This window comes from Chelonia mydas, chromosome 1, assembly GCF_015237465.2.
Source record: "Chelonia mydas isolate rCheMyd1 chromosome 1, rCheMyd1.pri.v2, whole genome shotgun sequence".
In the NCBI taxonomy this organism is placed as follows: domain Eukaryota; kingdom Metazoa; phylum Chordata; order Testudines; family Cheloniidae; genus Chelonia; species Chelonia mydas.
This window is the reverse complement of record NC_057849.1, coordinates 189679137-189823315: the sequence shown is the minus strand read 5'-3', so window position 1 is coordinate 189823315 and position 144179 is coordinate 189679137. Positions and strand designations below refer to the sequence as shown.

The 144179-nt window shown below is 42.2% G+C and overlaps 3 protein-coding genes across 19 annotated transcripts; 1 reads left to right on the top strand and 2 right to left on the bottom strand.

Annotated features, from left to right (window-relative positions):
• Nucleotides 1–4642: 4642 nt before the first annotated feature.
• On the bottom strand, nucleotides 4643–45508 carry IFT57 (intraflagellar transport 57). 7 transcript variants are annotated; one of them, XM_037907569.2, is made up of 12 exons: nucleotides 45244–45508; nucleotides 39278–39440; nucleotides 32626–32744; nucleotides 31529–31619; nucleotides 28623–28691; nucleotides 27940–28062; nucleotides 23874–23945; nucleotides 19196–19327; nucleotides 17993–18055; nucleotides 17635–17697; nucleotides 14133–14199; nucleotides 4643–5035 (listed from the first exon to the last, which is right to left on the bottom strand). In XM_037907569.2, exons 1-12 carry the CDS (start codon nucleotides 45438–45440, stop codon nucleotides 4974–4976), a joined length of 1221 nt encoding a protein of 406 aa, XP_037763497.1. In that variant the 5' UTR covers nucleotides 45441–45508; the 3' UTR covers nucleotides 4643–4973. The 7 variants fall into 7 exon arrangements, with proteins under 7 accessions (XP_037763497.1, XP_037763507.1, XP_037763525.1 ...); XM_037907557.2 differs by lacking the exon at nucleotides 4643–5035 and adding an exon at nucleotides 10814–12813 and having other exon boundaries at nucleotides 45244–45507; XM_037907579.2 differs by lacking the exon at nucleotides 14133–14199 and having other exon boundaries at nucleotides 45244–45507.
• Nucleotides 45509–48762: 3254 nt separating this feature from the next.
• HHLA2 (HERV-H LTR-associating 2) lies at nucleotides 48763–75929 on the top strand. 11 transcript variants are annotated; one of them, XR_006288050.1, is made up of 9 exons: nucleotides 48763–49059; nucleotides 57832–57877; nucleotides 61242–61329; nucleotides 63744–64055; nucleotides 64682–64942; nucleotides 67984–68295; nucleotides 72170–72249; nucleotides 73688–74581; nucleotides 75270–75929. XR_006288050.1 is itself a non-coding variant. In XM_043538520.1 (8 exons), exons 3-8 carry the CDS (start codon nucleotides 61275–61277, stop codon nucleotides 73727–73729), a joined length of 1059 nt encoding a protein of 352 aa, XP_043394455.1. In that variant the 5' UTR covers nucleotides 48763–49059; nucleotides 57832–57877; nucleotides 61242–61274; the 3' UTR covers nucleotides 73730–75929. The 11 variants fall into 11 exon arrangements, 7 of the variants coding, with proteins under 7 accessions (XP_043394455.1, XP_043394454.1, XP_037763468.2 ...); XR_006288053.1 differs by adding an exon at nucleotides 71569–71624 and having other exon boundaries at nucleotides 73691–75929; XR_006288052.1 differs by adding an exon at nucleotides 71569–71624 and having other exon boundaries at nucleotides 73688–75929.
• A 3343-nt stretch (nucleotides 75930–79272) lies between these two features.
• MYH15 (myosin heavy chain 15) lies at nucleotides 79273–143265 on the bottom strand. The gene is made up of 43 exons (XM_037907522.2): nucleotides 143251–143265; nucleotides 138294–138437; nucleotides 137135–137238; nucleotides 136065–136208; nucleotides 134637–134793; nucleotides 131305–131332; nucleotides 129272–129365; nucleotides 127694–127714; nucleotides 127024–127116; nucleotides 125913–125976; nucleotides 125715–125813; nucleotides 123930–124033; nucleotides 123305–123443; nucleotides 123046–123164; nucleotides 121123–121272; nucleotides 119624–119794; nucleotides 118860–119039; nucleotides 117318–117450; nucleotides 115581–115648; nucleotides 110184–110271; nucleotides 109830–109947; nucleotides 109412–109535; nucleotides 108105–108241; nucleotides 107461–107716; nucleotides 106659–106901; nucleotides 105830–106006; nucleotides 104765–104910; nucleotides 103906–103996; nucleotides 102189–102578; nucleotides 100893–101019; nucleotides 99563–99681; nucleotides 98692–98888; nucleotides 97534–97883; nucleotides 95912–96036; nucleotides 93304–93419; nucleotides 89216–89408; nucleotides 88067–88270; nucleotides 86711–86836; nucleotides 84334–84504; nucleotides 83585–83689; nucleotides 82726–82821; nucleotides 81919–82056; nucleotides 79273–79363 (listed from the first exon to the last, which is right to left on the bottom strand). Exons 2-43 carry the CDS (start codon nucleotides 138382–138384, stop codon nucleotides 79346–79348), a joined length of 5814 nt encoding a protein of 1937 aa, XP_037763450.1. The 5' UTR covers nucleotides 138385–138437; nucleotides 143251–143265; the 3' UTR covers nucleotides 79273–79345.
• Between the last annotated feature and the right edge of the window lie 914 nt (nucleotides 143266–144179).

Below are 144179 nucleotides of genomic sequence, written 5' to 3'. Positions count from 1 at the left end.
AGCAGTGGGGGTTGGAGGACAGGGGAGTTGGGGGTGGTGGTCAGGGGGCAGGGGTGGGGATAGGGGGCGGGGAGGTCAGAGGGCAGGGAACAGGGGGGTTGGATGGGGCAGAGGTCCTGGGGGGGCAGTCAGGGGCAGGGGTTCCAGGGGGGCAGTCAGGGTAGAGGGAGAATGGGGTGGTGGATTGGCTAGGAGTCCCGGGGGGCCGTCAGGGGACGGGGTGGGGGTTAGACGGGGCAGGAGTCCCAGGGGGCGAGAAGCAGGGGAGGGCAGGGGTCAGTTACGAGGCGCGGGCTGGGCCACTCCTGGCTGTTTGGGGAGACACAGCCTCCCCTAACTGGCCCACCATACAATTTTGGAAACTCGCTGTGGCCCTCAGGCCAAAAAGTTTGCCCGCTTCTGGTCTAGAGAATAAGAGACTGGACTGGGACTCAGGAGACCTGCAACCAATTCCTGGCTTAGTCACAGACTTCCTATACAACATTGCCTAAAGGGCTTAATCTATCCTGTGCCTCAGTTCTCCAATGGAAAAATGGGATACTGCCCAGTTTTAAGCTAGACACTTCTCTTTTGGGGCGGTTTGTCCTCTGTCCAGTAATAAGAAAAAAACAGATGTGGTTTTGTCCACGGTTACGGCTGGAAGATGCCATTTTGAAGAGTATACTGCTCCACCGCTGCTGGTGTGACCTTGCCCACCATGCATGCTCTTCAAAATGGTGTCCTCTGTGAGGCGTGACTTGGTCACACTGGAGAAGGTGGGGTCATGCAAGAGGGGACAGGTCCACTCTGTTCCTCGAAGTACCCGTGTTCTGGGGATGCATTAGCAACCACCCTGCTAGTAGATCTTTCGCACCTCACTGGCATTGTAAGAATAAAATCTGTTAATCAGTCTGAGGTGCTCAGATCCTATGGTAAAGAAGTACACTGTTAGATAATAATACTGCAAGATAAAGTAGCTGGAATTTTGCCATTTTCTTGTCCATAGCTTCACTGTTGGTAGTGACATTTTTGACTACCATAAGTCTAAGGGTTCTGTTTCCTCCTGAGATCAAAAGCCTTGGGGTAGGAGGGAGTCTCCTGGCAAGTCTCTTTCATTTTCCTCCCACAAGTCCCAAGGTCACAAGTAACCAAACTGGCATACTGCTTAAGATGAAATAGGAGGAAGAACTTTTTTGAATGCAGTAACTCAATTTTGATTATTGCCTTTCATCCAGGAGAGTCGTATCTCCCGGGTGCTTTCCAGATTATCAGCCAAATTCCGTCCTGGTATAGCTGACTTCAGTGGAATTACTCCTGTTTACACCAGATCTGAACATTTACTCTGCAAGCTGAAGTCCAGAAGAATCAGGAAAATATCTACATTGCTATTAACGTTTGTGAATTGGAAAACATAAAATGAAGCCCTTTTTAAAAAAATTGTATTTATTGCCCAGGAAAGTTGCTGAACATGCAGCCCTGAACACTGAAAGCCTCTCTTTCCCAATGGAACAAGTAACACAGAGGCATAAAACACAGCTTGTGCCTCAGAATAAATATCCATTGCACTGGAAAGAACTATTGTAGACATTTTTTTGCCCTTTCCCCTTAGGTAAAAGGCAATAGGCAGGCATACAATGACAATGTTATTCTGGCTTGTAGACATTACAAATAGGGTCTTGCTTGTACGCTTGCATCAGCTTGCACTTCTGTTCACTGGTTCTTTGTGGTTGCAGCAGATATGTAATATCTCTCTGCATAATAACTGGAAGAGCTCCAGCTATTCAGGGAACAGAACTGAAAGAGCTACTAACAACTGAAGACTATGTGAAACACAGCATTATTACAGTGTCTTTAGCTCTCCAGGCCCTGCTTTCCTCTCTTTCCACCCCCTCTTCTCCTTCCTCCTTAGATATCCTTTGCTTGTGTGTCCAACTCTGATGTCTCCTAGCTTTCATCTTCATCTAACTCCCTGATGTAAACCATCTCGCCGCCCTAGTCCTGGCCTCTCTTGAGCTTTCTTTTTTCTTCTCCTGGGACCACATTCACTTCTGGCACATAGGGATGATGAGAGTCGCATCAGTGTGCAGAAGGGCTCAATTTGACCCTCACTTATCATTAATCTCTCTCTCCGCTGCCTCCTTGCACATGCTCTGTTAAGCAGGCTGTTTCCTCTTTCCTGGAAACCACACTCAACCACATTCCCCTCTTGGTCACTGAGACTTCTTCATCTCAAAACAGATGTTCTAGTCCCTGTGCCACGGCTTCTTCTCTGACTTCCTCCTTGATTCCTGCCCCTCTGGCTTCCACCATCTCCACTCCACAAGAACAGCCTCACTAAAGATACCAGAGGATTCTTCTTGCCATGGGTAAAGGCCACTTCTGAACAGTGAATCTTCTTGAGCTCTCTGCCAACTTTCACATGGCAAATTGCCCACTTCTGGAGATCCTCTTTTCCTTGGGCTTCTAGGTCCATCTTTTCTCCATGCTCTTACTTCTCCAATAGCTCCACGAGCGCTGCTTTTTTATCTGCACCTCATCCTGTTGGTGATTCCAGTTGGCTGTATTTCCTCCTTTTTTCACTCTGCATGGTCAGGTGACTTCAAGTTGCTCCTGTGGTCTGTTTCCACCTTCAGGTCCCTTTAAATTGTCTCAGGATGGGCAAGAAAAATTAATGAATCCAAAAACATGATGCTCTTGGCCATTTTACTAACACACTTTACTGTAAAACTAAATGACTCAGTATGAAAACATATCTGCTTAACATGAGAAGGTAAAATCAGTGCTGGAATTATTCCAGAGTGGACCTTAAGTAGCTGAGTAGAAAATCCTGCTGGTGTACCTCTTGGAAGCCAGACTTAACTGAAAGGAGACCTTGAGTTCTGGCAGCTGTATTGCAACATGGGGTGAAAAGCTCCAGTGTGTGACCTCTAGTACTAACCTGACCAGCTACTGGAAACAGAAGCCTTTTTATTTTCACGTGGCCAGTAAGAACAGATGAGCAATGTCACCATTGTCTATAATAAATGTGTTTTTGCCCAGAGGAAACAATTAAACTACTGATTAGACAATAATCAATCACAAAAGGGCAACACAGACAATCTAAAGGGAATGGTATACGAAGCAAGGTTAAAAGATCAAAGTATGTATAGTGGAGCTGGATATATAAGACAGCTTGGAGAGGATAAGACCACTTTTTAGGATAAAATGTAAAAGTGAGGTCCTTACCATTGTATCCATGGCACCTTTTGCAATCTCAGTGTTTGACAAAATTCCAGTTTGGATAATTATATTCTGCCCACCTCAATTCCTTTGTAATCCACTTGGATAGAGTATTATTCACTGTCCTGTCCTGAATGACACAAACTGATGTCTCATCTGAGAGATAGGCCTGATTCACTGCTTGGTTACTGCGGTTCTATGCTGGGCTAACTTCACTGAAATGAAGGCAGTAATGCAGGGGGGAAACCAGACTACACACACCCATGCACTCAGGGGCACATTGCAGCAATCTGAGGGCCTAGTCACACCCTGACATGGGGCCCCTTGTAACTCCAAACTCATAGCTTTGCCACCCATGCTGTGGCCCTGCCCCACCTGGAGTGACAGTAGCAGGATACCCCACTTCCTTCCCAGAGAGGTAGGGATGTAGGCATTCCCCATTCTCTTTACTCCCAAGGAGTGGCAGCATGGGCCCTCCTTCCTTTAAGAGAAGTAATGGTGGCAGTATGGGTTCTCTTGTCTCAAGAGGCTGTGGTAGAACAGGGACGGCTCTCCTGTACTAAGCCCAGCAGCCAAGATGTATCTGCTTCGGTCAGTGGGCTGGACTTGCTGCACTCTTCTCCTCCTGCCTTCATTGGAGTAGTGTTGGCAACTCCCGCCCAACAGCGGGTCTTGGAGTTAACACCGCATTCAGATGCATAGGGTAGGTCATAGCTCAGAGCTATTGTTTAAGGTTGGCTGCAGACTCAGGCAGACCCATTGCAGCAGTTACATGCAGGTCCTGTTTTCAAGATTTTCTTCACAACCATATGAGCTAGAAATTTACATGTTTTAATGAAAACTGAGAGTCTGGTGTAATCATATGACTCCAGGAGCCGGGGCTATAGACATGGGACTTAATCTGGCTCTGCACATTATAGTATATCATATTCTTCCACTGAATTTGATAAGAATTTTGCCTGAGCATGGAATGCAGATTTGGCCCATAAATTGTACTAACTGCCTTCTGGTTTGTAAAATGCTTTTGGATCCATTTGCAAAGAAGGCTTTCTATAGAAATGCAAGATCGTTGTCATTAACTGCCTGTAATAATAGTATTTCTATAGCACTCGACATCTTCAAAGCGCTTTTTACAAACATTATCTGAAGGGAGTCAAACTCAGAGAGGGGAAAAAAATGTATTTCTGTAAAGATGTGATAAATAGAGGAATACCAGAAGAGATGAGTGGGATAATAATCCCTTAAGGAAAAGCTGTATTAGTAAAGTCAACTGGACTATGGAATAGTCTTTCAAAGGAAGTTTCTTGGGCTCCAGCAGTTGAGTCTATAAGCCAGAAATCAATCTTGTACACAGAGTGAAGAACTAGATGACCTACAATTGTCTCTCTTGTAACACAAGCATCTGTAAGTGTGTTATTCAACAGAAATTTGAGAAAATTCACACTTGCATAAATCCATTTTTATTAAGTAGAAATTATCAGAGGATTAAAGTACTTGTAAGCAACTAAACTATCAATCTGCTCATCTAGAGTTAGACCTTGCATTTTCAGTACAACAGCTTTTTTCCCTGTTGCTTACCTCCAAGAATAACATGAAAACAAGGGTGTTTTATCTTGGAACGCAGGTCACAGCATAGGTATTCAGAGGAAAGCTGTAATGCAGTGGCTGCCAGACAGAGTACCGCAAACTACTGAACAACCCTCTCAAGGTCACGAACTTTCCATTGTTCGGCTGCTGTGCCTACGCTGAAAAAGCAGATTGTGTGACATCATCTGTCAAGCAGGAAAGTCCCTCCCATCTAGAGCTGAGTGAACAATGGAACTTTCCAATTCAGTGGCTGCAGTCGAAATTAAAAAAAAAAAAAAAAAAAAAAAAGTTTTGGATCAACCCAAAATGGAAATTTTTAATTTTTTCTTGCTGAAAAGAAAAATCATTTTCGGCCAAAGAAAACATCTTGTCCAACTTAAAACATTTTTTTTTCCATTTCATTAATTCTGGTGGGGTTGTTGTTTTTTTTTTTTTTTTTTTTTACCTTTTTGTTATTTTTTAAATAAATCTACATTTTTAAATGAAACACAGTTTCAAAAAAAAAAAAAAAGTTGAAATATTTCATTTAGAAAATGTCAAAACAGAACATTTTGCCTTTTTCTAATTTTTTTTTCCATCTTAAACTATTCGCTGTATTTGATCTGAATTCCCAAATCGTTTCAGCTGACCTGAATTACTCCATTCTTTGGCAAATAAACTCTACATCTGAAAAATGTCACACAGCTGTAGTCCCGCCCCCACCCACAAGCTGCTGTTGGAAACTGTTTTCCCTTTGCAGTAGACAAGGGAAACTATGCTCACCAACAGTTATAAGAAAACTTGGCTGATACTTTTACACTGTTTTCAACACTGGAGTGGAGGCGAGCTGAGAACTTCCATGTTTCCCCCCCAGATGTCAACCTCAGGGTCTCTCTCTCTCAGCCTACCGGACAGACTCCACATTCTGCCTAATGGTCTCTTTGTTCGCAAGGCTGAATGTGCTCATCAGCAATGTTCAGAGAGGGAGAGAAACACCTACAGTTTAAAAAACCTGAACCCCAGCGACATGGCAAGAAACTTGAACTACGCCAGTGGCAGAAGTTGCAGAAATAAACAAAAAATGTTTTGAATGAGATCACAAGGGTGATCTCATTCTGAGGATATTTTGCTAAATGATTACTTTGTGCCTCTATAGCATCTTGCACCTGATAGCCTTAAAGTATTCCCATTCAGCAACCTTCACAATAGCTAGCTAAGTGGTATATAGAAATTACCACCAAATTTCAGCCACCTCTGGAGTAGAACACAGTAACTGTGCAAAACCACACTGTACAACAACTTAGGGCAGGCAGTGAAAAAAGAATACTGTATCCAGTAGAAACCATAGGAGTATTATGTAAGAGAAAAAAAAAAGTAATTATCCAAGACGTGTCTGCCTAAGAGAAAAAAAAACTCAAAACTCTGCTCATGTAAAAATTGTCCAGGGATAGTTTACAATTACACGTGATCAGGGCTGCTATTTTGCAGCTAAAAGGTAATACCTCCAGCAGCACAGCATCCTTAATACTCTCCTGAAATACTAACTTGATATCAACTGATATTGGAGAAGAGAAAGGGGATGGGGATTAGATGAAGGAAAGAACATATCTGGGAGAGGGGAGGAAGAACCAGGCTGAGGCAAAATGCAATATTTCGTTATATGAAGACACTATTTGGGCATGACCCACCATTGTGTGGGTGTCAAGACAACACATTTAAGGGCTTCCCGTCTTGTCCTCTGCTTCCTTGAATTACATGGTTCTGGTGTTGTTTGGGGACTTCCCAGAAAGAAACGAACACACGCAGTTTCTACTCACTTTGCAATCCTTCCTGGGGAAAGGCAAAGCTGATCAATCACAATTACTATAATTGAAACACTGATGAGGAAGTGAATGGCCCAGAGGCTGCAGGAGTCAGGACACACGGTATTCACACAGTCATGTTTCTAAGCTGCCAAAGCACAAACTCCCCCTTTGCTAGTCTCAGCAGAACGGCAGGCGGGAGTATGTGCAGTGTGTGGGGGCATGCACGTGCACCTGCATTGTGCAGAAACATTGCAGCATCGACAGTCTGGAAGTGGGACCTGAGCCAGAACGAAAAGAAACAGCATCTCACTTATTTATTCATCTTAAATAACGTTTGTCACATTTGGAAACAGACCCGAGCTTCAAAATTTGGATTCAGATTTCAAACAGCCCAGAGTCTGGGAATGTTTACATCTAGGATTTTGGTTCAGGCCCATCTCTGTTCAGATCCTTTACATGATACACTGTCGTGATCTCTTAATTGCTCCCACCTTACCTTTTACTTAGCAATGTGCATGGTGACTTTTTTGGAGGCCATATAGAAAGGCAGTGGCAGAGTTGGGAATACTCTTATAAAAATATGACTGTTTTATAGTCTATAGCTTTTGGGGGCTTTCTTAAGAAGGAATTTTTGCAAGGCCTCCTCTTACTAGGAAAAGCTTTTTATGCAGCAAGGAGAAAGAGAAGGAAGGCTTTGACCAGACCTGGGAGGTGTTTGTAACACTCTTTATGGGTTACATGGAATCACTTGAACTTGTGACATGCCTCCTTGCATAACCCTGTATGTAAGAACCGAGAAAACACAAACTCTCAGTCAACAAATCCTGAGATACCTCAGTGCTAAGGGCCTATATTCACAGCTTAGAGTAACCCCTTTGCCCTCAAAGGATTTACACTCCAGTGTAACTGAGATCAGAATCTGTCCCCGGTAGTGCAGTTACTTTGCCACCCAACACGGAATGTATTACTCACACGCCGCCGTGGACATGAGAAGGTGTTTTAGCAATAAGGGGAATATTGGCTGGGGCGTTGCAGTTATTGCCTACTCACTTTGAAAGCTGTTATCCCACCTACATAGTCACCAGAGACATGCTGAAGGGGCAGAAGCTTAATGGTGTATTCAGAAGAATGCATCTCCACTACCCTGACAGCAAGGGGAATGAGCCCAGATCCTGGTGTGACACTTGCACTCACAACATTCTAGCGTGGAACTGAGTGTAACCAGCTGAACCAAAGAGATGCTGTACACCGGATCATACCGAAGACACTGACTCAGGTATTTGATGGGGCCCAGCAGGGCTTCAGAGCAGAAAGGAGCTCTAGGAGGATTACTGGCTAAGCCAGAATTGTTCCTGAGGCTTAGGGGAACAAATGCTGGGTTGTCAGCTCCACCACATGTACATCTCCCAGGGCACAACTCACAGATTCGTCAAGCTGTGATGGCTGGGCCTTGTCTATTGGTGCAACTAGGGCCATTAGCGGCACTAGTCTGCAGCAGTGCTCATGATCACAAGGAAAGGATTTTGGCTCCCCTATCAGAGCACCCAAAGTGCGGTCTCTTTGCACCTCTCCTGCACCCCTTGCTCACTACTCCAAGTCTAAACACAATCTGTCCCTAGACCCAACATTCATTTCAGATCCTGATTATTCTAATTACACATTTTCTACATTCTGTTCTATTTCATACAGCTGACGTTCATAACACGTTTGGGAAGAGGCGAGCTCTGCGTAAATGCTAAATATTAATGCTATTAATTATGCTTCTGCCCCCACAGTTATAAAAATCCCTGGAACATGGATAAATTGTATCCCTTTCCAGGACAACTGCTGCAGCTTCACAGAATGGTGCATTATTTGAGAGTGGAAAACGCCACCACCACATCTTAATTTTATTAGCTATAAGCACTGAATCTTTTGTGTTGGATACATGAACCTCATGTGAAGGGACTGATTTAGCTTTAATGGTGCTTCTGCTTCCTGCATTGATCCATCAGTAGAATAAATGACATGGCTAACTGCTTTTTTTAAGAGCAGGCTTTCAAGCTGCCAAAGGCAGAACTCCATCGCTATCCCTGTGCTTTTAGGAAGGGTGCAGTGACTACTCACTGGCTCAATAAGAATGCCTTTAAAGCAACATTGTGCTCTCATTGTTATGCAGGCTTGGGCAGCTGTCTGCGCTGATCAGATGGTGACATTGGGCCACATATCACCCTTGAAATATCAATGGAAATTTCACATATAGACCAAAGGGCAAAAATAGGGCCCTAATTTTCATTTGTGAAGACACAAAAAAACAAACACAACCCGCCTACACACAACAGTTATATTTTCTAGTTACTTTAGTATACGGATATTTTCTTGGCCCAAAGTGAGACACACTCATTTTCCTTTGTTTAAATGAAAACATCCTCACCAACATCCTTTCACCAAGATATTGAGCTTTGCTTGTGGTGACAGGTTTCAGAGTGGTAGCCGTGTTAGTCTGTATCAGCAAAAAGAATGATGAGTACTTGTGGCACCTTAGAGACTAACAAATGTATTTGAGCATAAGCTTTTGTGGGCTAAAACCCACTTCATCAGATGCATGCAGGGGAAAATACAGTAGGAAGAGACACACACACAGAACTTGAAAAAATGGGTGTTGCCATACCCACTATAATGAGAGTGATCAGTTAAGGTGAGCTATTATCAGCAGGAGAAAAAAAACCTTTTGTAGTGATAATCAGGATGGCCCATTTCCAACAGTTGACAAGAAGGTGTGAGTAATAGTAGGGGAAAAATTAGCATGGGGAAATAGTTTTACTTTGTGTAATGACTCATCCACTCCCAGTCTTTATTCAAGCCTAATTTAATGGTGTCCAGTTTTCAAATTAATTCCAATTCAGCAGTTTCTCGTTGGATTCTGTTTTTGAAGTTTTTTTGTTGTAGTATTGCCTCTTTTAGGTCTGTAATTGAGTGACCAGGGAGATTGAAGTGGTTCTCCAACTGGTTTTTGAATGTTACAATTCTTGACGTCTGATTTGTGTCCATTTATTCTTTTACGTAGAGACTGTGGTGTTTATCTCGCTCATCCAGTCTTCCACCAGAAGCTACTGAGACCACCGAACCTTGTTTCATGGAGGTTTTCTCCATCACCCTTTGTTCATAAATGCAAGCTGGTTAATGTCAGCACAACGGGGGGGCCGGGGGGGGGGGGAGGGGTTGTGGGAGAGAAAGGGGTGTGTCCTCACCCACCCACCCCCTTTATGCAGTACAGCAGATTCAACCCAAAAAGGATCTCAGTGTGCTTTGCAGACTGCATAGAATGTGATTATCCACCAGTGAGATATAGACTTTTGAGGCATCATATGCAGCAGCAGCACTATATAGCAGTGGATTCAGGAGGGAAAATGAATGACAACTTTTCTAAATTAAGATGAAGGTGGGAAGATTTTGGTAGGCAGCAAAAGAGGTTGGAAATTGGTTTCCAGTGTGACTCAACGGATTTCTGTGCAGTTATTTGCACAGCTAAATTATAATACGTAGCATTTATATGGTGCTTTTCATCCATAAAATTACTCTGCAAGAATGATGATCCTTATCTGAATTTTTACAAATGGGAAAACTGAGGCACAGCATAGGTAAGCAACTTGACAAAGGATCCCATAGCAGACATTCTGACTGAGTCATGTGACCATACCACTGGATCATGCAAATATTATTAAACTGACAAGGTCACTTTTATGCTATCCTAATGATTGTGAAGGACACTGAATCATGAACATACTCATTGGCTGTATTTAATGCCACTGTAATGCCAGTAAAATCATTGGAATTATACCAGGGATGTACATGGTGCATACTCAGTACACAATTAACATTACATTATAGTGTACTTAAGAACAGGTAGTTATTTACTAAAGGGCAAGGCTTCTTTCATCACCTCTGCCATCGATTCCACTGTCCACCTCAAGCCCAACTTAGAGAAGGGGCATCTCTGCCGCTATGTTGGTTTACTCCTACATTTACTCCCTGCATTTCTCTTTCTGCTCCACACCCCCTAATTGGACATTGAACATTTCTGCCGATCAAGGGGCTTGATTCCAATCTCCATTACAATGACGTATATCAGGAATAGCTACTGAGGTAAATAGAGTTAGTCTGCATTTATGATGGTGTAACAGAGAGCAGCGTCCAGCCTCATGCGTATTAAGGGAAAGTAGTGGTAAATGAGGGTGATCACATTTAAGAAAAAACACTACAAAACCAAGTGTTGTGTTTAATTCAGATGTAGCTGCTAAACAGTCCTTTGGGTGTTCTGAAATTTCAAAGGGGATGTGTGTTGGCCTTCTTTATGTTTTTTGAATGAGCCTCCAAAAAAGGATAAAGAACTTGAGAACAAGGTATATGCAAACCACAGAGGAGCACTCATGGAACAATCATAGTAAAAAGGAAGGGGTCATGCATCCACACACTCATTTAGGGCTCAACTGTGGCTTTGCCACTAGCCCAAAGTAATAGCAGTATGTAGCTGGGCTGCCCCAGGATTAGGCTATGACTGTCTCAGTCCAGTCCTTGCTTCCCCCATTGTTCCATGGAAGGAGTAATCTGTACTAGTCCTATACCTGACACACATTACTTCCTCCTCTGCAACAGTGAGACTGTGCAGGCCTGCATGTTGGGGGGTGGAGCCAAGGCTCTACCACAACCCACCCCTCTGAATGGAGGAAGTAGCAGCAACCCTGCATAAGGTGCTCCTCTCCCCGCCAGCCAAAAGCTACTACTATATGGGCGTATAGCCAGGGTAATATTATGTCCTTACAGAAATAAACTAGGGGAAGTACTTATTTCAAGAACGAGTGCATTAGGAATATGCATCTGATCAAGACATCAAGGTCACAGGTTAAACTACTACAAATGTAGAGAAAAATAACTTTTCCAATGACATATGGCATAACGTTCAACCCTTAATCTAGGAAGGCACATCAAATTCAGAATTCCCCCAAATGGTGACTGACTACACACAGATTCAGTCTCTTAGAAATATCACCAATATGTTTCTTGAATTAAACAAACGTTAGCACTTTTCATCCACAGATCTCAACCACAATTGTAAGGAGACTTAACCATTGTTATCACAGTTTTATAGATAAATGTTACTGATGCATGGAGAAGTTACAAGAACAATGCACGGTCTCACACAGCAAATCATAGAATCATAGAATATCAGGGTTGGAAGGGACCTCAGGAGGTCATCTAGTCCAACCCCCTGCTCAAAGCAGGACTGATCCCCAAAGCAGGACCGATCCCCAAAGCAGCAAATCAATGGCAGAGCCAGGAAAAGAAGCAAGGTCTTATGCATTTTTCAGGTGCACTTGCCAGTAGATGATACTGCCATGCTTATCAAAGTGAGGGACGTGTAGGTTCTGATGGAGTCATGACACTAACAGCTGCCTTGCAAAGTACTGAGATTTTGATTTACAACAGCCCTTCTAATCTCATCAAAACCTCCTCAGAAAAGTCTATCAATCATCCCCAATTGTGTCAAACATGGAGGTTATTTTGTTCTATACATAAAATTCAAATAGGGGCTGGGAGGGGACCAAACAATTTACTTTGACTTGTAGCCAGAATCAGATCTGACCCAGGTCTCTGGCAAGGGTAGGCGTTGTATTATTCCAATGTCAGCAATTAAATACTAATGTTAATCATATGAAAATGGGAATAAATAGCAGACATTTTAAAATTCCTTTCAAGCCTTCCACAAGTAATTTTCTTTCACCACACAATATCTAATCAAGACTTGAAGATTATAGGCTGTGTCAATAGACTTTTATACTACTTAACATACTACAGTGCAGTAGAAGAGACAAGTTAGTTAATGAGAATTTATTAATGTATTTATAAAAGACTTGCAATAAGTTTGAAAGCCTTTAAGTCAAAAAATTCAGGATGGCTCCATTTATAGAGCCTAAAGTGCTATGTACACATCTGCAACACCCTAAAATGCATGATAAGCATATTGTAAAAAAAACAAGTTATAAAAAAATTGATTTGTCTGAAATACAAGTAAATTCCAAGCAACTTTAATAGGCACCTATTGTAGTTTCAGGAATCATAGTTGCATGCATATCTCTAGTCATATTTGATTTCTCCTTCAGCTTTGACTGGAGTAATGTGTGTTCCACTACACCAATCCGTATGTCCATCTGAACTGTTTCCTGCTTCAGTTTGGTTAAGGCCTGCTTAATTTTTACTAAAGGAGCTGTTTTAAAAAAAAAAAAAAAAGAAAAAAAAGGGCAAACAGTACATGTGTTAGTCTCCTGTACATGAAAAGCATTACTTTTTCCTATAATTCACTCCCTTTGCTAACTGGAGAATGAACAAAAGGATGTTATATTCTGGGAGACACGATTTTACTGAGACATCATTTTTAACACACAAGACATATTAAAAATAGAAATAAGCAGTGATAATTTTGCTGCCTTCTTGACATGTTGGATCCGATAATGTGCATAAAAATGAGAATAGGTTTTCCAATTTCATATTTTTTTGCACAGCAATAAGGCTCACCCGTCTACCTGACGTGGAGTTTGGTGGAACAGGGAACAATGAAGACACTGTTATCAACTGGCAGTGAAAGATCTCAGCTAGGAGAGGCTAAGGCAGTGTTCCACATACCCCATTCCTTTTCCTCCCACTCCCTTTCACCTCTGCAAAGCAGACGCTGCTTCTTCACCCCTCCACACCACTCTTTGTGGAGCAAGGCATGTGGGGAAGGGCAGGGGGCAGCAGTGCTGCAGGTTCCAGGCTCTGGAGCTTGTTCTACCCATCACCACTGTCACTGGGCAGGAAGGGTGGTATGAGGCCAGGTGATTAACCCTGTATGGTGAGGGGAGGGTGTATACATTTTGCTTCCAGGGTGAGATAGCTATTGCAGGTGGTTTATCCCAGTTAGGCATCAGTAATTAAATAAAGTTGCAGCCCCTGTGTTTAACTCTATTAGGGTGCCTGCCTGATTCTCTCCATGTCTGTATCACAATTCCTTTTACATTTGAAATAGAGCAGGTTTATCAGCCAAAAGAGACTTTAAGACAGCAAAACATATAGGCTTTTATGACTTTTAGAATTAATTTAAAATAGAAACAGTACAACCATCACAAGTACTAGAATGAATTTTTCTACTGGCTATAGGCCCAAACCTGTGAACACTTGCCACCAAACACAATGCTTACTGCCATGAGCAATCTGATGGTAGTAAGTGTTTGCAGTATCAGGCCCTACATCACCAGCAGTGGGTTAGTTATTTAGTTATTCAAATTAGAGAACCCATGAATTTTCTGAGATTTTTATGGTAAAATTCTCAAAAACCAAAATTTTGGAACCCAGTGGGATTTAGACTCCTAAATCACTTAGGCTCCTTTGAAAATTTTACCCCTGATGTTTTCACTTATTTAGTAACTCATTCCTAATTTTGTTTTGTTTATTTTTCATGTACCAGATTATTTTTCCATAACCTAGGTCTGAATGTGCACTTGTTTCTCAGGGAATGGGAGGTTTTTCCTGAGGAAGGCATGTACATACCTCCATCGGTCATACTGCTTCCCTTCTCTTCCATTTCCTGCTTTACTTTTTCTAACACTTCAGTAATCTGAAATTGATATTAAGTGTGCATTTTTGAACTTCAATTAAAACAAATTCTGAATAATTACATTAATTTTACAAAAATGACTAATCTGTGCTCAGCACTGTAAATAGAATAACAATATTTCTCAATGCAAAACTACTAATCCCAAACTGGATTTTTAATGTGAAAAAAAGAAAAATACAAGTCATGCAACATGAATAACATTTTGGCAGTGGCCTGGGTTTACTGTTTTGAAGAGTCTCTCATCATACAGTAATAATAATAAAAGTGATACATTTCAGTAACTGATGGATGACAAGAACCACTATTCTCTTAGGCCTGGTCTACACTAGTGGGGGGGGAGGATCAATCTAAGATACGCAACTTCAGCTACGAGAATAGTGTAGCTACGAGAATAGCATAGCTGAAGTCGACGTACTTAGATCGACTTACGGCGGCGTCTTCACGGTGGTGAGTCGACTGCTGCCGCTCCCCCGTCGACTCCGCTTGCGCCTCTCATGGCGGTGGAGTACAGACGTTGACGGGAGAGCACTCGGGGATCCATTTATCGAGTCTAGACTAGACACGATAAATCGACCCCCGATAGATCGATCGCTACCTGGCGATCCGGAGGGTAGTGTAGACCTGGCCTTAGAGAATGGTTGATGGAATAGCACTCCTGTCTGCATTACAACAGATTAAGGATCGCGTTTTCTGAGCTAGAAGGTGGTTTGCCAGGTGATGGTGGTTACTACAAAAAACAGGTTGGTTAAGGAATCCAGAGGGATGGTACCAGAATAAAAACATAGACAATGAAAGTTCCTGGGATGTGTACATAAAGTTTATTGGGATGTCTGTGTATAGGAGTAAAAAAAACTTCAGCACTGATACTGTATATTGAAAGGTCTGCATGTACAGTAGTATTGTGTCTGTAGCATGGATCGTGAAAAGGGAGCAATCCGGTTTGCTAATAAAGCACTTTGACCATAATATGGAAATGAATGGGTTGGAACCACTAAGCCACATTTACCTCCCTATTTCAATATGTTCAGAGAGAGAAAAACATTTTCACTACACACCTAGGGTGTATAGGTATGTCCCAATGGGCCAAGTTCTGATCACAGCTATACCAGCGAAAATCTATAGTAGCACCAAATGTATCTGGCTTTACTCCATATATGCACCAGTGTAGCTGAGATTAGAATTGTGTCCAATATCCACACACTCAGTCATGCATTATTCTTTATTAGTCACACACTAATTACCAAAGCTCAAAAACATTATAAAGACTTCAAATTCATACAGTGTTCTATTTTTAAAAATCACTTCTGCTTTTAGGATGGACCAGTATTAAATGCAAGGTTAAATATAATTGTACAGTTTATTATTATTTTAAAACAGGCATAATTCTACAGAGGTCCTACACTTCAGAAGACAGATTTGTACTATGAGAGATACAAGGTGGGTGAGATAATATTTTTTATTGGACCAACTTGTATTAGTGAAAGAGAGTTGCTTTCAAGTTCCACAGAGCTTTTAGCTTGAAAGCATGTCTCTTTCACCAAGAAAAGCTGGACCAATAGAAGATATTACGTCATCCACCTTGTGTCTCTAACATTAAAAAAAAATCTTCAGAAACCATCATCACAACATTTATTGTGTATTCTAGTAGTGTGATGAGATAGGGCTATTACAGAAGTTTAGTCTCTTAGTGGATAAGGTTTTTGTAACCTAAATAGTAAAGTTAGTAAGTGAATGAAATTTCCATAAATTATTTGGAGTGTTGAAACAAAAGACTGACATTTGCAATCAAAACAAATTGATATTTTGAAACAAAACGTTTTGATTTTCCACATCAACATTTTCATAAAATCATAGAATACCAAGGTTGGAAGGGACCTGAGGAGGTCATCCAATCCAACCCCCTGCTCAAAGCAGGACCAATCCCCAACTAAATCATCCCTGCCAGGGCTTTGTCAAGCCTGACCTTAAAAACCTCAAAGGAAGGAGATTCCACCACCTCCCTAGGTAACGCATTCCAGTGCTTCACCACCCTCCTAATGAAAAAGATTTTCCTAATATCCAACCTAAACCTCCCCCACTGCAACTTGAGACTATTACTCCTTGTTCTGTCATCTGCTACCACTGAGAACAGTCTAGATCCATCCTCTTCGGAACCCCCTTTCAGGTAGTTGAAAGCAGCTATCAAATCCCACCTCATTCTTCTCTTCCGCAGACTAAACGATCCCAGTTCCCTCAGCCTCTCCTCATAAGTCATGTGTTCCAGTCCCCTAATCATTTTTGTTGCCCTTCGCTAGACGCTTTCCAATTTTTAAAAAATCCTTCTTGTAGTGTGGGGCCCAAAGCTGGACACAGTACTCCAGATGAGGCCTCACCAATGTCGAATAGAGGGGAATGATCACGTCCCTCGATCTGCTGGCAATGCCCCTACTTATACACCCCAAAATGCCATTAGCCTTCTTGGTAACAAGGGCACACTGTTGACTTATATCCAGCTTCTCATCCACTGTAACCCCTAGGTCCTTTTCTGCAGAACTGCTGCCAAGCCATTCTAGTCTGTAGCGGTGCATGGAATTCTTCCGTCCTAAGTGCACGACTCTGCACTTGTCCTGGTTGAACCTCATCAGATTTCTTTTGGCCCAGGTCCCTCTGTATCCTATCCCTACCCTCCAGCGTATCTACCACTCCTCCCAGTTTAGTGTCATCTGCAAACTTGCTAAGGGTGCAATCCACACCATCCTCCAGATCATTAATGAAGATATTGAACAAAACTGGTCCCAGGACCGACCCTTGGGGCACTCCACTTGATACCGGTTTTAAAATACTTGGTTTCAAAATATTGCTTCAGATAAATAAAAAAATGTCACTGAAATTGACATTTTCCATCAGAAAAATTCAAGAAAAAACCAGGTCTTCTGACAAAAACCTTTTATTGGAAATTTTTTGGCCCACTGTACCAAATATTAACTTTTTGAATAATTATAAATAATAAAATTTAGGATTTTCTCATCTTCAAAGCACTTTACAAACACTGACTGATTAATCCTCAATAGCCCTAATGAGACAGGTAAAATCCATATTTTATTTTATATATTTATATATTATTCTCCTTAGAGATGAGGAAAACTACGGGGGAGATCTTTAGTAGCTTGCCCACCTCACAGATAGAATCAGTAGCAGAGCTGGGATTAAAATTTTGGAATCTCTCTCTCAATCCTGGGCTCACAGTTCTAAACCACTTTCACGAAATGAACAAATTCTAAACATTGATATGAAAAGTACTTCATATGAAAAAGTTTATTTCATACAATGGTAAACCCCAGTGTCAAATGACTATGCACAGTGGACTATTTTAAAAGTTAGAAAACAATGCATGAAAGATTGGAGCTCTTTTGAGAATTAAGACCATAACACAAATTATGTGAAAATATATTCTACCTCAGAAAGAGTTCTAGTCCTTTCTGTTACTCCTCCACTTCCCTGCTGGTATTTCTCTTTGGCCTGGAAGAGAGAACACTTTCTGTATTATTGACAAAACAGAAGCATACATACTAATTAGAGAATTTATTATAATAGTTGCTCTTTTAGATCCCAATTCTGGAAATCCTCATTCATGCATGCAGTGCCAATGAAATCAATGGAGTGTGAGGGAGAGTTTGCAATGTCTATCATTCAAGAATCTCAAAGCACCTTAACAAATGGCAATTAAAGATCACAACACTCATGTGAGGGAAGTAAGTTTTATTAGTTATTAACAGGTGCGTAAACAGAAGCACAGAGAGTGCAAGTGCCTTACCCAAGACCACAGTGAGTTTGTCAGAATTGGGATGGAACTCAGCAGTCCTGAACCCCAGGCCCTCTTTCTCAAAAGAGGAAATTAACCTGTCACCATTCTGGGTTTAACTGCACCTCTACCACATCCATGTGCTGGATTGGGCCCACAGGCAAGTTCACACAAACCACCCAGGGGGAGGCAGGGACGAGGAGGAGGAGCTCTCTCATAACTTTAAGCCCTGTAGTTAGGGTACTCACCTGGAATGTGGGAGACCCTCAGTTTGAGTCCCATCTCTGCCTGAGGGGGAAGAGGGGTTTTAACAGGTATGACACCCCCTACCCCAGGTGAGTGCCCTAACTATTGCACTATGGGATGCGTGGATGTTGAAACTGTTGAAACTGTTGCCTCTCCTGTTGAAACTGTTGCTTTGAGTACAAATAATTAAAGAATCATTTGGGCTAGAGAAAGAGAGGGAATACACACAACAATGACAGCATAAGCATAATGACAACTCTGTAGCCTGGTGGTGAGAGCACTGACCTGGGATGTGGTAGAGCCAGGGTTCAATCCCCCTGCTCCGGTTACTCTAATCACTGATTGAAAGATTGAGAGCCCCCCACCAGATTAGCCCAGAGCCCAATGGTCAGGGCACCCACCTAAGAGCTAGCAGATTCCTGTTTAAATCCCTTCTCACCCTCCTCAGATGGAGGGAGGGGAACTTGAACAGGGGGCCTCCCACATCCTAGGTGAGTACCCTAACCACTGAGCTAAAATTTATGAGGGAAGTTCTAGTCCTCACCTGGCTTCTTGCTAAAATGGCACAGGTGCCTAACTCTGGAAGATGGAGAATCATTAGGTAACTCTCTGTAACTTGGATTTGGGTGCCTATATTTATATGATGGGTAGGGCTTAGCATACATCGGCATCTACCATTAGTTAACATTCTAGTTTTTATGGTTCACAGTCTAAGATGACCCCTTTTCCCCCAGTCATTGCACAGGAACTCAGACTTTGTTATCACACTGATTTTCTAGGTGCCTAAAAGTTAGATGTGATGCTCAGAATCACCACATCCAACTCCTTTTGTGCATCCAGGCCTTTGTCTTCTACCTACAGTCAGAGGGAGAAAGTAGATGTAGACTCTGCAGGCTGTACTTGATCCTTGGGCCATACTGTAGACAACTCAGCCCGACAAAAAGCAACAGCAATGGGTCAGTGCATTACCTCACTCAGCTGGGCTTGTGCTGTACGATATTCCTGAACCAAATGCTCCAACTGATTGTTGAGGTACTTTTCCCGACTGTTGACCTTTTCAAGGGTCCTACTGATTTCACTATGAAGTTTGTCAAGGTAACCCTAGAAAACGATATTCTGTGGTAAGATTATATTTTGTATGTAATGTATGAACACTGTTAAAATTCCTCTAATTCAGAAAGGATATTGAAACATAGGAGTCTGAGATGGAAAAGAATTACTAAGACACTTGGCCTATGGCCAATGCAGGACTGCACCTATGATAAGGTTTTCTAGTGTTTAGTTTAGCCCAGATTCAAATTTCTCAAGATATGGTGCTTCTACCATTTCCCTTAAGATTATTCCAGTCTAATAAGTCTCACTGTCAGAAAGTTATTCTGACTACAGTATTTAGCTAATTTTTCCTTTTTAAAATTCCCTCTGATTATTAAGAAGTACCCACCACAGTATAGTCTTTAATAATTCCTCTCCATTTTCAGGATGTACCCACTTCAAATACTTGTAGTCAGCTATGTCCCCCATTACTTATCCTTGGACAAATTATACAACTTTACAATAATTTGTCCTTTGTCAATCCTGCCAGCCCTCGATCATATTTGTTGCATTTCTTCATAGTGCTGTAAAACAATCCCAGAAACTGAATCAAACAATTAATATATATCAAAGGGTATGTCTAACACTACGAAATTAGGTCGAATTTATAGAAGTTGATTTTTTAGGAAGCAATTTTATATAGTCGATTGTGTGTCCCCTCACTAAGCGCATTAAGTCGGCGGAGTACATCCACAGTACTGTGGCTAGTGTTGACTTTCAGAGCTTTGCACTCTGGGTAGCTATCCCACAGTTTCCGCAGTCTCCACCACCCATTGGAATTCTGGGTTAAGCTCCCAATGCCTGATGGGGCAAAAACATTGTCGTGGGTGGTTTTGGGTACATGTCGTCAGTCACCTCTCCCTCTGTGAAAGCAACGGCAGACAATTGTTTCGCGCCTTTTTTCCGTGCGGACGCCATACTGCTTTAAGCAGATGGTGCAGTAGTACTGCTAACCGCCACCATCGAACCACTGCTTCCGCTTTAACTCTGCTCTCATGAATCCACCTCGCAGGTCCTCTTGTCGTTCTCTATAAATATCTATTCTCGTGGCATCCGTCATCAGCCACTGCTTCTGCTGCAACTCTGCTCTCCTGCAGATGCCATACCACGGCAAGCATGGAGCCCGCTCAGATCACCGCGGCAGTTATGAGCATTGTAAACACCTCGTGCATTATCCTGCAGTATGTTCAGAACCAGAACCTGCAAAAGCAGGCGAGGAGGCGACGGCAGCGCGGTGACGAGAGTGATGAGGACATGGACACAGACTTCTCTCAAAGCACGAGCCCCATGCAAATTGGACATCCTGGTGGCAATGGGACAGGCTCATGCTGTGGAATGCCGATTCTGAGCCCGGGAAACAAGCACAGATTGGTGGGACCGCATAGTGTTGCGGGTCTGGGATGATTCCCAGTGGCTGCAAAACTTTTGCATGCGTAAGGGCACTTTCATAGAACTGAAGAGCAAGAATACCAAGATGAGAGCAACCGTTACAGTTCACAAGCGAGTGGTGATCGCCTTCTAGAACCTTGCAACGCCAGACAGCTACCAGTCAGTCGGGAATCAATTTGGAGTGGGCAAATCCACTGTGGGGGCTGCTGTGATCCAAGCAGCCAACACAATCACTGAGCTGCTGCTATCAAGGTTAGTGACTCTGGGAAAAGTGCAGGTCATAGTGGATGGCTTTGCTGCAATGGGATTCCCTAACTGTGGTGGGTCGACAGACGGAACCCATATCCCGGGACCGGACCACCTTGGCAGCCAGTACATAAACCGAAAGGGGTACTTTTCAGTGGTGCTGCACGCACTGGTGGATCACAAGGGACGTTTCACCAACATCAGTGTGGGATGGCTGGGAAAGGTACATGACGCTCGCATCTTCAGGAACTCTGGTCTGGTCTGTTTCAACAGCTGCAGCAAGGGACTTACTTTCCAGTAACATATGATTTTCTACTTTCGGTTAGACCTCAGCGAAACCAATATTCCCATTGTTATTACTGCTTGCTGCATGCTCCACAATATCTGTAAGAGTAAGGGGGAGACGTTTATGGTGAGGTGGGAGGTTGAGGCTAATCGCCTGGCCGCTGATTATGCGCAGCCAGACACCAGGGCAGTTAAAAGAGCATAGCAGGGCGCGCTGTACATCAGAGAAGCTTTGAAAACCAGTTTCATGGCTGACCAGGATATGGTGTGACAGTTCTGTTTGTTTCTCCTTGATGGAAACCCGCCCCCTTGGTTCACTCTACTTCCCTGTAAGCCAGCTGACCTCCCCCCTTCGATCACCGCTTGCAGAGGCAATAAAGTCATTGTTGTTTCAAATTCATGCATTCTTTATTAATTCATCACACAAATGGGGGATAACTGCCAGGATAGTCCAGGAGGGCTGGGGAAGGAGGGAAGCACTGGGTGGGGTGGTGGAGGAGGGAAGAACAAGGCCACACTGCACTTCAAAACTTATTGAATGCCAGCCTTCTGTTGCTTGGTCAGTCCTCTGGGGTGGAGTGGTTGGGTGCCCAGAGGGCCCCCCCCGCAACGTTCTTGGGTGTCTGTGTGAGGAGGCTATGGAACTTGAGGAGGAAGGCAGTTGGTTACACAGGGGCTGCAGCGGTGGTCTGTGCTCCTGATGCCTTTCCTGCAGCTCAACCATACGCTGGAGCATATCAGTTTGATCCTCCAGTAGCCTCAGCATTGCATCCTGCCTCCTCTCATCACGCTGCCACCACCTATCATCTTGATCCCGCCACCTCTCCTCGCGTTCATTTTGTGCTTTCCTGGACTCTGACATTGCTTGCCTCCACACATTCTGCTGAGCTCTTTCAGTGCGGGAGGACTGCATGATCTCAGAGAATATTTCATTGCGAGTGCAGTTTTTTCACCTTCTTATCTGCGCTAGCCTCTGGGACGGAGATGATAGGGGGAGTGTTGAAACATTTGCAGCTGCAGGAGGAAAAAAAAGGAGGGTAGTATTTAAAAAGACACATTTTAGAGAACAATGGGTAGACTCTTTCATGGTGAACCAAGCTGTTCACGTGACATAGCACATGTGCTTTTGGTACAAGGTCACCTCTCACCCCTCCCAATTCTCTGGGATGATCGCTTCACCCCTCCCCCCACCGCGTGGCTAACAGTGGGGAGGATTTCTTTTCAGCCCCAGGCAAACAGCCCAGCAGGAATGGCCACCTCTGAATGTCCCCTTAATAAAATTCCCCTATTTCAACCATGTGACCATGAATGGTATCACTCTCCTGAGGATAACACAGAGAGATAAAGACCGGGTGTTGCTTGAATGCCAGCAAAACACCGGGACCATATGCTGCCATGCTTTGTTATGCAATGATTCCAGACTACGTGCTACTGGCCTGGCATGGTTAAGTGTCCTACCATGGAGGATGGAATAAGGCTGCCCTCCCCAGAAACCCCCTTTTGCAAAGGCTTTGGGAGTACCTCCAGGAGAGCTTCATGGAGATGTCCCTGGAGGATTTCTGCTCCATCCCCAGACACGTTAACAGACTTTTCCAGTAGCTGTATTGGCCGCAAACGCATCCCAAGTCTTCAGGGCAAATTAATCATTAAACACGCTTGCTTTTAAACCATGTATTATATTTACAAAGGTACACTCACCAGAGGTGCCTTCTCTGCCTTCCAAGGTCCGGGAGCCCACCTTGGGGGGGTTGGGAGGGTACTGGCTCCAGGGTGATAAACAGTTCCTGGCTATCAGGGAGAATGGTTTCATCCTCATCTTCCTCATCCCCAAAATCCTCATCCCTGTTGTGTGAGACTCCCCCCTTGCAGGAGTCCACGTACTGGGGTGGGGTAGTGGTAGGGGCATCCCCTAGAATTGCATGCAGCTCATCATAGAAGCGGCATGTCTGTGGGTCTGACCCGGAGCATCCGTTTGCCTCTTTGGATTTTTGGTAGGCTTGCCTGAGCTCCTTTAAGTTTCACGCGGCACTGCTGCGGGTCCCTGTTATAGCCTCTATCCTTCATGCCCTTGGAGATTTTTTCAAATATTTTGGCATTTCGTCTTTTGGAACGGAGTTCTGATAGCACGGATTAGTCTCCCCATACAGCGATCAGATCCAGTACCTCCCGTTTGGTCCATGCTGGAGCTCTTTTGCGATTCTGGGACTGCATGGTCACCTCTGCTGATGACCTCGCCACGCTGACCAAACAGGAAATGAAATTCAAAAGTTCCCGGTGCTGTTCCTGTGTACCTGGCTAGTGCATCTGAGTTGAAAGTGCTGTCCAGAGCGGTCATAATGGAACACTCTGGGATAGCTCCTGGAGGCCAATACTGTCAAATTGCGTCCACACTAACCCAAATTCGACCCGGCAATGTCGATTTCAGCGCTAATCCCCTCGTCGGGGAGGAGTACAGAAATCAATTTTAAGAGCCCTTTAGGTCGACAAAAATGGCTTCATTGTGTGGACGGGTGCAGGGTTAAATCCATCTAACGCTGCTAAATTCGACCTAAACTCGTAGTGTAGACCAGGGCAAAGACGGCAGTTAAAAAAATGCTGGAAGACCAGTAGAGTACTCTGAATGTACAAGACATACCCTCGTCTCTTTTAAAGCAGATTCGATTCCATCTTTGTGCTGATGCATTTGATCTATGTGGATTCTCCAATCCTAACAATACATCAGAAAGATAATAAAATGTCTAGATTATAAATTCAGGTAACAGCATAAGCATGAAAGAACTAAAGAGGCTTGTATGTGACTCAAAGCTATTGTCCTACCTGCCCATATCCATTGAGTACTGTTGCTGTGTGCAGTTGCACAGCTGCCATATTCCATCCCTTCAGGCAGCTGCTTTATGGTGAAGTAATTTATCAGACTCTTAAATGTCACACTGTGACATTCATGTCCAAAACCAAATACTGAACATGTCTGAGGCCATACTCTCTGGAGTGTATTTGATCTTCATTAAAGTTCTTCTGCTACAAAACATTGTGATGGGGCCTTCCAGGCACAAATATTGAGACTATTGATTACAACTCCATGAGCTCTGCTAGGTCTCAGGCAGAGAAAGAAGGCATAGCTAAAATGTCAAAAGACCTGCCAATGTTCAGATGGTCAGATCTTCCCTTTCCAATTCACCTCCAGAGTCATCAGGAGAAGAGAGGAAGGAAATGAAAAAGCAAGATTACCTAACCCCCTTCTTTGTAAGGGTAGCGGAAAGAAAGGGGGGGGAAGAAAAATGTACAGATGACAGCAAACATACATAAATGACATATAGATCTGAGAAAAATACCTTATAAAATATTACTCCGTTTTCTAAAATCCGCACACCAAACCATGGCCCAATGTGGCAAAATACTTTAAGCATGAGTAGCCGCACTAACTTCAATGAGAATACACGTGTGCTTCAGTGTTTTGCTAGATTGGTGCCTATATGGGATGAGACCAGCACAAATCACACCTCTAGCAGCTGTTACACCTCTGAGGCTTATTGCCTATAATCTTGCTCATGTCCAACACAATCTGTTCAGAAATTAGGCAAAGGCTGCAAAAAGAAAAGATGAATTTTACACTGCCAGGTAGTAGAGGCTTAAAGTTTGGCAGCAGACCTTAAAAAAATGTGTCTTTTTGTTGGTTTGGTGAAAATTGGTTGTGATGTCAAATTTACAGGATTGGGTTGTTCTGGTTTTTTGTTAAGAAGTACTTTGGATTTGCACATACACTAACTCCTCACTTAACGTTGTAGTTATGTTCCTGAAAAATGCAACTTTATGCGAAACAATGTTAAGCGAATCCAATTTCCTCATAAGAATTAATGTAAATGGGGGGTGGACGGGAATTTAGGTCCAGGGACATTTTTTTCACCAGACAAAAGATATTATGTACAGTATAAGTTTTAAACAATTTTAAACAAACCGTTTCATATTGTACACAACAATGAATGATTATGAAGCTTGGTTGAGGTGGTGGAGTAAGAGGGTGGGATATTTCCCAGGGAATGCCTTGCTGCTAAATGATGAACTAGCACTCGGCTGAGCCCTCAAGGGTTAATACGCTGTAGTTAATGTAGCCTCACACTCTACAAGGCAGCATGGACTGAGGCAGAAGGGAGGAAACACAACAGATGCAGGGCAGTAGCTACAAACACTTCCCTGCAAAAACTGAACATGATGAGCCCACGCTATCCAGCTGGAGCGCACCACTCCCTCCTCCTGACAGCACATGCATAGCTACACAGGTGCTGACTTTCCAAAGTGCTGAGGGGTGCATGCATGAGTGAGAGAGAGAGAGACAGAGAGATGTGCATTGTCCCTTTAAGTACACTGACCCTACTTTAAGTACCTTGCCCTTTTAAGCAGATCAGCCAATTCAGACAGGAAGCAACAGCTTCCAACAAGCTCCCTCCTTTCTGTCCCTGAGCCTTGTCCCCCTCCTCCGCTTTGGGGGTACGGAGCGGGGGGCAGGAGCAGGGGGACATCCTGATATCAGCACCTCTCTCCCCTCCTCCCCCAGCAAGCAGGAAGCTCCGAGGAGCAGCTCCAATTCAGAGGGCAGGGTAGGAGCAGCACTGCAGTGGGGGAGGGCCACCTGAACTGCTGCTGGAAAGTTGCCCAGCCATATACCTTACAGGGGATTGAGGGGAGCTGATGGAGGTGGGGGTGTTCCGGCCCCCTTTGGTTCTAATCCCCACAAGGAGGGGCTTCTCTTCCAGAGAATTCTGCCAGCAGTGGACAAAGCAGGCAGCTGCCAAAAGACCTTATAAGGGAGCACTGAGCAACTTTAAATGAGTTTGTTCCCTCATAGATCAGGAACGAAACCACGTTAACTGGGACGCCGTTAAGTGAGGAGTTCCTGTACTATTTATTTTATAACACACTCTGTTCATAATCTGCCAAATCTTCCACTGGTTCTGAATGTGTATGCATAACTTAGGAAATTGTAGAGAGTATGAAGTGTAATGCTCTTCTTTATACTACTGAGTGGGAGAAGCCAGATAGGAAAGGAGACCTGCCTCCAGTTAGGGAAGCTCTCAGAGCACTAAAGCATAGACACTGGGACAATGAATCCTCTTCCTCCTGTGTTTAACATGGGAGATAGTGCTCTGGGTTGGGAACCAGCAGATCATGCATTGTAGTCTAGACTCTTGCACTGATTGGCTTTAACAAAATTCTACACTTCACAGCTCACATTTAGCAAGGCTTCATTCCCCTACAGTAGACAGATACCATGCTCCCCTTTGTCATTTAATAAATGGGCTGAGGACCAGACAGAGGTGACCCAAACTTAGAAACGTTTGTAGCAGAGCTGGAACTAGAACAGGGGTGGGCAAACTTTTTGGCCCAAGGGCCACATCAGGGTGCGAAACTGTACGGAGGACTGGGTAGGGAAGGCTGTGCCCCCCAAACAGCCTGGCCCCCGCCCCCATCCACCCCCTGACAGCCCCCCTCAGAACCTCCAACCCATCCACCCCCCCCCACACTCCTTGTCCCCTAACCGCCCCCTCCCAAAATCCCCTGCCCCTAACCACCACCCGCCCGGGATCCCACCCCCATCTAACCCCCCCGCTCCCTGTCCCGACTGCCCTTCCCCCTATCCTCACCCCCGCCCCCTGACAGGCTCCCCAGGTCTCCCACACCTATCCAACCCCCCCTTGCTCTCTATCTCCTGACTGCCCCCCCGACCCCTATCCACACTCCTGCTCCCTGACAGGCCCCCCAGGACCTCACTCCCATCCAACCCCCCCTGCTCCCCGTCCCCTGACTATCCCCCGACCCCTATCCACACCCCCGCCCCCTGACACGCCCCCGAGGACCTCGCCCCCTATCCAACCTCCCCTGCTCCCTGTCCCCTGACTGCCCCGACCCCTATCCACAACCCCGCTCCCTGATAGGCCCCCCAGCCTCCCACACCCTATCCAACTCCCACTGTTCCCCAACTCCTGACAGCCCCCCCCTGCAGAACCTCTACCCCATCCAACCACCCCCTGCTCCCTGACTGGCCCCCGGAACCCCCTACCCAACCCTCCCCACTGCTGCCCCCTTACCATGCCTCTCAGAGCGGCAGGAGCTCACAGCCCCACTGCCGGGATGGAGCCAGCCACGCTGCCCGTGCGCAGCGTCACTACAGGAGAAGGGGGACATAGGAGATGGGGCCGGGGGTGAGCCTCCCCGGCCAGGAGCTCAAAGGCCAGGCAGGACAGTCCCGCAGGCCGTAGTTTGCCCACCTCTGAACTAGAATCTACATCTCTCATGTGGCTGACACAAACGTACCATCCAATAGTACTCCATGTGTTTGCTGTATTTCTGTAACTGTCCCAAAAAAACCTTTTATTACAAGCTAAATTAAAGGTTCAATCTGAAAACTGTTTTCCATGTTTTAAAAAGTTTCCACTGGAATTAAATTACACATTAGCAAATGACTGAAATGCTCTGATATTAGTATAGTATAAATTACTGTAGAATGTTAGAAAAACATTAAAATAAATAATTCTCTCTCTCTCAGATCTCTTGCTGGGGACAACAAGCTACAGGTAGTTTTGGAACATCTCACTGTAAACTATTCAGTGTTTTTTAAATACTGGGATATATAAAAATGGCAGATATTCATCATAAACTGCTTATTCAATTCATTTATACCAAAACATACACATGCTCTTACACACCTTATTGTCAGTTCTGATTGTAACTTTCAGTTGTGGAAGAACACGTTCCACTTCCAGGTTCCACTCTGCTGCATCGATTGTGGACTCTAAAATCTCTTCTTGTTTTGTGGATTCATTCATATCCTAAACAAACATTTCAATAGAAAACAATTGCTAGGTGATCAAGTTACAATGGCTTAAGACATTCAGAACAGGGAGAAATATTCATGGTTAGGAAAATTTACAACTATTTGATTTATATTATTTTATGATTTATTGTTGTTTCTTTGAACCTGTAAGTATTAGGATTTAAAACATCTTATCTGATTTTACTAAGTATTAAAATGAATGAGTAAAGCATTACCAGTAAGATAACAGACATGAAACTATTTCAGACCCAATTAAAAAAAAATACGTACATAGAAACAAGGTGCTATTTAAGTTCTTGGAAGCTGATTCTTCAAGATTTGTATAACTTTAAGAGATTCTGCAGTTTAGAAACCTGATGTATTTGTGTCTTTTAAAATAAGTTGGTCCTCTATAGTTAGTATATTTTTGATATTTATATTATATTAAGATTTTCAGATGAAAATCAAGTGACAGCCTTTATTCATAATAAATTGTAAAACCGATGTAAATAAGTTATAGTTTAAGATGTTAAGATCTGCTATACTTTATCAGGGTGCTAATAGGTAATAACTTACTGATCTATAGGTTTGTGCCTTTAGAACGTTCAGATCAATAAAGTTCTCTTCATTGTCTGTCTCTTCTTCCTTAAAAGAAACGTTGCAAAACATTTCATTAGTAAATATTGCATTATTTTCCTTCAGCTTTTCCTGAAGCAGAACAAAATATTTTTCAAGTTTTTGTAAAATATCATGTAGTTTTTGAAAGTACAGCATATGTTTATCAAAATTCATATGATGCAGCATCTTTGGGTAGTATGTTTCTTTTATAGAAGTTAGATTTTAGCTGGGATTTTAAGGGGAAAATAAGGGAGCTGGGTGTCCAGTTCCCAAGACTCTTGAAAAACCACAGCTTTAATTCATTTGTCAAACGGAAGTTACATTCCATTCAGCTCAACAAGTGACACAATATCTTACATCAACATACACAAGGCAGATCTACTCCAAGGATCAGTTTAGTATTGGTGCAAATGACTAAATCTATACTTCACGCCAGTGCAAAATTTGATCGTTAGGCACAATCCTTTAAGCTCTGCCAGGCAGGGACTGTTTTTTGACATATATTTGTACAGCATATAACACAGTGAGGGTCTGGTCTGTGACTGAGCACTACCATAATATAAATAATAAAAAATAAATAATAATAGCTGCGAGAACCAAAGGCTAAACTGGGGTTTTAGGATCGACCAGCTAATATTCCCCAAGGAGTCTTCACCCTTGTTACTTATTAAAAGAAATATGATTCAGTACCAGTTTTATAAATTTTATTAAAACGATTACACTTAAAATCAAGAAAGCATCACTAAAACTAAACTATTAACACTACTAAACTGAATTAAAAGTTAAAGTATATTGGATTGGAATTAAATCATTACATTAATATAACAAATATTCCTTATAATTCCAAAAGGAATCTAAGGACGTGGTTTTCCATTGGTAAAAACCCCAACTAAGGAGTTTTACCATTGGCAATGAAATCAAAATTTAGAGCTGGCTGAATATTTTATAACTGAAACCAAATTATTGATTAAAGTCTTCTAAACCACAACCTCAAAGTCAAATATAAGATTCCTCCTTAGATTTCAACTGTGTGGTATTCCTCGCCACCAACATAGATCACACAACCTCAACAAAATACTCCAGTGAGTAGAAGTCTGACAATTCTTAACAGTTTACAGCTGACAGGTTAAGTTTCTTAGGATTCTCAGACACAGAACACACTTTTACTGAACACCTAGGAGGCTGAGTTTAGGATTTTTTAAAATCTGCGGAACTTTCTTTCTTGTGCCTTCCCTGTGTAGATTTTATGGATACTCATACACACATGCACCTATACAACCACACTTTCCCACCTTAAGATTAAAGAAGGTAAGGCTGGGATGTCTCCCAGCTAATAAAAACAAAAGGAAAAAAGAAAAAGAAAAAGAAAAAAAAAAGCCATACATAAGATAACGGGGGTTTGCAAACTCTTCCACTCTTGCAGTCCTCTAGACTCTTCTGCAATAGGAGCTGGGACTGCAGTCAAAGAGTCAGATGACGTTACTAACACAGTACTTCTCACTAGTTGGACCTTGTCCTCCGGGGGCAGGGAGACTGGCCAAAAGGCTTCCATAACACATTAGTCGATATCTTGACTTCCTCTCCCTAGACTGCCTGGCCTTACGTCTCAAGAACACAAGTCTTCCCTCAAATGGTTTGTTGACCCAACAGGGGAGGCTTTTTTACTTTACCCTTAATTCTTTTGGCTTGTGAATTGCGCTTACTCAGCCTGGCCTCACCTCTCTCCAATGCCTTTTGACAAATCAGGTGCCAGGCTAACACATGTTTGAGTTAGCTCATGTTTAGCTAGCATCATATTTGGGAAAAGTACTGCTTAAGCCAGCAATTAAAAAAAATATTCAATGTTTGCATGCCACAGAGGCTGCATATCCATGACTCCGAGAAAATCAAAAACACAGAATGGAGGCCACTTTTGAAGATGCTGACATGATCTCATCCAGGTGAAAAGATCCTGTGATGATGTCATACCACCAGTTTATGGAAAATTATACTCAAGTCCTATAAAAATATCTGAATGAAAAAGACCTTTAGCAACCAAACAGCCACTCAACATCCATCCATCAGCAGAAATTAAAAATACATTTGTACATCTTAAGTCCAGGTGTCACAATCTTTTGTTAACAATGCAGCCTTCCTAAATATAAAGATTATTGTAACTAGGTGATAGGAATTTTCCATCTTAACAGAAAAAGAAACACCAAAGTAAATCAGCACAGAAACCATTTACAACAGAAATAATTAAAATGTACAAGGTCTACCTCTGTATGCACTGTTTTTCTTTTTGAGTACTACTAATAATTCAAGTCTGTGGAAAGACTTCATTTGGAGTTGGATTGGACTCAGGTTGCAAATGCTTCATTCAAGAAATATATCTTATTCCACAACTCACGTTTAGGTTTCTAGACTATTTGTGTAAATAAGGGTTTTAGGATTGGGCCCTGCATTTGTGAAGTGGTGTGTGACTTTTTAGCAATAGGCCAGTTCCTGAAGTCCTTGCTCAAACAAAAACTCCAATTAACATCAATAAGAGTTTGCCTCAGTAGAAACAAAGCACCTCAGGATTCAGTCCCATAGTAAATAATGTATTTATTTCTATACCACCATAAATGTCTATGATGCTTTACAATACTTGTACATGCAGATAAAGACAGATGCTCTGCCAGGTTTACAGTCTAGAGCACTATGCTCTAAATTAAATTAAATTAAAATGAGAACAAGAGGAAGTAAAGAGGAGCTGACAACACAGGAAAGTCTAGGGGAAAAAAGATGAGGGCGTGGACAATAACAAAACAATAAAATAAAGAACACTAGAACAAAAAGCTCACTGTTGAGAAGTATAACTGGAAAAAATCATATGGACCTACCTCAATTTCTTCCTCCAGTTTATTAAGTGTCAATTCTGCATCATCTTCTGTTATTGCTTCTTCTTCTAGCTCCTCTGTTGGGTATGCTGGTCTGAAATAACATACATGTTCTCAGAACATTACAGCTTTCAAAACAAACAATAAATGTACTTCTCAAGAAGAATTATAAACAAACAAAATTATTAGGAGAGAGTTATGGATGCTGACTATGCCCAGGTATAATGAAGCACAGTGATGAGGAATTTACATAGACACAACACATTACAGACTTGACCTGAAAAAATTTGACTAGTCTAGCCTTAGAACTCAATACATAGATTCACTATTATGCCAAACAGTACAGTTTCTCTCTTGTGAAGACACCTAGGGATTAGGTTCAGATTCATTTTCACTTGCTTGAATCTTTTAAGATTAAGTCACATGAGTCACTACAGATTAATTTTTGTCTTATTGACAATGTTTTAGCGATACATAATAGTAAATAGTATATGTTAGTCATTAAATTCATTTCCTCGGTACCATTTCAGAGCCAAATTAAGGATTTTTTTTTTAAGTGTTTTTAAACAAAATTTCACTTCTTGGAAATTCCTCTCTGCTCACCTTTCTCCCAAATTTTCCTTCTCATCACAATATGTACTGATCTTATTGTTTAATTGCATCTAGACACTAAAGTTTACTTTACTTACCATTGAAAGAGTCAGAAATTAGGTATTGAGAGGTTATAACAAGACATCAATCAATAGGTCACTACCCAAGTGTTTGACTAGCAAAAGATAATACTATAGAGGAAGATAAACGAGAGCATTTAAACTAACCCAGCTAATCTAATCTAGTTAAATGAAAAGAAAAAAAAATTGTCCAAATTCAGCTCTGGTGTAACTCCACCAAATTGAGTGGTAGTGCATTTGGAATTCATTTGTCCTACTGTTACAAGCTTGACTGAACTAATCTTTTGAGCCTGTGTAACTACAAATAAAGATTTAACACTTATTTGTTCTGGCTTCATTAATGGTACACAAGGTCTGTCATCCTGTACAATTAGCATTTGTTCATTTGAAAACAAGTTATACAGGGGGATTCTTATAAGTACACTATACCTTTTCCAGCTAAAGTCAGTATGTTTCAAGGCTTCTTCAGCTAAACAATCAAGAACATAACATGCTTGCTCTCCATAACCTGCCTTTAACTTTGAAGGAGGAAAATCCACAGACCTCCCCTACAACAAACAAATACAAGATCACTGGCCAGCAATTACGAATGTTTTCTTTCAGACAGGTAACCAGATTTTCTTGACTATTACCAAAGTGTTCACAGCATATGGTGCTTCTACAAATTTCTACCCACTTTTATTTAACTATTTCTTTATTTAGGAAGTTTTAACAGGTTTACAAATCCTTGCCATGTAAATATCAGAGACAAAACAATAATTATAATAAATGTGCTTTTGTTTAGAGAAACATTATTCTGTAATACAATCATCAGATCTTTCTATTTAACAGGGTATTACCACATTACAGAGTGAGCATATTTACAGTACTCCACACTGTTTCTAGTGATTTTATTAAATGATGTGAAATCTCTAATTACACATATTTCACAAATTAGGCATGTCTATTGAAAAAACTGGCCAGGTGTACTGGTTTTTTTTTTTTTTTTTTTTGGCAGATGAACACACGGAGTATTGAATAAATCTAAATAGCTATGTATCCTCTGTTTTGATGGGTACATAATTCATACATTAATTTTTCCATATTTTTTGAACAATTCCTCTAGAGTTGGACGCACTATTTTTCTTTTTCCAATGAGAGGCTATCAACAGCTGAGCAGCTACTAGCAGATGAGAAATTAATTCATTCCCTTTTGTGTGACCATTTCCACCAGAAAGCCGCAGGAGCGTTAAGTATCAACAAGCTTTAATATTTGATTATGAATCACATCCCAATACTCTCTAATGACTGGACATAAAATCTCTTTCACCACAATTTCTCCAATATAGATATAAAGATGGAATGGGGATAAATTTTTAACCTGACTGGCATGTGGTACCATTCAAACAGTATCTTAAGAAACTTTCTTTTATGCAACAGAGCGAGAGTGACAGTCCTCTTTTCCAGCTCAAATCTCATTCCTCTGAGGTAATTTGTCTGTCCAGGTCCTTTCCCCAACAGATCATATATGGACATGTTTTTGTTAGGAAAGTTGTCTGCAAAGACTGATGTAAAATTACTGGTAGTAATTTTTATGTTTCCTAACTGGCCTGACTCCATCATTTCTATTCAAGTTAGCTTTCTGTATATGACAGTTTTTCTAGAAAGTTGGGACAAATAATGTCACACTTGAAAGCAGTGGTACCATTCGAGAGTAGGATGGTTAAAGTTAGTTTCGATCTCTAAATAAGTTAGAAAAGTTTCTTTGCTGAATAGCTGGCCAACCATATGTAGTCAATGGCTTCCCCATTCTTTAAAACTCTCTGCAAATATCCAGATCTTGAACCAATGGGTGTCATTGGTGAGCGAAAATAAATTATTTATAGTTCTATCCCCAACCCACAGAATAACTGTTGCTATTTTTGAAGGGAAAGAGGATATTATTTATTAATTAATCATCATTAATTAATAATAACAACAACCATAATCTGTGGTACTCTAGAAATATTTACAGTGCTTCAATTTTCTTGTTCCATAAAGATCCTGTGTTTGGCTGAGTTTGAGCATCCCCAACCCATTATTGCTTTGAGATGGCTGGCTTGACAGTACCATCAGAGAGTATTTGGAACAGCTAGGCCACTCTGTTCAATGAATTTGCACAAAGTATCTGCGCTCACTCTTGGTCGTTTCTTATTCCATATAAATACTAACATTCTTTATATTTTTGTAATCTTGAAACAGGAAAGAAATCTTTTGGCAAAATATTCATTTTGATTGTGATTATTTTTCCCAAACAAGAAACTGCATACTTCCCCATGCACTGCAGATCTTTTTTATTTGCTGAAATAGTGGTTTGACATTTAAATCACGGCACTCTAGGTTGTTTGAGATTTGAATTCCCAGGTATTTTATAGAATTTGTTGTCCATTTGTACCCAAATATCTTCTGGAAGGACTTTGGAGTCTGGCAAATATATAGATAGCTAGCATTTCAGATGTGACAATTTCCTTTGAGTCCAGACACTTTCCTGAAGTCATGAATTTCTTTAAATATGAGTTTTAGGGAAATGTTTGGGTTAGATAAAAATAATTTCGTATCAGCAGCAAATAAAGCTATTTTCTGACGCGTTCCTTCAAATTCTATTCCTGTGATAGGAACAATAATCTATCTCCTGTTTAAACAGCTCTATGGCCAGCGCAAAAAGTAAAGAAGACAATGGACACCCCTGCCTAGGCCGTCTGTGTAATTCAAAGAGGGGAGATTTAGTCCTATTAACTTGCACAGTTCCTTTTGGGCTTGTGTAAATAGCATTTATCCATTTAAGGAACTGGAGGGCCAACTTCCATACAGGACATGGCTTAGAATAGTAACTGTCCGTTTCTAAAGCTCGCTCTCTGTGTCAAGCGATAACAAAACAAACGGGGGATCTTGTTTTGATCTGGAATTACGGATTATTCCAAGGACTCACTGAATAGCATCTGAATTTGTTTATCTTTAATGAATCCAGTTTGATCTGGGTTTATATAAACTGAGAGCATGGACTGCAATCAGCTAGCTAGTATTTTTGCTAAAATATTTATGTCATGATTCAGCAGTGATACATGGGCCTCTAAGAGCTGCATAAGGTAAGGCTGTTGCCAATTTTAGGGAGAACAATGATAGGAACTTCCACAACTTATGAAAGAAACTAACAGAATGGCACAGAAGGAACCCCTCAAGTGACCACACCTCCCCCCACATCCTTGGGGAAAAAAATCTGCAGCCAAATGGGGAGGGAGAAAGCAATAGCTAATGAGAGGTGGGAGTCCTGGGAGTATCTCTGAGAGGGTAACAACGATTGTGGAGAATCAAGAGCAGCAAGGCAGCTAAATGGGCAAGGAGGCAGGTAGGGGTAAATGAGAAACAGGCAAGGAACAAACGGAGCAGAAAATAGGGTATGGGAGGAGAAGCAGCAGGTTCTCACCAGCATACAGTCTGCTCATGTTCTTGTTTATAATTTTTCTGTTTATTACTGTCCTTTTTGTTTATGGAAGAACATCCTTACCATTCCAAGGAGATGCTCCATTATTAGACGTTTCCATAGGATGTCACTTTAAATATTTTAAAACAGAGTATTCATTATATAGTTTCTCTTTTTACAATAGGTTTTGAATAGCTATTGGTTGTGGAGTATTATCTGGTTGTAACCCTGCTGTAGTTGCTGTCCATGGAATATCTATCCTCATCAGTTCTTTCTTTTAATTCAATTTTAATTCTTTTAATTTAATTCCAACTTTGTTGGAAAAACATTTCCCTATAGTTCCTGTTACCAGAGCAGTTTGTGTCAGACTTTTATTCCTTAATAGAAAAATAAAGAACTCCAAAGTACGAGCCTAATTCTGAATCACTAACATCAATGGGAATTTTACCATTGATTTCAACAGGAGTAGGAACATTAACATTTGTACAACATTTTTTAAGAGAAAAATCTTCAGTGTGTATATAACAGTGTATTTCCCAGGCATCTTTTGTAGCAATGGAAAAAGTAAGTCTGATTTAACCCATTTTACAGAACGCTAAACTCAGCTATTTTTGCGGAACACTGGTTCCTCTTCTACTGAGGTGGAGGCCATCCAAACTTCAGCCCTCTCTCCCCTTAGAAGATTGGCTAATCTCCTGAGGGACAAACTGTCTAGCAGGGGGGCGTTAAACTAAAAACAAAAGGTTAAAAAGAGGGATGACATAAACACTCACTTAACACAAAAAGAGAGGTTGAGAACAAAATCTTTCAAGGAAGCAAAGAACATGAAGAGAAGAAATTCCTGAATTGCCTATACACCAATGCTAAGAGCCTAGGTAACAAATAAGAGCAATTGGAATCACTCATTTAATTATCATAAATTTATTCTAGCTGGTATTACTGAAACCTGGTGCAGTGATTCACATGACTGCAATGTTAAAATCAATGGTTATTGTGATGCTTGCAGACCAGGTGCCAGCTTGTGCCATGGCCCCAGGCCTCCCTGAACAGTTACAGATGCATAGCTGGAAACCAGTCTTGCTTACCTGTGTGTTGGCATTACTAAAATAGATATTAGATGTTAAATTGCTATGGATGTGTTTAGACTTTATAAGTGATATATGTGTGTATATATATATATATATACATACATACACACACACACACACACACACACACACACACACCCTACCAGCATTTCATAATCTTTATGGCCCATGGTATAAAGTTATCTTAAGTATTTGCACTGTAAACCTCTGTAATTGTGTAACTCACCAAACAGGAAAAGGAGCACTGATTAAAGTAAAGTGCTCATCCATTGCCCATTGAAGGCACATGACATATCATGTAGCATCAAAGGACAGAGATTTGTTGATTGCATTCCATACTCCCTCCAGGAAGGAGAGACCTACGCATGAACTCATCTCATCAGTTTAGATAAAAGTCCCTGACAAGGAGAAACTGATTCTCTCTTTGCTGTTTGAGCTCTCACAGGGGTTGAGCTAAGAAACAAAAAGCAGAGACCCCCACAGGGTCATTCTGGGTTAGCCCTAAAAACATTCAGTGGATAGATTACTGCATCCCTGTCACCTTTTGGAACCATAGACTGTGACTCATTTGTGCTTATATGTTGACTGCTTTAAGCTGTAAATAACTCTCTCTCTTTTTCCTACTTAATAAATCCTTAATTAGTTTACTATAGAAATGGCTACCAGTGTTGTCTTTGGTGTGAGATCTAAGGTACAAATTGATCTGAGGTAAGCGATCGGTCTCTTGGGACTGGGAGCAACCTGAATATTTTGTGAGTTTTGGTTTAAGTGACCATTTATCATTAAGTCCAGTTCGCCTGGATGGCAAGATAGACTAGAGTGCTCAAGGGGCTGTCTGTGACTCCATGATAAGACTGTTACAGTGATCCAGGAGTTCACATTTGTTACTGGGTTGGTGAAACCTAATTACAGCGCACACCATCAGTTTGCTGTGTCTGTCCGGCTTTGACAGTCTGCTCTGAGGATGGCAATCACGGCTGTGAACCACTCCAGACAGCATGACAGTTGCAAACTATTTAGGAAGACATATATAAAAGGGGAGGGAGAGAGGCATTCTAGGTAAAAAATGGCATTACCTGTTTCCCAGTCACTGATAACTTGGAAGAAAACGACAGTGAATGCAGATAAAACATGAGATGGGGTATTAGCTGGTGTCCGCTAGAGAACACCAAATTACACAAAGGAACAGAATGACCAGCTTCTTACGTGCCTAACTATAATGTCTTGGGAAAAAAACCCTATGTGATCATGGGAACTTCAATCAGAGTGACATATACTGTCCTGGTAATAGAATATCCTTGGAATTTCTGATTCAAAAAGTGTTGCATCCAACATGCAACCAAAGACAAACACTGGTAGCCAATTCTATGGTAAACTAATTAAGGGTTTATTAAGTAGGAAAAAGAGAGAGAGTTATTTACAGGTTAAAGCAAGCAACATATAAGCACAAATGAGTAGTGGACCTTGTCTTGACAGATAAAGAGGAACTGATCATAGAACTAAAAAATTAGTGGTAACTTAGGTACCAACTAACTTAATGCATCTTTTTGATGAGATTACAAGTTTGATGGATAAAGGTCATAGCACTGATAATATACTTAGGCTGATGACCGCTCTGCCTCTTTGGCGACAGTGACCTTAATAATTTGTGTGTGTTTACAGTGAGGGACTGGAAACTGCAGGGAAATGTTTCTGGGGAACAGAGAAACTGGGGTTCACTGATTGTTACCTGCAAGGCAAGGTTTGGACTGGCAGAGTCTCGCGGAGTTTGCTGGCAAGGCAGATAGACTGGAGTGTCAAAAGGGAGCTGAGACACAGTTTAGCAACAGCACAGCTCTCAGTTGCTGTGGCAGAGGAGTAACACAGGATATGTTTACACTGCAATAAAACACTTCCGGCTGGCCCACGTCAGCTGACTCTGGCTTGAGGGCCTTGGGCTGTGGGGCTATAAAACTGCAGTGTAGACATTCAAGCTCCAGCTTGAACAGTTGCTTATAGTTCTGGGTATCCTGAGGAGAGCAACATATGTATAACAAGACCTAGTGTCTGGAAGCTGAAGCTAGACAAATTCAGACTGGAAAAAAAGGCATTAATTTTTAACAGTGAGGGCACTTAACCATTGGAACAATTTACCAAGAGTCATAGTGAATTCTCCATCACTGGCAATTGTTAAACCAAGATTGAAGGTTTTTCTAAAAGTTATGATCTAGGAATTATTTTGGGGAAGTTCTATGGCCAGTGTTATACAGGTAATCAGACTCACTAGATGATCGTAACAGTCTCTTCTGGCCTTGGAATCTATGAACTACTCAGAGCTGCGTGTGTGTGTTAATAGGTTAAGAGAAAGCTTACTGTAGAATGAAGCCATTTTTGCAGTTCACTCCAGGGAATTAGCGGCCCCAGACTTTATAAGCTTCACGTTACAACTAACAACAGTCTGTCAAGTCTTCAGAATTGTAAGCACAGAGATTGAAGAAGCAATTACTACCATTTCTAAAGTTTATAAGCACATCTAACACACCTTTGAAAACACAAAAATATTTTCAACACTTACAAATGATCGCAACTCTGAGAGTATGTTTGATATTGTTGCGTTGGGGTCATCATATTCTTGTGGCTGTTCGAAGGGATGTCCTGCTTTAGTAATCAGCCAAGCAGCAAGAGTGCAAAACATGTAGAACTGCTCGCCGGGGTTAATGGGCAATGCAAAGTAGTGCCTGTTTAAAAAGGGAAAAAAGTTAAACATGGGATTCTCTGAACCTGAGAAGCCTCAGTTATAGGGCAATACAGCATTAGAAAGCAGTTTCCTTAACAAGTTAGTTTGTGATAAGCTATTCACTTTTAGTAACTTCCACCATAAATAAGGTCACAAAATGAGACCACCCAAGCCACTAGAATCTATCATGTATGTGACACACATAGAAAGACTAATTTCTATAAGACTACAGGCTTTACATGCAGTTCACATCTCCTGCCTTTAATGAATGAGCAACCAACAAGTATGTCCTAATGAGCAAATAATTTGAGAGTGTTTTTGGAGTCCCCTGTGGAACCAAACAGACTTTGGTCCTCCCTCTCCACCTTGCTCATGCAGTGTCAATTACTCTGAATTGAGCTAGCCTCTTGCTTTTTATAAAACCCCAAATAACTCTTCTACAGCACTCTCAGACCCTTAAAATACAGTGGGCTCAATTCTCTTCCCCCTTCCCACTGACTTCCATGAATTCAGAATCTGGCCCTATTATTCCAAAGACATCACCATCAAGTGATTACCTTGCAAGGGTCTATGCAAAATGTTCCTTCCAACAAATTGTACACAGAATAACATTAATTTGACTGATGGTAGATTTCTAATGTTTCACTAAAGGAAAAAAATGCAGTGTGAAAATAATTAGTTTCAATTGCCATGAGTGGCCAAATGAAAAAAATTGGTAATAAATCTATAGAAAAACAATAAGCAAAAATAAATAAATAATCAATATCAAAGGGTTGTTAACCCTAATTTTTTAAAAAAAAAAGTCAGGAAAGAATTAATTCCAAATTTAAATATAAACCCATCTAGGAGAATACTAAAACAAATGGCTAATTTTCAAAACTTACATTCCTTAAAAAGACTTCCTTACATTTATCAGGAAAGCTCATTAGATGAAATATTAGACATTTGGAAGAACTGTTCGTAGAGGGGCCAAGGAAGAAGCCCAGAGAGGAAGAGGCAATGCAGAAGGACCCAGTGCCTGGCAAGTGGAAGTCACATTCTTTGTTATTATAATAAATGGGAGGCATTTTGGGCTATGATCCATTTAACTGTTATTTCGGAAGATATTACATGCAGGAGGTTTATTTAGCTTCTGCTGAGAAGAGAAGCAATGCCATTTCTGTGGCGCCATTTCCCTGCTCCCCAACACCACATGGGATCCAAGATAGATTCCCAGAGAGGAAAAACAACTGAGATGCAACTAGCTTTGTTTAGATTAGTATTTACTAAAGCATGCTTATTTTACAAGATGCTTATTGTTACAAAAAGGGATCTGGGTAGCAGGCACAAGTGCATATTTCAGGAAGCTACCGGTCTGTTTGTAACGGTCATGCTGGAGCGCTGTTTTGAGTTTCACTGCTGTTGGCGTTGCTGTAGTGTCCTAGGCTGCTTTCATTACAAGTCCCAATGGCAACAAAGCTCCCTGAGGATGGCTATATTTTCTTAGGCCCCTGTTTAGTCGCAGTATGCTGTCTGCGGTGCGAGAGGGAGGCTGTCAATTCTACAGCTATATACCACGCGCACCCTAGCTCAGCATATTATTGATTTTTTTGCCCAACTTTTCATCCACGCCAGGCTGGTGAAGCTTGAAAACCAGGTGGTAGAAACTCCAAATGATCAGCCAGATTCTGGAGCAGGGCATACTTGTAGTGCCCACCTCTGTAATTCACTAGCCGTCTCCATTCATTGTTATGCTGTTCAGCCACCAGCCTCTTAAAAAAAAAAAAAAAATCTATCTATGCAAAGGAGGTTTTTCAATGTTACTGTAGTATGCTTTGTTCTTAAACTGTTTTGGTTGTAACATAGGACAAGTCCAAGTTTTAGAAAAAGGTTTTATTAGAGAATCTGAATCCATATGAAACTATCTCCATATTTAAGCTCTACCGCCTACAAAAAATATAACTGGGAAACATTCTTAGGGCTTCCAATTTTAGGTTTTAACTAGGGCTGCCAAGAGATTAAAAATTTAATCGCGATTAATTGCACGATTAAACGATAAAACATTTAAATATTTTTGAATGTTTTCTACATTTTTTAATATATTGATTTCAATTTCAACACAGAATACAAAGTGTACAGTGCTCACTTTATATTTATTTTTGATTACAAATATTTGCACTGTAAAAAACAAAACAGTATTTTTCAGGTCACCTAAGTACAGTAGTGCCATCTCTGTATCATGAAAGTTGAACTTAAAACTGTAGAATTATGTACAAAAAATAACTGCATTCAAAAATAAAAGAATGTAAAACTGTAGAGCCTATGAGTTCACTCAGTCTTGTTCAGCCCATCGCTCAGACAAACAAGTTTTTTTACATTTGCAAGAGATAATGTTGCCTGCTTCTTGTTCACAATGTCACTGAAAGTGAGAACAGGTGTTCGTATTGCACGGTTGCAGCCGACGTTGCAAGGTATTTACATGCCAGATGTGCTAAAGATTCATATGTCCCTTCATGCTTCGTCCACCATTCCAGAGGACATGCGTCCATGCTGATGACAGGTTCTGCTCGATAACGATCCAAAGCAATGCAGACTGATGCATGTTCATTTTCATCATCTGAGTCAGATGCTACCAGCAGGAGGTTGATTTTCTTTTTTGGTGGTTCGGGTTCTGTAGTTTCTGCACTGGAGTGTTGCTCTTTTAAGACTTCTGAAAGCATGCTCCACACTTCATCCTTCTCAGATTTTGGAAGGCACTTCAGATTCTTAAACCTTGGGTTGAGTGATGTAGCTATTTCACATTGGTACCTGCTTTGTGTTTTGTCAAATCTGCAGTGAAAGAGTTCTTAAAATTAAAATGTGCTGAGTCATCTGAGACTACTATAACATTAAATATATTGCAGAAATTGGGTAAAACAGAGCCAGAGACATACAATTCTCCCCCAAGGAGTTCGGTCACAAATTCAATTAACGCATTATTTTTTTTAACTGGTGTCATCAGCATGGAAGCATGTCCTCTGGAATGGCAGCCAAAGCATGAAGGGGCATACGAACGTTTAGCATATCTGGCACGTACATACCTTGCAATGCATGGGACTTTTGTAGCCAGCATTGATTTGTTTTTGAGTGCAGTTATGTAACACACACACAAATCTACATTTGTATGTTGCACTTTCACGATAAAGAGATTGCACTACAGTACTTGTATGAGGTAAACTGAAAAAAATACTATGTCTTTTATCATTTTTATAGTGCAAATATTTGTAATAAAAAATAATCATAAAAAGTGAACAGTGTATACTTTGTATTCTGCGTTGTAATTGAAATCTGTATATTTGAAAACGGAGAAAAACATCCAAAATATTTAATAAATTTTCATTGGTATTTTACAGATTAACAGTGCGATTAAAATAGTGATTAATTATAATTAATTTTTTTAATCACAATAATTTGAGTTAATCGTGTGAGTTAACTGCGATTAATCAACAGCACTGGTTTCAACTGTTTAGACGCCCTCCAATATCCCCCCCCCCCCCAATAAATGCATTGTTTATTCAACCACCACCACAAAACCACCAGAAATGGTTACTCAATTCATGCTGACTTCACCCCTTCCCCAGGGCAGTATGTTTATACAAGCAACCGAAACCTCAGTATACTGCCAAGCCCACATAAAACATAGCAGTGGCACATACATTCCAAGGCTCATAACAGTTTACAAGCATCACACACCCTCATCCACACCACCATGTGTACCTAGGATGAGGTTACACAAGGCATGTCTGATATCCTTTGCCTGTCTGGATCCAGCCCCACTAAAGACAGGTGCACTTTCTGGTTGCTGTATTGGGCCTGCAAACCAGCAACATTTACAGTCCACTCCAAGCAAAAATGCTCTCCTCGTGCCTCATAGGTGTTGTGCAGTGTGCAGCATGCCACAATGATATTGGCAACACTGGGAAGGCAGCACAGTCTTTCCCTGAGTCTGCCAAATGTGCACTCCATCCTCATCCTACAATCACTAGGCCTGAAACTGAACCTTCTTTTGCCAGGGCTTCTGAAGTCAGGGTATGGTTTAATGAGCCATGTCAGAAAAGGGTAAGAAGGATCCCCTAAAATTAGTGGGCACAGAGACCCTGTCACTTGGAGGGACTAGTGCATGCTTGTCCAAAAAGGCACCAAAGTCACAAAACTGCATTAAAAATAATAAGATTTAAAACCAAACCAAACCAAAAACAGAGTTCTTTTTATTTACCTTCTGTGTTTTGAATGTTTGCAATGTACTAGGATCACATTTTCATACTTTATGCCTGAACAATAAGGGCTAGACTATTTTTATATAAAAAAACATGAAGACTCTCATATTCCCATGACTCCAAAGTTAGGGCTTTAAGGAACACACCAATTTTCATGGGACTTCTGACAAAAATCACGAGAGCTGACAATACTGCAATCTGCCAATGTACAACAAGTTGTAGGATTTAGACCTTAGATTGTAAACTCTTCAGGGCAGGAACTGGCACATCCTTTTAGATGCAAGTACTTCACACAACAGTATGGGTCCCTGATCCCATTGGGAGCCTTTGGGCACTAATATGGTATAAGTAATAATTTTACTAGTTCTCCAGTCTCTGTAGTTATCCAAGGCAGATGAAACCTGAATATCTCATAATACTTATTTTTAAAAATAGACACAAACTTCAAAAAAAAAGAAAAAGAAAAAGAAACAAGACTTTTGGGAAGTTAATAAACTTGACAAGAGTTAGGGCTTGTCTACACTTAGGCTATGTCTACACTAGCACTTTTGTTGGTAAAATTTTTTCGGTCAGGGGTGCAAAAAAAAAAAAACACCCCCGACTGCCAAAAGCGCCAGTGTGGACAGAGCTGAGTCGGCAGGAGACACATAGCTACTGCCACTTGATGGGGGTGGTTTAATTATGTCCGTGGGAGAGCTCTCTCCTGCTGGCATAGGGCGGCTACACAGGAGACCTTACAGCAGCACAGCTGCAGCAGTTCAGTTGTTGTGTCATAAGGTCCCTAGTGTAGACATAGTTTTATAGTACTGCAGCTGCAGTACTGTAAGGCTTAGTGAAGATGCTACCTATGACAAGGAGAAAGCATAGCTAGATCGGTATAACTATGTTGCTCAGGGGGGTGGATTTTCCACACTGCTGAGTGATGTAGTTCTACCAACTTAAGTTTGTAGCATAGACCAGGGCATAAGTAGGCAGCTTGTGTACTGCAACCAGTGCCAATCCTGCTAACGAATATCTTGCCCTTTCCTTGTGCGCCCCATTCTGTCTGAACCCGTTCTTTCCCACCTCATGCTTAGATTGTCAGCTCTTTGGCAAAGGGACCATCTTTCTTTTCCTGGGCTGTACAGGGCCTGGCACAACAGGGTCCTAGTCCACGACAAAACCCACTCCCGTCCAAGAAGCGAGCAGCAAACCACTCCTACTCTGCCGGGTGTGTGTGTGTGTGTGTGTAGTGCGGGGGGGGGGAGTTGTTGCCAAGAGGCCCACATACATCCCCATGCCCCACGCACCCAGACTGCGGTGGGGTCAGACCCAGCGGCCCCGTGCCCAGCACGGAGAAGAGGCTGTGAGACAACCAGGCCCGCCCCCGACGCTGGCAGAGCATGGCCCGTCCCAGTGCTGAGCTGCGGCTGCCTGGGGCGGGCACCGCCCCTTCAATCCCAGCAGGCCCCGCTCCCGGGGACACCGTCCCCTGCCCCTCCCCCGCGTGTGGGTGGGGCGGGAGGAGAACGGGCCCGGGGCGCGGGGCGGCAGCGGGGGTCAGGGGTCCCCGGCCGGCTCAGGGGTCACCTGGACAGGGGCCGCAAATGGTGGCGCCGCAGCGCCGCCTCCTCCTCGTAGTTCAGCAGCTTCAGCTTCTCCAGCAGATCCTCCATCATCGCAAACATGTGATAGGCCGCGCCCGGGCCCCGCTCCGCCGCCGCCACCGCCGCCGCCTCCAGCTCCTCCCCGCCGCGGCGGGCGCCCCCGGCGGCCTCCTCCGCCATCAGCAGCCCCCCACCGCAGCGTCAGACCCGCAGCCCAGCCGCGTCACCGGGGAAACAAACGCCACCCCCTGACCAATCACCTCTTCGCCACGCCTCTCCCAGCGGCTGCCGCTACTCTGAGCTACCAATCATTTCCCCGCTGTGGCTCAGGCCGCGCCATTGAATACTTTCCACCAATCATCCTCCCAGACTCTGGCACAGGCCCGCCCCCCCGCTCACTCATCCAATCACCTCTCAGAGCCCCGCCCCCTCATCCTGTGATGAAACGGGCTTCAGTCTCGGCTACGCATTTTGCATTCGTCACTTCCGCTCGAAGACTGTAGAGCAAAACCCTAGAGCCTGGCCGCATGGATAGGTTGCAGAGCAGTCACTGCCCTGTCTTCCGGTGGGGGGAGGGCAGGCTTCGCTTCATCTCCCCCGCCCACTGATTGGCTGAGGGCAAAAAGGGGAGGGAGGAGCCGTAGGAGCGCACAAGGGGGCGGGGCTGAGTGCCAGAGCCGAGAGGTGATTGGAGGAACGGCCAGAGGGCCGCCCCCGCCCCTACTCTCTCTTCGCAGTCTGAGCGGTGGGCGGGTGACGTCTCACCCTCGGCCCGGAGGGGGGGGCGCTGCGAGGGCCACAGGCCCCACGGTGGGGAGCAGGCGGGGGACCCGCAGCCGCCGCCCCGCCCACCCACGGAGCGAGCGGGCGGGGAGCGACCCCCACACGCTGTCTCTGCTGCGCACGCTCCGGGGAGGGGGCGGCGGACGCCTCCGGGGCGCTGCCCCTTGGCTGCAGGGCGGAGCGGAACATGGCTGAGCTGAAGCCCGAGCCGTGGCCTGGTGGCGCGACTGGCTGCGGCTGGGCAGGTTGGGGGGTGGGGGTCAGCTCGCGCCCTTGCTGCCTCTGTGGAAAGAACAGGAGTACTTGTGGCACCTTAGAGACTAACCAATTTATTTGAGCATAAGCTTTCGTGAGCTACAGCTCACTTCATCGGATGCATAAAGTGGAAAGTACAGTGAGGAGATTTTATATACACACAGAGCATGAAAAAATACACATTGTAAGGAGCGTGATCACTTAAGATGAGCTGTTACCAGCGGGAGAGTGGGGTGGGGGGAGAGAAAACCTTTTGAAGTGATGATCAAGGTGGGCCATTTCCAGCACATTTCCAGGAGTTAACAAGAACGTCTGGGGGAGGGGAATAAACAAGGAGAAACAACCTCAGCCTGGACCAGTCCACACAAGAGATCCACTTCCTGGACACTACGGTGCTAATAAGCGATGGTCACATAAACACCACCCTATACCAGAAAACTACTGACTGCTATTCCTACCTACATGCCTCCAGCTTTCATCCAGACCACGCCACACGGTCCATTGTCAAGCTCTGCGATACAACCGCATTTGCTCCAACCCCTCAGACAGAGACAAACACCTACAAGATCTCTATCAAGCTTTCTTACAACTACAATACCCACCTGCTGAAGTGAAGAAACAGATTGACAGAGCCAGAAGAGTACCCAGAAGTCACCTACTACAGGACAGGCCCAACAAAGAAAATAACAGAGTGCCACTAGCCATCACCTTCAGCCCCCAACTAAAACCTCTTCAACGCATTATCAAGGATCTACAACCTATCCTGAAGGATGACCCATCGCTCTCACAAATCTTGGGAGACGGGCCAGTCCTTGCCTACAGACAGCCCCCCAACCTGAAACAAATACCAGCACACAAATCAGATGTCAAGAATTATAACATAACCAGTCGGAGAACACTTCAATCTCTCTGGTCACTCGATTTCTGATCTCAAAGTGACTACCCTTCAACGAAAAAACTTCAAAAACGGACTCCAATGAGAGACTGCTGAATTGGAATTAATTTGCACATTGGATACAATTAACTTAGGCTTGAATAGAGACTGGGAGTGGTTGAGTCATTATACTAAGTAAAACTATTTCCCCTTGTTTATTCCTCCCCCCCCCCACCCCCACCCCCACCCCCACCCCGTTCCTCAGACGTTCTTGTTAACTCCTGGAAATGTGCTGGAAATGGCCCACCTTGATTATCACTTCAAAAGGTTTTCTCTCCCCCCCCACCCCACTCTCCTGCTGATAATAGCTCATCTTAAGTGATCACTCTCCTTATAATGTGTATTTTTTCATGGTCTGTGTGTATATAAAATCTCCTCACTATACTTTCCACTTTATGCATCTGATGAAGTGAGCTGTAGCTCACGAAAGCTTATGCTCAAATAAATTGGTTAGTCTCTAAGGTGCCACAAGTACTCCTTTTCTTTTTGCGAATACAGACTAACACGGCTGCTACTCTGAAACCTGTCTCTCTGTGGCGCATGGAGTTAGTTTCCCAGACCTGAACCAGAGCTGTGGGTAAGCTGGAAAGCTTTGGCTCTCTCACCAGCAGAAGTGAGTCCAATAAAAGAGGTTACCTCACCCCACCCCCCCGTCTCTCTGGGGTCTGGCAGGGTTTCGGTGTTGAGAGTTGGTAGAGTTTTAAGAACAAGGATGTGTGAAGGCTCCACCCCTGTGTTTTTGGAAGGGTAAGTCCAGGGGTTTGGGAAGTGGGATGGTTTCCACTTGCTCCTGAGGATAAATTTGGCCTGAGCGTGTCCATTTCCCATTGGCAGTGTCACCTTGGTAGCACCTCGCTTTTAGAGGATGAAATTCATCTGCTGCTCCATGAAAGGCACAAACCCAGCTGCATACAAGGGTACTACCAAATACCTACTGGGAACAGATTTCTCCTGTCCCCAAAATCTTTCAGCTGCAGTAAATGAGTTTGGAAATTTAAGGTTTCAGAGTAGCAGCCATGTTAGTCTGTATCCACAAAAAGAACAGGAGTACTTGTAAAAAGAAAAGGAGTATTTCTCGCACCTTAGCAACTAACCAATTTATTTGAGCATAAGCTCTCGTGAGCTACAGCTCACTTCATCGGATGCATACTGTGGAAAATACAGAAGATGTTTTTATACACACAAATCATGAAAAAATGGGTTATCACTACAAAAGATTTTCTCTCCCCCCACCCCACTCTCCTGCTGATAATAGCTCATCTTAAGTGATCACTCTCCTTTCAATGTGTATGATAATCAAGGTGGGCCATTTCCAGCACTTGTGGCACCTTAGAGATTAATGCATTTATCTGAGCATAAGCTTTTGTGAGCTACAGCTCACTTCATTGGATGCATAGAATGGAACATATAGTAAGAAGATAGATAGATACGTACATACATAGAACATGAAAAAGTGGAGTAAGAGGCTAATTAATTAAGATGAGCTATTATCAGCAGGAGAAAAAAAACTTTTGTAGTGATAATCAAGATGGCCCATTTAGACAGTTGACAAGAAGGTGTGACGATACTTAACATAGGGAAATAGATTCAATGTGTGTAATGATCCAGCCACTCCCAGTCTCTACTCAAACCCAAGTTAATGGTGTCTAGTTCTCATATTGTAAGAACAACAAACTTTCCGTCCTCAAGTCTTAATGGCATGGTTCAATAGACTTTTGACCTCTAAGGAATGTTGCTTACCCCACCCACCTCTTTTTATAGAGAGACATAGTTCAGTTTTGAACAGCTGACTTTGTGCTTCACGGGGCAGCACTGATTTCGTTTACTGTGAGTACCATTTTTGTAATTTAGACCAAATGCTTAACAAAAATAAAAATACAAATATGATTAACTGCTGTTAAAGATGAGGAAATGTGAGTTGTGTTATTTTAAGAATGGATTTGTTTGGTCAGTAATTTAACTATGTTTGACTTCTTAAAGTACTTTCAAAACTAAAATGCCATAGTTATTGTCATATTTATTCCTTTAATACATTTGTTTATGGGTTTCTTACTACTTAGTCTGTTGCCTGAACTCAGGCTCACAATTCTTTGTCTAAATTTCAACATTGAATCTGATTTTTTATTTACTACCATCAAGTTTGACTTGCTAATAACTTTTCAAAGCTAATGTGAATTCAAATATCAGTCAGTCATTAAGAATATATGCAGTGTAGTTGTAACTCTGTCGGTCCTATTCTTAATATACAGTCTTAATGGAGAGACAAAGTGGATGAGGTAATAACTTTTATGGGACCAGCTTCTGTTGTGTTTTTGTTTTCATTTCAGGTGGCTAAATTTAGGAACTTCCATTGTTCTATACAGTGTAGTTGTAGTGGTGTCTGCTGCAGGATATTAGAGGGACAAGGTGGCTGAGGTCCAAAAAAAATATGACCTCACCCTCTTTGTCTCTCCATTAAGAATATACTCACAAAATGTTTAGAACCTCTAACAATTTGAACAATATTACACTAGGTCAAACATGGCTTTGTTCTATAGATCCGTCTCAGCCAGTATACCCACTGATTTTTATCAAGTCTGTCTTTTATTTGGGCTAAATGGCAGGAGCAGTTAAATGCCCCTTTGTGTAGTGATAGCTGAAGCAAGAGGAAGCCAGCACACAAGGCAAGGTGCCACAGGGCAAGCCCAATCAGAAGCTAAGCCATGTAAGTCGAAGGGTTTACCTGGGGACTAACTGGAAAAGCAGAGACTGGGGGATTGATTGGTTTCATTTCTGTTGTGTGTTTGAGAGAGTGAGTGAGGCAGGAAGCTAAGAGACAGAGCTTCTTTTGAGCACAGAACTCACTAGAGAGGCAGGCTCAGATTTCTGAGTACGGAAAACGCCTCTTGTTTAACTGGCACAGTTCAAGGCATCGGCACCTGTACTCCCTCTCTGTGGTCCAGCAAGTGCACCTGCTCGAGGCTTCTGGCTTCCCAGCTGTTGCCGCTGTTTGGTGGAGATAGGAGTCTGTTTTTCTGACTGCGGTATTTCCATGCTGAACAGTTTCCTGACTATACTGCAACCTCCCCAGCATCAGCCAGACTACCTAAGCTGGCTTACTTCATTTCTGTCCTTATAGATGTATACTGTGTAATTGCCACTGTTAACTTACCACACAGCTCTTTATAGCAAGCACATTTATTCTTAAGGTGAAAGCATTATAGAAAACATTAAAAACAACAAAAGAACAATACGCATGCTAATATGCTTATCAGAGATCACCCCATCACTCCCAAAAGGGCTCTGGTTGGTGATTAGTCCTTCAAACCCCACATAGGGATCTCTCCTGTGGTCACAAAATCATCACAACTTCAGCTCAGAATCAGCACATTCACTCTTTTGGGGCCAAAGCCATTCCAACTGTTTCCTAAGGAATAGGGCCCTCTATGAGTGGGAGATCCTGCCTGTTTGCTGGATCAGGTAGAAGGTTTTGAGTCAGTTTAAAATGAGGCTTTTTATCCCAAAATCCTTTGTCTATTCGTCCCTGGAGAATCCAGTTTCAACCAGTATATGCAAGCCTCTCTCTAGGTGGCGGCAGCCAATCATCATCAATCATCATGGCAAATTCCAAAGGAACGTAGCCTCCTTTCACACTGAAAGCCAGCCAGGTTGGTCTCTAGCTTGGTCTTTAAGACAGTCTGACTGGATGTTCAGTCTGTCTGTCATTGGTGATCTTACTCTGCCACCAAAGCTTTTGCTGACCACCTGATTACTGACCATTCCTTAGTAAATGCACTCTGTAATTTGTTGGTCTTCCATCCTAATAATATGTCCATACCAAGAAAGCCACTGAAATTGAACTAATGCTGATGGAGGAAGTTGTTGGGTTCAGCTCCCAATACCCTCATTGCTGAGGTAATCCTGCCACTTAATATGGAGCAGCTGGTGAAGACAAGGAGAATCAAAAATGTCAGTCTGCTACTCTTCATCTTTCCTCACTGCCCACAATAAAGCTGGTATAACCATGGTTCTGTAGAACCACAGCTTTATAGTAATGTTGGTGGCCCAATGCCTCCCGTGATGCCGCTGAAGGACCTGACACACAGCAGCAATCATGTAAGAGCACCCCCATCTTTTCAGCATCCTCCAGCACTGTCTGTTGCACTGTCACTAGCTGCTCGATATCATGTCTGCACAAGTTAATACTGCACTGGTGGTAATCTGGAGCTGGAGGCTACTTGATGGTAATAACCAGTGACTTAGTTGTATCTGGATTAATAACCAGACCAACGTGTGCGGCATATTGCCTGACCAGACTGGCCATCAGCTACAGCAATTCACCAAATTGAGCCAACACAAAATAAAAATGGAAAGAGAATGGTGAGGGGAAGAAGGTGCCCCTGACACAAGGGGATGGGAGGGGAGGCCTCACAGACACTCTGCCGTGGTGTGGAAGGTGGAAAAGAGGGAGCATAGAGAACCCCTGAAATAGAGGGAAAGTGGGCATGCATTTCAGTGTTCATTGTTATCAATTCTACTCTATATCATCTGAATTATGGATATGAGTTCCAGGTTGTAAGGTCTAGCTGACATTTAAGTTTTGCTGCTATGCTGGCAAAACTCTCCTAAGTGTAGATGCAGTTTATCTCTCCAAAAAAAGTGCTTTTGTTTGTATAGTTTATGCTATTTTGGAGAGCAAGATAAAATATAGTGGCAAAAGCCCTTTTATGCCAGGGTAACTGCTTCTACTAGGGCTTTTGCTGGTTTAGAAATGTAAAACACACACACAAAAAAATCACACCCTTAACCAACATTGCTATACCGGCAACATTTTCTAGCACAGACCTGGCTTCATTCTAGGATGACCAGATGTCCCATTTTTATATGGACAGTCCCAATATTCAGTGCCTATTACTCCCCACCCCCGTCTTGATTTTTTACACTTGCTATCTGGTCACCATACCTCTTTCTGACTTTTAAGCCACTTCTGCCTTTTTATTAAAGAAAAAAATTGCAGTGTTGGCATATAATTCTTTATGAAAAAACTCAGTTCCCAGTTAAGTAAAGTGCCCCCCAAGAAGAACGGCACCAGAAGAAATAGCACAAAGAACATATTACAGGATCCCATAAGACTTCTCAACTTTTGGCTACTTCTGCTGAGTTGCTACATACTTGCTGGTTTCTGATAATTTCTGAAGTAACCCCTATGAGGATCCACCAGTGTAAACTGAAATTATTGAGCTCTGGAACACACAGCAGGATCACTTTGCCCCCTTTCAATGCTGGTTTCTGAAATAAAGAGACAGCATAGAAGATAAGGGGCTTCTAACATGTAAAATGGGCCCTGGATTTCAAAATTGAAGGTGGAAAACATCTAGGGTTTGGCCTCCTTGAGTTAATGCAGGTATTTAACAGTTTATAGACTGTAGTCATGTATTCATTTTTGTGCAACAAAAGTCATCTGAACTAATATGGTGCTTTGGCTACCTGCTGCTTTCCAAGTTCGCTTTACTTCCTTATTGGTAGAAGCATTAAGAGCTTTAATTCTTGTAAGCACTTACACATACTTTAAATCAGCTGTTGCCAGGTTACAATCATAAAGAGAGAGTAAATGATCATCTGAAATGCTGTATGCTAAGGAATAAATAAATCCTTGTTCTGAAACCAGACAAGTTTTATAGGATCAAAATCTGCTTTTATTTGTAAAAAATAGAGTTATTCCACTAGGAGTGTCACAGATAAACTATCTGTTCAATCTTGTATTCAGTGGTGGTGCTTGTAGTACCTTTCCCAGACCTGAAGAAGAGCTCTGTGTGGGTGAAAAGCTTGTCTCTCTCACCAACAGACGATCCAATAAAATATATTACCTCATTCACTTTCTCTCTTTAATATCCAGGGACCGATCCAGTGGTGGATCCTTATACAGCGACACTGCATGAGCAACAAAACGGCAGATGAAATTAAACAGTGATAAATGCAAGTAATGCATCTTGGAAAACAACTACACATATATAATGAGGAGTTTTAAATTAGCTGTTACTACTCAAGAAAGAGATCTTGGGGTCTTTGTGAATAGTTTTCTGAAAACTTCAGCTCAATGCACAGCAGCAGTCAAAAAGGCTAATGGTATGTTAGGAACTATTAGGAAAGGGATAGAAAATATCACCATGTCACTAATCCAGTCAGTTCAGTTCCCTAGGCTACATGGCCACAATTTCAAACCAGCCTTCTAAGATCCAGCTTAGCTGTGAGTGCCATAGTTTTGATAAGGGGTGGGTTATTGTGTTTTAATAGCTCTATAAAGAGTCCTACTGGCTTGAAGCTAGGTTATTTTCAGGTGTTTACCATAGGCAGCCACTGAGCCGGCTGCCGGGGAGAGGCTAGTCCCCAGCCTCTCCCCTCTGCCCTCCCTCCCCCGCAGTAGCCCAGAGCACTCCCACTGTGGTCCCTGGCCCCAGCGTTGGGTGGCCGGGCAGTGCACCGGCAGCACGTCAGCCCCAGTGCACCAGGTGGGGCGGTCCGAGGGCCAGGTGGGCAGCGTGGCCCCAGCACCAGCTACCCTGAGTCCCCTTGGCAGCAGGGCCGGCCCACGACATTTTGGCACCTGAGACGGGGAGCTCAAATGATGCCCCCATGCCCCCTCGCTTGGGCCAAAGCTGTCTTCTTCCTGTTCTACTCCTCTCATGGTACTGCTCTGCTACCTACCCCAATAAAGGAGAACTTAAAATGCCTTGTTCAAAAATTTTAAGTAACACTTAACTTTAAAACGCCTGAACAGCAAATGTAACTTTTCTTGCCTGCATAGTAAACACTGGCATTTTTATCTGTTTGAATGATCAAAGTGGTGCTTTCCATGCCTTTTTGGTTGCAAAGATTTGAACTGCTTCCTGAAGGTCCAGTCTGGGCCACCTCATGCTCAATTGAGATGGCTGCAAGGCTGACCAGCCTCTCCTGTGTCATTGTGGAGCATAAATGTGTTTTAATTAACTTCAGCTTGGAGAAGCTGCGTTCTCCACTGGCAACTGTTATAGGAAGTGTTAGAAGTATGTGCAGAGCAACAAAAGCATTTGGAAAGAGGGTGGTCGTCTTATTTGTGAACATATATTCCAGAACAGCCTTTGGAGTTGATCCTGCTGAAATGTATCTGGAAAGGGCTTTCAGTTCATCATCTAAATCACTCGTATCAATATCGTGCATGTCATTATGTAACAACACTGTCTCTAGTGCCCTGCATTGCTGGTGTACGTCTTCTTCAGGTATAGTGAGGAGTTTTAGAATATCATACAACATCCCAACTATACTGCTGTGTTCCTTGAGCTGCATGAAACGTTCTTCAACTGCCTGTATTGCACAATCTAGCACCTGGTTAAAGAATTCAACTTTGAATTGTTGTTCGGGGTCTCTTATGGGATTATCCCATGTCTTGTAATCAAAATGTCTTCTTCAGTGGCTCTTGTATTCTTGAATGGGTAGGAAAATAGCTTCAGTGTGAAGTTCCTCTGCCAACTTCTGTGCACTGTTCAGAATGTTTTGAAATCCCTCATCTGACTGGTAAGACTGTAGGTATGACTTTGCTTCGTCCAGTTGTTCCATTGCTCCAGATATATCAAGGTCAACACCTTGGAGTCTCTTGCTTACGACATTTATTTCAAACAGTATGTCATGCCACAGCACTAAGCCACACAGAAATTTGAAGTTATGTATGGTTCTGGTGATTTCATTTCCCTCTGCCACTGTTCTCCCACAAACAGTTCCTGTCATAGCATTATCCTCCATAATGGCAACTATGGCATCATCTCTCTTCCCAATTTGGTGTTTGAGAGGCTTAATCGCCTCCACTCGACTTTCCCATTGTGTGGCACTCAGTAGTTTCAGGGTCAGAGAGGATGTTCCCAGATGTTGCTTCAAAATTTGCCATCGATGAGTTGATGCACAGAAAAATACATAGATGCTTTGAATTACATTAAAAAATTCAGCAGCCTCACTAGAAGCTGATGCTGCATCACTGACTGAGTTTAATGAATGAGAACTGCATGGGACAAAAAAAGCTCGAGGGTTTAACTCCCAGATCCGTGTTTGCACTCCTCTGTTCTTTCCTCTCATGTTGGCACCATTATCGTAGCCCTGACCTCTCAGGTCAGCTATTGCAATTCCCGTATCTTCCAGCTTCTTAAGAAGCACATTTATTATACCAGCTCCCGTAGTATCATCAATGTCAATACATTCTAGAAAATGCTCTCTGACAGTCACCATTGCAGGGACATTTTCACTAGGTTCTGTTGTTACAAAAAGCACCATTAAAGTCATTTGTTCCCTATGGCTGATGTCAGGTGTGCAGTCCAGAATAACAGAGTAATATCTTGCTGACTTCAGATCTGCCACAATCTTCTGTTTGACTTTTGTTGCCAGTAACTGTATGATCTCATTTTGAATTATTTTTCCAAGGTAGTGGTGTGTGTACATTTCTTGGGTGGTGACTCTTCTGAGATGCTCCTGGAGTACAGCATCAAACTCAGCCATCAGCTCCACAATTTTAAGGAAGTTTCCACTGTTCGGCACATACAGCTGATCTGAAGTGCCATGCAGTGCTAGGTTTTGGTTAGCAGCATTCTCACAACGGCAATGAGCCTTTTCAGAACATTTTGCCAGTAAAGAGACTCTGATGTAGTCTTCTCTTGATGCTGATCATCTAGGGTGGCCTTTAACCTTAGTCTCATCTGAAGCACTTTCCACCTATGGAATACTCTCTGGTGATTTGCTGCCTTCTCATGGCATGCCAGATTTCCAGCCATATTTTTCCAGTCCTTTATTCCTGTAGAACCCCATGTGGCTGGAACATTAGACTGGAAGAGTTTGCAACAAAAACAGTATGCAACATTCTGGGTTTCTGAGTACATAAGCCATGGCTTCTCCACTTTGTCACCATTGGGCATTTCACACCAGTAATGTGTTGGATGGAAACTTCTATTTTCATTGTCTTTGGGGAACTCGACGTTTTTCACTTGCTGTGGCCCATGCAGTACAAGGAAGTCCCTCAGGCTTCTGCTCAAGTGGCTCCACAGTCCTGGATCATCTAGACTTAACGAACTAAACTCAGCAGCAGCTGTTTCTTGCGCCTCCACCACACTCTTCTGTGATCTACACTTTTCTTCAGGAATGTGTATGGTTACATCCATTTGAGATGGAGATATGGATGTTAAAGTAGCTGCCAGGTCACCGGCACTCTGACTAACTGGAAGATCAGGCATCTCCTCACCACTCATATCCTCACTGTGGCCGGAAGGCTCACCCGTGAACATTTGTGTCTATGTATCTCAGGAGAGCGCCTTTCTGCTTAGATAGAAAAGCTTCTTTTGCTTGCTTTCTTTTTCTCAATGCTGCCCCAGAGGGGCGTTTTCTTCTTTCACTCATGACTGCTGTTCTGTGCCAGCTATAGCGGCTCTCAACACTCAATTGAAGGGACAAATAAGCAGGTTGGTAGCAGGAGGTGGAGCCACCCTCTTCCTCTGTATCTTGGGTGAGCCAGTCCACCTTACTACAAGGGGTTAAAAGCCTTTGTTATGCTGCAAGATGTTAATGGCTGCCATCAAGCAGATCTTTGATCTGTAGACCATCAGAGACTTTGTTAAAGTTGATGGATGTACTAAGTACTTTTCTTTCAAGCTAAATGGAAGGAGGAATTAAATACCCCTTAATGTAGTGATAGATAGCCACTGCCTGAGGCAATGAGCCACATGGTAAGGCTGAATAGAAGTTAAACTATGTGGACTGAGGGGTTTCCCTGGGACTGATTGTGAAACACAGTGATTTGGCGATTGATTGGTTGTAGCTGTGTGTATGAGAGGCAGAAAGCAGAAGAAACAAGCGTGAGCAGGGCTCCTGGGGAGGAAGCCAAGAGACAGGGCTTCTTTTGGGCTAAAAGGGTACACTTGGATTTCTGAGTGAAAACTACCTGCTGTTAGGTCCTACTGTGTTCGGGGAAAACAGGACTTTGTGTACATTGTATGTAAATAAACAGGATTGCTCTGAAGAAATACCTGACTTCTCTCATCAATTTCTCCTCCTAAGAGAAACAATCCAGCAAGGGCCCAAGCATTAGCTAGCAAAGGGGTAACAGCCATAATAGTAGTGACTAATGGAGGATGATTTTCCTTTGGCTCAAATGATAGAGGTCTGTGTTTCTTAAAAAGGAGGCTCTAGCTTCTATAGCTCCCCTGCACCTCCACATCTGTATGGGCAGTTTAATTGGCAACCTTGATTTCAGTATACATGTGGCCATGAATTAATTTCAATTATTCTCTATATAATCAAAGTTGACTTGCAAACTTTCTGGATGAAAGATGCTGCAGCACAGTAAATTATAACATGGAAGCAAATGAGATTAAAATTGGCTGGAACTCTCCAAGGGTTAGTTGTTCAGGTTCTACAAACTGGACTTTAAAGGATCTGTTCACATACATTGGCAACAGGCTGATACCGGACTGTTTGCTTGGGATTTTTAACTCTATAGCTTTAATTTCTAAGGGGAGCTCCCCTGCTTTCCCTCTTGCTGCTTCTCGAGGCCTCAGCCAAACTCCTAACTTAACCTTTGCTGTCTAATCATTTTATATGTAATTTCAGGAGGTGCTGGATGGCTGCTTTGGGTGTCTTCAGAGGGGACTTCCAGGTAGGGACACACTGTTCTACCACAAATCCATCAGGGTCTTTCTGATGGCAGGAAACTCCTGCCCCCAGCCATATAGGAAAGGGTATAGGAAAACACTTCCATTCCAGCAGCTTCTATAAAAGCAGCAGTCAGATAGTGCATCGCATTGTATGTGGCTACAGAACCAACTATTTTAGAAACGTTGACAGTATTGGACTCTGAAACTTAAATACAGTGCTTAATTTGTAATGAAAGAGATCCTGGGACTCAGGCAATTTTTTTTTTACATTCATAACGGATGTAGCAAGGCAGAGGTGCCAGGGCTGTGAACTGCCACGCCTGGAAGTGCTGGGGCTCAGCCCTGGCACAAATTAAGCCCTGCTTAACTAGGGGCTGTATTGATATCACAAACACCTCAACTAAGGGAGAGATCATTCAAGCCATCAAATCATTAAAAAATGGGAAAGCTCCTGGCAAGGATAACTTGAATGCAGAATTGTTCAAGGTAAATCCTGATTTAGCAGCATCTGTCCTGGCCCCTCTATTTACATCAGTCTGGGAAAGAGAAAAAGTGCCCAAAGAGCGGACCAATAGGGTTATAGTGAAGATACCAAAGAAAGGAACTCTTGGTGATTGAAATAACTGGCGTGATATCACACTTTTATCGGTGCCAAGCAAAGTATTGTATAAGATCATAGTCCAGCGTCTATCAGAGGACTGGTATTGATAGTGTTCTCAGAAAAGAGCAAGCAGGTTTTCAGAAAGGGCATGGATGAACAGACCAGATCTTCACTCTGTTAGGTAAGAAAAACTAAATAGGAGGCAGTTATGCCAACTGAACCAAAGTCAGGCTAAGAGAGGCTGCTGAAAAAGTCTCTGAAAGTAGAATGAAGGAATATTTGTTTAAGTTACAGAGAGTGGAAAAAAAAGGGGAAGCCTGCATTTTTGTACCAGATGTGCTGGGAACAGTCCTTGAAATACAGAGGTGCTGTTTTCCACTCCCTGCTCTTGTGTTATGTCTGTTTTAACTCCTCGTCTCCTGGTTGACACCCATACCGATAAGAAAGTTAGTAAAGCACTACAATTTGCTAAAAGTTATCTATAATAAGGGGGGTAGATGTGCATGCATATAGAGGAAGAGGATTTTAACTAATATAGGGGAGGGGTGGGCTGCTTTATAAATAAATCTGTGACGCGAAGGGACTGTCTATAAAAACCTATGAGTTTTACTTAGAGGCTGGCTGGTTCTCTTTGGAGATGGGCTGCTCTCTATTGTTGTGTGCACTCTTCAATAAAGAGCTTTGAGTTCGGACCTTGCTGGTGTTGCCTGTCTCTCTCTGGTCAGACAACGAACCGTGCCCGTCTGGGGTTCGAGTCCTCGACAACTCTATGAAACATAATAGAACAATGCTTAGAATGGCAAGAGCAGCTCTACATAAATTTCATAGACTTTGAGAAGGCTTTTTTGATAGCATTCACAGGGCCAGCCTATGGTGCATTCTGGAATGGAATTCCCTCTCCGTATAATCATCATCAAAAGCTTTTATTTCTACTTTACGTGTAGTGTTGATCACAGTGAGCTCAGGTTTGAAGTCAAAAGAGGAGTACATCAGGGGTGTGTCATGTCTGCAATCCTCTTCAACACTGCCATCAACTGGGTAATGCGGCGTACAACAGAAGACATGCCAAGAGGCATTAAATGAACACCTTTCTCATAGAATTATAGACTATCAGGGTTGAAAGGGACCTTAGGAGGTCATCTAGTCCAACCCCCTGCTCAAAGCAGGAACAATCCCCAATTTTTGCCCCGATCCCTAAATGGCCCCCTCAAGGATTGAACTCACAACCCTGGGTTTAGCAGGCCAATACTCAAACCACTGAGCTATCCCTCCCTCATCCCTTGTAGACCTGGATTTTGCAGATGATGTCTCTCTCCTGTCACATTCGCAACACCATATACAAGGAAAAACAACTTAACTCAATGCATTCAGCCAGCAAATTGGACTGAAAATCAATTGAAATAAGACAAATGATATGACCTTTAATATTGCCTCACCATCACGGATAGAGGATTATGTTCTCACGAATGTAGAAACATTCACATACTTGGGCAGCACCATCAGCCAGGATGGTGGAAGAAACCAGGACATCCAGAACAAAATCAATAAAGCCAGTAACACCTTCAGGAGCTTAAGTACAGTCTAGAAATCATCAAAAATACAACTCCAAAACCAAACTCAAGATTTATCAGAGCTATGTACTTTCAACATTACTTTACAGTGCAGAATACTGGGAAATGAGAAAGTATGACATGTCCAAACTGTCTTCATTCCATACAGCCTGCCTCAGAAAAATCCTCCGTATCTTTTGAACAATCTCAAACCAAGATCTAGTGACACAATGCAGCCAAGAGAATATGAGCACCATCGTTGCCAGGAAGCATTGGAGATGGATTGGCCATGTGCTTCAGATGGAAACTGATTCCATCACCAGAGTAGCAATAAGATGGACACCTGAAGGCAAGCGAAAACGAGGCTGCCCGAAAACAACATTGTGAAGAGCTGTGGAAACCGAGCTGAAAAACCTGGGGCACAGATGGGGAACCACTGAAAGACTTGCCAGAAACAGACAGGAGTGGAGGAGCTTTGTCGCTGCCCTAAACATCAGAAGTGTAATGGGAACATGATGATGATAAATAGGGGCAGAATTGAACTGTTAGTTTAAATCTCACCGTTCTCTGAACTACAAAGACAACCTGTTAATTGCCTAACTTTGCTGCATACAATATTTATTCTTATCGCATTTGTTTAAAATCAGTTTTTCTTTGTCTTTAATGGATCCTCACAACAGATTAAAGACTGGTAAGTTTCTTTTATGTGATATTATCAGTTTTCATTTTTGTTAAATCAAGTTTCTAACCCTCAAAGTTGCAGAGAAAATCTTGAAAATATAAGCGCTGAAGGCCCAGAAACCAGAAGACAATTTTTTTCCCGTTTAAATTGTGATTTTTAAGCCCCTTATGATTTTGGGGGCCTGTCTCCTGATTTTTGAACACTTGGGATTAGCAGTGGAGTTCTCTGTACATTTCCTATTTAGGTCCATGATTGGAAAGCTGATAGCTGTGGGCACACCCCTGCATTAGCCTGGAACCCTGTTAAAGTCAATGGGGCTTCATAATGGTGCAAGAGTTCACCCACTTGCAATGTTGCAGAATCAGGACTTTAAACTCTTGATAACAGACCTGCACTATGTCTAGAAAGGCCCCTCCACATCTAGAGCTATATAAATAACATTATAATAATTGTTGATTGATACAGTACAATAGGATAAGCATTTTACAGGCCGTAAACTGTTGTGTTTTTTTTTTTCTCCTCTATGTTATCAGTTAGAAATGAAACTACTGTGAATCAAAGAAGGCATGAAGGTTCAGAAAATACTCATCTTTCTGTTTCATTTGTATGCTGTAGTTTCAGGTAAGTGTGAGCTGTGTGTTCATGGACATGATAAAGAAATTAAAGTTTTTTTTTTTTTTTTTCAAGAGGTGAATTACTTAAAAGAGGCATTGTCAAGATAATAATCATGGTAAGGAATCAACTTAAGGCACTCAATTGATATAAGGCACTCAAAGCAAAATAAGGATGTCCTTGTAAATGGATTGCATTGCAGCAAAGGAAAAACAAACTCAGCCGTGCTCTTTTTTCCTTTGATATATGAAGGCAGCTTGAAGCACAAGAAAGCACCAGTCTAAGAACAACAGGGTTTCTTGGGTAGGTAGGTCTTTGTATGCTGGAACTTTCTGTTCTAAAGCATCAGCCCCTCCCACTTGAGAATCTTCATTATCTGTAGCAGGTCTGTTCTCCTCTGTACGCTGTAGCCCTTGGAGTACAACATGATGATGATATACTCTTGAGCAGGCATGACGTTCCATTCAATAGCCGTGGTTAACATACAGTCACCCTAGTTAAAAGCAACGTTGGTCCCAATTCCAAATACATCAATGAGGCACCAATTTGTAACAATTCTCTGGTTATACTGACAGTATCAATTATCAGCTATTCTACCCAATGTTGCTCCCAGGTCTTCAGGGTAACAGCAGAGAGAGCACAAGGAACTTTAGCTCCAAATCAACAGGCTCCCTACCATGTGAGATAAAAGAACCTCAAGTAATGCTATGTTTAGCTTATAAATGTTAGAACAATATAAAGGGCTATGGTTAATTAGCTAATGTTGGTACAGCGTACTGGAGCTGTAAAGCTCTATAGTAACTCCTCGCTTAACATTGTAGTTATGTTCCTGAAAAATGCTACTTTCAGTGAAACGATGTTAAGCAAATCCAGTTTCCCCATAAGAATTAATATAAGTAGGGGGAGTTAGGTTCCAGGGAAATTTCTCTCTCTCTCTCTCTCAGTTTTAAACAAACACTTTAATACTGTACACAGCAGTGATGATTGTGAAGCTTGGTTGAAGTGGTGGAGTCAGGGGATCAATCTAAGTTACACCACTTCAGCTAACTGAATAAGTCGATGTGCTTAGATCTACTTACTGCGGTGTCATCACCGTTGAATCAGCGGGTAATGTAGACAAGCCCTCAGACAGTGGGATATTTCCCAGGGAATGCTTTGCTGCTAAATGATGAACTAGCACTCGGCTGAGCCCTCAACGATTAACACACTGTTGTTAACATAGCCTCACACTCTACAACGCAGCACGAGTGGAGGGAGGAGACACAATAGACGCATGGCAGTGGCTGCAAACATTCCCTGCAGAAACTGAACGTGAAGATGAACTCACGCTGTCCCACTCAAGCGCACCACTCCCTCCACTTTCCAAAGTGTGGAGGGGTGCGTGTGTGTGTGTGCGTGTGAGATAGAGAGAGAGAGACACACACACACATGCACTCTGTATGTGTGTGTGTGTGTGTGTGAGAGAGAGACGGAGACACAAACTGTGTGTGAGTGAGAGTGAGAGAGATGCACTGCCCCTTTAAGTATGCTGACCCTACTCTAAGTACATCGCCCCTTTAAATAGATCAGCAAGTTGAGACAGCAGCTGCTGCCAGGAAGTTCCCTCAGTCCTGAGCCTAGTTGTGTCCCGCCCGCTCTGTGGAGTTGGGGTACAGAAGCGGGGAGAGGGGGACACCCTGACATCAGCACCCCTCTCCCCCCCCCCCCCACCCCATGCACAGCAAGCAGGAGGCTCCCAGGAGCAGCACGGGGCAGTGCGGGAGGGACAGCTGAACTGCCCGGCAATTGATAGCCTGCTGGGTGGCTGCTGCACAGGGAACTTAAGGGAGCGGATGGGAGGCTGCTGGTCCACCCTGGTTCCAAGCCCCCACCCACTAGCTCTAACCGGCTGCTCTTCCTGCAAGCAGTGGACAAAGCAGGCAGCTGCCAAACAACATTATTAGGGAGCATTGCACAACTTTAAATGAGCTTGTTCTCTAATAGATCAGGATCGAAACTACGTTAACAGGGACGACGTTAAGTGAGGAGTTCCTGTATATATATCCCAATTATTTGGGCACTGGAAGGCTGCAGTCTAGAATGTTAGTGATGCAGAGTTGAGCATGTCTGAACATGAGTGTCATGTATTAGAATACTGGTGTACTGGAGTAAGGATTATGTGACTCTCATCCCACCCTCCCTGCTCAGGGCGGTATGAGGGTGACATGAAATTATAACAATGGGCATATGTTTAAACAAACATACAAATGGTGGGAGATGTGCACCTGTTAGGGCCGGAAGATCAATTCAGCTGGACTGCAGTTGTGATCTTATTTGCGGGTGGAGGTGGGGGGGGGAGGAACCTAATGGACTTACCTAATTTATTTTTAGTAACCCATTCAGAAATGTTCATGCATTTATAGTATGTGCATTGTGTTTTCAAGGTCTTGAAGAGGTAACAGGGCGATTTTTCGAAGATTGTATCCTTCCTTGCTCTTTTGCACGTGCTGAAGGTGAAGTAATTTACTGGAAGAAAGGGAACAAAAATGTGCACAGCTACTACTATGGGAAGGATCAGCTAGAACGTCAAGACTCTGAATACAAGGGGAGAACATCCCTTTTTCATGAGCAAATTCCCAATGGAAATGCCTCCTTAAAACTGAGTAAACTGAGCCTGAGTGATGACGGCTCCTACAGCTGCTATGTGGGGACAAATCAAGATAAAACAGACGTGAAAATCAGGCTGCACGTAACAGGTCAGAAGGATATTTAAAATACCTGAACTGCACAGGTAGCAGATCTTATTCTCTTCCCTGTCAGCTGAAATTGAAATACCTCAGACCAGTAGTAGCACCAATATCTTTCCAGTCTATCAGCACTAAAAGGCAGCTCTATACTTCACTGTTGCATTTCAGCTGTAAATAGGGTGACCAGACAGCAACTGTGAAAAATCGGGACAGCGGGTGGGGGGGAGGTGTAATAGGAGCCTATATAAGTAAAAGACCCAAAAATCGGGACTGTCCCTGTAAAATCGGGACATCTGGTCACCCTAGCTGTAAAAGAAATAACCTGGTTCTAGCAGAGGATGAAAAGCTACAGTGCAGTGATTTCAGGTTAAAAATCACTGCAGGTCTGTGGAATGCAATTGGGTAGTGTGTGAACTTAAATAGTAAGTGGGAAGGGTGGATTCTGACAGAAGTTTGGAAACTGATCACTGATAATGGGGTAAATGCAACACTGTAGTCTGAAATAAACACAAATAATTGGATTTGACTTCTGTGTTCCACAGATTTTCTCCTGTATTATTCCAGAAGACAAATCACGCCAAGTTAAGCAGAATGTTGAAAGAACCAGACTTTTTTTTTTTTCTTTGTCTTTACAGTTTCCCCATCTTATGCAATGGAATATGAAAAACGAGACACAGAGAGACTGTTGAAATGTCTTGCCTTTCATATTTATCCTGAGCCAAACATAACATGGTCAAATGAAAGTACATCTGTGCAAACCACAAAAATGGAAGTAACCCAAGATGGCCCTCTCTATTCAGTTAGAAGTGAGAAGAACATTGCAAACAAAGTTTCTTCTTACCAGTGTCATGTTCAATTTCACAACCAAAATTGGACTGCTGAATGGAAAGTGGAAGGTAGGATTGAACTATTCTCCATCCCTTAAACATGTATAAAGTCCAGGACAGGTGAGCCATAATGAGTGCATGCATCTACTTTGTGCTGAATTGGTAGAGAGACAATAGTTAAGGTTATATAACCTTCCGTAGAACTCAGTTGATTATAAAACTAGCTAGGCTGAGATGAGTGAAAACCCCTCAACATTCACCCCCAAATTTCAGAACTGTGAAGTGCATTTATTTTGTGTGTGGTAGCTTCATACTTAGGTTTTGACCATGTGGGTTTTGCACCTCCCAAGTTGCACAACAATGAATTTAGAACTATTTCAAACTCACGGAGGTTTCCTCAATAGGTTTGTGAACCTTATGACCCTGGCTGGAGTTTTTAAACACAACCATAATGTGGTTTGGAGTGTCAATGCAAACCTATCGCACAGCACCACCCAATAGTAAGACTTGCCTATAGCCAACTCTAGATGGCTGTGGCTCGGCTTGTGCCCATTTAATACACTGGGGCAGCTAACTTTGTTTAGTACACACATTAATTTTATATTACAGTAGCACTCAATAGCCTCAGTCTGGATTTGGGATCCATTGTACATATTACCGTAAAGATCTCTTAGTAAGAGATGCTCCCGGCTGCGAAGATCTTAAAATATAAATATTGTTCATATGTCATGCCTAGACAGACAATGTAAGATTATGTTCTTTTGTCTTTTTTTTTTTTTTTAAATTGTCCCAATCCATCCCCCACCTCTTTCTCTCCCGTTGTCCAGGTGACCCAGCCAGACATTACCTGTGGCTGACCTAAAGCATTCTCCTTTCACCCTGCCTGCGCTGCACAAGTAGCAGCACACAGATGGGGGAGGAGGGAGGGGAGGAAACTGTTCCTCATCTAGTGTTCTAGACCAATCTGTCCCTAGCTCAGTACATTCCCTATTGTTTCCTTGAGTCTATTTACTACCATTTGTCTTCCCTGTCTCCTTTCCGCCCCCACCCCTTCCCCAGATCACATCGCCTTACCTCTACCCAAACCCAAGGGGCCTAGGGGAAGGGGAGCGGAGCAGCAGCCAAACAGATTGTCCAGATTCAAATAACAAAATACACATGGGCAGAAAATAGATGGTATCACTGCATAAGGAAAAACAGGGCCACTGAAATTTAGCTCTCCCCTATGGTCTATTTACTCCTGCTGCTTCAGGCTTTTTTTTGCATTTGCTAGAAATCCATTTCAGCAAATAGCCATTGCTTTCCTGAGACTCTTATCTCTTCAGAAATATTTCTTAATTGAAGCAACAGCAATGAAAGAGCAAAGTTTCCTGTCAGATCTGCGTGATTGACCTTGACTCCACTACTCTACGCTCCCTACAGCCCATGCACAGAACTCATAGTCCTCAATTCACTGTGCACTCCGCAGAGCAGCATTTTGTTCTGAATGTGTGTACAGTAGCATATTAACGTAGCTCATTAATGGAATCCCACATCTCCCCATCATTAAAGGTCACCTGGTGCTGAGTGTTATAAATGCCTCACACTGGCTAGAACTAGATTTCTGGCTGCTTACCTGAACCTTTTGAGATCATGCAGTCTTCTGCTAGCCAGACAAGAGGCAAAGTGGGGTGCAGTCCCCCCCTCCCCCATTGGCCCTCAGAATCACTCTCCGTATCCCCTCACTTCAGCCACATTTGCACTATGAGCTGGAGATGCAAGTCCCAGCTTGTGAAGATATACTTGTACTAGCTCTCACCTGAGCTAGCGCACTAAAAATAGTAGTGTAGCTGTAGTAGCATGGGCAGCGATGACATGGGCTAGCTGCCCCAAGTCTGTACTCAGGGATCAGGTGGGTTTGTACTCAGGTCAACTAGCCTGTGTCACTTCAGCCCGTGCTATCATGGTTACACTACTGTTTTTAGCATGCTAGTGTGAATGTGTGTACACGAGCTGGGAATCATGCCCCTTGCTCATCGTGTAGACCTAGCCCCACACACCAGGCATACTAATGTAGTGTAGAAATGTTATGGCTTCCTGCCCCTAATACAAGTTGCCAGACATCCCTCTCCATTCATTTGTGCCTATTGAGGTGAGTCACTATTCTCAGTCATAAACTCTACACCTAGCACTGGTTGCAATATTTCATCCCAAGGCACTGTGAATTTGTGTGAGTGTTTGAGAATTTCTGTCCTATTTAACACCTTCCTTTGACCACTACTAATCTGTAAGTGTCCTTTAGGAAGCCTTTTTTCTCCCTTAAATAAAAGAGGAAAAAAAACAGTAACACTCTCTGAATGTTAATATTTTCCCTCTTCTAATCCTTATAGTTGAGGACTCTGTTCCACCACTGTTGTTTACTTTAGGAGCTGTGTGGTAGTACTAGATTTTATTTTAGGCAATTAACTAAGATGAAATGTTAGGCACCGAACAATTGTGGTGTCCAGATATTTTCCTCCCTTAAAGGTAAAAAAAGAAAAAAAAGAAATCTAAATGTAATTTCATATTTTAAACTAGTACATTAATGATGAAATTTATTTCAAACCTGTGTTCTAAAAACCTTAGATCTTTAACCAAAAATAAATGGAGTCTAATTTTGCACCTTTTATGCTCTTTACTTTTTGGACTTCATGCAGCTTAGGTAGTAAAAATAAATTAGGTGATGCCTTTTGTTTGCATAAGAGTCAGAAAGCAAAGCTAACACAAGGTTACAGAGTTAGTAGAGATGACTCAGTAGGGAAATGTTCACATCAATGCAAAGAGGGTTTTTTCTTTGGCATAAACAAAAACTCATTTAATATAAAGCAATTGCCACCTCTCTGCACCTTCACCCCTTTTTGTTTGTTTGCTTAAACCAACTACTAAGGCTGAACTACAGTGTCTGAAATGACTCTTTCAAGAAGTGGTTTCTGCAGTCCGATGTCTTGCGAAGCTTATAGTGAAGTATCACTACAATTATATCAAAAGATTGCTTCAAAAGTAGTGCACAAAAAGTCTGAGCATCCTTCACACTAGCTTGTTCAAACCATTGCTTTCCCATTAATTGTTGCTTTTTAAATTGTATATTTCAGATCAGATTTTTAAAAAGGAAGGAGATACCGTTTCAATTCCATGTGAATTTATGGCTCAAGGATCTCCATATGCTAAAGACTTCACAGTTACTTGGACAATAATCAAAAATGCATCTACCTTGGTTCTGGCGTCCTCCGCTAACTCATCACAACCCCCTGAACAGTTTAAAACTCGATTCTCTTGGGAGAAAATCAATGAACAGGACTACTCAGTAATCATAAGGGATCTTACTCTGGCAGACAGTGGAGAATACATGTGCAATATTTCAACACCACACTATACACAACTCACTGTAAGAATTTTGCAAGTTGGTAAGTTGCTGCAATTTCTACACTGCAGGCTGGGGAGAAAAAGGTCAATTCAAATCTGCAAAATGTCAGGAAAAATGACTTCAAGTCCTCTGAGAGAAAAGTTGAAATTAATTTAACCATAAATTCCTTTATTAAACCCAAAGACGTAATGGTATTTATACAACTGCTCTAAACATGCCTAAAAAGCTGTTTACTACATCCAAACAGTAACAAAACATTTATAGGCATTTGATCAAGAGAATTACAAATTGGCTAATCCCAAGGTTGTTTAAACCCATATTGGTTGGCTCCAACTTGGTCAGACAGATATTAACAATGAACCCTTTAACTCTTTTATACCCTTTAACAAACAAGTGATGTCATTATCAATTGTCAGATCTTAGCTAAGGGCAGATGGAGTTTCGTATACTGTATAGCCAATTCTTTACTGCATCTGGTACCCTCTTAATTATATTTTATTTCTATTATTTTAGGCCAAACCTTAAATAAGAGAACACTGGTATTTTGAAAGGTTGCTACAAGTGTAACACAATTACTCTTCCTTATTATGGTTTCATTCTTTTTGGTTCCATGCTTTGGACCAATTGTTCATGCTAATATCCCAACTCATTTTAAAATCATAGTTCACCCAAATCTAGTGTGGGCCTATATTCGTACAGAGGTAGGTAGACTATTGTGGTATTTTATTAGAGAAATATTGATCTGGATGAGAAAAAAGCAAGTTTAGACTTTTCTGAATATTGAGATTTATTTACTTGAGAGATTTGGACATTTTTTCTTATATCTAAAGCTGATTCTGGACACAACCTTGTGAGGTGCTGAGTGTCGTCGGTTCCCGCTGACTTCAGCTGGAACTGAGAGTGTTCAGCAATTTGCAGGTTCAGGCCCTAAATGCTGTCTGTTGATGAAGACATCTCGGCACCAACTGCTTTCAGACATATGGTAAACTCACAAACCGCACTGGTGGAAAAAAAATTCTCTGCAGTGCCAGCAGATAAAGAAAATTCATTGGAGATCAACACAGTTACGTTGTATTTTTTTTTTTAGTGTTATGCCAAATAGAAGACCTTTATTTAGACTTACAAAAGTGAATTTTTATATGCATGGCTAAACTTGGAGAGCTGTAGTGGATATTTAGCTCTGAGACTTCTTGGCTATATTTATCATTGTAGTCCCTCCATTTTCCTGGGGACTCAATGAATAGCTTATCCATCTCTTTCTAATTCTCTTTCAGTGAAGGTCAAATAGACTCACCAACTAATTCAGTAATCAGACTGACAGAGCCAACCGCACAGGGTCAGTTCTTACAAATGGTAATTGCAAGATTAAAGGAGGCAGTTGTCTGTTTTGCTCTAAACCCCAATTGTAGGATCTTGCTCCTGGCAACTACACTGGCTGAACGTCTCAGGGCATGGCTACACTTGCAGTTGTAGAGCACTGGGAGTTAAACCAGATTTCGGAGACTGCAGCGGGGAAAACGCTGCCCTGTGTTTACACTCTCAGTTGGAAGTGTACTGGCATGGCCACATTAGCAGCTCTTGCAACACCACAAAGAGCAGTGCATTGTGATAGCTATCCCAGCATGCAAGTGGCTGCAACGTGCTTTTCAAATGCAGGGGGCGGGGTGGAATGGAGTGTGACAGGGAGTGTGTTGTGTGTATGTGGGGGGAGAGAGAGTGGGGTTTTGGGGGGGCTGAGAGCATGTCAGCATGCTGTCTTGTAAGTTCAGACAGCAGCAGCTCCCACTGCCCCCCGCCTCTCTCTCTCATACTCACAGCAGCAACATTCCTCAGTAATGGCTGCTTTGTCCCGGAGCAGATAAGCATGCCCACTGTCAGAAACGGAGCTTTCAAAGGGCATATCCACATTCCTACAGCCAAGTTCAAAACAATGACAAGAGTGGCCACTTAATTTAAGGAGATTATGGGATGTTTCCGGAGGCCGATCGCAGTGCAGTAATGCAACACCTTGTTCACACTGATGCCCGGGCGTTTCAGCCGAGGCGCAGCAAGCTTTATGCTTCTCGTGGAGGTGGATGACCAGGAGCACTCCAGTTGCAGAGTCCAGGCGCTCTAAGTGCCTTGTCAGTGTCGATGGGTCGGGAGTTAGGGCACCCGGGGTTGCTTTAATGCGCTGTAACTCGCTAGTGTAGCCAAGCCCTTAGATTGAGAATCAAACTTGTTTGCCTCTTGGCACTCAAAGTAATATTTAGCCTCCTCCCAACATTCCTATGTGCTTAGTGACTTACTGTTGGCTTTTCCCTGGTCTGTTTACCCCACTTGGATAACATAGCAGCTCTTACTTCCATTTTATAGAGCAGTGGGGTTTTGCTGTCCTCTTTGACTACCTGGCATCAGGGCCACCCAGAAGAGGGGGCAAAATGGGCAGAGAGTGCCCTCACTGAGTGGCACTGCAACCCCAGGTGCCAGATCACAATGCTACTTGATGAAATTTGACTCTGTGGTTCCTCTGTCACAATAATAAACCAGGAAAAAAAGGTTGCTTAAGGAAAAACAAAGATTCACTATTTGCTTGTGTGGTCTTCAGAGTCAAGAATGCAGCTTGTGGGACCAGGTGATGTGGTCTCTGGGTAGTACCTCTCACTATCATGGTCTTCTGGGCAACTTGGCTGGTCAGGCTTGTGTAGCCTCTGGTTGTCTTTGTCTCCTCTTTCTGTAGGACCAGCTTTTGAAAGCAGGGATATTAGCCTTTGTTGGTGTTGTGGTGGTCCAAGAACACACATTCTTCCACCCGTAACCTTCAAGATTGCAGTTCTAGCTTACTGCACCCTATGGCACTTCCCTAGAGGTTTTCCGAGCAACTCAGGGCACCGTTGCATGTCTTGGACCCTCACGATGTGGTCCAATCTTGAGCAAGCTTGATCCTTGGTCAGTTTGGACAGCCTCCCTTTAACTGGCAGTTTTTACAATAATCCATCATTAGGCCACAAGCATGTGTACTCCAAACATATACAGAAAGTGAGGTAAGCAGGAGATGATTCTAAAGAAGCGATCTCACCCTGAAGGAGGAGGGGAGGGGCTATGGTTGGAGGATGCAGATGGCCCCAAGTTCCTTAAAAGGCCGTAACACGTTCATGATTATAACTAATGGCCCAACAAACATCTCCTTCTCCTTTCAGGCCGGCAGCTGGGAGACCGACAATTCTGTTTTGGGGCTCCTGAAACAATTTCTTTGATTTTGCAGGAAGGGTTTTAAAGAAATCAATCATGGTTTGAGGTTTCATCCTGATCTGAGACTCAGTTCTTCTTACAGAAATGCAAATGTGTCACGGGAAGGGATTTCCATTTCCCAGCCATCTGTACTACCAGGTATAACATTTACTGCTGAGTGGTCCCGTTGCAAAGCAGTGGGGCTACTCATGCTAGTGAGCACTATATCTGAAGACAGTGTTTACAGGATGGGGCCAGTTGATCTTGTTTTTAATTAGACTGTTGTGGAAGTAACCAAGCCTTACCCTGCCGCCCCATAAAGCCACACATACAGGTCTGCCTAGAGACTGTGGCAGTAAGCAAAGGAGCGTTTTCAGCGATTTGGGTTTCAAATGTACTTACCGTTTGAAAACTTATATTCTCTTAAGATTGCAGGATCTTAAAGCTTTTATTTAAAATTAAATTTCAATCATGTTAATTGAAAGAAAAGATTAGTTCCCAGCTCAGTTAGAAGTTTATGAATTATAAATGGGAAAGAAGTAATAGACTGATGCCCATTGTGGACTGTTGTGAGTATTAAGTCAAGCTTGCACTGCTGTGTATTTCACTTAGTAGGAGCACATAGGCTTTAAACCTTCTGAGACACTTGAGAAATGTTAACATCTTTTGTATGTTTGAAATTAATATGAACTATGTATTTTTAGAAAAATCCTCACATTACTACTGGATAACTATAGTGCTGCTGATCCTCATCATTGCCTTTGTTGTGTGCTGTGCTGTGAAGGTATGTATTGCTTTAATAGCTGTTTTTGTAAAATCCCCAAGAACAAGATGTGTGTAAAAATATAATTACTACTAATAAGGTCAGAATTTGGATGCTTGACAAGCATATTTGATTTGGTTTAGTTAAGAAGCTGGCAAAAGACTGAAAATATAAAATCATAGGTTGTAACTAATATTCCCTGTTTCTGCTACTCCTTGTGGTTTATAGGCGGCCCCAGTGCCCCTATAGATTGCAAGCAGTGTCTGTGTTGCTCTGGCTTTTAGATGATGATGTTGTTGTTGTCGTTGGTGGCTGAGTGATCCGGGGTAGGTCCCTTTTGCTCCGCATATACCTAAGGTCTTTTTCTTTTCAAGAGCACACTGCACCAAGCAGATCTAAAAAACAATCCCCACGTAGTCTCTACATTGAAAGAGAAGCTGCATGCAAGTATATCTAGCCTTAAACCTGGCAAAAACTAATCTAGATACGTCCAAGCTCTGTTATTGAAATGAAAAACCAATTGCTTGCATGCACCTCTACAGAGCTTCTCTTCCCCCGAACTCTTTCAAACCTTTCCTCACCCACAGATCCAAAGCTTTTAGGGATCCACAGGGATTGGGTTTGGTTTGCTGCAGATCCCAAGCCATCTAAGGTTATAGGCCCATTCTCAGGGTATGTCCGTGCTACAGTGGTATAGCTACAGCATGCTATAGGTAGCTATTGGTACAGCTGCTGTAGTGTAGACATTCCTACGTAGATGGAAGGAGGTTCTCTGTCATTGCAGTAATCCATCTCCCTGAGAGGTGGTAGCTATGTTGATGGAAGAATTCTTCCACCATCCTAGCTGCATCTACAGAGGGGGTTAAGTCAACCTAACTAAGTCACAGGATGCAAAATTTTTCACAGTGCTGAGCGATGTAGGTCGACTTAAGTTATAGGTGTAGACCCCAGGCCTCACTGTTTGTATTGCTTTATTCCTTTCCATGTGTTTAGTGCACTAAAGGAACCTGCAGGCTTCAATCCCTAACTCTCACCTAAACCAAATTCCCTTTTTAATATGGAATTCTGCTGGCCTATCAGGGAAAGATAGCTTCTTATTACCTTAATTCCTTTGTAAACCTTGTCTAACACAATCACCCTGCATTTCCTCCATGACAATAACTGTGGTGTATTGAGGACTGCATTAGAATGGTAAGCAATCACTTCAAGAGCCTGCTTGCAGGCTAGGGAAGGTCTGTAACAAAGTACGTGATGGGAATCAGTTTGAAAAGAGCCAGTTTAAAGCAAGAAGGGGTGATTTGTGCTTCCCTGCCTTAGGGTGCAGCCTGTTTTTTCCCTCTCTGGTTTGGGTTCTTGTGTATTATTTTGAATTCTGTGAAATAGAGCAGTGTTATGTTGTAAACTTCCAGCAAGATTATTTATGTTTTTATCTAATTTCTCTGTGTATCCTGTAACATAGCGGAGAAGACAGGTGTGCAGAAGATCGGGAGGGAGCCTATAAGAGAGCAAAGATTAAATGGCTGCATATGGACAGTTTACAGTGTAATGAAAGAGAAGATTTTGCAACATATGCTCAGATTCTTGAGCAGTATTTTTATGCACATGCTATTTCCTAACATTGTTTGTGTAAAACCACTTTTGTGACGCTTAAAAGTTTTCCTCAAGAACCTGATGAGCTGGAATATAAGGACATAAAAGAGATTCTAAGAAGCATTTTGAGCCTCTCAATGTTTTTAATAAAAGGATATAAGTTTCACTTCAGAAACCAGATAGAAGGGGAAAGTATCTCTGAATTTTTGGCAACCCTGAAAAAAACTGTACACTACTCATTGTTTTGGTAATGTTCTGAAGGAGCTCTCAGATCAGTCTGAATTAAGAGAGGTTGTTGGATGTTGTGTGTCACAAGGAACTGCCACTAGATGAAGACTGCTCTATTTGAATCCACACAAAAAACTGCACCAAAATTTGAAAATAAATTGGCCTCATCATGCCAGGCTGGAAAAATGGCCTCAGCAGTGGATTAAAGAAACACCACCACCAGTTCAAACCTCTCACAGGAGCCAAACAGAACAGAGGGAACCCTATTTCTGCTGTTTAGTGACACCACACCTGGAGGAGCAGTATTTCCTTAAGCTGCAGAGCAAGACGTGTTTGAAGAAGGGACATGCCAATGCGCACGCCACAGTGCACCAGACCCAAAAGGAAGCCACCAGTGTCTACATGTAGGAGCTACCATACTAGTTAGGTGCCTGTCAGCTTCGAATGAAAGGATGCATGAGCTATACCATTTCCCAGAACTGTATGTGGTGGGAAAGGACAGACATATTATCCCCTGTATTATGTTAACGTAAAGGTAAATGATGTGATATACAGGAGTGGCCATGTCTGTGATCTCTGGGGGTGGGAGGATGGTTAGCAAAAAAAAAATTCCTGGGTTAAGAGCAAGAGAAACTAATGTGCTTTGATAGCTTTACAATTAGGGGCAGAAAGGAGTGTTAGGCAGCCTCCCTGTCACTGTAGTTTAGATAGATATCTGTTCACCATTAGAATTAATAGTGAGCGAAGGAAATGCCCCCTCCCAACCCCTCCATTGATGGGCATAAACTGGCTATACAGATTTAAATTGGATTGGAGTGTGATGCATCACATGCCAGAAAGAGTGAGGGAACTGAAAAATACAAAGCTGTGGGCTCAGAAAGAGGCATAACCGTGAGGCTGGTTGTGACAAGGCCTACGTTTCTGAAGGTTAGACATGTGCCATATGCCCTGTGCAGGAGCCTGTGGAGAAACAAACAGTGAAAAGCCCCCAACATAAACTTCCCAGTTTTTTCTGCCAAGGGCAATGATGGTACAAAATTACAGGGGCGGGATGAAGTGGGGGGGGAAAAGCGTGGTAAAGAAGATATTGGACCTAACGGCACATTTACTCGAGATAATGAAGAGGTACATTGACTAACTGTTACCGGATTAAAAACTCAGTATGATTACAGAATGTGGCCCCTGAAGCAAGAAGAGATTGTTTGGGTTTTTGTTGGCTGGAGGAGGAGGAATTGGTGCTGGAAGATGGTGGTCAAGAGAGGAAAAGTGCTCCTGCTGGCACGAGGACAAAGTTTGGATGGCCCTTTCTTTCCCTGACAGGTACCACTGGCCACAGCCTGCAGCAAAATGGCAGACCCTGCTGTAAGGTTAAACTTGTAATTTGGTTTTTATGGTTGTGTTTATTAATTAAGGAATTTACAGGGGAGGACTGTGGTGTTTTGAGGACTGTGTTGGAATTGCAAATTATTGCTTTAAGAGCAGGGTGAGGGTGATTCTCTTGTCCTGCCTTACAGTATAAGGGGGCTCTGTAGCAAAGCATGAGAATGGCTTGGAGTCACTTTGAAAAGAGCTAGCTTAAAGCAAGGTGGGGAGAGTTGGGCCTCCCTGCTTTAGGGAACAGCCTGTTTTCCTTCCTGTCAGTGTTTGGGTTTTTGTGTTGTCGTTCAGGGTTCTACAAAACACTGTTATGCTGCAACCTTTCAGCAACAGTATCTGTGTGTTTTAGCTACTTCTGTGTGCGTAGGCTGTGCACATAACAGAAATCAGGCTTGGATTTCTGAGCAAGAAAACTGTCGTCTGCTGTTTGCTCCTACTATATTCAGGGAAACAGGACGTTGGACCACACTGCTTAGAATGCAGAATGATAGCACATAAACTGCAAACCAACCCTAGTATCGATAGCAGTGTGGCTGTGGAAGTAGAAGCACTCCTGAAATTGAAGGGTACATACTAGGTACTGCTCAGCTGTGCTGCTGTCCAATCTACCCCAGCTACACTGCTATTTATAGTTGCACTAGCTCTCTTTAAGCTACTGCAAGGATGTATATGTGAGCAGGGGAATCACACCCCTAACTTGTAGTGTAGATTAGCCAGAGAAAGAGAAAACAGGCTGCTTGCCGAGGGCAGGTCTACACTTAAAACGGTGCAGCTGCACCGCTGTAGTGCTTTAGTGAAGAGAGTTCTTCTGTTGGTGTAGTTAATCCACTTTCCCGAGAGGCAGTAGCTATGTTGGTGAGAGAAGCCCTCTCCCTGACATAATGCTGTCTACAATGGCACTATGTCGCTAATGTAGTTCTACCAAAGTAATTCTGCAGTGTAGACCCGACCTTGCTTTAAGGTGGTGCTTTCCAGACTGCCTGTGGGAAGGTTGCCATGCATTGCTAAAGAGCCCCTTAGCCTGTAAACAGGACAAGGGAACCACTCAGCCCTATCCCCCACGCTCCCACTTTTACACTGATCATTTACAATTTGAACACTGTCATCAATATAACACTGCCAGGCCTGTGCCCCAAAGAAGGTCTCTTTCTTAGCTTCCTCCCAGGGCCACATTCACTGCTTCATTCACTTTCTGGGCCAATCTGCTTCTGACACGCACAGACACACTGGCAGCTCCATCACTCAATCCCCTGATTTTTGTAATCAGTCCCAGGGGAACCCTTCTTGTTCTGCCTGAGTTACTTCTTTCTCAGGCCTTCCCATGAAGTCTAATGCCTTCGGAGGTGGCTTGTATTGTTTCAGCTCTCTCTAAACCAAGGGACATTTAATTGTTCCCTCATTTAATGGGGAGGTGGGTGGACAAGAAGACCCCGGAGTGTTTCTCCATCCTTGTCATCTATGATTTTACTGCACTTGGCTAATAACAGTGGAGAATGCTTGCTTCTTCAATGAGACCTATATGGGCATTTTTGTTGTTGTTCCCATGTGGTGCCAGTTGACTAATTTTATATATCACGAAGTGTGGTAAACGTTGTATTTGTTTTGACTTTCAGGACATAAATAATCAAGGAAAGAGTCTCTTGGAAGACTGTGTAAAGCAAACTTGCTCAGGAGAGGCAGAATAGTTGTCTGAGGTTTCAAGCAAATAGAAACTTAGAACCAAGGCGAATTCTTTGCATTCGCTTTTAGGTACGATGTGTACAGTTGCACTAGGAAACAAAAACAAGGAAGCACTTTAGCTGCACTGAACTATTAGCAACAGAACAAAACATAAAAAGATGGTTGAAAAGAGAGGAGTAGCTTGTGAGTGTTTTCAATCAGACTCACTCTGGCATGCAGAAAATGTGACTGTAGTAGGTGTACTCAAAAACTGGCGCAGTTCTCAGGAAAAATGTTTGTCCGTGCAGCAAAACAGCAAGAGAAGGCTCAGTGTCATGGTACATTGTATATTTGTAAATACTGACATTAACTAAGCCCCTTGTGGTAAATCTGTCTTAAAAATAGTTGTTAATTAGTGCTAATTAAATGTACTAGGACTGACCACTTTGAAGACATCTACAATTGTACAGTTTAGGTATGAGAAGAATGACCATTAATTTTATGATGACCTACTAAATACAGCCATACATTTACACCTTACCTATTACTGGCTTAAAAAAGCCCAAACAGGTGATAGAGAGACAAATTATCTGACCTAGTCTTCCTGAAAAGGAGTATAGGCATCTCCTCAGTCACTGAAAATCCTTACCTATATACTGAATTAATAATACTTTTGATGTTTTTCAAGGGTGTACAGGTGGGGTCCTTGTCACCATTCTGTTTGTGATGCCTGTGACACAGAAATAGGAAACTATTGTCTTGAAATTAAGAGAGCCCACATTTTTAAGTCAGTTGTTGGTGCTGGTAAAGGCAACACGGTGCTGGTGCCATTTTTTTTAACACATTAGCATTTTGTAACTGATGTGGGGGACCCTGTATATTATTGTAATTCTGCACAAATCCAGAGCTAGGAGAGGCTGGAAATCATGACTTTTGCACGTTTGATAAGGTACACTTTCTGGTGTTGGAGGCTAGGCTTGTTTCAGTTTATTTAATTTCTTGGGAATCTACCGGTAGTAGGAACTCATTTGTACATAATACTGCTAGTAATATCTTGTCATGCAAATGTCAGAGGTTCCGTGCCTGGCACGTATATAATAGTGTAACATCAGAACCAGGTTTAACCCAACATACCACTTTCCTGAAAGGCTTTTTGAACCCTGTTAATATTTAAATGAAAAACACACTCTGAGGATTGCCCCATATGCATCAGCACACACAGAGGAAAGTTTTCTGACATGCAGGGCTGCCAGAGTGAATATGGGAAGCCAAAGTAAATTATAACCTGGTAGAGGAAAACATTAATGGAAACCTAGAATTGGGTTTAAAGTTGAAACCTTAAAAAAAGCCATGAATAAAATTGGTATATTACCCTAACTGAGGAATTAAAACCCAATTTTTTAATTTTAGATTTTTCTGTCTGCCAGCTGATTTTCAATGCACAGATGACACCAAAACCCCTCTCTCATTCTTCCTAAAACAAGCCCAGCTGAGGAGTCACATTGCCTTTTTTCTGTCTGCTATCACTGTAGACTGTTTTAAAAAATGCAGGCCAATCTTAGTTTTGGAGCCATAGGTGAATCACCCTATATGGGTTCCCATGCAGTTTCTTCCTCACCTCTTCCCAAGATCCCACCACCGCTGTATACCCATGGATGCTTCCCTAGCTCAATTACCTTCTGTCCGCAGTCAGTTCATGGTGGTGGTCTCCCATCACAGCTATGGTGAGCCAAGCCTCTAGTGGCCCATATTCCAGACATGGGAAGTCAAGATGGTGAGCTGTAGCTCAGCTTTCCAAGAGGAGAGCAGGGGAGGGAGGGTTAGGAGTTTGTCAGTCTCTGCTCCGACATGAAACTAGTATGGGACTGCGGCTGATGTAAGTGGCTTAGGGCCATAAATGTGGAAGGCTGCCCCCTGCACATGGGTAGTCTTGGTCACTTTAAAACTCTCTGTATGAAGAATGTTAACTTCAGAAATGTGAATGACTTTGTGCGTGTGTGTAGTTGCATTACTGACAATTAGGCTTTGTTCCAAGATAATGAGCAGGGCAGTCAGCAGGATTCAAGCAGTTTTTTTTGAGCTCTGGGACCAGGCCTCAACAAGTGTAAGGGAAAGAAAAACACTGCAAAATCTGGTTTGGGTTTTCGTTTCATTTTTATTTCTTAAGGTGCCTATTCTACTTCTGCTTTCAACTGTGTAGCTCATCAATTAATATGAAGCATCAAACACTGTTCAGTCTTCAGTTACTCAGCGCACAGTGTATTTACTCCTCTTCATGAACCTGAAATGTGATTTTTGTGAGAAAGATAGTATAATTCAATTAAGAATGAAAACGTTTACATCATTTCTTAAAGAGTAAATTCTCAAGTATCAGACAAAAGCTTCTATTCCCTTTTACGTATTGTATTAACAAATTCTCACCGGCATAAACATAAACTGGCTTCGCTTTCTTGAAGTCAGTGGTGCGATTACTGATTTTCACCAGCTGAGAATACGGCTCAGTTTCTTGTCCTGATACTGTGTGTATGTTATTAACAGCTTATGAGTTTCATGCAGCACTGTTAGGAGGTACACCACAGTTCTGTGGTAATATAGCCCATTCTATTGAAACTGTTCTCGCTAAGGGCTTGTCTATATGAACACTTAGTTTGCAGCAAGCCGGGCTGTATATGTATCCATCACTACCTTCCTGGGCACTAAGTGTTTGTGTGGACCCTGCTGCTGTGCACTGAAAGGTCCCTAGTGCTTTTTGATCTTTCCCGCTGTGAAATGGGAGTAGGTTAAAGTGCACTAGGGAACTTTAGTGCAGGTAGGGGCACCAGTCATTTCAACCATGTCACTCCCCTCTTAGAATCTCTCTACTGCTACTGCATATAACTCAAGCTTAACAGCTTCAGTGTTCCACATAACGCTGCCCTGTCCTACTTATCTGAGCTTGTCTTGCTGCACGGTGCCTTGCTGTTCTACAAAGGTTCTTATGTTGCACGGCATTCATCACAGGTGCTCAGATGCTACAATCAGTAGTTCAGTAAGCAAGTGACTACTGGCTGTCACATGTTTCTCTCATCCTCTCCTGAGGGAGAGAAGCATGTGCAAGTGGAAGCATCCACTGCCTCTCTTCTGCTGGTGTTCCCACCCTCAGCCACCCATCTGTCAACTTCTCATATGAGCACCACCATGCCTTTTTCCACATTGCCTCGCTGCATGGCACAGACTTTCTGAGCTTATCTATAAGGCCTTTACCCTCTCAGCATTTAAGTTCCGCTTGAAGATCCACATTTGCCGTGTGCCTTACAGTGAATTAGCTCACAAGGAAAACTGTGTACCCCATTCTCCCAAACCTCTATTTTAGACTGAGCTGCTTAAGGCAGGAACAAGGTACTTGTCTGTCAGTGGCTGATGAATGCAAACAATGGATGCTGCTATTAATAATTAAATTAAAATGTATTTGAGTTGTATTAAGAGAAGTTAGGTGTAAAAGTGTAAATTATAATAATTTATAAGATTAAATGAAAGACAAGATGGAGTTTAATAAATCTATGCAACAGCTTGGCTTTGTGTGTAACATGAATTCATGGGACTGGAAGAACTTGGACATTCACCAGAAAAATGCACTTTCAGAAACTAGCAAGGGAATAAAAAAACCCCAAAGTTTAATTTTTTTAAAAAAGCTACACAACATTGAGGGAGCCACATTTTTACCCATAGTTCCAGCACCAGCACAGGGCCTAAAGGTACAGAAGGCCAGATCCTTAGCTGGCGTAAGGCAGTGTGGCTTCATCATCGAGAAAGGTATATCGATTTACACCACTGGAGGACCTAGCCCCGTATGATTTATTCTGGTGTGGGCAGGCAAAGGAAATTGGAAAAATCTTGCCACACAATGGATATCATAACAGAAAGGAGAGGGTGATTGGATAAAGTCTCCTTTTTAAGTTCTGGGGAGAGAGAGAGAGAGGTTTTCTTTGTGCCATCATGGCTGGGGTTGGTTACCCGACACATGCATTTCTAAAATCTTGAGCCTCGGAGTTTAGATTATGCCTCTAAGTCAAGTGGACAAAGATCATTCCAACTCCTTGTTCAATGCCTCATGTGTGGCTGAGGAGCATACTTGCACCTCATTGCATTTGGGCAATCAAAGGCTCTCTCACTCTTTCAACTGCAGGTCACACCACATCCCCAAAGGTAAAAAAATTGGAACCTTTATTCCACAGCTTGGTGGTAAGTTCCCTTTACTCCAAATGCAAACCCACATACAAATATTAATAAAATATGAATGACTTAGAGTGCCTATACAGCCAATCACTAACACCCCAAACTGCAAAAGCTATCACCCTGCACTGAAAGCGCAGTTTCAAGATGAAGGTGAAATTGTGTGTAACCAAAAAATCTGCCAGTGCCATAATCCTCAGGCTGCACTGTGTTGTGGAAGAGGCCCTATAGGACAGGTAGAAATCCATGTTACATTGCAAGAGACGATGCTTTTGAATACCCACTATCAAAGAATAATATTTGATTATGTATTGGCAAAAACCCTCTTCGGGTTACAGCTGCTCAAGTAACAAAGTTTGTATTGGGATATATTAAGGACATGTTTCTTTGGCAGGTTATAAGGTTCAGGTCACTCTCCCAAAGTTTTTCTATAATGTAAAAAAATAGAAGGCTGCAATGAAAACTCACATTTCAATCTGGTTCAGATTTATTATGTGGAATAATTTTCCTATCTCATATAGTACCGATGTAGAGCTGTGCTGATCAGTTCTCCTTCCTCTGCATGTATGTGTGCACATGTGTCAGTGTGCAGAGACTCACTTATTCTGCAGAATAACACCATACCTTTTTTATCCCAATATCTCTTGTCTTGGTCCTCAGTTTATTAACTTGAGATTCAGCTATTTCAGCCCGTTCTTCAGCATCATCCAGCTCATGTTGCTGCTTCCTGTACTTTGCAAGATACTGATTGGATTGTGCTTCCTGGTAAGACAAAGGATTAGACAAATTTTTCCCTTGTAGGTTTGAAAACGGTGATCTTCAGTACCAGGCAAGGTTCAAGTGTGTGAGACTAAGCGGCAAATATCCGTGGGGCTTAACCAAACTTTGCAATGCAAACATTTAGTCAAATGCTTTGCTGGTTCCACCAGTACTCCCCATTTTAAGGGAAACTTTCAGGATGGGGAAAAAACCCTTCTAACGTGGAACTACTTTATAGTCATTTTTCAGTAATCACCGACTTAGCGGGTTAACAGAATGTCATGAAAAGTTTCACTCTGGTTGATCCAAACCCCTTGCCCAGGATACACAGAAAGACAGCTCCTGAAAACTATATCCATACACAACACCAAGTGCAAGCTGCTTAAGATGGAACGGGTAGGGAGTGTACAGTGTAAATCAGTACTACATAGATCTTCAGCTAAGCTGAATATATTTAATAAAACTGCTAAATGATTTTTAGTATATGAAGGCCCTGAGACCCAGATCCTCAAAGGTATTTAGGTACCTAGATCTCATTGGTTTCAATGGGAGGTGCCTAAATGCCTCTGAGGATGTGGGCTCAAATGACCAAGGATGCAATTGTCAGTGAGGGCATGACTTGATTAAATTTAAAAAAAAAAATTCCATGTCACAACTGTTCCTGTCACTTACAGCTTCCTCAGCTTGATGCTTATAGCTTTTCACTTTTAATTGCAGCTTATCGATCAGCTCCTGCATCCTGGTCAGATTCTTCTTATCTTCCTCTGCCTACATCAAGCAAACAGAAAAAATGCTTTAATGGTATGTATAGGCAGAAGGTATGAGTATGTCACAAGCTGAGTAAGTTTTGTGAGGCAATTATTTCTATCACATTGGAAATTTAGGACTTTGCAACAAAACAGTTCAACTAGTATCACTATGTACAGAGATAAGAAAAATATTCTAGTGGACTGACCAAGGGTATGTATTTGTTTCAACGGTAAAAGCAACACTGAGCAGTGGAAAGAACTCTCAGGAAATATATTTAGAAAGTATCAAGCATAGTGATACAGATTCCCTAACGGATAATGCAGAGATGATGAAGGGCATTTCTACTCTATAGAGTAAAAATGGTACCCCAGTGCATATCTTCTGTGTGTGTGGAAGCTTATCTTTTTATTCCAGTGACAAAAGTAAATTTAATCTATTTTGTTCTGGTTAGTGGGGTCAACACCTGAGTGAGAGAGCTGGAGTCTCCTTCTCATGCATCAAGAAAAATGATACCTACGGATGCTCCTTGGCAGGTTTAAATAGCACCGTGTTAAAAATGCCAAAGCTCCAACTACACTAGATTAACAATTGTTTAGGTTAATTGAGGGTAGCATTGGAAAGTGTTTTTCTAAAATTCACTAGCATAGACAAAGCTTTTGGCAGTGCTCATTTCCACTCGGAGAAGGATGCAGCTCAACACTGTATTTGAAAGAAAACATTTCCTCCAGGGACCCACAGTTTAGTATAATACTTAGAAGGACTGGGGTTTTTGCTACAGTACCTGATAAGTCAGCTCCTTTATGCGTCTCTCATATTTGCGGACTCCTTTCTGGGCTTCTGTATTGCGACGGAGTTCATTCTCTAGATCATTTTCCAGCTCACGTACCTGCAAGAGAAGAAACATTATGTAATTCCACATGTTTAAACACCAAATAGTTTAATTTACAGTTTAAGTGACGTTCATCTTTGCAGGACCCTTTGTCACATATCTCCAAGTATGTGCTTCAGCAGTAGACCAAAATTTCCATGTAGATGTTGATTTTCTACCCAGTTTATTATGCATTTTTATTACATAATGTTCATATTGCACTAGCGGTTCCAATCAGGACTATAACCCCAACATACTAGAAACTGTACAAACATACAAATACTCCAAAGAGGTCACAAGCTAAGCTGGAAGCATAGAGGCTTTTGCCATTTTCAGACTTTATGCCTTATTTTAAGCATGGACTTCATCATATACTTGGTGTTGGCTACAACAACCACATTGCTATGCCAACCAAGTCAGGTGATAAAAGGGAAAGATGGGTCCATGTGGACCTCACACCTGGCCTAGGTGTAACTCTTAAAAGAGTTTACGCTTAATATAATCTCTAAAGAGTTCTTTCTACTTTATAGATGGTCCCTAAGCCAAGGTCAGAAGTGACTGTGTCCAGAGCAACCATATTGTCTGAGTTTTATGAAGTATCTGGAAGCAGGCGTCTTCCATCTTCTTCTTCAGCAGGCCTATAAACAGGACAGAAAACTTACCCTGGACTCCAGCTTTTGGATCTGCTTCTTGCCACCTTTCAGTGCTATTTGCTCTGCTTCATCCAGTCTTTTCTGTAGATCTTTAATAGTCTGTTCCATGTTCTTTTTCATTCTCTCCAAGTGGGCACTAGTATCTTGCTCCTTTTTAAGCTCCTCAGCCATCATTGCTGCCTAAAATACAGATAAAACATCACAGTGAGGTCTGTTGGACTGTGGAAGAGGCTCCTAAGAGAAGTGAGGGAAGCCCCGCTGCTTGTATCATTTACACTAGACTGAACAAAGTACCAGAGAGTACTCTGTAGAGAGTTGTCCTTCACAAGCAGATTTGATAGACAGACAATGTGACCTTGTCATAAATATAAAGGGAAGGGTAGCCACCTCTCTGTATACAGAACTGTAAAATCCCTCCTGGCCAGAGGCAAAACCCTTTCACCTGTAAACGGTTAAGAAGCTAAGATAACCTTGCTGGCACTTGACCAAAATGACCAGTGAGGAGACAAGATACTTTCAAAGCTGGGGGGGGGAGGGGGGGACAAAGGGTCTGTCTGTCTGTGTGATGCTTTTGCTGGGACCAGGTCAGGAATGCTCTTCGGAACTTCTGTTAAGTTAGTAAGCAATCTAGCTAGAAATGTGTTAGATTTTCTTTTGTTTAATGGCTGGTAAAATAGCTGTGCTGAATGGGATGTATATTCCTGGTTTTGTGTCTTTTTGTAACTTAAGGTTTTGCCTAGGGGGATTCTCTATGTTTTGAATCTGATTACCCTGTAAGGTATTTACCATCCTGATTTTACAGAGGTGATTTTTACTTTTTCTTTAATTAAAATTCTTCTTTTAAGATCCTGATTGCTTTTTCATTGTCCTTAAGATCCAAGGGTTTGGGTCTGTGTTCACCGATGCAAATTGGTTAGGATTGTTATCAAGCCTTCCCCAGGAAAGGGGGTGTAGGGCTTGGGGGGATATTTTGGGGGGAAGACGTCTCCAAATGGACTCTTTCCCTGTTCATTGTTTAACACGCTTGGTGGTGGCAGCATAGGGTTCAAGGACAAGGCAAAGTTTGTACCTTGAGGAAGTTTTTAACCTAAGCTGGTAAGAATAAGCTTAGGGGGCCTTTCATGCAGGTCCACACATCTGTACCCTAGAGTTCAGAGTGGGGAAGGAACCTTGACAGACCTAACAGGTCTTTTTCATCTTTCTCTTCTAATTCTGTGATTTAAGATCTAGCTTCCTACTTCAATACCCGTATGTGGCTTTCCTGTTGAGTAAAACTGTGCCATTTGTTACACACATTTTATACAGGCTGTACTAAAAATGGTCTAGATGCAATGCTTGTGAAAGTTGCTGGGCTAACAGGCCTGAAAGACCAATTCTCTATTTATCCATAGAATAGGTAGAGTCTGGGCAGTGTTAGGGAAGCTTCCCCAGTCTGTGCCAGCAGTGACTGTGAGGCACCACATCTAGGGATGAAGAGTTCAGAGGCCATGCCCTGTTGTGTCTTGGGTCTTTCTGCTGACATTGCTAACAGCGGTGCAATGAGTCTATTTCTGAACAGACAGATATGATAACACCAAGGTCCAGCTACATATTTTGGATAGGTCACTGAACAGCCATCAGAAGATAATTACTGGGCTGGAGTTGAACTGGTGACATCTCCCACCTCTTAAGGAGATAGACCAGCTGAAGAACAGTTGGGAAAAAAATACAGGAGGAACTTTCTCCAGGAATTCTGGATGTACAACGCATGGGGATTCAACACTGTGAAACCTGGGTCCCTGAATTTCACATTGTTTGCTGATATAACTCTTCTGGCACCATTGATTTCTCCAGTTCTGCTGGAGCTGAAACAACACTAGCTTGACTCCTCTGCTCTCCAAGAGAGGTCTTCGATCTCTCTTCTCTTGACCATAGTCTTGTGCTGAGAGTAGTGTCATGTGGATCCCACATCTCTGGCCGGCATCTGACTTTAAAATTACTCTTTTGGGAATCTGGAGTGTCCCCCCTCCAATCAGAGCCTTTCTTGTGATCTACGCAGCTGCCAAGTGGAACTTGGAGGGTGGGCTCCCAACTGTCTCAGCTTGTCCAGATGCAAAGTTCTATTTGGAGGTGACATGATCCAACCCAGAGTTTCAGGATCAGCAGATGTGCCCCTTCTTGGAGAAGAGAAATTGACCGAGGAGAAAATGTTTCTCTTTTCCTCCCTCCAACCTTTTCTGCACCAGGGCAGCATTAACCCCTTTCAGCCAGCTCTGGAGCCCACTGAATAAACCGTTCCCCCTCCCCCTGCCCCATAGCCACAGAAATGGAAATTCAGGGGGCACGAAGTGTTGTCAGAATATGGTGCTACACCTGCAAAAAGGGAACAAGCAGCCAATCTACTTACATCGGTGATAGCTTTCTTGGCTTTTTCTTCAGCATTCCTGCACTCCTGTATAGCCTCCTCTACTTCATTCTGCATCTGAGAGATATCAGTCTCCAGCTTCTTCTTCTGATTGATAAGGCTTGTGTTCTTTTTGTTAAAAAAAGGAGGGGAAAGATTATTAGGGACATAGGTTTGTTGTAGGACTTTAACAATTTATCTATGACCACACGTCTATTTTTGCAGCTCCCTAGACTTCACAGGATACAGTATCTATTAACATGGTACGGGCCTGACTTTATTTTTTAGACCATCTTTAGATTGTGTGTATTATCTTTTTTAAAGAAGTTCCCAGAGTTCTGAATATCCATATTTAACAAACAAAATGGAACTAAACAAAAAAAATTCAGCCAAACACTGAAATAGGGGACTGGTGCAGTGTTTTCAGCTCTGGTCAATGAAGGTCCCATATTCAGTTATTCTAAAATGTTGGATTTCCACTTTAATCACCTTGTGGCTGCAGTTCAGGAGGTAGCACATAATGTGTTAGCAGCACAAGTTTTGCTAATGCATGACAAGCTTTCATAGCCTGCTGGTATTTAATTATTTAGAGATGGGCTCATAGGGGTTTGGAGTGGATGTCCTAGTCTGTGAAGACACAGCCTCCTAGAACCTGCTAAGAATTCAGTCTCCACTTAAGGAGGTAGCAAGCAACAAGGGCAAATCACTTATTTTATCTGCTCTCCCCATCCCAGCCCTCATCAGCCTACCATTTGATGGCCCTATATTGATGAAGACCTTTGATGTGGTATGGAGCCACTTGCTGCCAGTTAAAATGTACTGTCTTGCTCAATGTAGCTATACATAATGAATGGACTTTGCATGTTTTACTGAAGGCTTCTCTAAGCAGCTTGCATAAAAAGGTCACACATACCACTTCCCCTGCCCCCCCTCATCAAAATAGCGTCCATACAATCCACAAACCCGACTGGGTTTTAACATTGCGGCGTGTAAACACTGGTAGTAAGATAGTCTGAAATTCTATGACACCCTGTGAAGAAGGTAAAGACCCAATTATCATCTGACTTCCGTCTTTACCCTTTCTAGGAAGTGTTTATTATAGCAGGCTAGATCACTTCTGCACTGATATCATGATGGGAATGAAGTATAATATGGAGAGAGAGAGAGACTGACTGACTCATTTTCTTTAGTGGAATGAATGAAACTTCTCTGACAAATGACGGTCGGTGGTTATGGCATTCATATCCTTCTGGGCATGTGCAATCTTTAGGTTTCTCCAATAGCCACTACTGCTGCTTGTTGAGACTAGTGTACACAGCGCTTAGGAAACCGCTCCCCTCCCACCCCTTGAAATCCAACCTGGGTGTGGAGAAGGTTCACACGTTCGGTGGCTTCCAGTAGCTCTTGCTCCGCCAGCTTACGCCCACGTTCAGTCTGGTCTAGCACGGCCCTCAGCTCATCAAGCTCTGCTTGGAGAAGATTGTTCCGCCTGTCAGTGACCGCCAGCTGCTCCTTCAGGTCTTCATTCAGGTGTGCTGAATCATCCATCTGCACTTGCAGGTCCTGGAGCAGAAACAGCAGCATTCTCACACACTAGCGTGACAGGACTTGAGCTTAGGGTGACCAGATGTCCCAATTTTATAGGGCCAGTCCCAATATTCGGGGCTTTTTCTTATATAGGCTTCTGTTACGCCTCACCCCCTGTCCTGATTTTTCACACTTGCTATCTGGTCACCCTACTTGAGCTCAAGTCTTTGCTGTTCAATGCCAAAGCCTCTGAAAATCTGTCTGAACAATGCGGAATGGAGGCTTATCCAGGAGGTCTCGAAGCTGTTTTAGCTCCTGCTTAGAAAAGTACTGCAAAGACTTCCTCCCTCCATGTTGTGAGAAATAGCACGTTTAATTCACCCGGCCTGCTGGGTTGGGGGCATGAACTGAATCTTCCACGTCAGTGGTGGTTTCAGGTGGGGGTATTTTGTGGATTCATCCTCTGGGGAGTGCAGGTGAGGGATTAAGGAGTCTCCAGGAAATCTGACTTTAAGCCCTGACATCAGTTTAATAGGAAACTATTTGGCAGAGGCTGCTGGAGAATTAAGTTAAATGAAGCTACACAGATAATCTGGCCATTCTGACTCCCTGTCAAATGGCTCCTCCTTTCAAGGACATATCACCTGGGGACAGGAAGTCCCTTGTACTGCTGCTTTTCCCCCTCACAAAGGGCTGTCTATTCATCAGGGCCCTGTGACCCTAGGGAAGAATCTGATTAAATTTTTATCAAGCTCTTTGAAGATGTTATAGGCTAAGAAGTACTTTGTAGCAGACACACACCCAGGACTGGACCTAACTGCACCTAGGCTTTTGGAACAGAGTCTCAGTTTGTACTAATAATAATTGCTGTAAAAGCACTTGCTCTGTGTGTGTGTGTTTTCTGTTTGAATTGCTACATATTAATAAAACCCAGCCCTTGCTTGTGGTTGGGTAGTTCTGAGTAGCAGCTCTATGGGGTACCTTTATTTGTGCCTGCAGGATACGTGTAGTCTTTGTTGCCTCTGAGGCATGCCTGTTAGCATGGCTGAGCTGGATTTCCATCTCGTTGAGGTCCCCTTCCATCTTCTTCTTCAGCCGGATGGCCTCATTTCTGCTCTTGGCTTCAGAATCAAGGGTGGACTGCAGCGAGTCTATGGTACGCTGCTGGTTTCTCCTAATTTTGGAGTAATATTCAGAAGACATTATATGGGTAAGGAAATCTTTCCCCTCCCTCCCCAGAAGTTTTAATTACCTCCAGTAACATTTTATTTCCTGAAAGAGTTGCATTTTCAGGAATGAAATCATATATGGATGAGTGTATACAGCAGTAGTACATAATGACCCATTGTGATCACTAGATCGGTCTGCTCCCCTCAAAAAGCTCCTGATCATAGTCAGAGTTTAAGGCCAGAAGAGACCACCAGATCCTCTAGTCTGTCCTCCTCCTCTATATCACAGGCCACCTATACCAATCAGCACCCACACACTAAACCCAACATCCAAAATTAGACCAAAGTATTACAGCCCAGAGGAGGCTAGACTATTATGTGCCACATAGCAAGCCACATCATTCCCCTCTTCTTCCTCCCTAAATGTCCAAATAGCACCTTTGAGGCTATTACACTGGGGAGGGTCACAAATTCTTTCTTCTGGGTTTGAACGCAACAAACAATACTTAATTCTTGGCACTACTTCAGTGCTTTACATCTGAAGCTCTAGATGAATTTTGTACCATTTTGTACAGGCATTAACCATCAATCAATACTCACACTTCTGAGAGGTAGGCAAGTATTCCTATTTCATATATGGGGAAACAGATACTGAGAGGCATGTAGTTTGTCCCTTGCAATACAGTGAGTCATTAGAACTCAGGAATTCCTGATTCTGAGCCATATACTTTGAGGTTTTGGCAGGTTCTTCATTATCCCCTCTCTCTACCAGGAAATGATTCAAGGAATTGTAAGTGTCTGATATTTGCTGAACTTTTTAAAGGGCTTCTGGCAGTGACTATTATTGACCCATAATTGGTCTGTTTCCTGTCCTTTGTTATACAAAATAAGTGCTGAGATTCATATCACTCACAACAACCCCAGAGTTCTCAGGAACAGCCCAGCATGTCTGGGAATTGTTCCAAGTCTCACATAATCAAAACACCAAACCATTATTCAGACATATCAGGGATGGAAAGCACCTGTCAGAAACCTCAGAGACATTGCAGGACTGTTCCCTATAGCACATTTTCTAGAATTTTGCCCAATTTACTTCTAAAGGAGACGTTTCAAAGTAGCAGCCGTGTTAGTCTGTATTCGCAAAAAGAAAAGGAGTACTTGTGGCACCTTAGAGACAAACAAATTTATTTGAGCATAAGCTTTCATGAGCTTCATGCATCCGATGAAGTGAGCTGTAGCTCACGAAAGCTTATGCTCAAATAAATTTGTTAGTCTCTAAGGTGCCACAAGTACTCCTTTTCTTTTTTCTAAAGGAGAGTAATTCCTCAGCCTAATAGGGCTCACTCAAAGGGGAAAAAAATAACCCAAGGAACAAGAAAACCCTTGCTTTCATCTCCTTGCTTCCTATTACATCCCCCTCAATTCTCAGATAATCCCTTGTCCCCCTTGATAAATCTTCCCCGTTCTGTCTCTGCTTAGCCAAACTGCACACCTTTGCTGGTAGCTCTTCATCTGCCCTCAAAAGTCAATTCAGCATTTTTAGTGCTTTTTGTATAAACTCACGACACATGGATCTACGTGTTGCTGGCAGCGGGCTGCCCGGAACTAAAGGTAGTGTTGCAGGTGTGGGCATCATGGGGACATAAAAAGCACAGGCTACAGTAAGGGAGAGTGGGATGAGTGCAGCTCCCCTCCCCCCCCTTCCGCTAACACCAGAGGGAGAACTCCCCGTCCAGTGCTCCTCTCTGGCGGCTTTGTCTAGAGCTCTGGCTCCTGTCTCAATCTATTTTAACCACTGACAGAGGAACTCTCACCTGCCCACTCTGCAGTGTGATGCCTCTGTGTGACCTGTCCAAAAATCACTCTCTAATGTCCATATCACACTGCTGACTCAGTCACGCCCACACTTCTAAGGTTTCTTCCACTAGTACTGCTTTCCAGGCTTCTCCTGCCCACTGAATATGTATTGCTGATGATAGCTCTTCTATAGCGCTTTTCCTCAGTAGATCTCAGAGCACGTCACAAAGGGCAATGTCATTACCCCCATTTTGCTCATAGGGAGACTGAGACTTACAAAGGTGAAGCAGTCCAATGGCAGATCTGGATACAGACCCCAGATCTTCTGAGTCCCACTATGATGCACTATCCACTAGGCCACCCTGCCTAGTAGTAGCTTCTTTTTATTGCACACCACATCATTTCTGTTTTCATTTACTAGCTATGTTCCTTGATTTAGTGCCCTCCGGTTGCTCCCTGCTCCATTTTTTCCTAGTAGTCCATCCAGCTCACCAACCACATTCAGATCCTTATGTCATTATTTCCCCTCCAAGACAGGGTCCCTGATTCTATTCATTAGTGGGCCGTACTTTTAGGAATGTTCCTCAGAACCCTGTAGTGCTGCTTCCAGGCATGTACCTGGGGAGCCAGCACAAAGATTTCCAGGGTGCGTTTTGCAACTTTAAGGGCCTGCTGCTTACAATAGAGTAGAACCCCATGGGGAGGGGAGGCTGCGATGGCAGACACTCCACAGGCAGAACAGTAATTCAGTGTAGGCCTATTGGTGAACAGGTCCACAGGGATCTTAGAACTGAACAAAATTTTTTCAACAAAAAATGACCGGTTTTCAAAATCAACCACTTTTTGCGGAAAGCTTATACTTTCTCACAGTTTTTTGGTTTTTTAATCAAATGCTGAATTTTCAACTCTTCCCCCCCGCCCCCAGGTTTCTTCCTTCATTCCTCTTTGCTCCTGAATATGACAGAAAGAATGATTTCTAGATGAATTTTTTCCCCCTTTTGCCACTAACTTTTCAGAACTTCTTCAACTTTGGGAAAATTACAGAATTACAGGAAAAATGAAACTAACTCTAATTTCTAATTTCCCAAAAGGGTGGAGAAGTTTTTAGAAGTTGCAGGGTGGCAAAAGGAAAAATGAAAGCAAAAAGTGGAAAAAAACGGAAAGAAATCTGGATATCAGACACTTTCTGTTGCACTGAGTGGCAAAAAAGAAACAGGGAAAACACTTTAAACCTGTCAGAAAAACTTTTAAAAAACCCCAAATTGTTCCATTTTGAATCCTGCAAAAAGGAAACAATTTAGAAGTTTTGAAATGGGTTTTCCATTTTTCAACCAGCTTTAGTCTCAGTGTTGTTGTAGCATCTTCTCAGATGTGGCACCAGAAGCAGCTGCCTACTGTGGGGCCCATTCTTGGGCGGAGTGTTGGAAGGCATTAGTGTAATAGCAGCCCTTGATGCTAGTGTTGCATCACTAGTCTGTTTCCACACTACAGATTCTTTGACTTAGTGGCTCTCAAGGTCTGCCTTATACCCCCGCTGAGTTGTTGTGTTATTACCACCACTACACACACAAATGATGGATTTGTGTCTGTGGGCAGGTGTCACGGAGCTTTACCTTGTGTTAAGTTGCTAGTGAAGATAAGCCTTTGGCCTATCACTAGGCATGCCCTTATATCTAGCAGGAGAATGTGTCTTCTTTGTTTGGCTAATCTACCTGGTTTTCATATGCTCTCTTACTGCATTCTGAGTCATGATACTGCAGCCAGGATTAATCCCACTATGGAACACTCCTCCCTTTTAGGTAAACGGAAGAAATTGTAAGTATTTTTAGAGATGGCCAAACTGGTTAGAAAAAGTGGACTGCATCCAACTCTGACCCACACATGACCCATTTAAAGAACAACTGTTCAGCTGTTGGTTTTGTTTTTAGCTTTGCACATCTCTGTGCTTCCTTCTTTGGCCAGAGATGAAAATACCGAAAGCTTGCAAGAAACTTTATTCCAGCCAGATTTCCAGGATGATCAGAAAAGCTGGCAGAAGCCTTGAAGAAACGTCAGAACTTCTGAGTTTCACCAATTACAAACCATTTTCTCACTGTATAGTACCTAATGTTTTCCATTTCCTCCTCCTTTTCTGCCAGTTTTCTTTCAAACTCTGCTTTAATCTGAGAAATTTCAAGTTGAAAACGAAGGCTTTTGCTTTCTTCATGCTCCAGGGCTCCCTGAAATAAAAGGCACACAACTGAACAAGTCTCTTAGGCCAGAGATCCTTAGACTTTTTCAAAGTATGAATCGCAACATTGAGATTGACCCTGGACACCACCTCCTCATTCCTGACTGTCTCCTCACCCATCACCATCTACCTGTGGCAACTACAGTTGCTTCTTGAGAAAAGTAACCTGGCTTTCCTAATGTGTTTACTTATCTTTTAATGCAATTTGGCAGCTGGAAACATGAGCAGTCACTTTTCAGACTACACATGGTCAAACAGTTTGAGAACTGATGTCTTAGGCCTTGTCTACTCAGTTTTTGTACCAATACAAAAACTGTATACAGATAAGCTTTACACAGTAATGATAAAAGGGCTCCATCCTGCTCCCACTGAAGTGAGTGGCAAAACTCCCAAAGACTTCAGTGGGAGCAGAACTCAGCCACAGGATTGTTTGCAAAACCTCTCTAAATCTGTCTTTCCCCCCCACCTCCCCATCAGCCTTACATCAATAGGTACATGTGTTTGCTGAAATTAACTATCCTCATTCATCAATACTATACTCCTTGCCAAATCTTGTTCTAGAAGCATGCATGGCTCCCATTGATGGCAGTGGGATCTGTGTAAGTGAATCTCTAACCTGACACCAAAAGGAAGGGAAGGATGAAAAGTATCAGGTTTTCATGACAAAATATGTAGCTATCAAGATCTTCCCCTTTTCCATTAAAACCTGTAAGGAAACTATCTGGTAACCTCCTATTAAATCCCATGACTTTTGTTTTTGTTTCCCCCCCATAAATTGCGATCAAGAGACTTTACGTAATAGCCTATGGTTAAATACTAAGGCCCCAGACTTGCAGGTCTGTCTTAAGCAGAACTCCCATTGAAGTTAGTGGGAGTTCAGACTCATTCCTGACTGAGCCAAAACTTCCTCTGATTTAAACAGGCAGATTAGCTGGGTAAGGATTGGGTACTTGTGAAGAGAGCAGTCACTCATTGATCTACATTTGTCTCAAGAGATTTCATCAATAGAATAATGACATACAAAAGACACAGATAAGCAAATTATCCCTTATTTCTGGTCACCATGCACCATCTATATTCATTTTAACAAACACACCACACTAATAAACCACCAATGGTAACAGCACACAAAAGTACTGCACATTAAAGCAACAGCCAGCAGCCGAGATTCACAAGAAAAAACCTTATTAAAAAATATTGCACTCCACAACTGATTTTTAAATAAGATACATCATCATTTTGGGGATGTAACACAAACTTTCCTTGCACTCATTAGCCTGATCTGCTCGCAGACTTAGAATTCTGGGATGTATTCCACATAATTCATGAAAGTCAGGTGTGTCATTATAACCCCAAGAACGGATGTATTCTCTCTCATGAGATAAATATGTACACTGCACATATAATCACTCTCAGCACCCCAGAGCTCTGGAAAAGGATGCTATTTTCTCCGCTCTGATTTTAACACCTGTCTACATGGCCATGAAATCCCTGCCAAGTATAAAACATCCTGTAACAGACCAAAAAAAGTTACACATATTTAGTGTATTAACATTTTACAGTTATTTGCTTAATTTCATTTTTGCAAACATTGTTAAGAGGAGGGAAAAAAAAATATTGACACAAAAAATTCAGCACTTGACTTTAATGAAAAATCCCCTGCCACATGCTATATTAGCCAAGAGACACTGACGCACCAACCTAGCCCCGCAGTGTACCAAAACCTCAAGAAATCTACAAGCTGACCTTTTAAATGAATAACCAGGAGCTGATTTCCACCTGGCCTGTAATGAATTTTGTAGTGCTGGTTCACTCTCAGAAATTGAGATGGGTCCTCCATGTATGTATGCATGCCTGTCACTGCAGAAAATTACTGTGATTTTTACCAGACTCCTTTGGGATTTAAAGATTTTCTAAATGGCCTCTTTTCATTTGGGTTTATGACACTGCTACTCTTGCTTAGCAGACTATCATTGTAGAAAGAAAGCAGGGCACTAATCTCAGTGCAATCCATAGCAAGACATTATTTAGAATAAAACTTTATAAAGTTTATAGCTTTTAATGCTCAAAGAGGAAGATGAGAGTTACAAATTTGATGATGAATACAAGATATTTGGCATACTCAGTAAGGTGTTAAATTGGATGAACAAAACCACCACCCTTGGCAGCTTGCATTTTAAAAAGTGACTGGGAATTTGGATGCTCCAAGTTGAGCTGCTTTGAAGAGGCCTGATTTTCATATGAAAGGTTTCTTGCAGTTTCTGAAAATCAGGTCACTATACAAGTGTCTCAGTTTGGACACCCAAAAATTGAAGCTGCCAGAATCATGTTACTTTTGAAAATTTAGGCCAGCAAGATTGGTGTGTAAATACAGAGGAGCAGAGAAAGATCTCCTAATAATAAGCAGTACATTTTTGCTGTGTGACTGAAAAAGTGATGCAGCAACAGACGAACCTCCTTCCCTCCCTTCCTTCCTCTTACCTCAGCTTCTTCCAGGGCTAACTGAACTTCTGACTTTTCTTGTTCAACCTGTTTCTTGATTTTTTCTATCTCATGAAGGCTCTTGTTTCCTTCACTAATCTGATCAGTCAGATCAGAAATCTCCTCTGAAATGACAAGAAGAAGAATTTAGTATCAGAAAGTCCCAGAAACATAGTACTGTACATACAAGTGTAACATTATGATTTTACCACCTGGCACAGAGAGTGGTTACAAAAATCGCCTTCCAAATAACTCGCTAACGGTTTGTCTATACACAGAAGTTGCACTGATTTCACTTAAATCTGTTTAATTAAAGCAGTGCATCTTTTGTGTGGGGACTCTCCACAACCAGTTTTAAATTGGTTGTAGCAGTTTAGCAAACTTGCTAGACTCTGGAAGGGCTCTATGGTGGCAGATGACAGAACAAGGAGCAATGGTCTCAAGTTGCAGTGGGAGAGGTCTAGGTTGGAGATTAGGAAACACTATTTCACTAGGAGAGTGGTGAAGCACTGGAATAGGTTACCTAGGGAGGTGGTGGAATCTCCATCCTTAGGGGTTTTTAAGGCCCTGCTTGATGAAGCCCTGGCTGGGATGATTTAGTTGGTGTTGGTCCTGCTTTGAGCAGGGGGTTGGACTAGACGACCTCCTGAGGCCTCTTCCAACCCTAATCTTCTATGATTCTGTCCACCAAACTTCAAATGTCCCATGCAGCAGTCCATCTACATTCCTCACTCCTATTCCAAGTAGCACCTCTAAACAATGACAGGGTATGTTAACTCTCCACCCCCATTCAATACTTGTGCTCACTCAAGTGACTGCCAAGAAGGACAACAGTGATGATTGGGTTTATTTTGTGATGTGAACTCCTCTGGGCCTGTATGAAGAACTGGTTGGATTTCCTGTGAGTAACAAACACCCGAGAGTTCCTTTATGATTCCATGATCTTTTGAAATAGGACCTACTATTTTAAGACTTTAACTCTGGTCATAAGTGTCAGATGGATGGTACAGCTCAAAACAAAATTCTAGACAACAAGCCGATAAAGTTGAAGAACTTAGTACAGTTCCTTTAAAATTTTTCTAATTACATGGGACTGGATATTTCAAAATATTTGCTAAGGGATTGTGGCCAAAAATCTATCACAAAATGGCTGTTCAGAGGCCTCAGTGAAACTATTTGTCTCTCATACACTAGTGGAGAAGTGTTCCATGTTACAAAAAGCACCATAACTGGTACCAGTTAGGTCCTTTGTCGGCAGGCTCAGCAGTTGGCCAGTGATGGAAAGGGTTTGATTTCTTCTTTATCCCATGAAGATAGACCCTGCTACAGGGTACTATTGGGGTACTTTGGCAGGTTAGTGTAGAAAAGCATGCACTAACTGCCTGTATGTTGCTCCTGTTCCTGTGGATAAATGCTGTTAATTCAGCATCTTTCATCAGCACCAAATTCGTTTAAAAACTGGATGTAGAGAAGGAAAATAGAACAGATTTCAGGACAGAGGGAACATCCACTGCTCCAGTGCAGTAGTGAGACTAATTTTATCCCACTTCTACAGGGGCACCACATCTCAAGACGACCAGGTTCTCTCTTAACTACTGCTGAGCCTGTTGTGCATGGCCTACCTTGGAGGTTCTTGTTTTCCCTTTTCACTGTCTCCAGATTGTCCAGAGTTTCTTCGTAGGCATTCTTCAGTTTAAACAGCTCTGTGCTCAGGCTACGGGCTTCCTTCTGGGAAGCTTCAAGCTCTGCTTGCGTCTCCTCGTACTTCTGCTTCCAGTCACTGATGAGCTTGTCAAAATTGCGCTGCTTCTTGTCCAGGGCTGCCGCTGCCGAGTTAGCCCTTTCTAAGTCAATCATGATGTCCTCCAGCTCGTTCTGCAGCCTGTGCTTTGTCTTCTCCAGGGAAGAGCACTTGGCATTGGCTGCCTCAATTGCTTCCTCAGCTTCCTGTAGGCGAGCCGCTAGCTTTTTTCTAACATGGGGAAAAATGGGGCAGAGCAGTAAGACAACCATGAACAGGCCTGATTAGGCCTCAGCTGGAGTATTGTGTCCAGTTATGGGTGCCAAATTTCAGGGAAGATATGGACAAATTAGAGAAAGTCCAGAGGAGAGCAACAAACATGAATAAAGGTCTAGAAAACATGACCTATGAGGAAAGATTGAAAAAATTGGGTCTGTTTAGTCTGGAGAAAGAGAAGACTGAGGGGGGACATCATAACAGTTTTCAAGTACTTAAAAGGATGTTACAGGATGGGGGAGAAAAATTGTTCTTCTTAACTGCTAAGGATAGGACAACAAGCAATGGGCTTAAATTGAAGCAAGGGAGGTTTAGGTTGAACATTAGGAAAAACTTCCTAACTGTCAGAGTTGTTAAGCACTGGAATAAATTTTGCTTAGGGAGGTTGTGGAATCTCTGTCACTGGAGATTTTTAAGATTGGGTCAGACAAACACCCGTCAGGGATGGTCTAGATAATACTTAGACCTGTCTTGAGTGCAGGGAACTGGACTAGATGACCTCTCAAGGTCCCTTCCGGTTCTACGATTCTATGAATAGCTCCCAAACAAGTTATCAAGTAAGTGTGGCTCCTGATTAATGGCAGGAGCCACTTGGAGATGGCAAACACAACACAGACAGAGCGTACATTCATCTGACAGTGTGGAAACTACTAGCACTGTAATCCTCTTATTCTGTATATTTCAGTGTGGTTAAAAAATGCTATGGAGTGTAGTTCTCCCAGTGGAGTACAGGAAGAAGGCAATGATAATAGAAACCACTTACTTGGCTTCTTCTAGCTCCTCAGTTCTTTGAATGGCATCAGTTTCATATTTAGTCCTCCACTGTGCCACTTCTGCATTTCCCTTGGACAGAGCCCGCTGCAGCTCTGACTTGGCTTCTTGCTCCTCTTCAAACTGCTCCCGCAGAAGATCGCAGTCGTGCCTGGCAGCTTGCAGTGCATGAGCAAGGGCGTTCTTGGACTGCAGGATTAATAGGTTACATCGTTATAGTCAAGGATGGCAAACCAGTCTGGGACACAATAAGCCCCAACCAACAGGTCCCCAACAATCCAAACTGAGCCTTTCTAGGTTACAAAAAGTTCAGTTCCTTTTCCTCTTTGTCTCCCAGTGTCTGGCCACAGCTGAGGGGAGGGGAAGAGAACAAGAAAGGACATTCTCAAGATATTTCTGGTCCAAATGGAAGTAAGAAACACCCTAAATGCCATGAGAAAGCCTGTTTCCCGTGACATGTCCAGCCCAGCATTGAGACCAAACATGTTCTAATTCATTCGCATAAGCATCCAAACATTCAAATGAAAATTCTAAGATTTATCAAACACTTTTTACTGCTTGGAGCCCCTGTTAGAATGATTCTTTCTAGAAAGAGAGAGTATAACTAACTCCTCTTCCCCACCTCTCTGACTTGTCCTGGTCAGATGCAGAAATTCCTATTAGTACTGCCATCAGAATGTTTAGGCTCAAATGTCTGGTTTTAGTTTTCCTCCTCGTTAAAAGTAAACAAATCCATTCCCATTCATCTCAGTCAACAAGCATTCCAGCCATCTCAGCCTTTTTTTTTAAACCATAGCTAGTGAAATGTATCATTGTCAAAAGCTGACACATAAGCAAATGGGGTGAAAGAGCCAAAGCATTACCTTTGTTTCCTCTTCCAGCCGTCTTCTAAGTTCTTCAATCTGCTGAGTGAATGACGTCTTCCCTCTGGAAAGCTGACTTATCAGTGACTCTTTTTCTTCTAGCTGCCTTGCAAATTCACCTGCCAAGGGATTTTAACCAAGCAAGATTGGAACATTAGTTGCTTGCTATCCCACTGGGCCAAATTCAAGGTTTAGTTACAACCCTCCAAAGAGAAACCCCACCCCTCCCCAGTGAATATGGCTGATCTCTTGTTAAGAAAAACATCTGAGTCAGTCTTCTCAGATATATGCAAGGTTTCTTTTAGTTTATTTACACATGGCATGTACAGTGGTACATTAATTTTAGTTGGACTCTTGCATCATTCACTGAAGTAGACATACACTAGCTTCCATGTGCAATTACTGGTTTTTTCCTTCATACTTTTTATTACTGTACATTGTACTTCTATAGACATTTTCCCCAATGTTGCAAAGCACTTTAGAAATATCAACTTCACAACTCCCATGAGGCAGGTCAGGAGAATACATGGGAACACATTAGCCACCAAGTGAATACAGCGAGTGCGGAGATGGTATGCAGCAGCCATTTAACAGTGCACAGCAATGCTGCGCACTAGTTTAGGACAGGAAATGAAAAACATAACACCCAAATGAAAATACATAGGAATGTTGGTTAACAAAACAGTGATCAGAGTTGGAATTTGGTCAAGATGCAGAGATTAAAACTCCGACTCTGGCAAAAAGTGGCATAGGATCTTGAATTATCACTAATAAAACACTGGTTTCATGTCTCACTGCAAAGAATGCCTGTCCAGAAGCACAATGCCCTAACACAGTGTTGGGGCATAGCACACTCACAAACAATAATGCCGCCTACAGTATTAACACCACCACCTCCTGCAGCTCCTACGCGAGGTGTTCCTTGTTCAGGGTCTTCACAGCTGAACCTTGCTCAGCATTGCCCTGTTTAGCTGAGATGATATGATGGCAGCATGGCTCAAGGGTAACCTTAGGGTAAGCTTATTCTTTTAAAAAAGCCAGCTGTATTTGAGTGAGCTTCTACTTGCACACATAGGTGTCACTACTAAATGAGACCTGTGAAAGGCAGGGGGGATGCTCTTTGATTTAAAAAAGATCCATCTGGACTTGTTTATAACCCAGATGAAAGGAAGTGAGGCAAGGCTCACCTGTGGTACCACACAGGTAGTATCTAAATAGGTGTTTACTCTTCACTCAGCCACCTGTATGCAACAGAATTCCAATTCCCTGCAGGGTTTAGCACATTCCTGCAATGAACTCAAAGAAGCTCACTGATGCTGCATATACCTACCATTCTCAGTTTGCAGCTTTCCTTTTTGGGTGGTGAGGTCATTCATTAAGCGAGTCATTTCATCCAGTTTAGTCTTTGTCTCATTGAGATTGTCTTCATATGTGCGACAAAGTTTTTCTGCATTCGACTAATGGAATTGAGAGAAAAGATACACAAAGCTGCAAACTTCCCATCCCAGGTACATAACTATCTGGTTTACCCTACAATACAAGCCTTCACAATAAAAACACTAATGATATTTTCACCCCAGAGAAGTAGAATTTTGGAAGGCAGAAGTTAAATCTTCTGTTCAATGAGCTTTAGAGTGAGAAGACTTGCATTGCATTTTGTTAATATTATACTTATAAGCAAGGAGTTTACTTAGTAAGATTTTTATGCTGTTTCCCAGTTTTATACATTCTGCCTCCGGTTTTCTTCAATAAAAGTTTGCCTGAGTAAAACTTAAATAATGGCTTTAGGATTTAGCTCAGATTTTAAGGTGACCCAGAAGAAATGATCCCCCCATAGACTTTTTAAAAAATTAAACTCTTAAAAATAAAGTTAGTGCAAGGTGGTGATGCAAGAGGACAGAAAAATAGTTATTTTCTTTAATGAGAGCCTTGGATTCTGAATGGAAACAATGCAGTAGTAAGCCCCTACAATGATTTCAAAAGGTATCATATGCACAGGTGAAAGTTTCTTCAAACGTCTTCTGAATTGCTGGATGGGATTAACCACCCAGAAGACTACACCCACAATTTATCTACCCACAGTAACAGTCCAGGCAATGGCTGTGTAAGCTACCTCCCCCCTCCACACCTCCCTGCTGAGACTCAAACCAGTGATCCAGAGGGACTTCTTTGTGAGGCGGAGGAATAGTTCAGTCTCCATCACCCCCCAGCTCTTGGGTGCTCTTCAGAGAATGCTAAGAGGGACCCCTTATCACAGTACTACTTTGTGAGATAAGGGCCTATGACTGGTAAGGACTGAGCTGCAGGACAAACTCATTTCAAATAAGCCACACAATAGCTATCAGAAGGTCGTCACCAGCCTGGGATGGAGTGAAACAAATGACCTAGATGTGAAAGCCTCCAAACCCTTTCTGCAAAAAGAACAGGAGTACTTGTAGCACCTTAGAGACTAACAAATTTATTTGAGCATAAGCTTTCGTGAGCTACAGCTCACTTCATTGGATGCAACTCTGAGACAAACCCTTTCTATTGCTCTCGTGAATCACCCAACCCCCCTCTGCCTCTCTGGAAACTTTAAAACAAGCCCCTGTTTGCATGTTTGTGTACGTAGTCTCAGAAGCCCTACTTTTCCTTTGACCATCTGCTCCATGTTGGATGACAGGTCGTCCACCTCCAGCTTCAGCTCGCTCTTCTCTTTCTCTAGTTTCTGCTTGACACGCTGCAGGTTGTCCACTTGCTCCCCCAGCTCCGCCATGCTGTCTGCATGCTTCTTCCTCAGGGTGGCAGCTGTCGCCTCATAGTGCAGCGTGGCCTCCTCGAGGTCCCGCCGCAGCTTCAGGAACTCAGCCTCCCGCTTCTTGTTCATCTCCAGCTGCGCTGCAGTGGCTCCTCCAGCCTCTTCCAGCCGCTCACTCAGCTCCTCCAGCTCTCGAGCCAGATCCGATCTTTGCTTTTCCACCTTGGCTCGGGCAGCTCTTTCTGCTTCCAGCTCCTCTTCTAGCTCCTCTATACGAGCCTATGAGGCAAAGACACACATGCACGTAACACCCTTCACCTTCATAGCAATTGCCATAGGAGCTCAAAGCACTTCATAAATAATGACCCTTCACAACAGCTCCATGTCATATGTACTGCAATTTATAAATAGCAAAATCAGGCCACAGCAGTGTTGGAGCTGGAATAGGACTTAGCATCGTATCTCCTACTAAAAGCACTCAGTGCTTTCTCTACAAACTTTAGTCCAAAGTCTGCAGACCAGGAATATAAGAAAAGCAATTTATTTGGAAGTGGAACGGAAGAGTATCTCTTCCTCTCCCAATCACTGTTCAAGAAAACTGTAAGAGGCTCTTTCCAGTTATTGTACTAGCCATTGTGTAGCAAGTACTCTTCAACCTCTGCCTGGGATGTGAGAGACTGAGGAGTGCCTGGGTAATGAGCAGGCCTCATGACCTCTTTCTTCAACTCCCTCTCTCACCTCTGAACTGGGACAATCAGAGCTATTCAGTCACAAATTTTTCCCTGGGAAGGAGCCAATGCATAATTAGTGCAGCATCTTGTAAACTCCAGAGAAGCACAGGAAACAACCTTGGCAGATACAGAATGCAGGAGAGTAATGGAGCTTCCATAAATCAGCAGCATTTATTCTGGAATGGACTCTGGGTTTTATGTCTTAGTGATCATTAGTGACAAATTCTAGCTATATCACATATCACTGCAGTTTGTATCTTTCCTTTCCTTTATGACACAGTGTGTCATTTCATGAACATGCAAGGCTGAGACAGCCTGTAACTCAAGATCTGTGAGCCAGATTCACAATCTAATTCTTCAGTTTGCACCAATGGAATCCAGGCTTTGAGCCTTCTGGTGCCCAATTTCCCTTTTTATGTTCTCCTGCACCCACTCTCATGTAGATTTCCTTCTCAATCTCCCTCCTTATCGCCTTTCCTGAACCCCCATGTCATTAGTTAACCCGGGGTCCCTCTAGTTAAGCCTGGGCTTCTCTGTCCCCTGTGCTTGAGGGCGGCCTCCCAAAATTGCTGCTTCTTCGTCAAACTAGCCTCAGGCTCCTTCTCCTTGCTCCAGGCTTGGGGATGGTCTTCTAACCATAAATTCTTCTCAGATGGCTCAGTCTCCTTTATTACGGTCCATGCTTCAGAGTAGTCTGCCACGGCATTTGTGCTTCAGGCCTACCAGCTCACCCTCTTCCTTCTCTGTGCCATGTATCCAGGGCAGAAACATCTGAGATCACACCACTTCCTCTCTCCTCCCTTCACTCCCCATGCTTCTCTATTCCCCGCCAGGGTTCATTCCTGACACAGAAGAAGTGAAGACAAAAAAATTACCTGCAACTCCTTGATCTTCTTCTGGAGTTGCATCACTATGGTTTGTTCATCCTCAAGCTTGGAGTTCAGCTGACTTATTTCAAATTCTTTCCTGTCAAGGAAAATAAAGTTCTGCAGTGATAGATTTACCGTACCAGCTGAAGCAAAGATTTTCTAAAGCAAATTTTTATAGTCTGCTTATAAAGACCTGGGAATAAAAGTGCTGACTCAGTCAGAGCTGAAATGGGAAGAATGCTGCTGTTGTAATATCACTAAAACTCCCAAACTCACCACCACTGGTTTGGAAAAAATACAGTCTTCTGTCAGAACAGTATTGTCCAAGCTAAGACTGTCCAGACACTCATATGTTGTGCTACTATATGTAAAGTGTCCTTACCTTCTACAATATCAGTGCTGGCTGGACTTCTGATATTATGAATAGCTATAGGTGAGAACTTCTTACCTCTGTTATTTGCAAAAGGTCACACAGAAATAAAATTGCTTTTGAAACTCAGTGGATAGGTACATTTAACAGAGCTGTGGTCTTATAACTGTACTGTTAGCAGGTTCGATGGGATAGACACCTTTTTTAGATTTCTGTAAGCCTTTTTCTCTGGTCAGCTAAAGGGCTCACAAATATTCATTTTATGCATATGAAGATGGGGATCAATCAAATCTCATGCTTCAGGGTACATACTGCAGGCACCAGGAAGGAATTCTCTTATCCCGATTCAGCACTGGACAATATTCTTGAGTCACCTTCCTCTGAACTGGCATTCAGTGTCTGCCACTGTAGCCGGCAGGATTCTGGGGTTAATGGGCCTGGAATGGCAAATCCCAGGTTCCTGTTTTATTCTGTACAATACAAACAGTATCTTACTTTTTCAACTTTTCATCCAGCTGCAGCTTATCATTTTCCAAATCCATGAGACTCTCCTGGGTCAGCTTCAAGTCCCCTTCCAGTTTCCGTTTGACCCTTTCCAGGTCCATCCTTATTTTCTTCTCTTGTTCTAGTGAGCCCTCAAGCTATGGGAATGAGAAACCAGTCGTTAAATATAAGGTCCAGTTTTGTGCTACACTCTAATGAACGCTGAAGCAGAAGAGTTAAAGTACCAGTATCCTGTTTTCCATTTTTTCTTTCTAGCTGCCATCAGCCCAGTCAAGAACACAAACTGGGATTAATATGATGTAAAGGCCACTCCATGCTTCCTGTTTGTGCAGACATTACTGCTCTTTCTCTCCAAGACAGCTCTGTTGGATTACAGGTTAATTACACTGCAAATACAAACCAAACGGATTTTCTCTTGTTATTGTTGTGTAACTCACACACTTCCTGGGTGTGGTGTTCTGTCCCATCTAGTGGCACCGAGACCACTTAGAGAGAAAGAGATTTATCAGTTGGCTTTTGGCTCATGCACTAAGCTCCAGAGGTCCCAAGTTTGATACCGCCTGCCCATGACCGGGGTCTGTCAGCATTACAAGTGGGGGGCTCGTCCGGGATTTCAACTGGGAAGTCCTCTGAAGCTTGGGATGCACTGCCTCAGCTAGGAGAAGTATGTAACCCACACACCTTCTGGGTGTGGTGTTCTGTCCCATCTAGTGGCACCGAGACCACTTAAAGAGAGAAAAAATGAGTCTGCTCTAGAGCCTTAGCTTATAGCCGGCTTGTTTTTAGCTCATGCTGTAGAGACTCATGCACTAAGCTCCAGAGGTCCCAGGTTCAATCCCACCCACTGACAAGCGGGGTCTGTCGGCGTTACAGTTGTACTTTATAAAAGGTTAACTGTAGAGGAAAATAATACACCCTCCCCCTTGTGGTTTGCACTTTTACATCCGAGTTAGTCTAGTTCATTTACAAAAGAACAGAAAATGTTTCCCAGCTTCCCAAAAGCCATAAGCAATGGAGAAATAAGTATTATGTAAATGAAGAGAAGGACAAACTCACATCATCTACTTGCTGTTCTAGTTTCAGTTTAGTTTTGCTCAGTGTGTTGACCTTGTCTTCCTCTGCCTGTAGGTCATCCAGAGCTTGCTGGTGAGCTTCCTGCAAAGATTTCTTCTCTTTAGTAAGTTTGCTAATGGTCTCATCCAGAGATGCCATTTCTTCTGTCAGATTTTTGACCTGTGTGGTAGAAGAAATGCAATAGCAGTGACAGATGTGCTTGTAAGTAATTTCAGCCGAGGATTATTGTAACCTGGCCTGAGGGAACTGCCTGGACCGTACTCATATTGGAGAATTAGAAAGTAGTTTATACTAAATCAGTTGGAGATGGATATTTTGTAAAAGCAGTTAACCTGGCTATTAGGATGACACAGTGAAGGGGGAGTTCATTTTAATTCTGGCTTCTCAGCTGACACTGCCAATTAATGCCAGTTCATGCAGTGGCTTTGTTATGGGGACATCTGCTTTCCAACTCCACCAATTTTTTTTCAGCATCACTGGGGAAGGTTCTAGTTTTTTGTTCTCTCTGGGGAAAAAGGAGAGGAGAAGTTTTGATTGTGCAAGAGGAAGAGTTTAAAGAACTCTGGTTAGTTACAACCTGGTTATTTACTAGGGTAAAACCAGACACTATTCTCTGGTTTGGTAGCAGCAGAACTCACTTGGGAAACTGGAGATCCAGGCTCAACCTCAACTGTGTATATAATCAGATCTTGCAGGGTGGCCTTTACTATACACGCCTTTCAATTAGCAGAACTCCAACATCTCCTCCATAAAGTAGCCCACCCTATGTATAAATCCTCTGTGGAGATGTATGGCCAAGTTCTAATGGTACCTTATTTTCAGTAGCATGTTTTTCTTTCTCTACTTTTGCCAATGTTATTTCAAGGTCATCAATGTCTTTCTTCAATTCAGAGCACTCATCTTCCAGTTTTCTCTTCTTGGAGGTCAGCTCAGAGTTCATCTCCTCTTCATCCTCCACCCGCTCTGTCAGTTCTTTTACTTTTGCCTCCATCTGGATCTTGGATTTAATCAGCATGTCGCATCGTTCTTCTGCATCTGCCAGTGTGTCTTGCTCCTGGCATAATACAAAAAAGATGACAACAATGCCTAAGAGTTACCAACTTAATTATTTGCATTTATTCCCTACTCATTTAGTTCTTATAGAACCCAGACCAATACACGTTAGTACAGCAGATCACAAGAGTGTACCAGAACAGCTCTGGAAATAAGGTTAATATGGGCTAACTCTGGGTCTACTCCTTTTCTCATTTGATGTCAAAGACAAAACTCCTGATAAATTCAGTGGAAGCAGGATGGAGCCTGCTTTAATGTTGGGCCTGCCCACTCATGCATGCAATCTGATTAAATATAATTCACAATATTAATTAGGACATTAATATTTCCTTGAACACCAGAATTTTTGCATTGGCAAGCCATCAGCTTGGACTCTCAAACATGTGAATTTATATCCATTGTAAATTTAACCTAATTTCCTAGCCAGAGCAGCTACATAATTTAAAACTGCTTGTGTAAATACCTAAAGCCAAGTCCCCTTTGACTGCTTGGTTTGCAAGATGTCATGTCTGGAAGAACATTAAATAAAACACGAACCAAAAATAGCTTTGCCCACTCACTGCCTGCAGCTGAAGGAGCAAGTCATTCTTCTCCTGAACCAGAGAGACTTGCTTTTCTTCCAGTTCCTTCCTCCTGGCTTCAGATTTTTCCAAGGCCTCCTTCAGCTTCAAGAATTCCTCTTTCATATTGGCCATTTCCTTTTCAGTTTCTGCGGACTTCAGAAGGGGCTTGATCTTGAAGAAAAGCTTCATCCAGGGCCAGTTCTTCACAGCCATGAAAGCTCGAATGTTCCACTGGATCACGAGAAGGGCATCCCTGGTTTATAAAAATTAAAAAAAAACAAAGTAAACCCAGCCTGCGTTGAGGGAGCTATATACATTCTTTGAGCTTGTCCTCAGATCAGTTGTACTTTTGTGCTCTGAACAGCATTAGGAACTTGTGTTAACACAGGCAAAACATTTGATTATGGCTGGACTGCCAGAGACACTGAGCATCTACAACTGACTGATTTTAGTTGAAATTGTGGGTGATCAATATGGAACTACTGTTGTTGTAAATCTATATTAAAACTACTCTGTGTAATCCTTCATTTATGTCCAGCTAGAGACTTAAGTACTACTGTAAGGGCCCTATTTAGTCATCAAGTGAGACAGGAGTGGTTTCATCCCCCAGACTGAAGGGAATAATCCAAGGTTGCCTGTACCTTCGCTCCACTATTTTTTGGAACTCAATACGCATCAGTTTGCCTCGTACTCTTGCTTGGATCATTGTTAGGATCTTGGATAGTCTCTGATCCCTCATTTCTTCCAGATGGCCCAGAAGACCAGCTTTAAAGAATACCTAAAATATAGGCAGATGTCATTTAGGAACAAGCTCAGAATAATCCCATCTTCACGAAACATGGAGCAACGTAAGTCCATTTTTATTGTAACAGCAGTGGTCAAGGGAAGACTGATAAGAGAAGCAGAGTGATGGCTAGGTAATAGAAAAGTCTGTGTCAGAGGATTGTGTTATAACGTTATAGTGACCCAATCACAGTACGCATCATAGTTTGATCTCACCTATTTCAAGTGTGCCAACCTCATGTAATAACCACGCTACTAATCGGTGTTAGACCCCGGGAATGTTTTTAACTTTTTTACTTGGGCACACAAAATAGGAACCAATCTGTTGTGGTATCATTGTTAGTCTCCTGAGCCTTTTCAAGCTAGAAAATCAACCAACAGCAATCAAAATGGGTGCGTCTGAACTGCTGCTAGTATCCATTTCACTGCCAGTGTGGACAGGACAGAGTTGTGTTTAGCACCATTTCACAAACCGTAATCAAGACTTGCTCTGTGTAAATAAGACAGCTGAAATGGTGCTGATCATGGTTTGGTCCTGTCTACACTGGCAGTTAAAGCGTTAGCAGCATTGGTTCAGCTACACCTGTTGTTGGTAGCATTATTCCTGTAGAAAACAATATGCAGTGCTTGAGCCACCTCTGTTGGCTTATAAAGCAGAACTCCTCTGTTTTATTTTTTGTACTGGTACCTTAAGATTAGAATTACTTGTACTGCTAGGTCTCTCGTTTTAATCGCACTCAGGTTCTAGAAACCATAACCACTGACAGCTGTGTGGTGATTTACATGCAAAGAGATTTTGGTATCATCCAGGAATTAGAGGGACTAACAAGTGTCCCCACAATGCCACCACAGACCAACTGCACTACTCCATCTATCTTACAATGAATATATACTGCCATTAGAAAGCACGTTTAAAATGGTTGCATCAATATATAGACTACTTCCTGATGGAAATGTCAATATTTATGACAGGAATTTACAGCTGGGTTTTTCTACTTTATTAAGCAGTGCCTTTGTTTATTCTCTGTTTTCAAATGTGGGCTTTGGTATGATCATATATCTCTGTATAAAACATTATCTTCAGCAACATTTAGATCTAGATCTGAACCCTGCAGCTCTGAAATCTTTGCTTTCAAAAAGGAATTACATGCTCTTTTCTGGTTACCTTTGTATGTCCAAAGCGATACTGGGTTTGGTCAATATCTAAAGAACCGAGCAGTTTTTCAGAAGCTTTTCTGCTGTCCACAAACTTATCTTCTGGAATGGCAGCTGGATTCAGAATACGGTACCTGTTAACAACAGGTGAAGAATGAGTAAAGGGGACCAGGATGCTGGGTCAGAGTCTGCTCCCATTAAACTGTAATAAGTGTGGGGTAACCACAGTGGAACTACTTCAGATTAAAACCAAGGGTAGAATACTGCCCTCCAATTCCAGGCGTTTTGAACTGAAAATTAACCTGAGGAAAACAAAGAGGGGAGAAAGTACCCTGGCTCATTTTTATAGAGAAGGCTACGATGATTCTGACTGGAATTGGATCATGAGAAGAAACGTGACCTGTGTCTGGGACTGGTCTCTGTGTTACCTTTGTTTAAAGTCAGCGTAAAGCACTCTGTTTGGAAATCCCTTACGGCAAATACGGATTCCTTCCAGGACACCGTTACAGCGAAGCTGGTGCAGGACAAGGTAAGCATCCATTGCACCTTAAAAAAATTCAAGAACTTAATTAAAATCAGATCGTTCCATGAGGATTTAACCTTCATTTTGCTCAGTAGGTGAGAAGAGTTGGGAGTAATGTCTCGAAACGACAGCTGGCATTGGAGGAAGAGTACAATCAAATTGCTTTTAAGTGTGGGCTGATGACTTAGAAATGGCTTCTGGGATAAAAATAACAGGATTAAAATGCAGATAGAACAACAAATTGCTGGATTTTCCATACCTGGAGTTTTAGTTTCATTGGGGATAATACAGCGCACAAAGTGAGGAGCTGTAGATCTCAGGTTAGTCATCAGTTTATTTAAATTTTCCTAAAAAGGGTATAATAAAAAACAGAATTAGCTAAATCATTAGAACTTAATATTGTACTAAATGTATATGTGAGCAGCAATGCTATAAAATATATATTGTCTAATAAGCAGAAAATAAGGCAGATGTACGGGTGGATATTAGCACCACCCCTACAGACTATTCAGAGTGAATACTCTGCATATGTCAGTGCAATCATGTCTTCATAATGACTGTGTTGGGGGAGATTCTCGAAGGCACAATGGGCATCTAGGTGCCCACCTAAAGAGAGCTTGGCTGCAGGGGGATGAGTCTGAGGGACTATAACAATTAGAAAGTCACCAAGTTGCCAAGGAAGGTAATTGACAGAATAAAGGAAAGCCAATACACCTCACCAACATAACCTAAACTTAGGTGACATTAAAAAGCCACAAGAATAAAAAATTGCAGACAGAAGTCCAGCAGCAGGGTTTGGGCTACCCAGTTTATTACACCGAGTGCAACAAGTATGACTACCTGCCTCATGCGAAGGTGGCATATGTGTCATGCTGTGCAAGCAATCCAGGGCCCTCAGAGACAGAGTATGGGCTCTGGAGACCAGAGTGGCTGAACTGGCGGAGCTAAAGGAGACAGAGGTACATGAGGAGACTTTCAGGGACATAGAGCGGTCCCACCTCCTGTCCAACAGCCCTTGTGCTGCTAAGGAGGATGAAAGTCCCGGGGCAGGAACCAACAAGCTGGAGTAGATGGAAATGTTCCCATAGTTGGGACCCACCTTCTAGATGATGTCCTGATATTCTCTTGCACCTAGGGAATATCCCTCTGGAGGAAAAGACCCCCGTTATTAGGAAGAGACAGACAATACTACTGGAGGATTTGATTATTAGAAATATAGATAGCTGGGTGTGTGATGAGTGGGAGAACGGCATGGTGAATTGCCTACTAGGTGCAAAGGTAGCAGATCTCACAAAACATACAGACAGACTTATGTGCAGTGTTGGGGAGGAGCCAGTGGTTGTGGTACCTGTATGTACCAATGACATAGGGAAAGGTAGGAGAGAGTCCTGGAGGCCAAATTTAGTCCGCTAGGTGTAAAACTAAAGTCCAGGACCTCCATTGTAGCATTCTCTGAAATGTTTCCAGTTCCATGGGCGAGGCCAGAAAGACAGGCAGAACTGCAGGGTTTCAATGCATGAATGAGACGATGGAGTAGGGAGGAGAGATTTAAGTGTCTTAGGAATTGGGGAACCGTTTGGAGAAGGAGTGGACTATACAGGAGGGAATGGGCTCTACCTAAATCAAAATGGAAACAGACTGCTGGCACACAAAGTCAAAAAGGATGTAGGGCATTTTTTAACTAAAGGCTGGGGAAGACCAACAGGGGTGGAGGAGCACATGGTTTGGGCAGAGATGTCCCTTAGGGATGAATTTATTAAAGGGCGAACTCTATATCCTAGTAAAGAGGATAGCAAAGAAGTTGATGTAGTACAGGTAGGAGATAGTCAAATGAACAGGCAAATGAAATAGAGTCCCAATTAAATACAATACATGAAGACAAACAACGGAATATTCACAAAATGTACGAGTGCTCGTATACAAATGCTAGAAGTCTGAATGCTAAGATGGGTGAACTAGAGTGCTTGGCATTAAATGAGGATATAAGAGGCATCACAGAAACTTGGTGGAATGAAGATAATCAATGGGATACAGTTATACCAAAGTATAAAATACATAGGAATGACAGAGTAGGAGTGGGCAGTGCTAGTGGGGGAGTGGCATTAGATGTTAAAGGAAGCATGGAGTCAAACCAGGTAAAAATCTTACATGAAACAATACTACAGAAACTCTATGGATAGAAATTCCATGCTTGATTAAACAGAGTATAACAGGAGGAATGTACGACCAACCACCTGACAAGGATGATGACAGTGTTTGGGAAATGTTAAGGGAGGCTAGAGAAGCTACAAAAGCAGAAATAACAGGTGATTTAAATTATCCTCATATTAGCTGGGTAAATGTCACCTCAAGATGTGATACAGAGATACAATTTCTAGTCACCTTAAATGACTGCTTCTTGGAGCAGCTAGTCCTGGAACCCACAAAGGAAGAGGCAGTCCTTCATTTAGTCTTAAGTCCAGCATGGGATCTGGTCCAAGAGGTAACTGTAGTTGAACTGCTTGGTAATAGTGACCATAATGTAATTAAATTTAACATTCTTGTGTGGGGATACTATCAAACCCTCCCTTCACCTACTGTAACATTTAACTTTAAAAAAGAGAATTACACAAGAATGAGGTTGCTTGTTAGATAGAAATTAAAAGGAGTTGTCACAAGGGCTAGTTAAATGCCTGCAAACATGAGGACTATTTAAAAACACCATAACAGAGGCTCAGACTATATCCCAAATCCGAAAAGACAGTAAGACAACCAAAAGAATGCCATTATGGCTCAACAGCAAAGTAGAGGAGGTTTGTTAGAGGCCAAAAGGCATACTTTAAAATTTGGAAGTCAAATCCTAATAAGGATAGTAAGAAGATGCACAAACACTGGCAGAGTACGTGTAAAAGTATAATAAGGCGGGCCAAGAAAGAATTTGAGAAGCAAGTTGCTAAAGATGCAAAAACTACCAGTAAGAATTCTTTTAAGTACATCAGAAACAAGAAGCCTGCCAAACAGGCAATGGGGCCACTAGACAACAAAGATGTTAAAGGTACTCTTAGGGAAGACAAGGCCATTGCAGAGAAGCTAAGTGAATTCTTTGCATCGGTCTTCACTGCAGAGGATATGGGGGGACATACCCACACCAGAGTTACTCTTTTTGGGTGACAAATCTAAGAAAATGTCCAACACTGAGGTGTCAATAGAAGAGGTTTTAGAGTTCAGAGTTAAACAGTAATAAGTCACCAGGATCAGATGGTATTTACCCAAGCGTTCTGAAGGAACTCATATATGAAATTGCAGAACTACTAACTGTGGTATGTAACCTATCAATTAAATCAGCTGCTGTACCAGATGACTGGAGGATAGCTAATGTGACACTAATTTTTAAAAAGGGCTCCAGAGGCGATCCTGGCAATTACAGGCCAGTGAGCCCTACTTCAGTACCAGTCAAATTGGTAGAAATACAGTAAAGAACAGAATTATCAGACACATAGATGAACATGATTGGTCGGGGGAAGAGTCAACACAGCTTTTATAAAGGGAAATCATGCCTCACCAGTCTATTAGAATTCTTTGAGGGGGGCAACGTGTGGATAAGATTGAGCCAACTGATATAGTGTACTTAGATTTTCAGAAAGGCTTTGACAAGGTCCTTCACCAAAGGCTCTTAAGGAAACTGAAAAGTCATGGGATAAGAGGGAAGATCCTCTCATGGATCTGGGCAAATGACAGGAAACAAAGGGTAGGAATAAATGGTTAGTTTTCACAAGGGAGAGAGATAAATAGTTGTGTCCCCCAAGGATCTCTACTGGGGGACACAGTCCAACATATGCATTAATGATCTGGAAAAGTGAATGAACAATGAAGCAGCAAAGTTTGCAGATGATACAAAATTATTCAAGGTAAGTAAGTCCAAAGTTGATTGTGAAGCGTTAGAGGGATCTCACTAAACTATGTGACAGGGCAACAAAATGGAAGATGAAATTCAGACGTGATAAGCGCGAAGTATCACACATTGGAAAAAATAATCCCAACTATACATATATAATGATGGGTTCTAATTTAGCTGTTACCACTCAAGAAAGGGATCTTGGAGTCACCATGGATAGTTCTCTGAAAATTTCAGCTCAATGAGCAGCAGCAGTCAAAAAGGCTAACAAATTGTTAGGAACTAGTCAGAGAGGGATAGACCATAAGACAGAAAATATATTAATGCCACTATATAAATCTGTAATGCACTTACACCTTGAATACTGTGTTTAGTTCTGGTTACCCTTTCCCAAAAAGAATATAGTGGAACTAGAAAAGGTGCAAAGAAGAGCAACAAAGATGGTCACGGGTATGGAACGGCTTCCATATGAGGAGAGACTAAAAAGATAAAGGGCTGTTTGGCTTAGAAAAGAGGCAACTAATAGAGGATATGTTAGAGGTCTATAAAATCATGAATGGAATGGAAAAAGTGCATAGAGAAGTATTATTTACCCTTTCCCACAATCCAAAAAACAGGGGTCACCCAAAGAAATTGATAGGCAGCAGGTTTAATACAAACAAAGTGAAGTACTTTTTCACACAACATACAATTAACCTGTGGAACTCATTGCCATGGGATGTTGTGATGGCCAAAGCATAACTGAGTTAAAAAAAAGAACTGGATAAATTAATGGAGGAGAGGTTCATTAGTGGCTATTAGCCAATATAGTCAGGGATGTAATCCCATGCCTGGGGTAATCCAAAGCCTCCACTGTCAGAAGACAGAATACTAGGCTAGATGGAACATTGGTCTGACCCAGTATGGCAGTCCTTATGTTCTTAACTCCAAGAGAAAGTCAATGAAATTGGGCACCTTGCTGCCCTTTGTGAGTTCTTATCAATTATCAAGCTGCAGTCTGTGGAAATTTGCTTCAGCTATCTTCACACTCCTTTCACCTTTGTCTACACTGGCCAAAATAGGACTCAATTCACCACTGATTTTGCTCTACTGGCAGTAGCTCTAAGCAAGATTAGATGACATGGCGGGTAAAAACCACTCAAAGCTTGCTTACATTACAGCTTCCTCCATTGTTATCCCAGGTGGAGTTGCTCCAGTGGTGAATAACAGGTCCTATTTTTGCCAGTGAAGATATGGTCTTTCTGTCCACCTTCCACAAATAATACAAATGTATTTCAGTTTTAGTAGCATGGATGGTTGCAGAAAATGAGTTTTAAGCTCCAGTACTCACGTAAAGCAAATTTTACGTTGGGTTTCCATGAACATTCTAACCATGGAGCCTGATTATAAGTAGTACACTCATCCAATCAGGGAATAGAAACAATATCATGTGACCATCTCCATTTTCAAATGAGTATGAAACAATAACCATAGAGTAAACAAAAATCAAAAAAAGTTCAAAAATTGTGAATAGTCTGTTCAAAATGATTAAAAAAACCCAAATTTGTTAAATGAACATTGAAAGAACAGAAGAAGAGAAATTAAACAAATAAATAATTTGTTATGAATTAGTCACTTAGCCCTTATCAACACCTAAACCCAGACCCAAATTCAAACATTCAGTTTCAGTTTGATTTGGTCTACTAAAGCACATGTGGTTCTTCTTTTTGATTACAATGGAGCCTCATAGTTGAAATTACACAGAAAAATTATGAGCCATTTAAATAAAAAAATTAAAATTACTTTGTGTAGCGATGACACTGTTTGGAAGGAAGCTCCTTTCTTGCGTTTCTTTTCTGTACTGTGATCAACTAAAAAAATTAAAATAAATGAAACACATAAAGAACAGCTAAATCAAATGTAGTATTCAGGTAAGAAACAAAGTCAGTAAAAATATTTCCAGAAGTACAATGTAATTAATATTTGGAATCAAGGTAAAATTAAAGTCATGTGAGTCTCTTTGGTCCTCAAGTGTTGTACAAAAAAATCCAGTATTCTCACACTTTAAATATTATAAAGGATATAGTTTTGTTTAAGGCTTTTGGTGACTCGTGCTAAAGCACTCTCTTCATTTCTGTGGTTTTCATCAGAAACCTTCATAAATTTACTGCATTATAGTTCCTCTACAGTTGTATATGGTGTTAACTATTCATTTCCATGCCTCATAATAAGGGCATAAAAATGAATTTCTGACAAAATATTAAGTAGTTTGGATTCATTTATTTTTATTTCATACAGTCAGATATATCCAGAAAAACGTCAAACTAAAGAAAATGACTAACCTGGTTACATAGCATGTGAACTGTAGAGAATATATGGCCTGGAATTTGTCTCCTGAGAACAGCACAGCCATGTCAAGGAAAGTGAAAAGTACCATGTGTTTGATGTTATTCTCAAAAATACGTCTCTCCTGACGGTGACAGTGCCAAGAATGGCTATTTCTTTTGACTGGCACGGTGTGCAAGACAAGGTAGCACTCCTGGGACTGATGCTCTGTGGCAGATAGGCACTTAGCTACCTGCAACAGTTTGCTAGAGGCAGGCTTTTTGTTATTTTTATTCTGCTCCATCTCTAATCCACATTATGAAGTCTGCAGTTTCTATTTCTTTCATAAGGGATCTTATGATTCATGACAACTACATCTACATAAATGAGGTTTGTAATAAATAGGCTGTAAGTGATTGTGACTTTAGGACACAACAGCTACATCTCTGTAATGAGTGCCAGTCCTATTTCCTTAACATCAATTTTATGGAAGCTTGTGACTTGCCTTACCTCAAATAAAACAGCTCAGTAAAAGAAAGAGAGTTTATTTCAGAACTACTAGAAGCCTCATGAAAACCTATTCTTGCAAGTTTTTCCTACCTAATTTTGCAGACTTTAGAGGTTTGGAGAAGCACTAGACAGGTATCATTCAGTTTGTCCATCACTAATCCAATAACATTTTGATCATATGAACTTTTCTTATCACAGCAAGTACATTCTCCTAAATGTTAAGTGTCACTTTAGTTTAGACACTGTTTGGAAGCTTTGTAATTCAGCTGGAGAGAGGGCCGTAATTTGGAGACATGACCTGTTTTTGTTGATAAACAATCATTTATACATTTTTGTGTGCATCACTTGCACACACAAGTGAGACTTTGCATAGTTCAATCCCCATTGGCATGCTCAAACTGAGTGCCAATATACATATAGGATATGCATGCAGAGACTCCAGCATTTGTGCACACAAAATAGTGTGCCAAAATTGCTCAAAGGAATACACATACAAAATGGCAGGCACACAGACAAACAGGGATAAGGCTCCTTTTAAAATATTGTGGCACACTAGTATAGATGCCATGCCCATTTAATTAATGAGAAAATGCCTGATTTAATGTCAGTCGGTGGATGCCTATAGTATTCTTTTGTTTTTTAAATTCCTTTCCAAGCATGTGCCCTGGAAGTGAAGGAAAATCCTTGTAAGCTTATTCTACTTACCAGAGTCAGCACTGACGTAGTTTTCAAATAGGCTTCCCAGCAGTTTGTTGGCAGATTTTTGAAAAATGCCCACCACAGTTTCATTAAGTGGGTCTTTGTTTTTCTCAAGCCAGCCAATGATGTTATAGGGCACCTAAGAAAGAACCATGTGGTCCAAAATGTAAGAAAAATAAGCCACGTCAAACACTTTCCCCAGTAGTCTATGTCTCACACTTTCTTCCTCACAAGCAGCTACAGTTCTTTACAGCTTGGTGTGAAATTAATGGCACAAGCTTTATCCTGTAAAACACTTCATAGGGAATCACTCTCATGAGCCATACCTGCCGCTTAGTCTCCAATTCTCTGCTTTCTGATCCCTGGCTCCCACTCCCAACAATTCCCCATCTGAATCGTCTATATCCCTTCCCAATCTTGCAATTCCCTCATCTTTCCTGGGTCTCAATGGGTTCTGTGGCCCCGCAGGCCGCTGGAAAGAACCCCATGTGCCCCGGGTGGGCATATCTTGAACCATACCTTGAGAACTGCTAATAGAACAGGCAAGTTATGGTTTTATATTACAATAGGCCCTTTACTATTCCACAGCTCTCTATTGGATTTTCTGATGTAAATCTCTTAACTGAAGTCTCTTAAAGATACAATTCCTGGCTCTGCCAATGGCCTACAGGGTGACGTTAAGCAACCCACAGCCACCCCTGCCTCAGTTTCCCCACCTGTAAAATGGGGATAATGATATTGACTGCTTTGTAAACTGCTTTGAGCTCTCCAGATGAAAAGTGCTATATAAAAGCTAGATATTAATTATATTATTATTAAATATACAAGTAGGTTAAAGTTCAATGGCACTCTGAATAGTGAGTCTAAAAGTGGCCTCATGGGGTGCCTACATTTTCTCAATGACTCCATATCAGATTTGCTCCATTTGAGTAAAAGATGCTTTTTCTTCTGCCATTTCTGAAAACTCAACTCAGAATGAGAAACCGGGTTCATTCTGATTCATGTGTCACCTTCACCACCCATCCACAACAGATTGTGAAGTTAGACCTTAGAATAATCCGGTTGATTGTGCAAGGGGGAGAACAGAATTCATCTTACTTTTAGCTGTGTTGGCTCTGCAGCACTAACAGGAGTAAAAGGCAGTAAAACCTTGGTTTGGTTGCCAACATAGCCACATATGACTGAATTCGTACAGGGAATCAATATGTCAACTAAGATGGTAGCATTTTTATATGGTCACTTTTCTGAAGGTAGGTAACTTAGGGTGATTTCACAGACAAGACTAGAAACACCTTGGCAAATCTTCACTAAACCACCATGCGCCCTCCTTAACTTGATCTGTTATATCCACGTTTCGATGCACCTGGATCCCTATATCTCAATGTGCTATAATACCTAGGGCACAGGGGTTGATGTTATCCTTATTTCTGACCAGTCCTGTTTTTTTAAAATTTTAAGTATAACCGTTATTTTTTTGGTGGCTATGGGATGAATCCATTTGTAGGAATTCTAGTACAATGTCTATCTCTGATGATACTAGAAACTTACCACACCAGCATAATGAAGAAGTTCAAAGTGAGCTTCATATTTCCTTTTCTTGTCAATCCGAGGTTTCTGAAGGTTGGGTGATTTGCCAAGATGGTTGTCATAAAGTTTGGCTTTGAATGTCATGTCCGTAGCCTTTGGGAACATGCACTCCTCTTCCAGGATAGACAGGATGCCCAGTGGCTATTGATCCAAAGAGATTTTAATTAGAAAATCTTTAGGATTCCATTTTTATGATTAAGCAGATTTTAGTAGCTGTGTCACAGCTAGGCTTGACTTGATGGAATTCCATATTCACAGGGTTCCTTGTCATAATGACTGGGCAATTCATGTTTATTCTGTTAAATCAGCAAGCAGACTTTTGACAGCTCACTATGACACTTCTGCTTTGGGAGGTTTTACACTGACTTCTAATAGCATTTCATACGGACTTTCAGATTTCGCTTTATTAACTTCCAAGGCATTTGACTGATATTTTAAAGTTGGTCATTCTGGACCTGATCCGATTCAAGCTAGCTATTGTGTAACTTGATAATTTCTGTTGGTTCCATCTCTCTCTCTCTCTTATTTAGGCTTTCTAAGCATCACACAAATTAATCTTCCTTAGATTTTGCTTATACTGCAGCAAGGAGAAGAACTAGAGCTTTTGTTTGTTTTGCTACTCACACTAAGCCTACTTTAACGTTGGAAATAAAAGATCTCTCCATCGAGAGCATTATGCATGAAAACAGGACTGAACATACATGCCTTTGTGCTCTTGTACGTACCTTTTCAATTAGGTCAATGCAGGCCTGCAAGTCCAAGCCAAAATCAATGAATACCCATTCGATGCCTTCCTTTTTGTATTCTTCTTGCTCCAAGACAAACATGTGGTGATTGAAAAACTGTTGCAGTTTTTCATTTGTGTAATTGATGCAAAGTTGCTCAAAGCTGTTATACTATGGTGCAGAAGGGGAAAAGAGAAACAGTCACACAAAATTAAATATGAAGGGGTCAGGCATGGAAGAAATAGTCTAAATCTAAAACTATGTATCAGGTAACTGCCAGAGAGGCTATGGGGGAGTTTCTCAGGCTAACTGCTTCCTAACGTGCAGTACATAGGAACATGAGAATTTCCATATTTGATCAGAACACTGGTCCATCAAGTTCAGTATCTTCCTCTGGCAGCAGTTAAAACCCAGTGCTTCCTAGGAAAGCAAAATCAACACATAGGCCAATTTGTGAAGCACTGTGCATGGGAAGTAACATTCCTTCTTGGCCCCTGTGGTAATCAATTTACTTCCTGGATCAGGTGATTTGATCACTAGAGACATTTAGCATCTCCAGTGCTGCCAAAGCACCAAAAATATACACCAACATTCCTTTGACGTGAGCGGCAAGTCAATAGAAAGCAGCATCATAAAGAGTCAAAGCAAGGGCTGACAAACCAGGCTGGCAAAATGAGTTTACATTGACCTGGCAAATAAACAAAGAACTATTGCCATCCACAGTCTCAATTAATTTCAAGCAGACTTTCTACAACCAGGTGTTTCTGAGTGTCAATGGGTACAGGACCATTACCTGGTCTGCAGTGAACAAGGAATTAAGTCCAGTTTAGCTCCCCCGCCCCCATTGTATAGGTGTCCCTTGAAGACAAAGCAGGAAAGGATACCAGTGGGAAGGCTGGGCTCCACACCAGCATTCCTAGGACTAGGCTGAACTCCAAGCTGGGGAATCTTTCAATACATTTCTAGTTATGTTGGCATATATTGAATTTCCTTCTTGCAAACGCTGCCCTCTAGCCTTCAAGAATACATTTTGAGGAAGAGGCCTTAGCAATCAAGATGCTTTACTCTCACACTTCAGTTTACAAAGACATTATAATGAAACATGACCAATATCACAGAACATAATAAGATTCCTCTCTAAGATGAAGACTCCTTGAAATAAAATACCCTAAAGCACACCTTATTCCAGTCAACTTCAAATGCATGAGTCAAGAGCAGATGAGACAGAAGTCCTACCTAACTTTTGGAGCTGCTCATCTTTATCAAATGTCCCAAACCTCCCCAATTCAAGCATGAATTGCATGCCCGATCTTGCAAGGTGTTGAGTGCCACCAGTGCCCACTGATATCAACAGCTTTGCAGATTCTTGTTCATGATTCTCTCTTCGGTCACATTTGTTCTTTACCCTACTGTCCTTTCAGAAGAAAGATGAAACCCAAGAACTATGGCTAAGTTGTATTTGGTGACCTTCAGCTGAGTTCTTACCAATCAATACTCACATCAAAGATTTCAAAGCCAGCAATGTCCAAGACCCCAATGAAGAACTGTCTTGGCAGCCTAGTGTCCAAGGTCTTGTTAATACGGAGTACCAGCCACTTGAACATTCGATCATACACTGCCTTGGATAAGGCCCCAACAGCATACACAACCTAAAGGACCGGTTTCAAACGCAGTTATCAGATAATCAGGATGACTGTATGCCTTTACAGTACACAATACTTTTCATCTCAGGGCATTTTAGCTATTAAACCTCTGCTTGTAGTTTGAAGACACTTTCACAGTAATCCTGACTCTGAGTGATGAATGCCTAACGAAATTAGGAAAGCTTTCCTCATAAGCTGTGCTGCACCTTATTTCTGTAGCACTAGCAATAGTGTATTTTATTAAATCTATTTATCTGGGGCCAAATCCCAGCCTTACCCCACTCCTTGCTGAAGAGCTGGGCAGCACCTTGCAACTTGGGATAACATGGCAACCCTGGAGTGTAGCCAGAATCTGGAGAGGGACGCAGACTGCTACTGATGGCTGTGCACCTTTCTACTGACTCAAGAGGGTTCTGTATCCCAGACCCATGGTGGTGAGGTCAAAGAAGCCTGCTATCTCCCTGAATGCGGTGGGAATTGAAGAGGTCCTCCACAGATGCAGAGGATCTGAATAGGCCCAAGTTTACCACTGGCTAACTGCTCCTTATGTTTTGGAAAGTGCCATGGTCCTCAAACTTGTATCTGTGATGGCTAACTTTCTGTGATGGAAGGGACACTCAAAATATTAAAGCAACCCAACACAACTAAACACACTAAACAGCACCAGGCAATGCTTCTTCATTATCCTCTCAAATAGCCAACTGTGCCAACAGGAGAGGATGCACATAATATCTGATGGTGCTCTGATTACGAATCCAACACCAGTACCTTGTCTTCAGAGACCCCTTTTCATTGTAACCTAAACTCTTCAGCACCAGCCATGCTGTTACTACTCCAACTTTTCAGAGAAGCAGCAGCACTAACTTATTGCTGTCTTTACTAGGTAAATTAAGAGATACTAATGCGTGAGGTTGCTCTGATCCAGACTGGGGCCTTTGGGTTCTAAAATTATGTAAGTGACCAATAAATAAATAATAAAAATCTACGACTCAGTTCTCCTAGGTGACTAATTCAGGTCCAGAGTTAGATACACTGACCTGTGCAGTTTACGCAAGTGGTTTCCTTGAGTGGGTGCTGCTATTAAATAATGGAAACAATGCTACTGGAAAATCTCCTCCTTCCATTATTCCCCTGTAGCCCTGCCCTTGTACTCATTACCCTATATCACTTTTTTAAAATAATTAATGGCAAGAACCTACTCTGTGGCCCAGATACCAACAACAGTGCAGTGAGAGGCAGAGTAGCACATGGCAGCAGCACAAAGCAGACTGCTGGACTGAGCCCCTTACTTGGGAAAAAGATCCAGGACTCAGGAGTAGATGAAAAACAAGAGTCCAGCTGGGTGAGAGAGTCCATTGTACGCCCGGACAAATGGTGAAGAAAGGACCAGGTGGGAAAGCTTTTTAGAGTTGCCCAAAGTTTTGACAGAACTGGACCCAATTCAGTTTTAAATCTACCCATGGCCAACACAATTATTAAAAAAAACAAACATGGGTTTTAGTACATGATTGAGATGCCATTTCCACAAATCAATAAGCTGTCCGCACCCAGGAAAAAATTGTTTTCCAGGGGAAAAAAACCCCCTTTGAGATAAGATATAATTTTGGATTATGAAGAGATAAATTAGAAGAGAGTCCAGTGCTTGTATAATGCACAGAGACATTACGTTAATATTTTTAGCTATCTTTTCTTTGTGTAAAGTTCTACAGCAAAAAACTGTCAGCTTGTAGAGCAGACATCCAGTCTGTTGGATCAAATGCTTTGAAAGCTTCTTCTCACCTGTTCGACACTTTGACCTTTGGTGACATACTCATTTCCAACTTTCACTCTGGGGTGCAACAAACCCTTAGCCAAATCAGAGGAGTTAAGTCCCATCAGGTAAGCTGCTTTATCAGTACCTAGTCCAAAGAAACAGGATTTCAAATTAATTTTAATTGATACTTGAAAACATGCCTGTACAGGAACAGGAATTAGGTCTATCAATCTCTAAACAGAGAAACTGGATAATGGCTTCTGAATTATTCTAGGTTTGCCTTACTTTCAGTGCCATCAGTCTCTGCTTGCTCCTCCCGGGGTCTTTGTTTAAATTTCATGTTCCCAAAGTGCATGATCGAACCAGTAAGCTTGTAGGCACCATACTTTTCATCTGGACTAAATCCCAAAATGTCCATGGCTTGCTATCAAAAGGAAACACGAGAGAATATTTTGTTACTTGCCTCTTCGATAACACCAGCATCTTACAGTTCCATAAGGCATCCCTGAATGGCCGGCATTACAAACTGTGCTGGAGAGCCTCTCTAAAACAGGAGCTATTGTAACAGTCTTGAGACCATTCATTGCAGGGGGCGTTACTTACTCACACCGGAAATCCACATTCTTCTCAGTGTCTCCACCCCATGGACCTTTTATATGAAAGTGAAGAGGATTTTGTGCCCAGGAACAATACTTGCAGATGTTCAAGCCCAAATTGTAAGGATTATCAAATCTCATGCTTCATGGTGTGAAACAATTAACACCTGGGCTCCACTCCTGCTTCCTTTTACATCAATGGTAAAAATCCCAATGATTCCAATGAGAGTAGGACTGGGCCACTGACAGTACTCTTCCCTCAACACACACACTCATTAATGTATCAAGCAAATGCCAAATTAACGAGGTCTTACATCTGTTGCCATCAGCTCTTCTCCGTCATCCAAATTGTCCACAGTCACTGCCCCTTGTGAACTAAAGTGGAAGTCATAGGGATTGGTAGATACCAGCAACATATCTGCAAAAGAACCACCATAGTCAAGCAATGCCACTCCAAATGGCCTGAAACTGATTCAAGATGAAAAAGAATCCATTGTTTGACATCTCTCTCTCTCTCTGTACAACTTCACATGCACTTAGAGCATGCATCTCCTGAAGAGACAGTTTTTGTTTTAAAAAGGGGAAACTAAGGCTTTAAACATTCAGAAGTTACACCCTGTTGGCATCTTCTACACAGAGGTAATCAGATGGTACCCTCTGGTAATCCCAATTCCATCAGGAAAGAACATTGTTTTCATTATCCATGATTGACTGCTGACTGTAAACACAGCTAGGCTATGCTAAAATACCTTATTTTGGTTACCCCATCCTTTCACCCAGTCCCCTGTGCTTGTTTCATTCACCTTTTATTATTGTCTTTTAGACTGTAAATTCTTTGGGGCAGGGACAGTGATGAACTAGATGTTCGAACAGTGTTTGGCCCCAACCTTATTGAGGCAGTAAGTCAGTGGCAGAGCCAGGAATCAAACCTAAGAATCTACCGTCTCAGTTCTCATTTCAACCACTGTACCCTACTCCCTCTCTCCCACTAGAGACCAACAATTGGAGAGAAAGCAAGAATAAAAAAGTGTTGTAAATACAAATCTATTACCCAGGAAGGCTGTTTTGGAGTACGTGAAGGTCATTGGTCATGCATGTGGATGTGTGTTTTTGGGCACATGCCCACAGGACATCTTTAGAGATAATAGGACCCATACACATACAGAAGAGCAAATATCTCAGCATGATCCAAGACAGGGGCGTTGGACAATAAATAAGGTAGAAGACCAAGTATGGGTTTTCTGTGCTCTGACATGTTTCCAAGATATATTCAGAGAATAATGTATTTTAAGAATCCTTGGGCTGAGTTGTCCTTCACTAGCCTGTTGTTTTAGGGGAATTCTCACTATCCCGAGGCGAGTAGAAAAAATATTTCACACAGTTGTCAATTAACAACAGTGCAACTAAGCTTCTGCTCTACTGCTTCCTTCTCTTCCATAATGAAAAACAAAAATTAAAGATACATATTATAGAAAGTATTTGCTCTGCAAATGTTTGTGGAATTTGCATCGTCTGAAACCAATGCGAACACTATACATTTGGGCAGGAGTCTTGCCTAATGGCAGAAGCAGGGAATTGGGTTGTCTTCTTGCCTTTACTACAGATGTCCTGAGTGATCTTTGGCAAGTTCTTTAAACTTTTTGTCCCTTGATTTCCTCACATTTAAATGGGGATACCCCCAAAGCTTACTACCTCAGGGGGTGTTTTGAGGCTTATTGTTTCTAAGATGCTTTGTGATCCCTGGCTACATAAATGTTAAGTATTATTATTTATTGTATATAGTAGAAAACAAAATATTTTAAAAATCCAACCTGGGATTCCATTCTCCTATTCTAGGATGTAACACTTGTTAACATTAGCAGGCATTCTGTATCTGCATGTCAAAATGAAAATTGTCCTTCCTGTTGCTGCTATCAAAAAACCCTCATTTTAAAAGATCCACAGATTAATGACATTTCATTTTGACAGACTCCATTTTTTTGACAAGTGGAAGCATAAGGATCCTCTTGAACATAACAGTATTTTTTTTCCTTTGGCCATTTACCCAATCAGATAAGGCCTGGCTTTTTGTGCTCACCCACCCAATATTTTAGGCTTACCTTGTAGCTCTGCTTTCTTTCCTGACACGATTTGGTAGAAGATATGATAGGATCTTTCACCTGGCTGCTGGAAAATCACTCGGGATTTCTCCAGCAAATCTGGGCAGATAATAAAAAGTTCAGTAAGAGAAAGTTTCTTCTCTGAAGTGTCAGACACAAATTTGTGATTCTATAGCAAGGAGAACGATTGTTGCTTACAAATTTCAATATCGGCAGACGACAGCTTGCCTGTGGTTCCAAAATGGATTCTGATAAATTTACCCTAATTTTGCAAAAGAACATTCTAATTACTTCAAACAAACTGTAAAGAGGCACAACAAATGTCAAAATACAATGCCTGCATGACAGTCAGACCGCTTAGGGCTCTATTAGCTTTCTGATGTGGGGAGAGGGTATTTTCCAACAAGATATGCTGAAGGTACCAAATGTAGTGCTTAACAGTTTTCGAGGCCTAAACAAACACACACACTGACGCACACGTTTGTTCAGGCTTTGAAAACTGTTAAGCACAATATATAAGTACGTTAATCATAACACTTAGTAGTTTTTTTATATATTTTACACGCACACACACACACACACACACACACACACACACACACACACACACACACACACACCTGTGAGAAGGCAAGAATTATCGTACACATTTGACAGACTAAGATACAAACAGGCCCACCTAGCAAGGCTATGTAGTGTTCAACTGCCCGGTGCATCTTCACATTTTCCTTGGTTTGTGTGGCTATCTAACTCAGGTGGAGCAGTGAGGCCATAAATGGTAGTAGCTCTCTCCTGACCAGCGTTCTTCTTCCATTTCCCTGTTACTTCTGGTCTTGACCTTACATCATACTGCCCAACCTGTTCCACCCACGAGGTTATCAAAACAGGGCTGTTGTTTTCATGGTCCCTTGCTCTTGGAATTTGCCCAGATAATAGGGCTCAATAGCTCATTAAATTTTACCCAAATTATTTGCACTTCAGCTGATGCATGCCCTGTTTAATCATTTTCAGTATCTGTGTTGAAAAGAGCTAGCATATGCATACTCCTCTCTCTTTTTAAGTTATGTTCTTTGGTGTGGCTTTTTTTTAATATCGTCAACAGTACTTTTTTCTTGATTTGATCATTGTTAGTTATATCTCAACCATGAAGCAATCCAAGCACCTCAGTGGAGGAAATGAGAGGTGTTTTATAAATAGGATGAATACATTATTATTATTATTATTATTACTACTACATTACACATTATTATTATATATGTTATTAATAAGGGCAGGTTAACAAGACATTTGAATGACAGACTGGACTTACAAAACGTGAGGAGTTGTCATTTCTCAGGGTTTTGGCATTCCCAAAGGCTTCTAAGGCAGGATTTGCTTGGATGATTTGATCTTCCAAGGTTCCCTAAAAATCCAAGGGTTGAAACAAGGTCAATAACCATCAGCATAGAAACACATTATACAAATCTAACTCAGCATGTGTACAGGTGTGACTTAGCTCACACCTGTAGCTAGTACAGCCTGGACAGAGCACAAAAGCAGGATTCTCAATATTCTAAAATCCTTGAACTCTAACTGCGGTCTTGTAGATTTCATGCCTAATGGCAACTGAAAACAAGTAAACCAACCCTGTTTTTGAAGTGCTATAGCACAGGAGTATATGGAAGCGTGTGCATGTATGGGAGGCAATATAGAATAAAGTGAGAAGCATTGGCTAAATAACAGATACGTTAGTATTGGTTGAAGGCACTCAAAATTCCTAATGTGTGAGATTTTTAGTCACAGCTAGAATAGACCCCCACAGAACTCCCATTAATTTAAATTAGTTTATGACTATGTGCTGAAGTGAACTTAATTTGAATAGTCTAGGCTCAGGGGAATATGGGATTATATCAAACAGAGGCTCATGACCTGCCCTTGGCAAACTAAGTACCATTTTCAGATTGAAAATATAAGACAAAATAGCAAAGTTATCTACTTACCCCAGTCCTGGTGGCTGGTTGCTACCAAAGGAGCAACAACAAGAAAGAAAAGAAAGAAAGAAATTATGATTACTACCATGAAGGAGTTTATGAAAGATGGAAAGGTTAGCAAAGATTAGAGATCTAGTCAGCACAAACCAGGCAAGCTCTAGGCATATACAGTGTGTGAAGCTCATACATTTTGTGTGGGGTGGGGCTCACTGACAGCACCCGCTCTCCCAGTGCGTACTGCTGGCCTCCCGCTGCTGCTGTTACCCCCTGCTCCTGGCACATCTTGGAATAGGAAAGGGTGGGTCCAACCTTGTTTGTTCCCACAATCCCTTATCCAAACCAGCTGCCCCAATGGATTCCAATCAGAACAACAACAAACTGGACACAAAGCTAAGACATAGCATCAGAGAACAAGAGAGAAGGGATGCAAGCAGAAATAGACAAGCTTTAGATAACTGGATCCTGTGGCATCTGAACTTCTGGAGCTGTAATATCTATTATTGATCATGATGAAGACAATGGAGATAAAGTGTTACCTCATTTATCAAACTATGGCCGCTCTTCCAATTTCAGTCTCCAGTCTGCATGACTCAATGTGTATGCCCAACTGACTCCATCCCTCAAAATCAGGCACCCACCTGGTTTGCACATATAAGTTTGACTACTGGGCACTCAGCCACCTGGTAAGCATTTTGCATGCACAGAATGAGTGCATGCATGGTTTCGTGTCGTCATCAGTTACATGTACAAAATCAGGGACTGACTGACAATTGGGCCCTTTATATGCAGTATAGAGGACTCACTTAATCCACCACAGAAGTGTATTCAGTTTAGAGGTGAAATGAGGCAATGGTTGGTTGAACAGCTCACAACACAACAAAATTCAAATGGAATTCCAGGCAGTGACTACAGGCAGAATGTAACTTACCAAACTGGAATTTAGGAGAGCTGGTTGAATTTTTTTTGTCAACATTCTTTTTTGACAACCCCTCCTCCCCACCTCAAACAAACTATAAAATGTTTTTCTACAAAACAGAAGTTTTGGTGAGAAATTTTCCAAGTTTTTGACAACCAAAAACATTTCTATGGTTTGGTTTTGTTTTAAAAAACAAATACCCAAAACATTCAGCAAAAAAAAAAAATTAATTGAAAACAAAAAGTTCATTTTTATCTAAATTTTTCATGGAAAAGAAAAGATAGTTTTTGATCCGCTCTAGAATGCAGTCAGGACACCAAGGCTTACAGTTCCTGGAATAAAGTGCTGTGCAGTCTTTAATAATCACAAGTGATAGAAGCCTTGGTTTTGCTGTCCCTTCTGGAATGCAGCAGCTTCAGCAGAAGCTATGTCCCTATCACCATGTTGGGGAAGACTAGTGCTGACTCAGAAGGAGAAACACCACTTATTGAGTCATTAACACCTTTTCCCCAAGCACCCAGTCTTTTCCTTTTGGACCTCCTGTCCAAGTGGTGATCATGTCCACGGCTGCTTAGCATGTGAGAGCTAATGTTATGGTTACAGACTCATAAGGTAGGTTTCCCACAATAGGAAAATCTTGGCTGTCACAAAATAGCCCCTTGCATACTCACACTCTTTTTACCAGGTTCCCCGAGTGCTGCGACTGTGGCAAAATACTGAATGACACGCTTTGTATTCACAGTCTTGCCGGCACCAGATTCTCCACTAAAAGCAGAGGGATAATAAGGACACTACTAAAAACAGCCATAATCAGTCCTTTCCCCCTCCAATCCTGCCAACTCTTCATTCCTGACAGGCTCTTCTCAGCTGCTTATTGTGCTCCTACTGCTGATGCTTAGACTTCTGAGTGGCAATTCATACCACTGGCCGAACGAACAGGGATGAATGTTGGCAATAGCAATAACTAACTATTCACCTGACTGGGCTCAGAAATGTAAGAATAATTTGCACTGTGTGGTGACTTCCATCTAAGTACAGTGAGCCGCATTACAAACGTCAAGTCTCAACACTTGAGATAGGTGAACGGCCAGCAAGGTAACAGATCCAGAAAGGCAAAGTTACCTGCCCAACATTACACATCAAGTAGCTGAGCTGTGAATAGCATCCAAGCACCAGGCTCGCCAAACTGTGCTCTAGTCACTACTCTAGCCATACTCCCTGCTTTGATTGTCCTGGTTTGCTCCCTCCCTGCACTTGACTGCCTAGTCAAAATGCCTAGTTTAAATACATTTTGTGCTGGTGAAAGGTGCCAAATTAGCCACTTTGGGAAAAGAGGTCTTCGATCTACCCATAGGACAGATAGAGCAAGGGCAGCAACAGCACACCTTTCTTCTGTGCTGCCTTGCCAGGGTGCCTTGTGCTTGGACTGAAAGGACCACATCTAGTTGGTTAGAGAAGAGGTCACAGTCCATTAAGTCCTGAGCTACTCATTTCACACTGGCTACAGCACAGCCATCTGATGGCAACAACTTCCAATCACCAACTCAGACTCAGACTTTAAGGTCTGAAGGGACCATCATGATCATCTAGTCCAATGCTCTGCAACCTTTTTACGCCCAAGATCACTTTTTGAATTTAAGAACAACCCAGGATCTACCCCCCTCTTCCCTAAGGCCCTGCCCCATCCCCAAAGCCCCACCCCACTCACTGCATTCCGCCACCCTCACTCACTTTCACCGGGATGGGGCAGGGGGTTTGGGTTCGGGACGGGGTGCGGGCTCTGGGCTGGGGCCGAGGGGTTCACAGTGTGGGAGGGGGCTCTGGGCTGAGCCTTGGGCAGGGGGTTGGGGTGCAGGAGGGGATGAGGGGTGCAAGCTCTGGGAGGGAGTTTGGGTACATGAGGGGGCTCCAGACTGGGAAAGAGTGTTCGGGTGCAGGAGGGGGCTCTGGGCTGGGGCAGAGTGTTGGGGTGCAGGAGAGGGTACAGGATGCTGGCTCTGGGATGGGGGTCAGGGCTGAGTCAGGGGTTGGGAGTGCAGGAGGGGATGGGGGTGCAGGCTCTGGGAGGGGGTGAGGGGTGGGGCTTGGGGTACAGGATGGGGTTTGGGGTGCTGGCTCTGGGAGGGGGCTCGGGGCTGGGGTGCGGCCTCCCGCCGGGCAGCACTTCCCTCCAGTGGCTCCCGGTTGGTGGTGCAGCGTGGCTGCCGCTAAGCAGGGCCATGCTGGCTGCTTCTGGGAACAGCATTGGGCCAGGGCAGGCAGGGAGCCTGTCTTAGCAGCAGCCCCGCTGTGCTGCCGGAGATCATGATCGACTGGGAGATCCTCTAGGATCAACCAGTTGGTCGCAATCGACTGGTTGGTAACCACTGATCTAGTCTGATCACTGCAGGCCACAGAACCTCCCCCACCCATTCCTGTAATAGACCCCTAACCTCTGGGCTGAGTTACTGAAGTCCTCATATCATGGTTTAAAGACTTCCAGTTACAAAGAGTTCACCATTTACACTAGTTTTAAATCTGCAAGGTCAAGTTCAAAAGGGTCACTCTAGCAGTCCAAGACTGTGTACTCCATTCTTAAGCACATTGAAACTGGATTCAAGGGTTAACTGAGTTTCTGTCCCACCCATTCACAGACATTGCATTTCAGGAGGACTCTTCCCCCCCAGTAACAGATTCCCAAACCAGATGAAAAATAAACACCTACGTGATCAGCATAGACTGGTTCTCTCGATCTAAGGAAAAAGAAAAGGAGAAGAAAGGCAGGTCATTAAAAGTATTAGACAGTAATAGGAAACAAATGGAAGGATCCAATCTTTAGAGGTCACTGTAAGGTATAGCACTACACTGAATGCTCCGTGCTTTGTCCAATTCAGTTTTAAAAGTCAAGTGATGTTCATTCCGCCACTTCCCCTGAGAAACTATGCCATAATGTAAAAGCAGAATGGTGCTCCTGTTCCTCCTAAGCACAGCTTTGCTCACTTCCTGTTGGTTCTTCTGCTCACACCTCACTGGACCACCGTGAACTACTCCTCTCCCTCCTCGATGTTGACACAGAGATGGTTCTTTTATATGTATAATTACTGTAAGTACACTTGGAGACCATACTACATTAATAACTCAAGTTTTGTTGTAGACTTTAAAAAAAAAGAAAAGAAAGACAAAAAAAGAACTTGGCCCAAATTTATCTTCGTTTTAATTCCACTGACCTTAATGAGTTACACCCAGGATTTATTTGGCCCATTCTGACCATAATTGTGCCATTAGCTGATAAATCAACTTCTCTTCAGAGCTATGTTTTGTCAACATCTCTGTGTTCTCCACCCCCTCCCATTATCTTCCAATTGTTAGTCCCTTTTCGAGAGCAGGATGAGACTCCTGTAGTTTCTAAAAAAAATGTGTTAAAAATCATAGGCTCCAGTAATTGCTTTTTTGCATTTCCACCTGTACAGTATTAAGATTTCCTTTGAGTAGCTGGCATGTGTGAACCGTCACTGCCCTCTAATGGAAAGAATCAGACTTGATGAAATATTTATTGCATTGTTTCTAGTGCAGTGGTTCCCAAACTTTAACAACCTGTGAACCCCTTTCACTAAAATGTCAAGTCTCACAAACCCCCTCCTAAAAATGAATATTTCCAGGGATTTTCTCCTTTACCTGAGTATAAATTATAAAATCATTGATCTTGGAAATATAAAATTTGTTTTTATGACATGCTTATTACACATTATTTATTATTAATTATTATTGATCATTACATATTTTTATTACATTATGAAAACGGCAACACTTTTCCAATATCTCACTTTCATCACTTGTATCACTTTGAATAAGCCTGTTATAAGACAAGGCTCCTATGTTTCATGAAGGAGCATCAGATGTGAAACAGCATGAAGGGATTTAAGAAGCCAACTCAAAGAGTTCCTCCTACACAAGCATTCAGGTCTTGAGCAGTCCAGGCAAACAACGCACGTTACAACAAAGCTTAAACTTGTTCTTCATAATAATTTTAAAAACAATACTAGCTGCCTATTTAATTTTAAAAACAGCAAAAAATATCTACTTCCCTTTCCATTTCTTATAAGGAGTCTTGAAGTTTAAATCTCCTCAGTGTGATAGATATGCTTGCTTTGATCTGCTTAGCTCTTGGAAGTCCAGGGGCTCCGGGCTGCTGGCCCAGTGCTGCCTGGGATCCCTAGGGACAGCTCTGTCCGCCATTAGGGAATTTTTCCCCGAGAGCCCCCTGTAACGTTTTACGAACCCCAGTTTGGGAACCACTGTTCTAGTGGATATAAAGCCTAATACTACTAACTGCTAATGAGATTTTCCACTAATTCAAGAGGCAGTGCATGTGGACTTGATGCAGAATATCCAGCTTTCCTTCCTTCATGACTAGGTGTTCAGATTTCACAGCAATTAGTGTAGAATAGCTGTACAGATGATGCATGTATAGTTTAGACCAGTGGCTCTCTCACTTATTTGATCATTTCCCCTTTCTTCATGTCTGTAGTAGGTTATGCCTCCCGGCCAGACAAGTACATACACTGATAAAAAACCCACCATGCAACTCTCACTAATATTAAAACAGTAAGGCATTGATTCAGTCCAAGCCAGTGATCCACTGTAATAAGAGCAAAAGCAAAACTGTGATTGTGGTTGATGCTTACAATTAAATGTGCACGCCACACTTAATTGTAAGCACCTGTGTAGTAACAGCCATTGATTTGTGGCTCTCCCTCATTTTTAGCTCTGGTTTGGTTTCCCCTCAATTTGTTAAAATCCTCTGCAACCAACTACTCTTTGAAAGTGAACCAGCATTTCCTCAACTACAGAAATAGTATGGCCTTCAGGAAGTAATGAAAAGACAGACAGCTCCAAGCTCTGAGCCAAGGATTTCAGACAGGTTGCATCAAAACAAAAAAATCAGATACTTATTTTCACATAACATATTATGAAGGTAGGGTTGCCAACTTTCTAATCACACAAAACCAAACACCCTTGCCCCACTCCCAGCCCCACCCCTTTCCCAAGGCCCTGCCCCTGCTCACTCCATCCCTGCCTCCCTCCGCTGCTTGCTCTCCCCCATCCTCACTCACTTTCTGTGGGCTGGGGCAGTGGGTTGGGATGCAGCAGGGGGTGAGGACTCTGGCTGGGGGTGCGGGTTCTGGGGTGGGGCCAGAAATGAGGGGTTCAGGGTGCAGGTTGGGTGGCACTTACCTTAGATGGCTCCCGGAAGCAGCTGGCATGTCCAGCTCCTAGGAGGAGGGACCAGGGGGCTCTGCGCCCTGCCCTCGCCTGCAGGCATTTCGCCAACAGTTCCCATTGGCCAGGGTCCCTTTCTGACCCAGCGTTCCGGTCGAAAACCAGACACCTGGCCACCCTATATGAAGGTGCTCATGAATCTAGAGTTAACTTCCATTTTAACTCCTATTTTTCCTCCTCCTCTACCCCTCATTGGAGTAACTGATTTCTTTGCACATGGGGATTCTTAAACTCGAGGGTAGGACACTTTTTTACTGAGAATTTGGAAGTTGCAAGATTGAAGAGGTTTATTCCCTACTTAATTGAAAGTTACGTGCCTTGTATTTTTCCTCAGGGCCTCATGGGTTTTTTTTTTTTTTGGTCCTCATCTTTTCAGCAGTAGTAGATTTTCAAAGCTCCAAGGGTCACACAGAGATAGCTCTTCACACACTCCTCACAGGACATGCTTTAGGAATGTTCATGATTAGGGACTGGAACCACAGAGAGTATAGGAGGAGATCAAACTAGTTTAAGCCAATTTTATTACCCTGGAACCTATTTGTTTTCTAGCCCTTGATTGGATAAGCTTATTCTTCTTATTAGAAGACTTGAAGAAGTCACTGGGGCTCTGTATCTCTATGTTCTCAAGTCTAGACCCCTTTGTAGAGGACTGGGATACTCAGTGCTGGTAGGTTTCACGGTTAAAATTTGATCCAGTTTAAAAAAAAAAAAGTCAGCATCAGTCCCGTAGGCAAAATAAAGTAAATTCTGGTTTGAAAAGCAAACGATGGTACTTACTGCGCAGCATGTCATTGTACGCGTTATCTGCAATGGAGAAGATGTGAGGAGGAGCCTCTGACCGCCTCTTGCCTTTGTATGCACTAACCACCTCCGGGTTGTAGACTGGAAGCCATTTGTAGGGGTTTATAGTCACACAGAATAAACCTGAATAGGTCTAAAAAAGAACCCAAGACGGGGAGTAAATGGCCTTTATAGAGAGTGCGATTTAAGACAAATTTATCATTTGTCAGTTTTAATATCAGTCATCCATTAGCTCTTACATAGTGCCTTTTGGCCCAGATTTTTAAAGGTATTTAGGCACTGCTACACTCCGCATTAAAAGGCCCAGGTGGCTAAGTCCCATTTTCAAAAATTTTCACAGGGTATATGTACACTGCAATTAAAAACCCACGGCTGGCCCAACTGACTTGGGCTCACAGGACTCGGACGTGGGGCTGGTTAATTGAAGTATAGATGTCTGGGCTCAGACTGGAGCCCGGGCTGTACGATCCTGTGAGGTAGGAGGGTCCCAGACTTCAGGCTGCAACCTGAGCTGGAATGTCTACACTACAATTAAACAGCCCTATAGCCCAAGCCTGAGCTAGCCGGCAAGGGCCAGCCACAGGTGTCTAATTGCAATGTAGATATACCCAGAGGAGCCCAAGTCTCACTCAAAGTCACTGTCCTTTATCCATTGATATTAAAGGGCTTTACAAAAGGAAGATAATAAGCATGATCCCTGGTTAACATATGAGAAGCTAAAGGACAGAGATGAATTCTGCTTTGAAATATGTACATACAGCTTCCAATGATTTCAGTGAGAATTGCATATATCAAGCTGAGGAGAAAATTTGGCCCTTTTAAGTTAGTTGCTGTTGAAGCTTGTCCTTGCAGTTGATAGAAATTGATCTTTCTTTTTGGGGAGCTACAGTGCCAGGGAAGGGTTTAGAGCCAAACAAGATAGACAGACAGTGAGGCTGCAAACAGGAGAATAGAAAGCCAACTTCCCTCACCCTCATGTGCCGCCCCCCCCACCCCCCCAAACCAAAAAACAGTTATGCACATTTTAAGCTTGAGCCACTGATGCCTAAAACTAGGAATGTCTACGGAGGGCCCTTGATTAGTACTGAGAGCAGTATAAAATGAACCAGTTCTCCAGTGTTTGGATGAGCAGAAAAATATCCTGTTGTCCATTCTGCTGCCCCACCCCACTCCTTGAGACGAAAACCACTGCCTTTGTTTATTTGCTTTTGTCTTTAGCTTAGTGTTCAGACACAAAATTGACACCTCCCCCAACACATTTTCTTCCTGAAAATGTGTGAATTTACCCCAATTTTAGGGTCAATCAATGTTGGAAGTAGAATATAAAGTACAGGCAAAATTGTTAGCATCATGGCATTTGGGGAATACATTTCTGAACACATACGTTGAACCAATGACCCTTACATAAATCATCCAGTGGCTATAGCGCCTGTTCAAATTGTGCAGCACAGATGCCTCATTAAGGTGGGTCAACATAGCCATGTCCTCAATCATGTCAAACTTCGGGGGGTTCATCGGCTGAACATCGTCTTCTTTTACAGTGATGGTCTGCAGAGACAGATAAGTACAACATTGCTGGCAACTACTGTCACCTTGTCTTTCACTCTGCCTACAGTGTGACATTAAAAAAGCAACAAGTGAGCTGACAACACACCTTTAAAGAGATGCTCATATGTATTGAAGATTCCACTTGGGGATGGATTGACTATCGTATTTTTTAACCAGTAGAAACTAAGCATTACTGTTTTTTTATTTATTTATATTCTGATACCACCCAGAGGCCTGAACTGAGATTGCAGCCCCATTGCCCAAACACAGGGGGACCAACAGTCCATGACCCGATCTGATTACACAGGACAGGCGGGGAAAACTACACAGGGTCAGAGGGAAAACCAAGGAGGGGATGGAGCTTGCCCAAAGTCACAGAGGAGGTCAGTGACAGAGACAGGAATAAGACACAGGTCTCCGCAGTCCCAGTACAGCACACCCTGCACATTATACCATGCCACCTGCCTGGCAGGCTCTTTTACTGAAATTTCAAGTGATTCTCTCAGATCACACACATTTCTGATTCTTTGGGACCACAGAAGAAATTTTCCAGGCATGAGGAAATTCTTCACATCTTCCTGTCCTACATACATGATGTTGTTCACTGTTAGGGGTAACCGATTGCAGATGAGCACAAGGCAGAAGAACAGGGAAAGACAGACAGAGGTGGTAAACTATTAAGTTGTATGATCTTGGAAATCATGAAGTACAATGCAGTTTAATTTTTTTCCTCTGGGATAAGATTGGTCAGTTGCATACTTTGCTCTTCAATGCCAGAAAAGAGAAAAAATGTACCAAAAAACCCAAACCAAAATAATAAAATAAAATAAAAAAAACCACACACATGGCCTGTGGTTATTAAATGGTTTGATTCTGTTTACACCAATCATCATGCCTTGATAGACAAATGGAAAAATGTTCCATACCTTTCCAGCCACCGTCTCAACAGTGACTTTGCCACCGCTGCTCTCTTTAATATCAGCTTCAATATAAGCTTTCTTTTCATCAGGAACCCAACACCTCCTCTTCCCTATGGAATCAAAAAGGTAATGATTCACCATCTTGTACGGCTATTGATTAATAATTGCTAAGATTACTTCCATACCGCAAGCATACCGAAACCCTTTAGACCATATCACACCGCCAAACCAAGTGCTTTACGTCCATCAATAGCCATGGGAGCTGCATGTGTAGTTGTGGGATATAAGGTCCCTTAATATTACTTCTATGTTTCCCATTTTCAAATTCAACTTTTCCCTTCTATAGATCCTTTCCTCAGGGTATGCAAAACATTTCACAAACATTAATTAAGTTTCAACACCCTTGGAGAAAGGTAGGCATCATCACCAACTTACAGATGGGGAAACTGTGGCACAGATGTTAAGTATCTTCTCCAAAGTCATACAGCAAACTGCTATCAGAACCAAGAATAGATCCCATGTTTCTTGCTTCCCAGCCACGTGGCATAATCACTGCCTGTCTACTACTGTTTGCCATGTAAATCATTAATAGTAGTAACAATGTGTATCCAGCTACACGCATCTCCTTTCTGGAGCTAGGAGTAACTTGAGTAGCTCCAAGATGCCTAAAAACTATTACTCTTTACTATGGAATAGTACAAATAATTTATTGATATACACTATAAATCCCTCCCTCTTATCTATGTATTTATACTCTGACTCATTACTCTACCTCAAGATCCTCTAAGAATGGGGTGCAAGAAAAGTAATTTATGGGAAACAAATCTTACAAAGTGAGGCCTGCAGACTACATTCAAATCATACATTGTTATTAAAAAGTTAAGTCTGTGTATACAGACTAGATTTCAGGTGGGTATGTAGACAATAGAGATACAATGTACAGGTAGCATAAATACAGATGCATTAGTCAGACCAGGGAAATTAATGTTTTTATTATAGTAGTACCAGTGTGCTACTCTTTTTAAACAGACAAATATGAAAAAGTCCCTCTCCTGAAGAACTTCCAGTTGCAATGTTCCTAATTTGTAAATCCAATTAAGTATTCAGTTCACCAACTATTTCAGGTTAACAGGCCAAGAGCAGAGGAAAACATATTCTGTCTTACCATCAAATACCACTGTTTGTAATACCATTATCTCCTTATCGCTCTTCCTGAGGAAAGGAGCTGCCTCCCCGAATTCCGATATGTCCATCATCTTGGCGAGTTCTCTAGACAGTGCAGCCCAAAGAGAGAAGAAAAGGATCTAGTCTACAAAATAGAAAATACTCCCGTTTTACAACAAATCTGAGTTACGATCCAAAACGTACAGAACAAAATGACAGGGATTAAAGCTGTCAAGGGTTCTTGTAATAAGGGTGCCTTCAAATTTCAAATGCAAATTTGATAAGTCAACCAAAGATTGTGGGCCACATTGTGTCCTTAGTTAACCTCTTCCCTTGCAAGCTCTTGGAATTCAATGGAGTAGTAGCCATAGTTGTGGATCACAATTTTCTCCATGGGAGAATTTGGTCTAGCCATTTTTTCCTGGCACAAATGGTAAACTATCATTTTAAACCAAAGTTCAGAAGACAAATGGAGATGTGAGCTCCTGCATGTGAAAACTGATGCACTTCAGCCCTGCTTGAGTCATTCACAATCAAGCTGGGGAAGGGGAAGATTTTCAAAACCACACTATGTTGCCAAATTCTCCTGTTGAAGCCTGTGGGAGTTTGCTGAGCTGTTTTGATTCCATTCCATCTTCCTAGGATTGCTTAACTGCTAGATGTTCCAAGTATGGTTCCATGTAAATGAATTTTCTTGACATGCAGATTAAATGGGATTCAGTATTTTATTGTTCAAGCACATTTTAAGGCAATGGCTTCATGGTCTTCCTGATTCAGCCTAGTGGTCAAGCTTGTGTTTTTTGTACTCTTGTTTTCTCCAGTGCGCTCTGCCAAAAAATGTGCGATGTGGGGAGCCAAACAAACATGTGTGTCTTATCCATTTTGCTTCTCTAAATATTTGTTTGTCATTATAAGTCTGAAGATAAATCCTGTAGTCCGTGCTCAGACAGAGTTCTAACCGGGCTGAAGAGGAGTTTTAACTGAGCAAGAACTATAGGGTTAGACTGTCCGTGAGAGTTCTTTTTCAGACTATATTAGAAGTATTAAGAAGTCAAGGAAAAGTCATTGGGGATTGAAATGACCCTAACACTGAAAAAAAGACAGCATGTGAGGTAGGTTAGTGTGAAAGAGACTAACGGAAAACAAAAATGTGTAAAAATAGTGCAAGATGCTTAGAAGTTAATTGGATAGCCCAGGATATCTCTGCCATTTTTATTGCTGAGATAATGTTAGTCCCCTCAAGTCAGCAGCACTGATATAATGGAAACCTGTTAAATGTTCCATGTTAGAGCACACAAGTGTCTCCCTTTAAACAGCATTAACACATTCAAACAACAGTTCAAAATGTTTTAGAAATAGTGGGCCAAATGCTGAAGTCAACGGAGTTGCACCAGGGGTTAGTTTGTTCCTATATATGTATGGTTTACCTTTTCATAAAGATTATATCTCTATCTCTATTACAGTAGCATGCCTAAGGCCCTTCTAAGATTGGGGATCTATTGTGCATCATGCTGTACAGACAGACAATAAGACAGTCTATTCCTGGTTTTCAGTCACATTTAATGGATTTTTTTCTCTCTATTTTCTTTTACTCAAGATGCCATAATTATACACTTTTTTTATGCCTGTACAGTTGATTCTCGCAACAGATATTCGCTTCAGAAGTTTCATTGATTGTGCCAGGGCCAGAAGCTAAAGAAAAATTTGCTGGAGGCCTAAGTTAAGCAAGACTATCTTTGCAGTTTCAGGTTTTTTTTAATTTTTGCTTATTTATTTTACAGGATTCTTATGAAGCCAAAATGTCTCCTCCAAGCAAGAACGAGTCTCTGGATACGTGCCTTAAACACCAAAGCAACCAATCATTTTTAAACACGCAAAGCAATTCAAACAAGGCAGCTGTGTCTCCAGAGCTCTCAGTTCTAGCTGCCATACAGTAATCCATCTCTTTCTTCTGAAACTAGCCTAGGCTCTTGTAAAGAGTCTGAGCCCACGTAGGCTTGACTGCTGACAATTACTTCAGTGTCACTCTGAGCTGACTGAAAAGTCCTGCAGTGATTTAACTTCAGCATCCTCATAACACCATCTGAATTGCTAGGACCTCTCCTCACCGGGGAGGGGTATATCATGGTGGCAGGAAAAGACCTCTCATGGCACCATGGGTATGTCTACACTGTAATTAAACACCAGTGGCCGGTCCCTGTCAGCTGACTTGGGCTCCTGGGGCTCAGGCTGCAGGGCTGCAAAATTGTTGTGTAGGCTTTGTGGTTCAGGCTGGAGCCTGGACTCTGGAACCCAGGGAGGATCCCCCAGCCTGAGTCCCAAAGCCTACACAATAATTTTCAGACCAGCAGCCCAAGCCCTGTGAGCCTGAGTCAACGGATACAGGTCAGCCACAGGTGTTTAGTTGCTGTGTAGACATACCCCAAGAGACTCATGAAACAGAATTGTGACAAGAGTATGTGTGTGTCATTCCATGCTAAATGTGTGAATAGAAGCGTGGCCACTTCTATATTAGCCCAGTATATGATTCTATAAGTCTAAAATCTAAAAATAAGCTATTTCTGTACCAAATTCACATTATATATTTTTTTTGTTACCAGGCTTCTTTCTTAGTTCTTCGGTGCACTATTGAGCTACACCCTGCCAACTCTTAGTAAATACAGGGCAAGCACATAAGTTAGGCATTTTACACTATTACAAAGCAGCACTGCTAAAATTAGGGGGCATGTGTTGGGTTGCCCTCAAAGTTATATAAGTATGATAGAATTATAATTATGTAGTAGTAGAAATAAAGATAGACAAAAGAGTATATAGGTATTGTAAAAAAGGTATGAACATCAGTTCCACGCTGTTGAATTTCACTCTGTAACAAATGCAAGGCCAAAGTGCTAATTATTTCAGGCCGGTACAGGACAAAGAGTCTGTGCTGGAAAGTGATAAGAACTTTGAGAAAACAATGCTGTTCTTTAAAACTACACCCAGATGCTCTTCCCCCGCGGCGGCCCCTTGTCATGCCTATGTAATCTTGGTATCCAAAGAGGGAAAAATAGATAGTGGGATAAAACTTGTTAAATGAATCAAGAGTCAAGATTGTGTTGTTAAGTAAAAGAATGAATGATGAGTGCATGGAATTGAGAGTCTGAAGCAGGGAAATAATTGGTTAGTAAATGGTGCCAGCCTAATCCTAAGAATTTCAACCTTGATATCGATGGGCCGAAGAATATGCAAAGTGGAGATAACCGGATGACCCCCGGAGGGCGAACCGGAATCCACCCAAAACACATCAAGGAAGAACAAGAAGATAACACCTAGCCATCATGGAGCCGTCATGGATGTACCACCTGCTGATTGAGCTGATTGATGGTCATCTCAATTGTAAATTCAGCATGATGAAGCAACTTCCATAGGCTTGTACTGAACCAGAGACCTATAAAAATTGGGTCCAGGGACTGTGTTCTTTGAGTCTGGTTCTACGACCACCCTCCAGGAGCATCGGATGCGCATCTGACAACGACTCGGCTCCACTCTCATGTCCAGGCCACCTGGCCAGTGACTTGGCACGAGCAACATCTAGGCTGGTAACTATAACAACCTTTATGTAGAACCTGTGTGTGAATGTCTGTGTGTGTGAATGGATCTATATAGAAATTGCATATAGGAATATTTTGTTGTATTTACAATAAATGTGGCAATTTGCCTTGTCCCTCTTTCAAGATCCTGTTGGTATCATTTTTATTAGTAAAAAGAAAAGGAGGACTTGTGGCACCTTAGAGACTAACCAGTTTATTTGAGCATAAGCTTTCGTGAGCTACAGCTCACTTCATCGGATGCACGAAAGCTTATGCTCAAATAAATTGGTTAGTCTCTAAGGTGCCACAAGTCCTCCTTTTCTTTTTGCGAATACAGGCTAACACGGCTGTTACTCTGAAACCTGTTTTTCTTAGTGTAACACATGATCCTGCAAGACATCTGTGTGCGAAGATCCCATTTACTGTACTTTAAATGGAGTTCTGTGAATGGAGGGCTTGCAAATTTGGGCCCTTGTATGTATATAGAAGGCAACATCTTTTAGGAGTCTACATGACAAAATCATTATAAGACAAGAAATTGAGGTTATCGTTCAGCCCATTGCATGTACAAAACTATTTTTTAAGTTACCATAACCAGCAAACGTTAGCTTGAAACAAATATTCTGAAATCTGGGAAGCCTAAATCTCAGTCCATCCTAATCAGTAATAAAATACTACTACTACTTCACACTTGTACCTTTCATCTGAGGGACTCAAAGCACTATATAAGCATTAGCCCCCCAAGCCCCTTGGAATTCAGTTATATCCACTTTCTAAATGGAGTAACTGATATACAAAGAAGTTAAATGACTCATCCAATATCATCAATAAATCAGTAGCAGAGCCAAGATTAGAAAGCAAGAGCATTAGTTTACCAACCCTGCCTTTGCTTTAGCCACTAGACTACACAGCCAGTGAAGACTGATTTGCAGGAGCAACGAAGGCAATCAGAGTATACGTCCGAAATGGTACCCAATGATTCTCAAAGGATTGCAGCTCAGGTCAGTCTTAAGAATTCCTTGGGTAGCTGAGCTGCTTGAAAGTTTGAACAACATAATTCATAATCTTCCTGGGAACATGGAAAATGTGACTTGCATATAATAGCTGATCCATCCCCCAGCTGCATAATAACGAGGAACCTGCAATTTTGGCTCTTCCAGTTGGCTAAATGAATAAGCAAACATTAGATAGAGAACATTTCAAGAGCAAGACATGTTTGCTACCTTACCATTAAGACAGTACCCCAGGGTTATTAATAGAGTGCTGTGTATTTATTGACATCACTACTAAAACCTTAAGCTGGTAGCAGCATAAAAACCAATGATACAACTGTAGAGCATAGCTGACTATAAGTAAGTACACTTAGCAGTAAAAGAGATAGGTACCTACCCTGTAAAGCAAAGAAGAAAAGTATGAGGATTCTGCTTGATGCAGACTTTTTATACACCTTCCTCAAGGTCACTGGTGGTGATAACAATTTAAAGGCATCAGTAGTTTTCCTTTGTTTCTATATTTGTCTACTGGGTCCTGGAAGAGGCAGCAGTGTACATGTGAGGGTATGATTCTGGAGACTGAGGGGGAGTGGCATGCTATTGAGTTGCTTCCCTATCCACTCCATTCTTGCTAGATGACTTCATGGAATAACTCCTATCCTTGCCAAACTGCCTGTATTTTAACAATGGCAAGCGCTACTTTTTCTGAGAACCAAATTGCAGTTGGCTAAAAAGAGAAATAAGAAAATTCAGATGTCATTACTTTGGAAAATGAATTGCCCACCTTTCTTATACAAAAGATAAGTGATCAGAAGGTGCTTTAGGTTCTTTGTGCTTCCAGTGACTATGGAACAAATATACACTGTCCGCAAATAACAAAGCTAGGAACTGATCCCAGGTCTTCTGAGATCTCCAGTACCTTAAGCACAAAACAATCCTTCCTCTTACTTTGATGGCCCCAGAGCATTAAAACCAAGCCCAAGGACCTTGCAATTCCCAATTGTATGCAATGGCTAGAGAATGAAGATGGTGGAGAATATAATGTTCCTATCTAAAAAGTTAAACAGCAGATAGTACTTAAAACAGCCATCATCCTTGGTAGTGTAGAAATTAAGGGTGGATGTTGAGTCTTGCGCTTCAAGAAATAGTCCAGGATCAGGCCTTCTTGTGGTCAGCTCAATTCCTGGGCAGTGAAAATAGCCTAACAAGTCGAGATCTCACTTTCTTTCAGCCCATAAATAACTAAATGAACCAAAAATCCCTGCTAATATTGAGATATCCAGGTTTATTAGGTTCACCAGCATTCTAAGTTATCTTCGGGTTCCA

Bases quoted from the DNA above. Each gene is read 5' to 3' on its own strand.
- IFT57 (XM_037907557.2), bottom strand. From the start codon at position 45,440: ATGGCGGAGGAGGCCGCCGGGGGCGCCCGCCGCGGCGGGGAGGAGCTG. The intron at 39,441-45,243 runs GTGACCCCTGAG...CTTTTTAAACAG, and splicing joins CATTTGCGGCCCCTGTCCAG to GCACTACTTTGCATTGCCCA. The intron at 28,063-28,622 runs GTAAGTTATTAC...ATGTTTGTTTAG, and splicing joins AGGCACAAACCTATAGATCA to GATATGAATGAATCCACAAA.
- HHLA2 (XM_043538518.1), top strand. From the start codon at position 61,275: ATGAAGGTTCAGAAAATACTCATCTTTCTGTTTCATTTGTATGCTGTA. The intron at 64,056-64,681 runs GTCAGAAGGATA...TTGTCTTTACAG, and splicing joins AATCAGGCTGCACGTAACAG to TTTCCCCATCTTATGCAATG. The intron at 64,943-67,983 runs GTAGGATTGAAC...TGTATATTTCAG, and splicing joins TGCTGAATGGAAAGTGGAAG to ATCAGATTTTTAAAAAGGAA.
- MYH15 (XM_037907522.2), bottom strand. From the start codon at position 138,384: ATGATGGACATATCGGAATTCGGGGAGGCAGCTCCTTTCCTCAGGAAG. The intron at 134,794-136,064 runs GTAAGGGTCATT...GTTCTTTTTTAG, and splicing joins ATAGCCACTGGATGATTTAT to ACCTATTCAGGTTTATTCTG. The intron at 107,717-108,104 runs GTACAGGCAACC...TTTATAAACCAG, and splicing joins CAAAAAATAGTGGAGCGAAG to GGATGCCCTTCTCGTGATCC.